The following is a 110952-nucleotide window of genomic DNA, read 5'->3' as shown; positions in this document are numbered from 1 at the left end:
GACAAGACCTTCCTTTGGATACCAACAATTGTAATCCATTGACCTTGACCTTGGAGTTTGACCTACTTTTGGAAACTTAAACCTTGGTCATAACTTTTGAACGATTAGTGCTTCAGCTTTCATATTTCACCAGTATATTTCTTATGAGAAGGCCTTTCCTTAGGCACCAATATTTTTTACCATTTGACCTTGACCTTGATGTTTGACTTACTTTTGAAAAACTTTAACCTTTTCCATATCTATTCAATGGTTGCTGCTAGGGTTCTCACATTTCACAGGCATATTCCTCGAGACAAGACCTTACTTTGGGTACCAACATATTTGATTTGCATGTGAAAAAGTTAAACCTTTCCTATTAGTTGCCATACGGTGGCATCAGTGTTTCACAAACACATCTTATTTTCAAAAGTTTTTGTCAATAATGCCATTTTTAACTTTTTTAATTCCTCTATTTTATTAAATCATTCATTGATTGATGATTTGTTTTTAACCTGACGGTAAAGCAATTTAGGAGAGGTACAATTTAGTGGAAAATTGGTCTATAAAAGCATAAAAATGTATCTGAGTGGATCAAATCTCCATTCTACAATAACGTGTACATGAAAGGAACGTGAAAAAAAGTCTATTTTATGTTTTAAAAAATGGGATCCGATCGCACTCTCTTTGACTGAAACAAGTGTGTGAATAGTTGGCATCCAACTCAGTTCCTGTGAAGTACATTAGACAAAATTATAACACAGACTAACAGACAATTTTTATTGGAACAACGACAGAAGCCTATTGTCATTGTGGGAGGGTGTACAAGAACTTGAAGGGTTTAAGGATACACAAAGCAAGAACTAAGTGTGGATTTGGGAACGCACAGTTACACTGATGACGATGGAGGACCACAGCCAAGAAGAATACCACAGGATCTTTACCTAATGGTGCCACTCAGTGTATTAAGGAGGAGCAAGGGCATCAAAACCAACAAAATACAACCACAGAGCCTTCAGCAGGTAAGAAACAAAAATGTACAATGGTCACCAACAAATGTTAAAATAAGAAATCTTCCAGGAAGATAAGAGATTAAACATCACACTAACTGGAAACGTGCACAGAGAGCTGTCATCATATACACAATTGGACAAGAAAGGTTCTAAAGAAAGAGAAGGCATCCAGGGCACCAATAAACCTAACTGGCGACAGAGAGAAATCCAAACACTGAGAAAAGTACTGTTACAGAAAAGTAAGCAGGAGGAATGAGAAGAATGAGATAAGGTCAATTTCAGGGAGAGAAAAAAAACTTTTAGATGACAGAAAGAATCATGTAGCAAGAAGAGAAAGAAGGAAAAGAGAACAAAGTGTGTTGTCAACCCATACTAGTTTACAAAAACAACACTGGATTTGACAAAGACAGGCTCGGTGCAAAGCACAAAAAGTGAAGTTGAAAAAACATTTAGCAAAACACACACAGTGATGGAAGGCAATGGTGGCACTTCGGAAACTGTGGAAGAATAGAAAGTGTACCAAAACCAGATGTAACAATGAATATTAAGGGACCATCATGGGAAAAAATTATAATGAAGAAAGTTTGCACTAGGACCAAACGGGATTCCAAACAAAGTTTATAAGAAGGGTCCAAAAATTGTTTTAAAAAAAATCTATAGAGCTTATTAAAAGTTGTATCGAGAAAGGAGAAAATACCATCATGCTGGCAGAAAGCTAAGACATGTTTTATTCCAAAAGAAGAGAATCAGAAAACATCACATATTCTCGGACAATCTTCCTACCAAATGTAGAAGGAATGATCTTTTATTTTATTATGGCGAGAAGGATGGCATCATATACTACATCGATAAATTGTACAAAAGGGATGGGTACCTGAATTTCAGTGTGCACTGAACATACTAGCGTCATTTCTCAGCTGATTCAAGAAGCCAGAGTGAAAAAGAAACACCATATAGTAGTATGATTAAAGTTGGCCAATGCCTAAGGAACTATTCAACACACGTTGATTCAGAATCGCTAAATCATAACTACCGGTATGTTCCAAAGCATTTCAAGAAAATCATAAGATGCTATTTCAGTTGATTTGAGCTGCGGTTTACGACAATCACATTTACGACAGCATGGTAGAAATTACAGAAAGGAGTAGCTATGGGATGTGAGTAACTATGAGCTGAAGGACATAAATCTTACGCGGAAAGGATAGCCAAGAACAGAGAAGAATGGAAATCCCTAGTCCTTGCACTATGTGCCTTCAGGTGCAACAAGGACTAGGTAGGTAGGTATGGGATGTACTATCTTTGTTATCTTGTTTGTCATGGGGATGAACATGATAATAAAATCTGGATGGAAACTAAAGGTCCAAAACATCAACCAACATCAGGCAATCACCAAGTCGAGGGTTCATGGATGACCTAATATAGGTGGAACGTTGCAGCAACCATTAACATCGATAGTTAAAGAAAAACAAATTGGGTAAAACACGACTTGTAATGACTTTAGAAGAGCCGAATAATGATTGAAAAAGCTACTACTAGAAGATTTGTTTTAAGAGAGGTAAAAAGCAGAGAAAGAAAACAGAGTTCTAAGCAAATACAGTTGATTTAGGGAGCCGGGATGCATGGTTCAGATGGGAATTGGAGCAACGATCCCTTAAATGGTCAGAAGTGTGGCAGTATCCATACTACCAACTACATTTCCTTCTTAGATCAGTGTAGAAGTGTTACCAACAACTATGCATAGGTGGAACCGGTCAGAAACATTTGATTTCCTCTTGTTTGGGAAGATAGCAATGTTACAACACATTTTCACAGGATGCAACAGCATCCCCTTTTTCACATGGTAAATTACAATGTACTTGGCTACACAATACGCAGTGACTGATCACCACTTTGGAACCCCCCCCCCCCCCATTCTGAGAGTGTACCGAGTGAGCGATCGAAAAGCATGATGAGAATGGTCTCGATTGAGGACATTGGTAGTGTTAGCAGTAATTTTACAAGTATTGTACGTAAAATTGAAAATGAAAAGTTGGCAGTAATTCCACCAGAACGGTAATTGAAATTGAAACTTTTCTGGGGAAAAATTATGTGCTTGAACAAACACTTTTAATAAAGCCACTCAGGCAAGATTTCTTAGCGCAATGGACAAGGCTGTCATTTTTTCGCCATACCCGTGAGGTTTTGAAAAAGTTCGAATCCTGTGAAATTTATTTTTCTTGTCATACACCTTTCTCAAACATTAAATTATGTCTTTTAACATATTAACAAACATAACTATTCTGTGATTTAAAAAAAAAAGAGTTCCACTTACTATATTAAGATGATTAGAAAATAGTACACGCCAACCCCTACCTTGTCTTAGGTCTTTGTAATTTGTTATATCATGAGTGACTATATAGTTAAGCATTAAATATGTTGAGTATAAACGTTGCATAACACACAGATCAAATTTCTCATATTCACTGCCTGAAACAAAAGTAACTATTTTATCCAATATTCATATACTCTTGAATACTAACTAAAAAAGTAACAAACGGTGTCATGAATAGTCATACAGGGTATTGCAGCAAGTGGAATTTAAAAAAAAAAGAGTTATTAAGATTGGGACTTTTTGCCAATTAATTTTATGTTAACATGAAATAGATGGAGATAATTTACAGTATTCAAGCTCAAAAGTCCATTTAAACAATACAAATCAGGAGCAGAACATACACGGACCTCTAAAACATCAGAGGTGGGATAAGGTGCCATGGACGAGTAAGCGTCCCCTGTCGACCAGTCACACCTGCCATATGATCCTTGTCATGATCGGGAAATAACGGAAAAATCCGTAGACAATTCAGTGTATAAATAATGGCCTAATAACAATCAGCATGAAAACCTCAGTCAGCTTTATGACTTGATGATAGATTGTATTTGCTGACAAGGTCATTGAATCGACCATAGAACTTACGAAATGATGACTTTAAACGAGACTGCTGATATTCTTGTTTTATCAACTTGTTTGTCAATAATTTAACTCGTTTTAGAAATTTTTTATACGTAGAGCATGCTCTTGCATATCGAATCAACTGAGAGATATAAACCCGTATGCAGGTGATAATGGTATATGGCTGCACAAGTAAAGGAAGTTGACAATGGAAAAAAAATAAAGTCATCACGTTTATATAAAGCTTTGTTGTTTATAGGTTCCCATTGAATAAATTCTGCTTCATATGAATACAAAAATAGGTCTGCTAATAACGGGGCGCAATTGGTGCCCATGGGAATTGCAACAGATTGTTGGAAGACCTGGTCTCCAAAAACCAAATAGATATTGTCAATCAAAACTCAAGCATCTTTTTAATATCAACTTCAGACTACTTGTGTGTACAATCAGAATGTTTTTTTAACAAAATAATTTTGCAAATGACCAATGACAAGGTAAGTAAATTAACAAGTTCCATTTTTATTGAAAAAAGCAGCTGTAAATGATGTCAAAAAGCCTGGACTTTAATTTATCGTGGGGAATGGTTGTATATAGAGTTGAAAAGTCGTAAGTTTTGATGTTATTGGAAATGTGAATCCACATGTGCTTTCCCATCTTAGAATCTTTGGAAAACAAATCACATTGATTGCTGAACGGGATTAAATGCAGTGGGCGCATGGGTATAGAGATATTCAGAAAGGTAAAGTGAAAAAAAAAACGGAACAGTTGTATTGGAAGACAAGGAATAACCACTCCTGTTTGAACTTTGGACCGAAGACGCACTACAAGAGAGAAAATGAAATATTTAAAGCAAGATAAACACACCAAAGAGGATTGATAAACAAAGATGACAGAGCTTGCAAAAAGTTGAGAGCGTCTATACAATGTACAAGGCATTTAGGAGAACCAGGAAGAGGGCCCTCGATCTTTGTCTCTCGAGTCCATGCTGTTCACGACCTTCAATTAGAGGGAAGAAAGTCTTGAAAATTAATCCAAAAGGAGAGTAAGATCAGTTGAAAGACAGTCATTATTAGTGTCGTACATCAAGAGGAGCGGATTAAATATAATTTTGAGGAGAAAATTAACTGTTCTATTATAAACTATTCTCGTACCATCTCGCTCCTCTTTGCTAAAAGAGAAGATTTCTTTCCTTGTAAAGGAAACATCGTTATAGAAAGGAATGTCCAGATTTTTTTAAAAGGAATATCAAGATTCTTGAACTGCTCAGAGCACACCTACATGACACCCCAGTTCATCAAATGGCTGAAGTAGAATAAGTTCTTCTTCTTCAGATTAATATTATTTCTCCTCAATCTTTGAACCTAAAGGGGAAAACAAAATGCATATTACAGGAAAGGAAAAAATTCAAGGAAGCATGCGAAGGAAGAAAGTAGTCCATATGCACTATGATTAAACTTGCCAGATAGCTATGTACATAGAATTAATACTGCGATCGGCCTCATGAAAAGGTAAGAACTTAGAGGTGCTTTGGCCACACCTTATTAATGCATATAGAACATATACCCACACTTTTTCGCCGAAATCTCCAACATTGTCATATTCCAATGCATGCAAAGATATTTTATTGATTAAAGGGATCCACCCTTAGGCTTCCTACTTCAGACATTAAAAAGCTTTTTGAAAGAAACCAATGAGACAAACAGTAACACCATGTAATCACCGCATATAGGCCTGTGAAAAATTCTATAATCATGAAACCTTTAAGGATCTAATCTAAGGGGAAAAACTGGCTAGTAAGAATTTGAAACTAGATACTGCGTTTATTGTAAGTTGAGATCCTTTATTCAATTGGGAAAAATCACTTTTCAGTTTCATCCCATGGTTAGGAAGATTCCAATCAATATTGTAAATTCCTATCAAAAATTTCATCAGAACTGATGACCTTTTCTACTGTGAAAGTTTTCTGCAGTATCTGCACAGAAACTAGAGTCTTCCCCTACATCTATTGGTGATTCCCCACCCCCCCCCCTCCCCGAGATATTTAGGACTTCAACCATTTTATAAGTCCACGGCATCAGATTATCTACTCATATTAGCTCACTAGTAAAGGTTAACTTATCGTTTTGACAATATTTTATAATAATTCTTTTAAAAGGAATTCACACATTTCCCATTTTTAGTGAATTGCTGTTTCCTCTTATGCATTTTCTTTAAACTTTTGAATCAAATTAATCTCTCTACGTATAATGTACAAATAAAATTAATAATTTTGATTAAGTTGTTTTTGAATTGACACTTAAAATACCTAGTCCAATGGCTTCTAATCCTTTGTTTGCCATATCTACAGCTTGTGTTAGAAGTGATTAACAGGTGCTAATTAGTGCCCTAAGGTCATGTAGATATTGACACTGAATCTAAATAGATATTTTAGACACATTTTGACTTTACTTATTGGTAGTTTTATACACATGTTGACTTAAGGACCCTCTATACACTAGAGGAAAATATTTTTTGGACATTGAGAAAATTATAGTGTGTAAAGGTGTAACCATTGAGCTTATCTATCAAATTTTCAACATAGAGGGCCTTGCATTTACCCCCAGGAAAAATGTTCAAAGACAATGAAGTACTGATGAACATAAATCACAGTTGTTTACTTAAGTGGGCAAAATACCTGCAAATGAAGTGTTCTATCTATTCATCTTGGCCTATTAAAGTGTTATGAATGCTTGATTTGATCAAAAATTAAGTAATGAATTGTACATTTCAACTTATTTTATTCTTGATCAAAGGGCAGATCACTCTATCTGCATAAAAATACCACAAAATTAGAACTCTTTAGTGTGCAGTGTATAGGGGGTTCTTAAAATTTATGGTAGTTTGACACACAATATGTCAAATACCAAAATTTAAATTTTATTTAGGAAGATGAAAAAAGAAACATGATGAAACATGATGAATTCATTGTTTTGCATATATATAACAGAAAGCTTAGAAATGTAACACATGATTTAAAGTAAAACATGAGTTAACTTGCTACTAGTCAGTATCTATATATTCCTATCACAAATGCCCCAGTGGAAAATATCTTCGTGGCAGGAAAATCTGTAAACCCGATAGATGTAGGTTAGGGAATACAATAATTAAGAATTTCATTAGCATTTAAACAATGTTGATGTAAAAAAAGTAACTGAATCTGATATGAATATAAAGGAAAGTTCATGACCGTATTTTTAATAAGTTTCTAAATGTAATTTGTAATTTAATTAATTACATTTGCAAAGTAATTGTAATTTAATTAATTACATTTCCAAATCCCTGTAATGGTAATGGTAATTTAATTGAAGGTTTTGGGCAAGTAATTGTAATTTAATTAATTACTTTCCTATGTAATTGACCCCATCCCTGCTCACTACAAAGCCATATTTACGCTGGTTCAATGTTTATAATCAACGAAAAATACTGTAAACCACTTTTTATTCGTGATAACTTTATTTTCGCGTAATTACGCGAAACAGTGTGCTCACGAAAATTTCATTCTCGCCTATATAAGTATTCATAAAGATTAAAGACAGCAATAGCCACAATTCATGAAAATTTTGTCTCTCTAATGAAGAGTTAATGACTTTCTTGCAAAAATAAAGTGTCGCGAAAATTAAGTTATCTACAGTAGTCAATTTTATGGTGAGAGATGAAAACCGACATTGGAACGTGTGATAATTTGCATAAACTCACACATTATTTATTACTTATATTTTAACCTCAGATACTGTATCCATACCTCTAGATAAAACTTGATAGACGTGCATAAAGCAGAAAAAATATAATAAAGCCACTCGTTTTCATCCCTTTTCCTGCCTTTGGCATTCCTCTTTTCAAAGTCGATCTATCACCCACATCTTAATGACGTAATGGCATCCAAAAGGACAAAAAAGAAATAGTTCAAGGATCACAAGAGTTGTTATACAGCTTTGCAAGTATGAATACAGACTTCATCGATAAAATATTTACAAACTTAAACTTGACATTATAAAGCTGCAAGTGGAGAGTGCTTATGCCCATTAGATCTATAAGAAAGTATAATTAGAGAGGTAGGGGTGTAGATAAAAACATTTACAGACATACAATATGAAAAATGAAGATAAAGAACAGTAATCAAGGACAAAAGTCCATTGGGATGATACAAATATGGAGCACAGAAAACACGGACGTCTTAAACATCAGTGGTAGGATCAGGTGACATGGAGGAGAAAACATCCCCTGTTGACCGGTCACATCTGCCGTGTGCTCCTTGTCGTGATCGGGCAAACGGAAAAATCGGTAGACAATTCAGAGTGAAAATAATGGTCTAGCAATTTGTATGAAAACGTCAGTCAACATTCGATGTAACAATTGATTCTATTTACTTACAAGGTCTTTGTATCGACCATAGAATTTACGAAATGTTGACTTTAAACGGACTATTGATATCCTTGTATCATCAACTTATTTGTCAATAGCTTATCTCGTTTTAGAAATTGTTCTTGAGTAGAGCATGCTCTTGCGTATTGAATGATCTAAATCAGATTATGTTATTGAATCATTCTGCCAAGGAAGATACCATAGTTACCCGTACTGGTCATCAGAAAATGAAGTGGAAAGTACTTCAGGTGTAGATTGATTGTCTGGCCAGAAATAGATCAAAAGAGGAAGAAATATCAGGGGTTGCAGACATGGGAAACTAATCACCTTAGTCTAATTAGGAAGCTCGGAGAGTTTCAACCTAAGTGGAATCGAATCATGATATATCAAACTTGTTCTTCACTTAAGATCAATGTACAGTATATATCACCATAGCATCTTCGCGGTAGAGATCACTAGCAGACTTTCATGGAGAAGCATATGTCTGTTGACATAGATGGCTGTCTTCGGCAAAGGCCTTCAGTGCTCCAAGAACGCTTCAGGTCAAACAATCTTAAAGCATCTTAACTTAATACTTGTATATGAAAAAGATTGGACTGACCACCCAGGATCCTTTTGCGAGTAACACAAGTATCATTCTGTTTGTTGATAAACAAGTAAAATTAGTTTCATTTTTATTTTTTCGACAGTTGACATAGATACAAGATGAATTACTTCTGTCATAAGTGACGGAAAGTATTCTTGACAGTTCTTCATACAAACGTGATTTGAAAGTTTCATGGTCGAATGTACACGTCAAGGAGACTAAAAAGACCTAAATGTGAAACTTATGTCAAACGTTTTTAAAACATATTTTCTCAATGCATTTATATTATTCAATGTATTAAAGTGTTACCGTAACATTTAATTTATCAGAACGTTTCTGACGTTTGAAATCTACATTTTAATGAAAGATACCCGGTAGCTAGAAAAATTGATTTTTTTTTTTTGTAAAAATTAATCATGAGAATTTTCTATTTCAAAAAGAGAAGGATTTTTTGCAAAACTGTGTACCAAAGGCAGACCAGTATAAAATTCATTTTATCTGTAAATGTCCAGTTCCCTGTATTATTTTATAAATTATATGTGAAAATAATGAACAGTGATCATTCTCAAAAATCCATGAACCGCTCACGGTAGCCTAGTGGTAGGGCGTTCGCTTTGCGATCGGGAGGCCTGGGTTCGACTTTCTTTCGCCGAGCTGCGTCAAACATAAGATGTAAGCATTGGTAGTGACTGTTCTTTCTCCAAGCGCCCGGCATTAGAAGTGAAATTCACGGGTCTCTCGGATGACATCTTAACAACCGAGGTATCAAGGTAGGTGTTGCAACGAACCGTAACAGCTTAAAGGCCGTGAGTGCCGAGTATAGGTCTTAATTCGAGGTCCTTAGCCAGTATATCTTTATATGAGTGAAACATTCTCGAATGGGACGTAAAACATCATACAATGAATCAATCAAGTCGATATAAACGATACAATTTATGAGCAGAGCAAACACGGACCTCTGAAAACAGATGTGGGATGAGGTGTCCTGATGAAGTAAGCATCCCCTGCCAGTCGGTCACACCCGCCATGCGCTCCTTGTCAAGATCGGGTAAACAAAAAATTTGTACATAATTCAGTGTGAAAATAATAGCCTAACAATATGTATATCAACATTCTAACTAACGACATATTGTATTCGCAAACAAGGTCATTGCATAAAATATGCAAAATGCTTACTTTAAACGAGATTGTTGATATCCTTGTATTATCATCTTTTTTGTCAATAGCCTGTCTAGTTTTAGAAATATTTCTTACGTAGAACATGCTCTTGCGTATCGAATAAACTGGGAGACATAAACTCTATATGTAGGTGATAATTGTATATTGCTACATAAGTAAAAGACGTTGACGATAGAAAAGCTGCAGTCATCACGTTTATAATCAAGTTTTTTTTTTGTCTGTTTTCCATCGAAATATGAAACAGATGTGTCACTCTGTGGCGTCTCTTTTTTCGAGTTCAATGGGATATACCGAAACAACACAGGAATGGAAATAAATGTTTATTAATAAAACGTCGTCGATATATCTAAATATCGAATTGAGTGCACAATAGCTACCCATGGAAATTCCAACAGATCGTTGGAATATTTGGTCTCTGAAAACCATAGATATTAGCAGTAAGAAACTCACGCATCTTTTTAATATCAACTGCGGATTACTTGTATGTAGAATCAGAATGGTTTTTTTAACAAACCAAGTATGCTTTTTGCCAATGACAAGTATGCACATTTACGAGTTGAATTTTACAGTAAAAGAGTTTTACATTTTGCTTCATATATTCTATATCAATGTTGTAGCATCAGTCTATATTTACTCAAATCGTTCATATTATTCACTGATCAATATTAGCTAAGTCAATTTTGATCATGTTCAAATTTAATTCAATTTTGTCCATTTTTTTTTTTCAAAATTGTTCGATTGTCTTTGTGTCCTTACAATCTTAAGATCGAGCTGTTCAATTCATAGATTTAAAAAAAATATTTTCTTTTGTTTTTTCACATTTCATCTTTCATTTTTTTTAACTTTGACAAATATGATAAGCAATTGATTAGGAAAACAAATTTTACATTTATAATGTATTAACATATCTTTGTGATTTATAATTCAGTGACGTACATGAAAGATTACCTCCTGAAGTTTGAAAAACATAGAAGGTTTTAAAATGTAAACAGTTAATGCATGAAGTAGCCAAAAAGTACACTTGACTTATTTTTTTAAACTCAATTACACATCCGTGTATATATGTAGTATAGACTAACAGTTAATATTATGTAGTCCCCAAGACCAATTACCAATGCAGGTGTCTATCACAGCATGTATCACGATACTATTCTCTTGTTCTACAGAACATCACCAGTATAAGTCTGTGGTCATACAGAACGGGCTGTTTTGTGCTCGGTGTCTGTGATGATACCATTCTCGAGTTCTGGTAAACAATCTCTTGGACAGTTTTTATTAATACACTTCCCTCTTATTCTACAGGCACTTCCCTCTTATTCTACATAACACTTTCTTTCTGAATCTTTTTAAGGTACTATTCTATCTTTTACGGCACATCTAAGAATTTGAAGTTTCCAGGGCTTTTTCAGTGCTTGCTCTCAGTATGAAATGTTTAACTGGATTTTTAAGTTTGATTTTCAATTCCAATGCAATCTTCTTTTTCGTACAGAATAGCTCTTACTTAAGTACCTTTTATGGTACCATTCTCTGGTTTTACAAACTTCTTAATAGTACTAGTAGTAACTCTTTCAGCAAAGCCTTTTAATATAATTTTCCAACAACAGCTTTGTAAAATCAATCCTTAAACAGTCAACTTGGGAAATGATCTGGACATTTTTTTCATTCAGCTAAAACTACATGTACTTGCAGAAAAAAAGCTAATTTTCATTTGAATCAAACCTTTCCAACTTTTGTTTTAAATGAACACCAAAGGTGTGAATGAGGTAACCTTGACGAATTGGCCCGTCTTTCAATGCGACTTATAATATATACAACTCTTCTTGCCTTTTGCTTCCGATAACAATTAACATTGCATTATTGTAGCCATACGAATGTTAGTGCATTTAATTGAATTTTGGATATTAATAAAATTGCCATATTGAGAAATCAACATCAGCAAGTGGTTAATAAGGTCATGCAGATAAACTTTAAACATCAGACGACCTAGAAGTTCGTTAAGTTCAATTTGTTATTGTAGCTCAACTTCATAGTTCAATGATTCCACAATTTTTTCTTTAAACATGACATGTTTGCAGTGCAGTTTAAAGGGGGTAGAGTTATAAATAGGCAACCGCAGTGAATCCAAGATGGTGGAATTTACTGGAATTCGAAAAAGAAAAATTTCTTATTAGAAGAAGACATAATTTAATGTTTGTGATTTTATTCTGTGACAGCTGAAAGGAGAAAATGGTACAGAAGTCCATCTAATGGAGTTAACAAAGCGAGGTAAGTGGATAACTAGTCATTTCACCTGGTTCTACCTGTGTGTGTCATAGACAAAAATAGTGAATACATATAGGACGAATACTTTAAAGAACACTGACATTTTAATCCCCTATTTACAACAAAAAAATTCAAATTATTACATACAAGGTATATCGACTTTAGTTTTCTATTTTTATTTCTGCAAATATTGTCTTACTATTTCCCAGTATTATTATGCTGACTCTTGTTGAAAGGATGTACTTGTATTTATCTTTTTTTAACTCCCAAGAATTTGAATTTTATACTATTTAGTCCAAGGCTATTTCAAAATTCGTATTGTATGACAGTAAAATTTAATGGTAGATCATCAATAATACCTGTCTTGTACTCTATTGTTAATTTACACACTTCGTTAGTTTAATAGGTAATATGAATAACCATTCACGATTATTTACACAAGACTTGATGTATGTCTTGTATCAAAATACTAATATTTCAGTGTTCAATGAAAAAGAACGATTTTGAAATCGTCTTTGTAGGATAAAGTAATACAAGGCCAGCTAGATATACGCATTTTTCTAGATCTTCACCATCGCAAAAACACTGAATAAAACTGCATAAGTATCAAGAATGATTTCCTAAAAATAACAATTGTTCTTCAATATTCCCGTACCTTTAAGAAAAGCAATTTTATTTATTGTAACAAACTGAAAGTACATGTAGTCCCTTTAATTTTCTGATAGTCGTAATCTGATGGATGGTAGGCTTAGCGCTCAGATTTTGTATTTATCTAGAAATCTCCAGCTTTACATTTAGAAGCCCTAGGAAATTAACACGGTCATCAAGAGTATATTTTAAGCATTCATTATCTCCCTAACAAGAAATAACAAGCTTTTCCTAACTTAAGATTTGCAATAGTATAATAGATGGAGTCCCTCATTTTGTACAATTAGTTAACAACATTTCGAGATTTGGGTAAAGTCTACTTTTCAAGTTTTAAGTTAAATTACTACAATATAAACATTTGATGTATTTCTTTTCTCATCTTCTTGCAGTTGGAAATTAATATTGTCAAGTTGAATATGAACATCCTAAAAAGATCTGTTTAAACAACGCATATTAGATAATTTTTTAGGCATACACCTGTAAGAAAACATTTCAAACGAATTTACATTTTTACTTTTAAGAGACATGGCATATTAAACAGTTAATATTGAATTATTCAAATTAATACAATAAGAGGGGTTGAGATTTATTGCTCGCTAATTGAATTTTTAATAATGACAACCCTAATAATATAAAGTTGATCATAAAAAGACTCTAAAGGTTTTAACCCTACAATATGAAAACTGACAGTTTCATAAATATATGCAATTCTTATTCACATATTTACATTTTCTTTGTCCAACTGCTTATTTATAATTTTGATACATGCATTTTCATGAGTAAATTAATTACAATCCATATACTCACAATAATTTTTACTCCGTTTATATGACAAGGAAAAACAAGATGTGTTTGTGAAACACTGATGCCCCCGTATGGCAACTTAAAGCGAAAGTTAAACTTAAAGTTTCTCAAATGCAAATCAAATATTTTGTACTCCAAGCTAGGTCTTGTCTCAAGCAATATACCTGTGAAATATGAAAGCCCTAGCAGCAACCATTGAAAAGACATGGAAAAAGTTAAAGTTTTTCAAAAGTAAGTCAAACATCAAGGTCAAATGTTCAAAATTAATGGTGCCCAAGGAAATGCCTTGCACAAGAAATACACGTGTGAAATATGAAAGCCCTAGCACCAACCGTACGAAGGTCAAAGGGTCAAAGTTGTTGGTATCCAAAGGAAGGTCCTGTCACAAGGATTAGACATGTGAAATATAAAAGCGCTAGCACCAACTGTTCAAATTTTATGGTCAAGGTTAAAGTTGAGTAAAATTTTGCAAAACTTGGTCAAACTCCAAGGACAAGGCCAAAAGGTCAAATATGATGGTACCCAAAGAAAGGTTTTGTCACAAGGAATACACATGTGAAATATGAAAGGCATAGCTCGAACCAATCAAGTTATGGCCATGGTTAAAGTTTTTGCAGACAGACAGACGGATGGACAGGGCAAAAATAAATATGTAAATGTAAATAAAAAGCAAATGAAAATAACTTCTCTGAATAATAATGTAGGGAAAGAAATGAAATGACAGATAATAAAGAAATAGGTGCATCTAACATATTCTTGTATGCCGCTTTTCGTGCACAAAAAACTTCTTGAACTTTAATTTCGAGCGTCTGAAAATATGTTGAAAAAATGAAACATTTCATTAAGCATAGCTGTAAGCATTACGTATATCAGGCACCCTCCCCCATTCCCCAGTCATTAGCGAACTATGTTTCATTCTGCCTTGAACCGTAGACACAACTTCTGCAGAACAGCATTGTGTCCTTTAATTTATTAGACACTAATAAGTGTTTTTGAAAAAAAAAATTACATCAGTCAGTTGAATCGGGGATTTAAATCTTTGTTTACTGTGAAAGTGTTCTTGAGTTCATGGGGAGATAATCAGAGGATATGATCAATTAAAACAGGCAAAGGAAAAAAAGTAACTACTTTTCTGGCATGTGTCAGCACGTTATTCTCAAATGTTTAGTTTATATACGTTGTATTAAAAAAAATCATATTTGTGTTAGACTGGCTGGGTATTCTAGTTAGATACTGCAGATCTTAATTACTGATATTTGTCATTTAATAAGAATGTTGATACATTATGTATACATTGAAATTTTATCTCTCGAATTGTTCTCTGACCCTGTAATTTACTACTAAATCTAAAACTAATGGTCGACAACCATACAAACTAAGGATACAGAAATACATGAACGGGGACCAAACCAATAAGTGACTAGCTTACAAGTAACGGTTGTTCTTGATAAGACAATTAGACGGTTTTGAGTTTAGTGCTTTCTTTAGTTCTCTTTTATCTGACATTTATAATTGATAAAGCATATACTGGAAACCGGGACGGAATAATGCCCTCCCTATTCGAACTCCCGAGTAAATTTAACCAGTTGATATTCTAATATTTCTCCATGTATAATGAATAACTATTCACGTTTAATCATGTAAATATGGATTTAAGGTATCTTTTAAATCATTTTAATGAACTATTCATGCCATAAAATTGAATGAACCCTGAGTTTGTGAGAAATTGAAAGAAAATTTTAAAATAGTTTTACGTATTTTTATTTTTCCGACCTAATGATTCTATATCTTAATCAATAATTGTTATCTTTTGAGCTTTACACTAAGTTATATTTTGGTTTCAATGTGCTATAGTATGGTTGAATTGGAAATGTTTTTCCTTCTTGTTACACAAAATAGGCAGATTTCATAATTTGTTTGCCAATTATGTCTAGTCCTCTAAGGTGTAAGCTGGCATATGACACGTTCTGCATCGGGATAAAAGTACATCAACAATGTTACTGTCTCTAGACATACCTTTAACTTTATTTTTGCACAATAAACCTTTCAACTGTATGCCTAAATGCAGCACTTCATTTTCTTTTAATTGTTTAAAAAAAATAAATGATGTATACACTGTCTTATTACAATATGGTTATTAATCCCAAACCCGGATATTAAGGATAGGTCAACAACTAGGAGTAAACACATTATACACAGTGTGATACAGTAGTACTCAGGGTTTTACCGGAGGGATCTATACGACATGCAGGGGACCTCAGAGGAGACTCAGTGTCTCACATCAATACCCTGATTCCAGGATATTCTGTGAGGGCATGCTTTGGTGTAAGTCACGAGCCTTTGTGTTTTATTAATAAGCTCAGTATTCTAATGTGTGCGGTTCATGAATGTAAATGCTATCCGCCAATGATATAAGATTCCCTTCCTACTTCATTATGCTTTTATAATTCTGTATCAATAATTATTCCGTGGTATCTTATTAAGATTTTTGTTCGTTTGTGAGGATATCTATCTTGTCCGTTATGTATGGTTTTGATTTAATAAATCTTCCTCTTGTTATCAAACTTCCGATTTCCTTCTTCCACACTTAAAGTTCATTCAGTAATTACATAATGTCAGCTTCCTACTCACAATATCAATGTTCCCTACAGATTTAGGTACAGCAGAGTATTCACACAAATAGGATTGTTTTTGCATTATGAATCTACCAAATTCTATATTTTTGAAAGCTCCAGGCATATCTTTTTGTCAGCATTCACGCAGACTCTAACACTCATTAATGAACGGAAATATGTATGAGACTGATGTAGCTCCACGGTCATTTTTCAAAAACAATCATAAATTCATACTCAATAAAAATATCAGAACTGTGGCACCGTGGTCCCTACCGTTACATAGAGCTGACTTGCTCCAATAAAATAAGAGCTGACTTGCTCTAATAAAAATGACTTCAACATTCATTATAACATTTTTTATGCTATATGCGTAAAAGCTAAGTCGTGACTCCGTAACACTTTGCACTTTCAAAATTGACAAATTAAAAGCACTGAAAAAAATATTTTTGGAAAGTGTCAAATTTGCCCTAGAGAAAAATTTATTAACGTCAAATATCGTTCACATTAAAAGGTAAAGGAGAAAAATTTGCAATATCTCAGAATAAATAGACAAAATGAGTTTTGGAATCAATTTTATGGCTTTAAATGGTAAAATTTAACATGTTTTATCAATTTTTATCTTAAAACTGATGCTGGTTGGATTTTGATCAATGTCTTCTTACTCTTTGCAAAAAAACGACATTTATATAACACCAAAATTAGCATTAAAGATATGTTAATATGATATTTTTTTTTTCAAATTTTGTGACTCATCTCTGTTTTTTAGGGGGAGGGGTGTAATTGCTTTGTAGATTTTCTATCTTTAATTCATTCAAAGCCATTTTGATTTTGCAATGAAACCTAACAAGTTGAAAAAAGACCGCTCCAATGAAAATGTTTGCTCTTTATAAGTGATCTTTGTTTACCCAAATGAAAAATGGGGGAAAAAGTACATTTCAGAGGTATATGTATAGGGTAAAAACTCTAATGAGGGTAAAAAAAGAATATTGTCGATAATTATTATGCTTTGTGTCTACACTAAACAGACAAAACTTCTTCGGAAGTTCTCAATTCAATCTTTTTCTTTAACAAGGTTTAAATTATGTTGTAGCAACATCCAAACAAACCAAGTCCTCGTATTGATCACAAGGCAGACAGTTCTGTGCAATGCACAATGGCTGTTTATAGAATAAGACTTTAATTAGGCAAATTCAAATGCATCATGTAGAGACATTAAATCTAAATAATTGCTCCTTTTAGCTGTAGACTTCAAAATCACCAGAACAACCCTATCATTTCAGTGAAATAAGACCGAAAAGGGGAAAAACGTCTTGAAGAAGATGCAGAAACATAAATCTCACATTATATATGCAAATTGGTTCTCTTCGGATTTATTGCGAGACTTGTGTAAATGATTGCTTTTGGTTGACGTATTGCAAGATTTTTTCTGACACACTGTTTACAAAATAACTAGCCTTAAGTTTATTAAAAATTGTACAAATTGAATGAGTATTGTATTAACCCAATTTTCCGTTCGATATATTGCAGATCGTAACAAACAGTGTCATCTTATAAATAAGAATAATCCAAATGTCTGGCTTTCATTAAAGATCGCAGTTACTGAAGGAAGGGGTGTTCAAAGCACCTGCAGATTGTTTTTTTTAAATCACCATCATTGAAAGGGGATGAAAGTTAAATCTTATCATTCATATTGCCTTTTTATAAGTGAAAGAAAGAAACTAAATTACTAGAATAGTAAATTTAATATAAATATAAAAAATATAATTCATGGTGAATGTATTAAAAACTAAAATTTAGAATGTGACGAATTGAATAAAATTTAACACAATATTAACGACACAACACATTGTCAATATACTTTGTGCGTACATTATCTCTGCTTACAAATCTATTGTAGTTTTTATTCTATCTAGTATGATTATTGAGTATCATCATTAATATTATTCATACGATATTTCTAATTCTTTCCGAAATGTGAAATGTCTTGCAAACTTTAAGCGTCTTAAAAAATTTAATTCTACAGCACAAATTCATTTACATAATTTTTTTCTTCAATGGTTATACAATTAATTGTTCTATTAAAATACTCGTACTTGACGCTATATTTCGTATTCTTTAAATTTGATATTTTAAAAAGAGAAAGTTAAAAAGACACTTCAGCAAGACACACATTATTTTCACCTTTACAAATATAAGGGTTGTTTTCGTTTCTCATTACTTGCAATACGCATAATTCATTCAAAAAATGATTTTTTTTAATATACATAAATATATATAAGTAATTGAATCATTTATTTAAAAACAGTTATGCCTAAAAATGACAAAACATAGCACCTGCCAATATATATCGACTAAAGCCATTAATGCTTTATTAATCCGCTCAATACTAGAGGTCAAGTAATCCCTGGTGGAATTTATGAGGATTTAATAACTTCATAATTTGGATACTGCTGACCAGTGAAATAAATATGTACATATTATGACAGGACTGTGAGAAACATTGTCAAGCGCTGACCCCGGGGCTCACACATGTCCCATTCTCTAATTAATGACTGAATTCATGTTTTTGCGGTTGTCAGAAGCATACAGTTAAGACGCATGTACACTCTTTTGAACAAGAATATTATATGATTGTAATGTCAAAGTGAGTTGACCTTCAACATCACGCTTCTTGTATTTTTTACTTATATCTGTGAGCTCCTTGTTGTACCTAAATGGGGTCTGTGGTGTGTTTACTTAAAAAAAAAATAAGTATTTAACCTATAATTGCAATTCATTTTAAAGTTTACAGGCTTCTGTGTACGTATTATACATTTTAAATCTATTGTGACGTTGGATCCAACTTACTTGCAAATGATTGTTTTGGTTGAGAAGGTTTCTTTAAACTATTCGTTCATTCACTGGAACCAGATCGATTGAGGCATTGTTAAAGAATTTGAAGACCACCAGTATGTTTTCTCAACAAGTTAAGGATTTATAAAAGTGAAATTAACAAGAATAAAACTACATAACAGTCAAGTCATGTAGCAGATGCATTAGTACAACTGTCCCAACAGGGATATGAATATTGCCTGCATCTGTAGGATCGCAGCCTGTGAAGTTTGAACCATGTCAGACTATGTTAGATTTCGTCAATTTGACCGACAACAAGGCCTAGGATTTCACATTTTGGTCACACATTACTTATCTATGTAGGTTGTTTAGGTGCTAGATAGGCAATCAAGATGATCTGTAATGTGAAAATATTGTGTTCTATGTGCTCTGGGATATATATTCTATGTTAAATATTTTGACTTATTTTGGAATGGAATTTGAACGGTATGCTAAAGGTAAGTGTATAAACAATGAGAATTTTTAACATTTCATCACAGAGAGTAACAAGATAATCGATTGTCTCCCCTGCTTTTATTATAATTTAGGAGAAAATGGGGTGGGGGGCTTTAACTCTTTGTTTTAAGTTTTTTTTTATGGAACACATACTGGAAAAATTGTGTGATGGGTTTAACAATGTAACAATGATATAGAAGGATTGAGGCGAAGAAAGGTCTTATATAGATTAAGATAAATATTAAGAACAATATTGAGAGTACAGTTTAAACCATGTCAAAATACAATTAATTTTTTTATGACCACTGTGTTTTTTCATGAGTACCGTGGTTTCTACCATTTGCTGTTTGATTCAAATTCCTTCCCCGAAGGTAAAACCCATCTAAATGTCAGGAAACGGATTGTATATCATAAAATCAAATCCTACAAAAGAAACCTGCCAAAATGGTGTTCAGTATCATAATTCTGTGCATTCTTAAAAGCTTTACTAATTTTGCTAACTAATGTCAATAAAAAAGGAACAATTGAAATTCCCATATAGGTACTGATTATTGATTCCCCATTCTCAATGCTATATTTGTTTTTCACTTAAAATACCGTCTAGATCATTGATTACTGGGATTAAGTGTCTTACATAATAAGACGCAAGCTGCATGTATATGCACCGTGTTTGTTTATATAACAATATATATAATAATATTAATATTAAAAGATATCATCATAAAGGAAGTTTGGTGCATCTTGGAATCTTTGAATCGGCTTTACGTCAAGCCATTCTTCAAAATGTCTGAACTTAAAATGAAGAAATTTCTTCGTTTCTAAGAGGTAATAGACGAATTGCTTTTGTAAAGAATAGTAAAAAGAAGAATGAAGAATTAAAATTTAATACTCAATGTTTTATTCATCAAAGTAATATTGCATATACCTACAATGCTTCTACAATATTTTAACAATACAAAGTACATACAACATTATAAATTTAAATGTTTTTATACCAAAATGATTGACTTGAAATCCACTGTTAATTTGTTTTTCTATAGATACATGAGGACCAAAGGCATCAATAAACACTTTTTTTTCTAAATTGACGCCCGTCGTTTAAATCAACTGTGTTTAATGATCAAATTATTATCTATCACATTAAAGAAGCATAATGGTAAAAGATTAATTGTACTCTACTGAAGCTTTAGAATTTCAGTCTTTGTTCTCAAGTAGAGTTCATACATAAGAAATGAATAAAGAGATATCGTGTAATGTGGAAGTGGATAGCATAGCATACAATGATCAGTTTCTCCCATATACATACATATACAGTCGGAATAAATACTTTAAATAGAAATATCTTCTTTTTTCAAATAAATAGTTTGGTCAAATAAGGTTATAGTTAATTTAATTCAAAAATGTACATGCAGATGTTATGCTGAAGGTTTCAGTTAATCTTGTTGTTTTCTTCCATAATTTTTTCTTAAACAGTAGGTCAGATTTTAAGCTTGGATTAAGAGCGTTACCTCTTTACATTGTGTACAGTGTAATTACCATTGATTCATAAAGTGTTGGTCAAGGTCAGAAATAGTTATATAAAAAAGACCCTCCAACGAATATAAGTATTAACATTTTATCAAAATTCCTTATTACTTTGAATACTTAGAAAGCAATTGTATACATTTAAAAAAATGAGGGAGGGGTCCTTACATTTGTATTAAACTACAGTACATCTATCAAACATCTGCTCTCATTTAAGAGAAACTTTTGTAAATTGAGTTTCGAAAAGAATGCACCATTTAAGAATTAGTGAAGATTTAATGGCATCGTTTGAAAACTAACCTGAATCTACACTACCTCAGGATGCTTCCATATTTATATGACCAATCATGGCTTTGCTGTTCTTGAGAAAAAGATTTTTAAAGACTTTCCCTATCTATTCCTAAGTAAGATTTTGATCCCCTGTTGTGGCCTCTTGTCTGAATATGCAACTCTATGCAACATTTTACAAAAGATATTGTTTACAAATCAGTTTAAGAGAAAAAGACAATTGTATACAACTACAAGTGTGAATATTTAATCATTTATTAGAATTTATTAATTTTTCAACAAAAAATAATTTTAAAAATATCGGACCAATATGTCAGTTGTTTTAAGAGACAACGGCGTTATTAAAATGCAAGCCCAATATTTATTTTTATTTGTCTATAACATATTCATTGCACCAACAGATATATTCTTATTTTTTCCCTTATTCATTGGTAATGCATGACCATCTTCGGAAGAAATACTTTTCAATTTGATTTTTATTTCATGCCTCGAAACTTGATTTTCTATTTTCGTGACATAAAAAATTACCAAAAATTACCAAAAATGCATTATTAAACCAGTTAACGTGTTTATTTCAAATTTCTCAAAATCAGTAGACTTTTCTCACATGAAAATGGTTCAGCCTCCAATAGGAATCTCTATTTCATGCCTCAAAACTCATGTTAATTTTTTGGTGAAAGAGGATAGAAAATGCAGACCGAAACATGTTCAAAATCTATGACAGGACGGACTGAAGAAAAAAAGGGAATATTAATTAACAAAGTTTCACAATATACTAGTGAGACTATTCCAAGTAGTTTTAAAACAAGATTGAAGACCGTTAAAGTCTTCACTCTCAGCCATTAAGAATCCTCTATAGACTCGATGAAAGATAATAGTATTCCTACTATCCAGAAGTAAGATATTACTCTGGTGTAGAGTAATTATCATAAGAATTATCTTGGCAATTCTGTTTGACTGTCATAAATGAGGGACTTGAAAGTAATAAAATGTTAACAGACTCAACTTAATAGTGACAAAATGTTAATTATGTTGATTTTTGATGGTAATTAATACACTTACTTGGTACTGTTATAACTATGTATGCCTGTCACAATAGATGACAACATCCCACACTTTCTACTATCTTCGCATATAAATTATCTTCTACTAGCCTGTATGTACCGATTTGGGTTCACTATATAATTATATTAACATCAACCAAATCATACATACAGCATTCTGAAAGACAAAAATGGTCTTCATTAAAATATAGACCCACGTTATCAACTGGTTTAAACAGGTGTGCAATTTCACTAAAGAAGGAAAAGTGAGCTATTGGTTCAAATGAACTGAAGTATTGGTCTTATTCGGAGAATTAAATTTACTTGAAATCAATCAAAATTAATCTTGCTTTCCATCAATTTTTATTTTATAATAAATATATTAAAAGAATATTTTTTTTTCAGGCTATTCTATATCTTTGGCCATTTCCTTTTCAGTACTTTACCTGACAGTAGTGCTAATTACATGTGACGTAATCGGAAAACGCAGGGGTCAGAATCCTCCAAACCCTGATGCCCCACGGTTGCTGGCCTTTTCCGTGGACCCACCGGTCAACCACACTCCTAAACTAGTCGTCGTCCCCGTGGATACTAAAACTGACTTACGGCTAGGATGTAGGAAGAAAAATATAAATGAACCCATTCAGGTATTTATGACGTAGTGATAATTGTGAATCATAAGCTTTAAGTTTTACATAGAGTTTTTTTATACCAAAAATGCCTATTAGAAACTGGTATATTATCCCAACCATGAGATATCAAATGTCTTTTTACTAACACGATTTGAATTTGACACAATTAAGGTATTCTGGGAAAAAATTGGCCCAAGGGGAGTAGAACAGATCACCAGCATGATCACCCCTTATCCCGAGGATAGTGAAAAATATGAAGTTTCCACGGGCTCCTCAATTAGTGATGACGTCACTGACCTGTTTTACCTCACAGTTAATAACATTGATTATCATGATATGGGGAAGTATGTTTGTCAGACTTACTACAAGTACAGAAGAATAGGTGGGGAAGTCGTGGTTTATGTTAGAGGTAAATAATGTTTATATTAATGTACATAAGATAACAGTAGAATATGAATGAATATTATTTGTATGTATCCTTGAACATCATCTGATTCAAAATCCCAGTTTTCATTATAATGAACATTTCAAACAGTATTGGTTTTAAGAATAGGAATTCACATGTGTTGCCTTAAACAAATTTGTATATACTGAGGTAAATGTTTCTGGAATCTTAATAAACTGCTTTTTCCATCCTACCTTTCCTCTTCTAAGGTCCCCCAAAAGTAGGTCTTTTTGAGTCCATGATCTCTGGAATGCTGAATTGGGACCTTAAATTAGTGTGCCCTTTCCACTCCAAGGACGACATTGATGTCAGCAATACTCTTTGGTATAAAGGAGACCAACCACTCCATAATGGCACAAACGACAGGTAAAAAAACTGTCGACTACATATATAAAAGATGTAGGTGCATAATTGATGTACGGAAATTACACATTAACCGAAAATATTTTGTATTTATGATTGATGTTCTTGCCTTAAAAAAGGTTCTTGAAGTTGGGGCTAAAAAATTATTGGGGAAAAACATCCAGCTAGTAAATAGGGTATCATATAAATGTGTCTTTTATAAAAATTATATGACCATTATTTTCCACTGAATTGTCAACTCATTTTTCCGTTTACCCGATCACGACAAGGAGCACACGGCGGGTGTGACCGGTCGAAAGGGATGTTTACTCCTCTATGGCACCTGATCCCACCTATGTTTTCAGAGGTCGTGTTGGCACTGTTCAAAATTTAAATTGTTTAAATAGACTTTAGAGCATGATGCCTGTTTGTTATCTTCACATTTCATTGTTTAAATGTTAGTATATGTAGTATATGAAATATATATATATATATATATATATATATATATATATATATATATATATATATATATATATATATATATATATATATATATATATATATATATATATATATATATTACCATAATTTATTCAGAATTGTCAAATTGTCATAGATACACGTAGAAACACTTTGCTGTAGATATTAGAGAAAAATAACGATGATATAACGAAAAAGTCTACAAATTTTAACAAATAATCTTACCTTTTAGATATAAAACCTATTTGAAGCGATATGACGAGATAGGTGGAGAATTTTGTCTTTACATCTCAAAGCTTCAGGATGATGACGTAGGCAATTACACCTGTGTCGTCACCAATGCGCATGGTTCAGATACAGGAAACATAGAAGTAAAAGGTAAAACTAATGAAATTGTACGGATTTTTTCTTCTTCATTCATTCTGCAACTCTGTGAAAACAGGTGAAATTATAACACTAGACGAAAAATGTACATAACTGTACAAAGTTAGGTACAGTATTTTATTTTTAATCCACGTCTGAAAAAGTAAGCATTGTTAAATGAATTCATTACGTTTTATAATATATTGAACACAATACTTACAGCTGGAAGAAACAAAACTATGGCTGAGATAACCACGGACAAGAAGATCTCCTTTATCTACCCCTCCCAATCTCAAATCAACGTGGAGGGTATCCAACCCCTCAAACTATGCTGCAAGGCCGAGGGATTTGATAAACTACCCATGGTAATTTTCCTTCCTAAATAATAAACTCTTACTTTAATTCCTAAGCCTATATTGGAGTAGGGGTTTATATACCTAAATCTAAATGGGAAGACATTCATCTTTTTTCTATATTCATAGTTTGCTGATGGATCAAGGGTAAACTTAGATACTGAAAAAAGATTAACACAGTTTGGTGTTTTATTTTAACAGTTTCGAGCAGAAATTGCGCTGCTTAGAACTTTTAGAATATTGAAATAGGGTCCATATGATTTTTTTTAGTAGCCTTTATATGCAGTTAAATGAATTAAGCTTTTCTACTCACTCTGTAATACAAATGTTTTTTTGGTGTGACACTTATTTTTTTTCCCTTTGTTTGCATGTGTTTTACAAAAACTGCCAAGTATTCCATCTAAATACATTTTAAATAGTAAAGTTGAATAGACAGCTTCGTGATAACTGCGGTACCTTTCTTTTCAGGACGAAATGATGAAGTTTGGTGAAATATAATGTAACAACTATTGTTTTATAAACTTCATTTTATTATCTATTATAAAAATAACCTTCGCTAAACTTGCCCTTCGAGAAAGCAGAGCTGCAGTTATCGTGAAAGGGCTAATTCGGGAAACTATGCAAGATCTTAGAAACATATATTTTTGCATAGCTATCGAAAATTATTGATCAGTATACTTTATGAGTATTCTTGCAATGCATTGGTATGATAGAAATATTTGTAAATAACGGATGATGTGTTATATCATAGAAAACCTTGTGTCATTAAGTTGTAGAAATCCTTAAATCTTAAAGGTGATAGAGTTGATATTGTTATCTTACAAAAGAAAGAGATGATATTGTAGAAATCCTTGTTTCTTACAGAAGATAGAGTTGATATTGTATTACAGATGATGGAGATGATATTGTAGAAATCCTTGTGTCTTACAGATAATATAGTTGTTTTTATAGAAATTCTTGTCATGTATCTGATAATGTGGTTGATATTATAGAAGTACTTGTATCTTATAGATGATGTGGCTGATCCGTAGTATCACGGGCAATGAAGTTCACCTGAGAGCAGAGGACGAGTACATGGTTGGAGATGTCCGTCTAAGATCCTACTATATATTTAACGCGACAGGGATCTTCTTTAACCTTATGGCAGACAGCCTCACCATCAATTTTACAGGAACATACATGTGTGGCATCGACCTGAATGATAAAATTTACCATGATCATATTAATATCACTGTACAAGGTTAGAGACTAGTACAAAATTTGTAATAGATGCAATATCAACAGATGTAATTCTTAACGTACTCATGATAATAATACTGCAAAGCCTTGTTATCATATTCGTTATTTATATACTCGTAACAATATAGATCTGCTAAATACAAAGATAAAACAGACGTAAAATACCCAATTAATGTCATTCAGGTAAAATGATATATTAAAAAAAACAAGATCTAATAAAGGTTGATTCCTTAAAGAGAATAAGACAATGTGACCAAAATCCTGTACTATAGTTTTTGTCAACCTTATGCATTTTTAGATATTTTTAAACAAGAAGCCCATGGGCCACAATGCTTACCTGAGAAACTATGACCCTATTGTTTTTAAGCATTTTTTTCTTGTAAATTCCTATATAAAACCCTACCCCCGGAAGTCATGATTTGAACAAACTTGAATCTACATTAACTGAGGATGCTTCCAAATAAATATGACTTAAATCGTGGGTTCGCTGCTCTTTGGAAAAAGGTTTTAAAGTTTCTTTTCTATAAATCCCTATGTTAGACTTTCATCACATATTATGGAACCCCGGGCCTTGGGGTCTTGATTTATAATAACTTGAATCTACATTACCTGAGGATGCTTTCATCTTAATATGACTAATAATATATGCCACTAGTGTTCTTTAAAAGAAGATTTTTAAAGATTTTTCATATGTATATATTCCTATGTAGAACTTTGATAGCCCTTTGTGGGCCCATCCCACCCCAAGGGATTTTGATTAGATAAAAATGAATCTATACTCCCTGAGGATGTTTTTCATATAAATATGATTAATCATGCATTGTTTTTCCTGGGAAGATTTTTGAAGATTATTTTATTCCTTTGTAAAAATTTGATTGCCCATTGTGGCCTCAATTAACCTACCCTCAAGTGGAGGGGGAGGGGTGATCAAACTCTTAAATATCTCCCCTTGAAAGAGGGCATGGTCCTTCATTTGATCATTTGAACAAACTTGAATTCCCTTTACCCAAGGGTGCTTTGTGGCAAGTTTGGTTGAAATTGGCCTAATGGTTCCAGAAAAGAAAATGAAATTGTGAAAAGTTTACGAGACGATGACAACAATGACAACAACGGACAAATTTTCATCAGAAAATCTCACTTAAGCCTTTGACTTAGGTGGTCTAAAAATGGCTGGTTTTTCCCCTGATTTTCCTTTGTTATTCACAATATTTCATATTTTGTAATAAAGGTCGTCCTTCTGTGACCGCGGAGACCACAATGATGAATGGCACTGTGGAAGAAAACAAAAACTTGACCTGTCACGTGTGGAGCAGCCCGATCCCAACATTACTCACGTGGTACTTTGATGACGCGATACTGCCGTCATCTTCAAGGTATTCTACAATGATTACAACTTAACTGTCAAATTACATGACATTTACATTTCTAATATTTATAAGTTTCTTGCTCATTTTGAAAATGTATAGAATCATTTCATAGGTAAAGAAAGCATAATTTATGTTTCATGAGAAAGTACACTTAAATTTTGGTAAAATTCTATAATAAATTTAAAAAAATACTACACCTTGAACAAGAGGCCCAGGGGCCACATCGCTCACCTGAGCACTCTGGCTAGGAAAAAGCAGAAATCAGTTCAGTCTTGAAAAGTTTTGATATAAAAGTGGTTCGGGGGGGGGGGGGGGGTTAATTTGAACTTCAATCTATACTTCAAAGGGATGCTTTTGAATTAATATGACAACTAATGCTGTTCTTAGGAAGACAATTCTTATTGATATATCATTTGTATTCCTTTGTATAACTATGATCTCCTGTTATGGCCCCTCTATTCTCCTGGGGGGTTATGATTTGAACAAAATTTGAATCTACATTACCTGAGGGTGCTTGCATTTAAATATGACCAATCATGGCTTTGCTGTTCTTCATCAGAAGATTTTAAAAGGCTTGCTTTTTCCTATGTATTCCTATGTAAAACTTTGATCGCCTACTGTGGCGCAACCCTACCCCCTGGGGGTCATGATTTAAAAACAAACTTGATTATACACTACCTGAAGATGCACCCATTAAAAAAAACACATGGCTTTGCTGTTCTTGAGAAAAAGATTTTTACAAATTTTTCTTATGTATTTTACGTAAAACATTGATCACCCATTGTGGCCCCACCTTACCCCCAGGGTCATGATTGGAACAAACTTGAACCTGCACTACTTGAGGATGCTTCCATGTAAATATGACCAATCATGGCTTTGTTGTTCTTGTGAAGAAGATTTTTACAGATTTTTCCTATGTATTCTTATTTAAAACTTGGATCGCCCATTGTGGCTCCACCCTACCCTGGGGGTCATGATTGGAACAAACTTGAATCTACACTACCTGAGGATGCTTCCATATAAATTTAACCATTCATGGCTTTGCTGTTCTTGAGAAGAAGAATTTTAAAGAGTTTTCCTATATATTCCTATGTAAAACTTTGATCGCCCATTGTGGCCCCACCCTACCCCTGGGGGTCATGATTTGAACAAACTTGAATCTACACTATCTGGGGATGCTTCCATATAAATATGACCAATCATGGCTTTGCTGTTCTTGAGAAGAAGATTTTTAAAGAATTTTCCTATATATTCCTATGTAAAACTTTGATCGCTCATTGTGGCCCCACCCTACCCCCGGGGGTCATGATTTGAACAAACTTGAATCTACACTACCTGAGGATGCTTCCATATAAGTTTCATATTTTCAAGCACAGTGGTTCTTGAGAAGAAGATTTTTTTTTAAATGATGGCATTAATTTTTCATGAATTCATGAATATCTCCCCTTGGAAGAAGGCGTGGCCCTTCATTTGAGCAAACTTGAATCCCCTTCACCCACTGATACTCTGTGCCAAGTTTGGTTGAAATTGGCCCAGTAGTTCTGGAGAAGAAGATGAAATTGTGAAAAGTTTACAACGACAACAATGCCAACGACGACAGACAACAGACAAATTTTGATCAGAAACGCTCACTTGAGCCTTCGGCTCAGGTGAGCTAAAAATGCCTTTTAATATGTTAGTTTCGTGTTTTGTTTGTGTTGATTATAGCTTCAGTTTCACCTGTATGATCTTCGCTTCATTGTAGACTACACAAGTTTGTGGTTTATCACAATGAATATCAACTGGACATGGTATTAAACATTAAATCTGTAGAAGTGTCTGACTTTGGGGTATACACCTGCAAAGTGTATAATTCTTATGGTCAAGGAATCGCTGTACAAATGATTCAAGGCAAGAATTTTCAAAATTATATGATATATTTAATCGTAATTCTTAACTTTGCACTACTAAGTATTAATTTAGTATTTGAAAAACATTTACTTAACTGAGTATATACATGTAGCTGTATTTTGTTTTCCCACCACTAAAAAAAATATTGATTAAAAAACATTTGTGAAAATATCTTAAATATTAAATAAATATGAAACAGAATAAGTCATGGTGAATAATAGATGGTCTGAAAATGACTTTGTCTTCAATGTTGACAATCCAAATATGTATTATACTGTATTATGTAGTGTATTGCATTGTGTATTATGTAGTTTATTATTCAGTGTATTGTGTAGTATATCATGTAGTTGTTTTGTGTTGTGTAAGGTGTAGTATATTATGCAGTGTACTAAGTTGGGTATTGTGCATTATGTAGTGTATTATGTAGTGTATTGTGTAGTATATTATACAGTATATCATGTAGTGTATTGTGTAGTGTTTCGTAAATAATCTTGTCCCTGTCAAAATTGGTTAAGTGTACACAACAATATAACTAACAATATTGCTAAAAGGCTTTAAACCGTCAAATAAAAGAATGAAAACGTAACCTGATTTCTTGGTGTATTGTAGATATTGATGAGTGTAGTTATGATCCTCAAATATGTGGATCAGCTAACTGTATCAACACTATGGGAGGCTACAGCTGTGATTGTGGGTCCGGCTACTTGTTCCAGAACGGCACCTGCATTGGTAGTATTACTGCTAAAACGAGGCTATACAATGTCTATATCAGATGTAAATAATAGATCTTCATAGAGTGATGGCTTGCAACATATGTGAGTATATGTATTCCTTTCTGTAGATATTGATGAGTGTAACTTGCCAAACAAGAAACCATGTGCCGACATATGCCTGAACACCGCCGGTGCCTACACTTGTACCTGTAGAGACGGTTACGTCATAGACACATCAAACAGCTACGCATGCCTGGGTCAGTTTCAATTTAGTTATCTTACATTCGATTTTCGAACAAATTGCTTCACTTTTTATAGTTATGTCCGGTGTTTCTCATTTGGCATTTGATGCTGACGTCACGAATCAAGAATACTCGCTCTGTTCTATTTTACTATAAATATAAAGTTTTCCTGAATATTTCTTTTACAGCTGTATCCGGGTTATCAGGATCAGGCAATGATGATGAGACAGAAGACTCGGACCTGTACATTATAATCGGGGCTGCCTCGGCTGTCCTGCTCGTTCTCATATTGTCCATATTGACACTAGCGTGGTTCAGGAGGAGAAAGTTTGAATCTTCTGTAAGATCATCTACATTTGTCTCTTCATTTACACAGTTAAGCAGTATATAATTCTTCTATTATTATATTACTTCATTCAACGGTATTTAAACACTAAGAATGAGGGTAATATGATTTGTTGGACCTGTAAACGAAATTCTGCCCAAAGCCAAAGGCATGGGGCTAGATTTTTATATTTGGCTTAAGGCCCAACAAATCATATCTTGCCCAGCCTCATTCAAATACCGTTTTCTTTAACTCTTCACTTGTCCATGCATTGGTAAATTTGAAAGCATCTTTAAATGCATTTAGTTAAGGTATTTAGGTAACGCCGGAAATTATTTGCCATAAGAAGGCCAAGGTTTTTGATGTTTGACTATAAAAGCCAGTCCAAATGATATCAAAAATGTAGGCGCATTTGCTTTATATAAAATTTATAGGGATATAACAAATATACGGTGCACAGGTATCACAATACTAATTAATAATACTTATCTTCATATTATATATAGTATTAATACTAATTAATTAAATTTATATCAATATTTTTATAATTTTAAATCCCTTTCTTTTATTTTCTCAAATAGGACAATGCTTCTACGAAACAAATATTCCAGGACAATGTGGCCTACCAATCGAGTGGAGAAAGCACAGTGAAGCTGGTATGTTGTTCTTTAATTGTTCCCTTACATACACAGAAATAAATTTCATTCTTGGGTGTAATCCTTTTTCATGAAGCAAGGACAATAATTATACCAGCGCTATTACTAATTATCTTAACGAGAATAACCTTAGATACTTAGTATTTGTTGAGTTAGTAATCAATTAAAACTGTCGTGATTTTGTTTAGAACTCTTACTTTGAGGATCTGAAGAAATGCGTCCTTCCTAGTGACGAGTTTCCCAGGCAACGTCTGCAGCTTGGCATTGATTTAGGTCAAGGTCGTTTTGGGAAGGTCATGATGGCTCGTGCTTTAAATATCAATGGAAATTCAGACTGGGAAATGGTTGCAGTAAAAACTATACGCGGTATGCTAAGGAATATATGAATGATAGAACAATGCAATAAAATTGCTAATCAAAGAAATACGAACAATGAAAGAAAACAAAAGTCTTGTATTTCTTGTTTTTGTAAACAGATTGTGCAATTGATGCAGAAAAGGAAGATTTGTATCAGGAATTAGAAATTATGAGAAAGATTCCACATCATCCTAACGTTGTTGATTACCTTGGCTGCTGTACCCAGCAAGGTAGGTCTCTACTATCTTTGTAAGGCTAGAATATTCTGAATACAATGAAAGCCTAGGGTATTCTGAATATGACAAAAGTATTCATATCCTGAGCGTTGTGAAAGTCTACATATACTTAACGTCTGGGGTATCCTGAATATAATAGTAAAAGTATAGAGTATTCTGAATGTGCTGAAAATTTATTATTTATGAAATAGTATTTTCCATACACCTAAAGTAGCTGCTAAAACTTCAAATGTATTCACTGATTTTTTTTTTTTTGATTAATAACTCAGAAAATATTTTCCTTTTGAATTGCAGATCCCATGTATATCATTATGGAGTATGTTCCTGGAGGTAACATGCAGCAGTACCTGAGAAAGTTCCGTCCCTCCCAGCAGGCCACTAACAGTGAGGAACTCGTACCCCCCACAGCCAAAGATCTCAACAGCTATGCCCTCCAAATCTCCAAGGGGATGGAGCACCTGTCTTCACTAAATGTACAAAAAAATTTAACCCACAATTTAAGCACTTTAATTTAATCCAATTTAAATATTCAGACATTTTAAAACATTATACAGATTTTGAAAATGCTAAAACTATTTAATAAACTTAATTTTAAAAAAAACGATTCTCTCTCTATTAAAGTCAAAGATGTGTGGGATTAGCAATCTTCCTACGATTTACTTACATTCATTAATGAAATTTACTTGTCCCTGAACAGATAATACACCGTGACCTCGCTGCCCGTAATATTCTAATAGACCGTAAAGGGGTGTGCAAGATATGTGACTTTGGTTTGGCCAGGAATGTGGAGGGAGAGGAGGTTTATGAGAGATCATCCAAGGTAACATATGAAAATCATCTCTTTAGGAGGCAAAACATTAACAACTGGACCTCAATTGGAGCAAATTTATTTAACTGTCCAGCTGATTTTGAAATTTTATGTAATTTCGGTATTTGTGCAAATTCTTTTTAAGCTTGTATTCTCCATAGCTAAGGAAGCCTTTTAGTACTTATAGAACTATAAGTCATTTGATACAGATACGAAGTACTTCAAATGAAAATCAAATAAAAATGAAATAAAACAAACCTGTGTATCGTTTAGGGTCCTCAGCCTATCCGCTGGATGGCGCCAGAGTCACTGTCTGATCAGTGCTTTACCAGAAAAAGTGATGTTTGGTCATACGGGGTTCTTCTTTGGGAGATAGTCACACTCGGTAAGGCGTCGATGGTCTCTATCACGTGTATGTTCCTAATGTCCTCAAATAGTTACCTACTGAGGGTACAGATTACTGAATTATGGCATTAAAAGCAAAACTTCTAATTCAAAGAAGAAAGTTGTAAAATCTGCAAGACTAACTGAACTAATTGGAAAAGCATAAGAGAATTTTCCTCATTTAGTTAACACTAAATATAGAAAATCGTCTATTTTACTTGAATTGAGGCTTACTAAACATGACTCCTACGTCACAGGTGCCACTCCTTATCCTGGTATGGCGGCAAGAGAAGTCATCTCCACGGTGATGATGGGAAAATGGCTCTCTCGTCCTCTACATTGTAAACCAGAATTGTAAGTGAAAAAATCATCATATTAGCTTGAGTCTATTGACGTTAAAGTCCTCAATATATTAACAGGATCTTTTTATATTGACGTACATGTAGTTAAGGGTGATTATGCCATTGTTCTAATAAGTTTTTTTGTCCTTGTCGTTTTAGTTACTTGTCTCAGAATTGAGTTTTAAAATTAAAAAACGACTGTAAAATACATGTGTTTTTGCAGGTACGCACTGATGGTGCGATGCTGGGACATGATGCCACAGAATCGTCCGTCCTTCAGTGAAATCAGCAAGAGTGTGGAAACGCTTCTAGAAAAAGAAGCAGACTATATTGAATTCAAAGCCTACGAGGAAGCCATATTCAGTGTCCTTGACCCTAACCTTGTTGATGAACGTGTGTAGGTCGTGTGTAGCAAAGATTGGAATATATACACAAATATTTCCCTCCTATTAAGTGATAGATAAAGTAATTTGAACATTTGTATGGATATATACACAGATACATGAAGGATAAGGCATTGTGAAATGTGCGTGGAAGAATGGTACTAAAATATTACCTCTGAAAAAAGTATCCAAATGTGCACGCACAGCAACATTCGGAATGAGTAAAATAGACCAAAAAGTGATGTCCATGGCACAGATTCATGGAAATAGGACTTCTGGATCGAGCGTGCGTTTGTTCTGAAGATATTCTCTGTGTGTTGTTCTTTGAGTTGGAGGGATGGAACACAGTGTATGACTGATCCGTTAATCAGGAAATTTTCACTGTGTCCATATTATGATAACCTCAAAGGACCACCTCTACTATGAAGTATACAAACCATACCTAACAGGGTCAAAGCAGCGAATGTGATCTGGTGTTTTTGTGCATGTTTTGTCATGACAATTTATGTTGTTCATGTTAGTCAAAGTACTAGTATACTTGGCAATGTTTGATTTATTAGGGTGAAACGTGACTCGTGTTGTAAGAATGTTTTTGTTTATGTTATACCAATGAGAGTGTGACTACATTGAAAGTGTTGCTGTGATATTTCGGCAACAAAAATAGTACTGTGATAACTATAAGCTTTTATGCATAATCTTTCATCGCATTACCGACATAAGTACGAAGATAGAAAGAAAACAGGAGAGATAGTTCTGGAAAAGTTGTGTATCATTAAACAAACGTATTTATCATGTTCATCTCAGATGGATTCCATCTTTAAATAAAAGTTTTAAACTTGATACTGCCTTGGAAAAGTTTTCATTTCAAACTCTCTGGATTGGTCTAAGGAAATGCATTGGAAGTCTGCATAGACCCGTTATTTAGTCTACAAAAATGATGTATAGTGGTGTACTGTTACTCATCATTACATGTCACCCTGCATATATATATATATATATATATATATATATATATATATATATATATATATATATATATATATATATATATTCTCCGTCACATCAAGATCAGATCTGAAGAAAGAGTACTGCTGATCTATCTGGAACCGAGCGCAAATCGTATACCACTGGTCTGTGAATGATCACCTAGTTCCTACAAGGTTAGGGTGTTAGAGTATCTGCTGATCCCATTTGTTGGATGGCGTTTGATATAGTCACGACCTGTAACGAATAGTTGAAAGACTTTACTAAATACGAGTAAACATGTCATGTTCCAAACCAATTTGACGACAACAATTTATACAGGATGTTCTACTGATGTCTGGTAGATGTGTTGATGCTGAAGATAGAGTAAATGCAACAACAACAGCTAAAGCATCTTCAATCCCACGACCGGTCCTTCGAATGAAACCGTATAAACCGAGGTCCCGTGTCGCAGTATCTGATAGCACGAGAAAGATAACTCACTGCTCTCAATGAACCTAAGTGCCGAGTATAGGTCTAAATTTGCAGCCCTACACCGGCAAGTGGTGGCTTCTCCATATGAGTGAAAAATTCTCGAAAGAGAGGTGAAAACAACAAACAAATCAATCCCACAATCTTGATATTGTCAAATTAGGTGTAACTGTCTTAAGACGGACAAGATAAAGAGTCAATCTAATTAAAATTAGATTTTCCGAAGAGTCGATTTTTGAGGATTGCATTGTAGATTCTGACCACATTCATCAGGCAAAAAAGATGGTAACCATAGAAATTTCAGTTATCTTAACCTAGATCCTTTTAAAACAAAAAATAAATGTCAATTGCAAGCATTTTGGAGTCATTAATCTTCCACTTTAACTGAGGTTTTGAAATAAACAAATTACACCAATTTAACACCATTAGACCTTCAAATGAGATGATAATTTAAGTCAGCACAAGATTACAACCATCAGCAATGCATCATACGATCGTATAGTGATTCCCCAAGGGCCACAAAGTTTTCCTGATTCAGGAATAAGTCCATGAAAACCTTTTTGTTGCCCTAAACGTAACTCTCATATGTTTTCAACGACTTAAACCTCCAGTGAGGTAATAGATATGAGATGGTTTAAAAGTAAAATCTTACTGTTGTTGAGAAACAGTATATAAACACTTTCCTTTGAAGACCCCCCCCCCTCCTTTTTTTCTGGTTTCACCCTAACCTCGAGTCTACCTTGAAGGAAACTAGAACCGAACATTAGGTAGAGGTTTATAGAAATTGTGCTAGATATTTTTTCTTTGCTCTGACCTTGGATTTTCGGCTACAGAAAATGCTTATTTATTTTCGAGAAAAAGACCCCAATTTAAGCAAAACGGACATTTTTTTTATAATTATTAAGTCAATAACACCTACGGGTCAAGTGGTCCCCTTCTGCCTGGATGACTTTACCAGGAACTGTCCAATAAGTTAAGCCAAAGAAAACTAGTTTTTGAATTTACCACTGTAATTTCTCAAGAATAGAAATCATTGAATCACTGTTTTGTATCGATAAAGTTGAACATTAACTTTGTTTAGTCTTAAAATTATTCATCCGCATTGCACCATTTTTTTTATATATATACTGCGCATGCGTAAAAATTAGTTCTATTGTATTCATTTTACAACGCAACACCACACATTTTAAAATGACTTTAGGCCATTCCAAGTTTTTTCTCTGTTTAGCGTCCACCCGTTTTTCAAAAACCTACCTACCTAATTGCAAAAAACACACAAGACTAAAAATAAAACACAGACTTAATAGTCATAAAAATGAGGGATTTGCTTTCCTTAATTTATTTTCTTGTAGGAAGATCTATTTTTCAGCAAAACCAATGTATTAAATGCTTAAAATATACCAAATATGACATATTGTACACAAATATTTAGAGAATTTGACAGAATTCAAAGATTTCAACAAGAAAAATCAATTTCAGGACTCCTGATTTTGTTTGTTTTTTTCTGATATGGAGTGTCAAAAACCAAAGCGCACGCGGACACTAAACATAGAAAAAACTTGGAATGGCCTTATCAAAATCAGTATTCTTGACAACGTCATGTTAATGAAGAACACCAAAATGCAAGCTAAACACTTGAAGTTTGCTACTGTGAAATTCGGAGATATTTTTATATTAGGAGTTTGCAAGAAACAATTTCTCAATTGTGCAAAGCAATGGGATTTGAAGGATTTTACTCCGACCACTCAAGCTTTGGGGGAGGGGGGGGGTTTCTAGTGTGAAACTGGGAGATAATTTCTGATTTTTTAATACCCGCCCTTTTTAAAGAAAGTTCAGGTATATTGTTGTTACCCTGATTCGTCCGTCTGTCACACTTTCTTTTTCCTCAAACTCCTCTTTTATTTTAAGAGTTACCAACTGATCTTTTGGAATATGATAGGTTGTGTCCTGTAGATGTGAAATAAAAGTTTGGAATTATCCATTTTACCATGGGGGCCAAATGGGGGACAAAAAATGAGTTTCTTACACAAAAACCTGGTTCCGAGAACTCCTTTTACATTTTACGCAGTAACCTAATCATCCTTTGGAAGATGATTGGTGGTATACTGTAGATGTGCAATAAGGTTTGGGGTTTTTCATTTTCAACCTGGGGGCTACATAGGGGTCGATGGGGGTCGAAAACGACGTTTTTCATCTGACATAAACCTGGTTCCCAAAATCTTCATACGTTTTACACTGTAGCCATATCACTTTTTACAAGATGATCTGAGGTGCCCTGCAGATGTGCACTAAGGTTTCAGAATTTTGATTTTCACCCTTGTGGCAAAATAGGGGTCAAAAAATGACATTTTTCAAGTTATTTCGGCGGACTTTTTCCTTATTTCTTTAAAGACAAACATTTTTTCTGAAACTTTCTCTTTTAAATTCAGAATTGACTTCATTACAACCTTCAGTTTTAGACTGGAATTCATTATTTGAAATACTAACATAAGAGACCCATGAGCATATGCTCACCTGTGCATTTTATTCTCAATTTGATATATATATATATATATATATATATATATATATATATATATATATATATATATATATATATATATATATATATATATATATATATACATATTTTATGTAAATTAGTACGGAATAACTTTGCTACCAAGGTACAAGGAAGCTAGCGTACACGTACATTTAGTGGCAAACACCTACCTACGGGTATTACTGCTTTATGACAGCATCTAGTTTTAAGGATACATAACAAAACAAAAAAATTGATGCATTGATATATATGTATATATTGACTGATTTTGATTAGAAATGACATGAATAATAAATCCTTAAAATATAAGGAAATCGTAAGTTTTCTTTGATACTTAGATATGTGACTTTGTGTCATTTTCCATGTAATTCTATTCAAAATTTTGCACACATTTTTAACATTGTGACAAAATTGTACAAAACTTCCCACTTTACCCGGCAAACATTATTCGGATATCCTATTTAGATATAAATCTATGAGAAATATTGCTGATTTGTGTAAAAAGTTAATTTGTGTTATTTATCTTTAATTTGCAACTAACAGATTCTCGATCGTGTGCAGGTTTTGAAGGATTTTTCTCCAGCCACATCTTGAAGCAACGACAGACACTCGCTCAAACAACGCGGGACTGGAAGGGCAAATAGCCACCTACTAGTATCACCTAACAAAAATACAAGTTTACATCACAGAATCAGTTAAATTTGTTGAGTGGAATAGTTAAAGGAAGCGAAATGGATGTTCAACTAAGCAGAAAAGCCCAAAGATGTGTTTAGGAAACACATGCATCTGATTCTTCTTTAGTGTCCCCAAGATTCACTGAATGTTCCATGTAACAAACTATGTGAAATGAAGAGTAATGAACGGTGAATTTATGGATTTAAGATCGGTGCCCCGTATTCCTCTACAACATTTCCTGTAGCAAGACATTCAGTTCATCGTGGATTATCTGTGCTAATTCAAATACAATAGGACTATTTTTTTAAAATTTGCGCTGCTTATTTTCTACATTGTTCATAATAAATTACTTGATTAATTAATCAAAACCTTTTCAATGCTGTTTATCTGAGTGTAGGACAAAAAAAATTAACTTGACCAGGTTTAACAAAGATGACGTCACAAAAACTCTCAAATCGAAATAAAAGACACTACCACATCTGTTTCATATTTGGGTGTTTTACTGATTAAAAACAAGATAGCCAAACTAATAACTAAAATGTGCAAGATGACTTCAGCTTATTCATAGTAACTTCCTTATTTATGTAGTAATATTCGAACTTCACCTGTATTTGGTGTTTATGTCTTACAACCGATTTGATATTCAGGAGCTTGCTCTGAATATGATCAATTATAAAACCGAGGCAAGCTATTCACAAAGAAGTTGAAGTTCAAAGGATTTCAAAACCCCCTTTAATATTAGATTTTCGCAAATTCTACCGTCGTTATAACGACCTTGTTTATACATACAACCTTTCGTTGGGTCGAATTTTGTCGGACGTGTTTCATACCATTTTTAGGTCATTTCTTTTATGATAAATATGATTAGGGATTACTCCGTCTACCTGATCAATACATAGAGCTCACGGCAAGTGTGACCAGTCGACAGGGATGCTTACTCCTCCTACGCACCTGATCCCACCTCTGATGTTTTTTCTCTGTTAACGATTTGTTTGCTTACTGGATTTATGAGATTGATCACTGTTCGTTGAACTAAGAATTAAGTACTCTAGAGTAGGTAATTCATACCTCCCTTCAAAGAGTTGACTCCTCCTTTGCACAGCAGCTGAGTAAACGATGGAAAAATTCTTCAAAGCCACAGTGAGCAGTTCTTTTGATTTTGTTTTTTCATATGACACCTACCGGTATATCAAACAACACGAACAAAAAGAAAGTTGATTGAATTACCTTAATATTTAAAAAAAAAAAACCCTTTAGCTGAATGCATTTAACATCTGGGATTAATGTGTTGCCCTTAATGTAAAAAAAAATAAGGTGCACAAAATATCTGCACCAAATGAATAATGTAGCCAAAAGTATTTACCAAATTTGAAAATGGTGATAATTTTGAAAAAAAAAATTACCCTGATTACCTTATTGTTAAAAAGTAAAAAATCTAAAACTTTAATGGTAACAGTGTTTACAGTAAGGGTATTTATTACATTACGGTTGCAGTGAATTCAACATTTTACTGTTAATGTAAATAAATTACTCAATTTTTCCATCTTATTTCAGTAAAACTTGGTACACAATTTAGATTAAGAAACAAAATTTCTTTATAATGATATTTGATTTCGATGAACAGTTCTACCATGGTTACTAAAATAGACATTTCTGTAAAATTCTTTCAGAGCTTTACTCCTCTCAGTTCATTTATTTATGGTTGCAACGACCACATATATAAAATAGGGAATCTTTCGAGCACACGATGTGCCAGTGTGAATGTGATGGCATTTTTTAACAATACACCTAAAACGGCGTAGTCATATGGACATCGATCATACAACAGACCAAATACATATGATAACCTTACGTCAAAAAACAATAAGGTCCTCATCACATTCGCAATAAACTTTCCCGGTTCCCTTGAAATTTTGAATTGACTCTTTGAAGAAGCTAAAGCAAGTCCATACTTGGATTCTTCAACTGCAGAATACAAGCCAGTGTTTGTGATTATGGATGTTGCCTACCACAGGCTCTTTAAGCCTCCACGTGTGTCGGAAGATAATAAGTCTGATTCAACCCGTCGGTTCCTTAAACTTAAATATGCCAACAAAAGAATAGATGCTGTGAACATCTGTAACATTCTGTTGATCATAAAAAAGTCCAGTTTTGCATTCCAAATATTTCAAGTTGAAGTCTACAACCTACATTTCCCACAGATATTCCAAAATTGTTGCTTCCAAACTTGTAAATTATTAACAAACCTTGCAGTGCTAGATATTGAACATCTTAAACAAAATCTTTTTAAAGTATTCTTGTTCTTCCTCTTCTTGCAACTATAGTCCCGGTGGACACGTTATTACTGGTGATGTTAATATAATTAATTGATTGATTGTATGTTGTTTAACGTCCCTCTCGAGAATTTTTCACTCATATTGAGACACCACCACTTGCCGGTGGAGGGCTACAAAGTTTGACCTATATTCGGCACTCAGGGCCATTGAGCAGTGAGGGATCTTTTTCGTGCCAGCACCTACTGCGACACGGGACCTCGGTTTAAACGGTCTCATCCGAAGGACCGGTCTCCACGCCCCGCAGTCGGATTCGAACCCGGGACGTAAGGATCAACTCCTTACTCCGCGACTCTAGAGCATACGCTCTAACCACTGCGCCACGCATGCTAATTTAATTGAAATTGACAGCCTAAAGCTATCGTTTTAAAAGGTCCTAAAGATACGGAGCTCCAATCTTTCAACTGGGTACAGAACTTCATTTCTATTATGAATTCTGTCGACGATTATGCCAGACGTTGGGCAGAATATGAAGGGGAAGACCTGGACACTTTGTCAGAATGGATTAAGTGTTTTAGGAATATATTTAAGAATCGTGTAAGAGAGTTAAAAGGCAATATACCAACCATCTATCATTCCGTTTTCTTTTTCACTGAATCGGAGGTGATAAAAGAATTAGAAAGACTACATGAACAATATGTTCTGGTTCCAGCAGACAAGACTTGTTACTATACCGTCTTTGTTTGTAAGGCTCATGGTTACAACTGTATTTTAGAATAACTTTTTTTAATTCTACATCTGGAAATCCAACTTATTACTCACAGTTCACTGTCCAAGGATGAAATTCTTCAAAATCACATACCAGTGTTTAATACTGTTTAACATTCAGTCAACCAAGGTGAGTTCGATCTACCATACAAAGCCCCAATCTTTACTCCTCACAAAAATATTAAGTGCTATAAAGGAGAAACTTCAGACGTACTGTGCTACAGTATATTCTAGAAGTGGTGTAAATCAAATATGAATTCTCAAAAACTTTAAATAACTTTTAAAAAATCAAAATCACAATTTTTTTTTCAAAAGTTAGTAACATCAAAACTTATCATTTTTCTACACTTTATACAACCATTCCTCACAATGAATTAAAAGCTAGTCTTTTTGATATCATAGACAACTGCCTTCTTCAATAAAAATGGAACTCGGAAATTTACATACCTTGTGATTGGTGGTCATCAGCAAAGTTACTTTGTTTAAAATCGCTCTGATTTTGCACACAAGTACATGTACTCGATCTGAAGGGATATTGAAGGGATGCTGGAGTTACTCATCGACAACATCTTTGTAGTCTTTGGATACCAGGTCTTCCAATAAACTTTTTGGACTTTTAATGGGCATTAATTATGATCCTTTTTAGCTGGCCTGTTTTTATACTCCATTGAAGCAGAATTTATTCAAAAATTCTAAATGAGATGAAAACACCTGCTTTGGCCTTTAACTTAATATTCAGATGTAACGTTTTATCAGTTCACAATAGATACAATGTACTTCCATTTAAATTCAGCTCGATATATAACAGTGATATCGAAATAAAAAGACACCACAGAGTCTGCTATATCTGACTTATATTTGGTTGTTTTACTGACTATGGATGATAAGTACCAAATAACAATCAAACTTTTTCTTGTCAACTTTCATTATTTATGTTATTAAGGGATACTTGTTTATGTCCACTGTCACCTGCATACAGTGTTTATGTCTCCCAACTTATTCGATACTCAAAATCATGCTCTGAGTGATCAATGTTTAGACTGAGGCGGGCTACTGACAAATAAGTTGATGTTACAGGGATTTTAACAACCTCATTTAAAGTCAGCATTTCGTAAATTATTTTTTCGTTATAATTACTTTGTTAGGAAATATATCATTGGGTCGTATTTTGACTTACATATATTACCAATTGTTAGGCCTTTGATTTTATACTAAATTTGACTACGGAATATTTCGTCTACCTGAATCACGACGGGTGTAACCGGTCGACAAGGGATACTTACTCCTCCTAGGTACCTGATCCCATCTCTGGAATTTCCGGCTGTCCTTGTTTATGCCCTGTTCAAAGATTTGTATTTTTTTTAATCACTGTTCGTTATATTCACCATTTCATCATATCAAGAATTAAAAAACTCACAAGATATGGGTGGATGGGATCGTTGTACACCGCTTACTATTTTATATAGAATACAACCTCAAAAGTCAGCTGCATTCAGTAACATTCATCTCAGACAGTGCTTCTGATAAAATCAACAGCATTTGGCGATATTTGTCCAAGACTTTACTTTTTGATAAATTCAATGGAATTTGTAAACATTTTTCTCAATAAAATACTTTTTGTAAAGACGGTCTGGTGAATTTTGTAAAGTAAGCGGCATTTGGCGATATTTGTTAAAAAGATAGCAGAATTTCGCGACATTTGTTGGCTTTCGGTAAGTCAGCGGCATGGAGCGATATTTTTCAATGTGATTTTGGTAATGTCAGTAGCATTTGGCGACATTTGCCCACGAAGGTGCTTTTTGTAAAGTCCGAGTCATTGTCCAAAACATTTCTTCTGGTAAAGTCAGTGGTGTATTGCAACATTCGTCAAAGAGTCGCGTGGTGTTTGGTGAAGTCAATGGTATAAAGCGACATTTGTCTAAGGCAGTGTCTCTTGTAAAGTAAGCGGTATTTTGTGCCATTATCCCAGACGATGTTCTCGTTAAGTCGGTGGCATTTTGGTGATGTCGTCCGAGAGTGTGTCTCTGATGAAATCAGCCGCATTTAGCGACACTTCCAAAGCAGTCTTCTGATAAATTAAGTCAGTGACATTCAAGTGTCTGCAAGACAGTTCTTCTCGTAAAGTCTGCGCCATTTGTCAGCATACTTTTAACTGTTTAACTCCAAGACAATAATTGTTGTAAAGTCAGTGGCATTAAGCAACATTTCTGCAAAACAATGCTTTTTGGTAAAGTCAACGGCATTAAGTGGAATTTTCCTAAGACAGTGTTCCTGATAAAGTCAGTGGAATTTTGAGCTATCAATATTTTACACCAAGGCGATGCTTCTTGTAAAAAAAAAAAATCAGAAGGATCTGTCGACGTTACTCCAAGACAGTTCCTCTTGTAGTCATGGGCACTTGGTGACGTTACGCAAAGGCAGTGCTTGTAAAGTCAGGAGCGACGTTACTCCAAGGCAGTTCCAGTACTCCTTGTATAATCAGCAGGATATGGTCACGTTACTCCCAAGATAGTGACGATAGGGGAGCTCCTGCATTTGTACATGTATTCCTTATTTCACTTATCCTAAACGCATCTTTTAAATAAAAAATTAGCATTTAAAAATATCTTTTCATAACCAATTTAAAAATTATTCTTCTTTTGTAGAAATATACCAAAATCTCAGTGATCTACTTCTGGCCAGTTCTGCTTAAGGAGGCTGGGGGGGGGGGGGGGGGTCAACAAATTAACCACAAATTAACCACCAGATTTAACTTAATTTTTTAAATATGATATCTTAAGCTGTCAACTATCATTTGGCAAAGAAAAATTTAAAATTTTAGTTTTAAAATTTGATCCTTTTCTATATCTTCATATGGAGCTCTTCTTCTAAAGGAGATCAATATAGTCTAAAAATGGCCACGACCCCCCAGCCTCTTTTAATTTCTACGAATACTGTGTTGTTCGAGTTAACAGTTTTCTTAATTCGCTCTCTTAACTGCGGAGGCGAGAAAAGTGAACAGATGGTTTGTCGGTAGACAGAACAGACTCAACAGTGAGAACTCATATTCTCAATCTGGCGACGTGTTTCTCGTAATGTGACCATTATCAGCTGTTGTGACGCAGTATGAAGGCTGCAATATGTCAACTTCAATGTTTTGTTTCTCCATATATACACTTATCTGTCTGATTTCGCCATCTTTAGCCTTGTTGTACAACTCCACAGATGACGTGATCGGTTTAGACAATGCCACATTCTACCAAACAATATTGGGCTCACATTTTGCTTGGAATGTTGAGTTCTACAACTCCTGGTGTGGACATTGTATTCACTTTGCGCCAACTTATAAAAAGGTCGCCGCAGACACTAAAGGTAGGTGTGTGCTTAAAATTGATGTTCAAGTAATGAAGATAGTACTCAGGTACTGATATATAATCATGTTTGATTTCAAAGTTGAATTGTCAGTCAATGGACATGAAAAACCTTGTTTTAAACATGAATATGGAACGATCTATAGTCAGAATAAAGAATCAAATGACCCTCTGTGGAATGTAGGAGTGAAACGGTTCACCGCGGTATCGATTCACCGCGGTATTTTTTCTCGGTTTGATACACGGTGCAAAATCTCTAATTTTCGGTTCGGTTCATTTTTCGGTCGGGATCGTTATTCAGTCTGGTTTGCCATAAGGTAAAACACGTTACTCAGTATAAATAAGTATAGAAAACATAAAATTTTGATGACTGATAGCTTGTAAAATAATTTTTGACAGTCAAATAATTTTAATCAATTTCTTCTAGTCAATTTGCAAATAAAATTCGTAAAATATGTGACAAGATTTAGAAAAAGAAAGCATAAAACAATGTTGAATTTGTTTCCTTCTATCAAAATGTATCGTATCGAAAATAACCAAACCGAGACAAAATTATACAATACTTATCGAACCGTGAAGGAGGTGTATCGTTTCACCCCTAGTGGAATGTCAGTTTCAAAAATGACATCCAAGTTGGGGTCATGCGTAAAATACATCGAGTTTGATCTGGACGTTTACAGAATTCACACATGAAGTGTGAATGTAACTATGGTAAAAGCCATGTCCATCCATCTTTCAGTCTGTCCCTCCACTTCAGTGTTTGTTTTATGGGGTGGGGTGGAGGTGTATTAGAGGAAGACACCTACAAGAGTCAGTCAAAGTTCAAGAATAAGATATCTTCTTTGGATATGTTATTTAAAAAACTTGTATATGTCTTTCACTGACTTACTTACTAATAGAGGTGCAACGATATACTGATACACTGATACATACCAATATTTTCTGGTAAGATAGGGTTAACGATACATGCATTGAAAAATCCATACGAAACGATACACAAACAACCTATTAAAAAATTGAAAATGAAAGAGTAGCACTTATAAAACACTTGTGATTTGATATAAATTTTGTGGATTTATTGCCAAGAAGACAAATAAAATACTAAGTTTATTAAGTTTTCTAATTTATCATAATATCGAGATACATGTATCATATTGCATGTATTGAGATATGTATTGTATTGCAAGACCTGTGCATTGTTCCACCCCTATTTACTAAGTAGTTGTCCTTATTATATATATATAACTGATATGGAATGGATTGAAGAAGACTTTATATTGGTGTCACTTGATCAGGGATGTACAATATTATTGGTATATTGCGGTATGACCCACGGGGATTATATATTACAATATGAAAATCAAATACCAGTATTTCACGAAACTTATAAAAATATGTAAAAACCTAGCTTCTACTTGTAGAAACTGCTGAAATAACTTGTAATTTCCATGGGCATTTTAATCTCATAAAAAACAAATGTTTAAAAAACATGGACCAATGCTGTGGTCTGTGCTTACTACTTTGTCAGCTTTCAGAGAGAGAGAAAGAGAGAGAAAACTTTTTATTCACGGTTGTAATTTTGATAATCTCACTTTAAAATAAATTTGATTAGAAAAATGTATAAAAAATCATTTTTACAGCACATATGCTGTGGTTCTAAAATCTGAGGTGGAATCAGTACAATGGTTGGGATGTAGTACCAGTTTTTAATAGTCCAGTACATTTTACAATTATAAATGGCCACTGATGCCGGGTGAGCCGACTGAGCCGGAAAAATTTGATAGGCTTGGGCGGCTTCAACATGGCGTCCTTTGGGATAGTAGTGTTGAAAGTTGTTTGTTTTAAGACGTGAAGCTTTTGATCTAGGTACGCTTGTGAAATGAACATATTTGCAAAAAGTGTAGTCCTTTTCTATGCTAGATAATGTTTTACGATAGAAATATAATATTTCTATTACTTTACATGAGCCTGTTCACTTGATTCTAAGAGTGCACCGGGGTTTACCCGGCTTGGTTCGGCTTGGCCGAATTCTATCACAATCAAGTATGCTTAATCCTTATGATTAAAGATAAACTCAACTAGTCTTTGAACTTGATACTTGATAGCAATTCAAAGTTTCTAGTCAAATTTATTCATAATAATTAATACAATTTATTGCAATATTCAAGGTAAATATTGCAGTATATTGCAATATGATTTTCCGCACTTGATCAATGGTCAAGGCAAACATGTCAATTGACAAGTGTTTTGATCATTGAGAGTAAAAGGACATATTTACATCCACTGAATATTATTTCCTTTATTTCTTATAAAAAACGTTGCCGTTAATCATTCCGTAAACAACACTAAGCAAGCCACCTGCATAGATTTCTTAAGCAATGGCTGTTCCGTCAATTATGCATACGATGACATACATATCTATAATACAATATTTAACATATTTGATTTACTTTGAATGTTTTTTATAGGGATATAAATATAAACAATAAAATGTCTTTCTTTGTTTGTTAGAACGGGATTAACGTCGCAGCTATTGCAGAAAAAAAATCACATAACCTGCTTACGTGGGTTATGTATTTTTTCTGCAACAGCTGCGACATTAATTCCCGTACTAACAACCAAAGAAAGCATTTTATTGTTTAGTAAGGTTGATTGACAAAACTTTTCACCTTTTAATTACTTGATGCTTCATTATTTTCAGAACCAAAAAAATATTTAATTTAGGTTCATGGAAAAATTTTGAAGATAAATTCATTTAAAATCAATTGATTTTCATAATCAGTTGTTTATCAATAATTAGATAATATAATGAACTCATTAATCTTTTATGATCACTTATGGTTCTGACCGCAAAAAAAATGATAACTCCAAGAGACCTCAAATCTTTGAATTATATCTGTAACTATCTAGTAAATAAATTTATAAGGAAGGAAAATTGACTGAATGACTCTAAATTACACTTTACATGCTAATAAGTATAAATGATTGATGTGTTGTTTGAAATAGATTGTTTCTTGACTTTATACCAACATATGATGTCAATGAATGAAATTGAATATAATTAGTGATGATCAGTCATGAGATTAAATGTCTTTCCCAACATTAAATAAATCAACTTAAAAGCTTTTTTTCTGTATATAAGTAAATTATTATAGATTTTTATCAAATTAAGTTAATTTTTTTCTCCCGGAACACACACTTATATTGCACAAACACGAAACTACTGTAAAATCAATTATTTTCACAGGGTTAAATTTTTGTGGTTTTGAGGAAAAAAATATTAGTTCATGGGCATTTGATTTCATGGTTGATGAAGAGTATAGTCCAATTTTAGCACTTCACAGAGGGCATCATGGGCATGAATTCATGGGTCTCTTCATACCACAAAAACAAAACGATAATTACCGCCCACCCACCCTCCCTACCAACACCCCACCCCCAACCGCCAGTAAGAAAATTGGTGACTTCACAGTATATTTCAATGATTTTATTTTTTATGCAATTAAAAAATAGGGTAAAATTTTAATGTCCATTTTCAAAGGTCATGATCAAAAGCTCAAGATTTTTCAAATATGCATTCTGCTGTAAAGCCCTGTTTGACTTTGTCAGTTTTCTTAATATTAATGACTTTATCAGTACAATGAAATGTTTTATGCTTGGTATCAATTTTGTGGTTTTTCTTGAGTGCATATCACTTCATTCAAGACAAACATGCATTGTATACTAATACAGATGTTAAGATTATATTAAGATTACACTAACAGGAAAATAACACAAAAAAAACACACTTCCATCTAAATACATCTGTCACTTTATTTATTTTGTGCACAAATATCAATTATTTGTCTCAAATCAGAGATAATGAAGAAGTGTCACATTGCTTAATGTGTTTTTTTTAATGATTTTTTAAGGATAGTGTTAAAAAATATATCCTTCATAGAGTAAACAAACATATATAGACACCTTTAGATGTTTATATCTCTAATTTATTAAGCTTTTTGGTCAGTGTGTCTTGACTGCACTGAAAAATACACACTTTTTTGAATCACAGAGGCATTAAATGTTACAGCAGGAATGATAAATTATCAGTTCTAACTAGTGTAGGTAGTGAAAGGCTGTAAAGATGAATAGTAGCCATCTGTCCTTTCTCATGACGTACTTATCTATAGTGAATCAGGTTTTATGAAGTCAAAACAGATACAATATATCTTCTGGTTTGAAGCAGGTGCCCCTAAAGGTAAATCTGTTAGTATTGATCAGCATACTGCATTGTCAAAACCAGCTGCCTCTTCCAAAATTGTGAAATTCATGGCCCCAGGGTCAGGGGTTCTGGCCTCAAGGTGGGGCTACATAGATCATATAGTGAAAATGCATTAATTCTTTGAAAATCTTTTTCTCTGCTCCTGGGTATTAAATAAAGTAAGTAAGTACATAATTATGATGAGCAAGAGTGCCTCTTCCAAAATTGTGAAATTCATGGCCCCAGGGTCAGGGGTTCTGGCCCAAGGGTGGGGCTATATAGATCATATAGTGAAAGTGCATTATTTCTTTGAAAATCTTCTTCTCTGTTCCTGGGTATTAAATAAGGTGACTAAGTACATAGTTATGAAGAGCAAGAGTGTCTCTTCCTAAATTTTGAAATTCATGGCCCCAGGGTCAGGGGTTCTGGTGTTAGGGGGGGGGGCTCTATTGATTATATAATGAAAATGCATTTATTCTTTGAAAATCTTCTTCTCTGCTCCTGGGTATTAAATAAAGTAACTAAGTTGAGAGTTATGATGAGCAAAAGTGCCTTTTCAAGAATTGTGAATGTCATGGCCCCAGGGTCAGGGGTTCTGGCCTCAAGGTGGGGCTCTATAGATTATATAGTGAAAAAGCATTAATTCTTTGAAAATCTTCTTCTCTGCTCCTGGGTATTAAATAAAGTAACTAAGTACATAGTTATGATGAGCAAGAGTGCCTCTTCCAAAATTGTGAAATTCATGGCCCCAGGGTGGGGCTATATAGATCATATAGTGAAAGTGCATTATTTCTTTGAAAATCTTCTTCTCTGCTCCTGGGTATTAAATAAGGTAACTAAGTACATAGTTATGATGAGCAAGAGTGCCTCTTCCAAAATTGTGAATTTCATGGCCCCAGGGTCAGGGGTTCTGGCGTTAGGGCGGAGCTCTATTGACTATAGTGAAAATGCATTAATTCTTTGAAAATCTTCTCCTCTGCTCCTGGGCATTAAGGTGTAAACTAAGTACATAGTTATGATGAGGAGTTGGGCCCCTTCCAGAATTGTGAAAGCCATGGCCCCTGGGTCAGGGGTTCTGATGTTAGGACGGGGCTCTATTGATTATATAGTGAAAATGCATTAATTCTTTGAAAATCTTCTCTGCTCCTGGGTATTATTTAAACAAACTAAGTGCATGGTTATGATGTATAAGGAAGCCTTTTCAAAAATTGTGAATTTCATGGCCCCAGGGTCTGGGGTTCTGTAGCCCTTTTCACAAAAAATCTTAAGTTTTTTGCGTAAGATTTTAACTTAAGAATCTCTTACAACAAATCTTAAGTGCGTTTCACGAACGCATTCGTAGCAGATTGAACTTAAGATTTTACTTACGACAGATTTCATCCCTAGCAACGACTTCAATATGCTTTATAATCCTTAAATAAGTGCGTCAAAATAAAAATAAAACTAAGTTTTCAACATTTGTCAGCATAACAAACATTATTGCGAATGCAAGCGTTTGTGAAGCAAGAAAGTTTAAAATCTGACGTCACAATCACAAGTCTGACGTAAAAGTAGGTCATACGAAAATCTTAAGTGAAACTTATAACGTAAATATTTTGTAGTGTATTTCATTTGATTTTTCGACAATGATTGTGAAAAAAATATAAAATGTTATTGGAAGTTGCTTTAAAAAGTTCAATTTAACATGTATTTTGGTTTTTGCGGTTATATTTTTATAATAAAATCGATTTTAAAATACTTAAGAGAGGGTTGGGGCTCTCGTAAAGTTACGACAGATTTTGCACTTACAAATATCTTAAGACTTTTTGTGAAAACGATTTTTATCATAAGTTTTCACTTAGGATAAAAATATGTCGTAAGAGTGTTTGTGAAAATGTCCACTGGTGTTAGGGCTGGGCTCTATTGATTATATTGTGAAAATGCATTGATTCTTTGAAAATCTTCTTCTCTGCTACTGGAGATTATTTAAACAAACTAAGTGCATGGTTATGATGCATAAGGATGCCTTTTTAAAAATTGTGAATTTCATGGCCCCAGGGTCAGGGGTTCTGGTGTTAGGGCGGGGCTCTATTGATTATATAGTGAAAATGCATTGATTCTATGAAAATCTTCTTCTTTGCTACTGGAGATTATTTAAACAAACTAAGTGCATGATTATGATAGGCAAGGATGCCTCTTCCAAAATTTTTAAATATATGGCCTCAGTTTTTGGGGTTCTTGAGGAGGGGGGGGGGGGGAGGGGGGCTGTATTGATTATATAGTGAAAATGCATTAATTCTATTAGTTAATCCTGTCTGCTCCTTAATGTTGAGCTGATAAATAAATTGCTTGGCTATGATGAAAATTGGAGCTTCAAACAGAATTTTTAAATCTTGTGGTCCTAGGGTCAGGGGTTCTGGCATAACGAGGAGGGGGGGGGGGGGGGGGGGGCTTTGATAATATAGTGGAAAAGTGTTAATTCATTGAAGTCCATAGTTATGATGATGAGGGTAACTCTTCCAAATTTGTAAATTTCTTGACCTTTGATCTTGGGTTCTGGTGTTAAGGTAAGGCTTTGTTGAATCTGTAGTGAAAATGCATTGTACCTGTGAAATTCTTCTCTGCTTCTGGGCATATCGGAAGCAAACTGAGTAAAAGTTTAAATGATATAAGTAAGCATATTTCTACCAGATTTTTGAACATCTGGACCATTCGTCTAAGCATTCTGGTCCTGGACAGGGCTCTATTAATTTGTATTCTACTGAGAGAAGTTATTCCCCTTTTCCATTCACCTTTGATAATTAATCACTTTAAATACTGTATTTGAAAGGTTAATAGAATAAGATAATTAAGCAAGAATGTTTATCGTATCATTCAAAAAGTACTTTCTTAGTTTTAATAATCAGGCAGACCTGTAAGTAATAGATAAATAAAAATGAGACAAAAATAACTTATTTTATTAAAAGTTCTTCAAAGACCATAAGAGAGGTCAATGCTAGAGGTCTTAATATGGGTTTAAAAATAGTACAGAAGCACTAATAGTTTGTTAATAGTCTGCATGGTGATAGTGTTAAGTGGGGGACAGATTAGAACTTAAGTTATGAGTTGATACTGAATTATACTAAACTAATTATTTTGTTGATCCTGATCTTCCTACTTCTCTTGCTTTAGGGCAACAAAGCTTCATCTATCAGTATATTTAACTTCTAAATTGTTGTATTATACTCAGGTGACCATTAAGGCCCTTGGGTCTCTTGTTTATATTTGAGTGTATGATGAGTTACAGATCAAGTTTGCATTTCATCCTGCTTCAATGATATTTGACAGAATTATGGCATTTTCAATTTCTAATGGTTTTCCGCATTTTTTTCTAAACGCTTGCAGATATTGAGCTGATTTTTGGTGTGTTACTTTATCTTGATCGAGTTACAGATCAAGTTTGCATTTTGTTTGGCTTCATCGATTTTTGGCTGAATTATGGCATTTTCAATTTTTAACTAGAACCAGATTACACTTGCCGGTAGGGCAAGAATGCTTGTTCAAAAAAAAGGAAATGCAATTCTTAAAATGTGGGGCATTGGAAACATTTTAAAAATTGATATAATGACACTGTCTGAATGAGGATTCATCACAAACCCAGTGCATCTAATAAATGAGACGATAAACTTCACTAGAACCATGTAAAGATACATGTACTTACAGAAATGTTCTGTATGCTGTTTGTTGTATCCCTGGCAGCTGTACATCTCTAGCTTGCCTGGTCAAAAAAAAATGGGATGGACAACCAGAGAGCTACAGATCCTCCCAATTATAAAAGTGTTTATATTTAACCTGTCATCTCAAAAGGTTCTTGGCACATTTTTTATTACTTCTACAGAAAATGACATACCACAACCATTGTTGTTGGATCTCCTGGGCCATTGAAAATTTTGCCTTGTCATGCCACCTTAAATGGTAGTACATGTACATGTATAAATAGGCAAAATTTTGAATGTCTCATTTTCAGGCCTAAGAGGGATATTGACAAAGATTGTGGGAACTGTTTTGTTGGAGATGTAGTAAAAGAATTATAGTGAGATGTTTTGATTTCTATGTCAAAAAGCGGCTAAATTTGACTCCTTTCATATTTTGTTCTCTATAAGAAATAAACATTTCTATACTTTCAGATTAAATTCCAGGCCTTGCAAAACTATTTTCCAGATTATATTTGATATTTTTCTTTGCCAGAATGTTTATTAATGTAGACCCAATGAAATATTAGTTTTTATTTAAAGGATGGAAGGGAGCTATTGGCGTAGCAGCCATTGATTGCTCAGATGTTAAAAACCAGGCTATTTGTACTCACTATGAGGTGAAGGGCTTCCCAACTCTGAAGGTAAGAGAAAAAAAACAGGCTATATGTACTCACTATGAGGTGAAGGGCTTCCCAACTCTGAAGGTAAGAGAAAAAAAACAGGCTATATGTACTCACTCTAAGGTGAAGGGCTTCCCAACTCTGAAGGTAAGAGAAAAAAAACAGGCTATATGTACTCACTCTAAGGTGAAGGGCTTCCCAACTCTGAAGGTAAGAGAAAAAAAACAGGCTATATGTACTCACTCTAAGGTGAAGGGCTTCCCAACTCTGAAGGTAAGAGAAAAAAAAAACAGGTTATTTGTACTCAGTCTAAGGTGAAGGGCCTCACAACTCTGAAGGTAAGAGAAAAAAAACAGGCTATATGTACTCACTTTAAGGTGAAGGGCTTCCCAACTCGGAAGGTAAGAGAAAAAAAACAGGCAATATGTACTCACTTTAAGGTGAAGGGCTTCCCAACTCCGAAGGTAAGAGAGAAAAAAACAGGCTATATGTACTCACTCTAAGGTGAAGGGCTTCCCAACTCTGAAGGTAAGAGAGAAAAAAACAGGCTTAAGAACACACTCTAAGGTGAAGGGCTTCCCAACTCTGAAGGTAAGAAAAAAAAAACAGGCTATATGTACTCACTCTAAGGTGAAGGGCTTCCCAACTCTGAAGGTAAGAGAAAAAAAAACAGGTTATTTGTACTCACTCTAAGGTGAAGGGCTTCCCAACTCTGAAGGTAAGAGAAAAAAAACAGGCTCACTCTAAGGTGAAGGGCTTCCCAACTCTGAAGGTAAGAGAAAAAAAACAGGCTATATGTACTCACTCTAAGGTGAAGGGCTTCCCAACTCTGAAGGTAAGAGAAAAAAACAGGCTATATGTACTCACTTTAAGGTGAAGGGCTTCCCAACTCTGAAGGTAAGAGAAAAAAACAGGCTATATGTACTCACTTTAAGGTGAAGGGCTTCCCAACTCTGAAGGTAAGAGAAAAAAAACAGGCTATATGTACTCACTTTAAGGTGAAGGGCTTCCCAACTCTGAAGGTAAGAGAAAAAAAACAGGCTATATGTACTCACTTTAAGGTGAAGGGCTTCCCAACTGTGAAGGTAAGAGAGAAAAAAACAGGCTATATGTACTCACTCTAAGGTGAAGGGCTTCCCAACTCTGAAGGTAAGAGAGAAAAAAACAGGCTTAAGAACACACTCTAAGGTGAAGGGCTTCCCAACTCTGAAGGTAAGAGAAAAAAAACAGGCTATATGTACTCACTTTAAGGTGAAGGGCTTCCCAACTGTGAAGGTAAGAGAGAAAAAAACAGGCTATATGTACTCACTCTAAGGTGAAGGGCTTCCCAACTCTGAAGGTAAGAGAGAAAAAAACAGGCTTAAGAACACACTCTAAGGTGAAGGGCTTCCCAACTCTGAAGGTAAGAAAAAAAAAACAGGCTATATGTACTCACTTTAAGGTGAAGGGCTTCCCAACTCTGAAGGTAAGAGAAAAAAAAACAGGCTATTTGTACTCACTTTAAGGTGAAGGGCTTCCCAACTCTGAAGGTAAGAGAAAAAAAAACAGGCTATTTGTACTCACTTTAAGGTGAAGGGCTTCCCAACTCTGAAGGTAAGAGAAAAAAAACAGGCTATATGTACTCACTCTAAGGTGAAGGGCTTCCCAACTCTGAAGGTAAGAAAAAAAAACAGGCTTTAGGAACACACTCTAAGGTGAAGGGCTTCCCAACTCTGAAGGTAAGAGAAAAAAACCAGGCTGTATGTACTCATTTTAAGGTGAAGGGCTTCCCAACTCTGAAGGTAAGAGAAAAGAAACAGGCTTTAAGAACACACTCTAAGGTGAAGGGCCTCACAACTCTGAAGGTAAAAGAAAATATTTTAAAAAAATATTGATTAACTGTGAGGTGAACATAAGAGAAAAACATACAAAAACAGGCTTCCCATCTCTGATGAGATTATTATGATATTTTTTATCCAACAGGTTGTGTATTTTCTATCCCAAAGCCTTTGGCAAGAGGATAGTAAATGTACACCCAGATCTATGAAAAAGATTTTTATGGAACATTCTTCTTTTTTCATGTTTTACTTACATGTAGTACTCTTATCAGGTTTACTCCTCATTCTCTTTACTACATGTTGATTTGTAAAATAATGCATTAGGCCAGGTAAAATTAATCTTTAGATTATCATACCCTTCCATCCCTTAGAAAGTGTCCCAGCCGTTTGTTTTTTATTTTGGTTTTTTATCAATAATCAATTGGAAGTTTGTTGGCATCGATCAAATAAAACATAGGTAATCAGAGATTACAGAGCTCACCTCAATGAATGTTGTCTTTAAGTAAGGCAACTCAGGTAATTCAGTACATCTTTTCTTTAAAAAAAAGAAATGTTTTAAAAAGGAGATGGGCAAACATAGCGTGCAGAAAGCCTATAGCTTCAAATATATAAAAATCATATTCAGTTTGTGAATTCAGTATTTAGAGTAAAGTTCTCATTATTGAAATGTATGAAATTATGATAAACAAAACTTTTCTGAGGAAAATTTTCTCGGAAAATTTATTCTTTTATTAAAAAAAATAATGTGATATTCATGGGGGTTCGAACCCTAGCAATAAAAATCCTGAGTATCATTTCCTCTCGAGACTAGCACGCTAACCACTAGACTACACAAGATCTGATGAATATCGGTATTTAAAACATGTTTGTGATATGACCCTTGACTTAATGGACTTCAAGTATTTCTCGGAAAGATGCGAATTTTGTGTCATAAAAGTGTATTTTAAAGGTATAGTGGGTCTTTGCTCCATATTTTAGGAAACCAAAAAATGTATATTTTTATGCAAACTTCGAGGATTAACTTTCAAAAAAATGGAGCGAAGACCCACTCATATCGAAAAATAGTGTTATAGTATGAGAAAATGACTCTTTTTGCCCTCTTTAGTGTGTGTACAATATTTCATAAGCAAATAATTTCAATCTTTGTGAGATTTTTGTAAATTGTAGAGATTTTACATAAAGTATATTTTAATGTCAGATGAAGTATCAAGGAAAATTTTGATATAATTGAGATTTAATTTTCACCTTCATGTTTGTCACACTATAGGCTTTTCGCTCGTCATGTTCACCCATCTTCTTAGTTTATAAGAGTGTTAGTTTTTGAAGAAATATTCTAGAATTTTGAAATTTTTAATCTGTCTGTCATACAAATGTGTTTTGACCTTAAAATTTGCAGAGAAACCTCTTTTTGCAGTATAAAGCTTAGCTTGGAATAATTTCCTCTGAGTATCTCTTGAAATTTTATAAGCAATATGAGAAATGAAATTCTAGAACTCATGAAATTTAACTTGATAAAGAAGACTATATGTTGTTATCAAATATCAGGGAAAGTACACATCAATTCAAGTCAATCTGGTTATTTTCTGTATGATATATTTATATGCTTATGGGACTGTCAACTGAAACAGTGAAAAGTTCAATGGTGGCCCTAGGTAGGATCATATTCAGTCTATCTGAGATATTTTCATCCTGTGATAAAAATTGTTTCAGCTGGTTTTGCTCAAATGTTCATAAAAAAAATGAATTCAGACTTGTGGTGATGGTGCAAGACCAATATTTTATACACAGACTCTATTGATAGATAAACACCATTACAAATATAGATTATGATAACACGTTTTATTGAAATCAGAGATTTATCTAAGTGTGTTAATACATTTGTCTGTTTCTATCAGTCTGTGGGGTACTTCCTGAATTTAATTCAGTGATTTATACAGACCAAATGACACCAAAGTGCCATATTTTATATCAGAGCAACAGCTGCTTAGAGAATTTATGAAAATATTTTAACTGAAAATATAACAAATCATTTATTATAGGAGTGTACTGATAATTCTAGTTATTCCCATTTTTAGCTCACCTCGACAAAGTCGAGATGAGGTTATGCCATAGACCCAGTGATGGCGTCGATGTCCAGGTTAAAGTTTTAGGAGCAAGTCCATTCCCCAAAAACTATAAGCCCTACCTGCACCAAACTTGCATGGATGATGTATCCAGGGATGGACCCTACCAGACTTGCTTTGGATGCTAGATCTGACCTACATTTTCCAGATGAGTGACCAGGTTAAAATTTTTACAGCAAGTCTATTTCAAAGTACAAAAAGCCCTACCTGGACCAAACTTGCATGGATGATGTATCTAGGGATGGAAACTTCAAAACTTGCTTCAGATGCTGGATCTGACTTACATTTTACAGATGAGTGACCAGGTTAAAATTTTTGTTGTAAGTCCATTCACAAGTAATGTAAACCCTACCTTATACCAAACTTATATGGATGGTGCATCAAGGGATGCACACTAACATACTTGCTTCAGATGCTGATTTGACCTACATTTTTAGCTCTTCTGAGCTAAAGGCTCAAAGAGCTAATGCTATGGCCATTTGTGCGGTGTGCGTAAACTTTTTAGAATATGGGCCATAACTCAATAACTCCTTGGCCAATTATTGTCAAATTTGTCACAGGGTATCCTTGGCCCAAGGGCTCCCTTTTGTACTAAAACTAGGGTTGTGACCCTTAAACAAGGGGAGATAATTAGTAAAACAGAAACAAAAGTACTGGTTGCTAAAAAATCTTCTTCTCAAGAACCACTGGGTAGATTATCACCAAACTTACACAAAAGGATGAGGATATGTTGTAGATTAAAAATTGTTCAAGGCATCACCCTGGGGCAAAGGGCGTGGTCTCAAGGTCACTTCAAAGTTGACCAAAAATTACATTTTATTAAAATGTTGATATTTTGCTTACTATAAGGACTAGGATCATCAAATCTTGTCAGTTGATGCATCTAAGGACCTCATATCATGTTGACTTAAAAGTAGGTCACGGTGACCTACTTCTTAAGTTTTGCAGCCATTTTTTTTCAAAATGATTTAGAGGCATATTTTGAACAATTTAAGGCCTATGATCATCAAACTTTGTCAGTTGATGTATCTTGGGTCCTCAAAGTACATCAACTAAAAAGTAGGTCACCTTGACCTACTTTTTGAATTTTATGGCTAATCTTTTACAAAACAATTAAGGTCAATAATTCGAATACTGAGAGGTTTAGAATCCTGAAATCTTGCAAGAGGATGCATCTTGGGGCCATAAAACATATGTATTAAAAAGTAGGTCACAGTGATCTACTTCTTGAACTTGGCAGGAATTCAATTTCAAAGTGTTTTAGAGGCATAATTTGGACATTTTAAGGCCTATGATCATAAAACTTTGTAAGTTGATGCATCTTGGGTCATCGCAGTAGGTCAACTGAAAAGTACCTTTCAATTTATATGACTATAATTAAATATTTCAAGTACTAATTGGCTTAGAATCATCAAACTTTGTCAGTTGATGCATCTTGGGTCTTCGGAGTAAGTCAATCAAAAAGTAGGTCACCGTGAACTATTTTGGAAAATTTATGGCTTTAATTAAATATTTTGGGTACTAATTGGCTTAGATTAATCAAACTTTGTCAGTTGATGCATCTTGGGTCTTCGTAGTAAGTCGACTGAAAAGTAGGTCACCCTGACCTACTTTTGAAATTTTATGGCTGTATTTAATATTTTTCGGGTACTATTTGGGTAAGAATCATCAAAATTTGTCAGTTGATGCATCTTGGGTCCTCGCAGTAGGTCGACTGAAAAGTAGGTCACTGTGACCTACTTTTCAATGTATATGACTATAATTAAATTTAAGGTACTAACCGGCTTAGAATCATCAAACTTTGTCAGTTGATGCATCTTGGGTCCTCGGAGTAAGTCGACTGAAAAGTAGGTTACCCTGACCTACTTTTGAAAATTTATGGCTGTATTTAATATTTTCGGGTACTATTTGGCTAAGAATCATCAAAATTTGTCAGTTGATGCATCTCGGGTCCTCGCAGTAGATTGACTGAAAAGTAGGTCACTGTGACCTACTTTTCAATTTATATGACTATAATTAAATATTTCAGGTACTAATCGGCTTAGAATCATCAAACTTTGTCAGTTGATGCATCTTGGGTCTTCGGAGTAAGTCAACTGAAAAGTAGGTCACCCTGACCGGGCTGTATTTAATATTTTTTGGGTACTATTTGGATTAGAATCATCAAATAGAAGTGATAGGTTGTACAGTTTATCAGAAGAGCGATCCAAGGCCCTTGGGCCTCCTGTTCAGATGAGTGACCAGGTATAATTTTTGGAGCAGGTTCCATTCCCAAGTAACTATTAACCTTATACCGAACTTGAGGGGATGATGCATCTAGGGATGTACACTACCGAACCTGCTTCAGATGCTGGTTCTGACCTACATTTTCCAGATAAGTGAATATTACCCCTTGCTGAACCAAACAAGCATAGAGGATGCATCTAGGGATGGAGACTACCAGACTTTCTTTGGATGCTTGATCTAACCAACATTTTCCAGATCAGCTAATATTAGCTCATGCAACCAAAGTTGCATTGATGATGCATCTAGGAATGTTCATTTTCCGACCTGCTTCAGATGCTAGATCTGACTTACATTTTCTAGATTGGATGATGCATTTAGGGATGGACACTACCAGACTTGCTGGATCTGACTTACATTTTCCAGCTGAGTGAACAGATTAAAGTTTTTGGAGCTGGTCCATTCCCAAGTATCTGTAAGTCCTACTTAAATCAAACTTACTTGGATATTGATCTAAGGATGCACACTAACACAAAAAAAATTGGTGTGAGATTTGCCTTACTTATAGATAACATTCAGCAAGGTAAGCTTTGTAATCTTCAATTATATGTTTTCTTTTCATGAAATAATCATAGTTCAGAATAGGAATTTTCTGGATGAGTGACCAGGTTAAAGTTTTTAGAGCAGGTCTTATTTCCTAGTAACTTTAAGCCCTATGTTGACCAAACTTGCATGGATGATACATCTAAAGATGCACACTACCAGGCTTGCTTCGGATGCTGTATCTGACCAGAATTTTCCAGATGAGTGACCAGGTTAAAGTAATCTATAAGGGCTATCAGAACCAGAACTTTCATTTTCTGGATGAGTGACTAGTTTAAAGTTTTTAGGTAAGTCCATTTCCAAGTAACTGCAAGCCCTATCGGACCAAAATTGCGTAAATGTTACATCTAGGGATGCACACTACTAGATAATTAGTTTGGGACTTTGCCTTACTTAAAGACAACATTCGTTGAGGTGAGCTCTGTAATCTCTGGTTACCTATGTTTGTGTGTCTGTTAGATGAATAAAGGTGTTTTGTCAGCTGCAGAACTGTAGCACTATTGTTTTACCATGTAAGGAGAAATTTTAGCGAGGATTTAATTTTGGCATTATTAGCAAGGGTTCTGAGCTCGCTAAAATTGAATATCACTAACATTTTATTCCGTATCGGTTGTTATAGCTATTTCTCTTTACATTATAAAATCGCTAAAATTACTTCTCGCTAAAAATATATACCGTACATACTCGCCTATAAGTCGGTCCGCCTATAAGTCGGTTGTATTTTTTTAGGTTAATTTGGAGGAATTTGCCATTGACCCGCGTATAAGTCGGTACAACTTTTTGCCAGAATCAGTTGACAATTTCAAATCAATATTCTGATGTTTTAACCTGGTTTCGAATAATATTTTTAGAAATGACGCCAATATTTAATTTTAAATCATTAAAAAAAGTATATAATGCACACTTAAGATAAAAATAGTAATAAAATATGTATATACTTGTACTTTATGTGTAAACTTAGAATACATAGATGATATAATATATCCAGACTTTGTTCAATGATAATCGTGGGAAATATTTATAAAATACTACATTTTACAGTCCAGAGAATACCAATCTTTTTATGACTCGCCTATAAGTCGGTCATAGAGTTTTGGACCAATATTTAACTCCCAAAAAACCGACTTATAGGCGAGTATATACAGTACTGACTTCTGGGGATAAATTGCTAAATTTGTGTCTCGCTTAAATTTCCACTTATACAGTATATTTTAGTCTTTGACCTTAACATGGTATAAAAATATAAAACCATAATGCTAAAGTTCTGCAGCTACCAAGAATTCTAGATATTTAGGATAAAATATTGAAAGAAAAAGTAATTGGGACTTTCAAATCACTTCAGCATATCCACGGTATTAAAAATATCCATGTTCAAGATACCAAAGTTCAGTAGTATTTGATGTGACAATGTCTATATGTCTCAGTGTCTTTGATATGACAATTTCAATAAAACAATGTCTCAAAGCATTTGCTGTCACAATTTTACTTTGTTTTTATGTCTTGAATGTGACAATTTCTACCATGTCTTGTCCCTATTATATTTTCTACTATAATTTTAAATCTAGGACTGGGCATTTTTGAAGTCTATTTTGTAAACATTTGAACGCTCTACTTAAAATAATCCCCACACCATTTCAGCTGATACCTCCGGGGGCGGGTCATGAGGACCTGGGTCTGGACTATTACAGCATTGACCAATCAGAGATTGAGATAATGATGATTGATTACCTGACCAATCTCACCATAGTGAACAGAAAACCAAGAGGATGTCCGTACCTGTTACCTCTTAGGTGAGACAACAGCAATGAACCAATTACCTGCTGAAGCCAATGACAAAGTATTTTTGGCAGTTTAAAAGTTATTGCATGGAATTCAATTAATATGCCAGGGGTATTTTATTATAGCTATATTCAAGCAAGTTTTTTTTTTTTTTTTTTAACTTTTTACATTTTGGTCTTCTTCCCCAATCCAGTGGGCCAGTTTCATCAAAATATTTTTTTAAATACAGACATATAGAAAACATCTGGCAGTCAGCAAGACAAGAACACAAGCTTGTAGCCCTCATCTTTGAGGAGGAGGAATCATATCTCGGGAGACAAGTAAGTTAATAAAACATGTATTTACATTTGATGTTTGTTGTTAATAAAACATGTATTTACATTTGATGTTTGTTGTTAATAAAACAAGTATTTACATTTGATGTTTGTTGTTAATAAAACATGTATTTACATTTGATGTTTCTTGTTGCATGTATATTGTCTACATCTTTTTTACACTGATTTCTGTCCCATATTTTATAAAGGGTCATAGCCACACTGTTTTTACTAGTCTTTTTTTCATGTTTCCTGTTTGGAATAAGTTCCTTTTATTCTTTATCCTGTTATTGTCAATATTACTTCATTTATAGCAAAATTAGATATTATGTTTCTTTCTGGTAGTGGCAAGTCTTACAACAGTGTCTTAAATTGGTTCAAGATCTGCTTAAAAAGATATGATATTTATAAGTTGAAGTACACTATTTTACATGAAGGGTCATAATCCAGACCTTTTTTACTCATCTTTTTTCTGTTTCCTGTTTGGACTGAGTTCCTGTTATACTTATCCTGTGATTATCAATATTCATTCTTAACTAAAACATTTTTATGTTGTAGGTTATATTGGACCTCAGCCTGAATTCTAACATTCTAGTTCTTAGAATGGATGCCCAGAGCACAAAAAAGTTTGGCATCACAACATTTCCATCTCTGTATTTATTTGAGCCACATGGTTTTAAGCAGATTGCAAAGTAAGAGTTTTCAGGATGGTAAAAAAGATCATTTTCTTTATGTCTGTATTTAACAGAAATGTTAATTCAAAATCTTCATATTAAGTTATGAATGATGAATATTATATCTTTATTTATTTATTTTTTAGATATATATCTTTAATTGAATGAAGGTTGTTGTTATTTTTATTTTACATTCAAATGTTATTGATACTTGCAAGTGCAGGACTAAGTTGCCTAGTGATTCAGTGATACACTCAAGTTTCAGAACACTAACAGTTGATTTACAGATGGTAATGGTTGATAAAAAAAAATATATGAGAAGCAACAAGAACATCAGTGAAATATTCATGTTTAAATATTTGATTGACAAGACAAATAAAAGTGCTCTCATGTGATTTTGATAAAGTAATTATATATTGTGGAAGCATCATTGTTCATGGGGGACCAATGAGCATGGGTTTCTTGATTGCCAAAGAACATTGACACCCTCCCACCCCTACCCCAAATTAAAATGATTTGACAATAAAGAACTTGATCACATAGTAATCAATAGACATGTACAATTTGTACATTGCAAGATACTTTATATTGAATACATAAGCAAACTAAATTTAGCATTCTTTTTACAGTTTCATATGCTATACTATGGATGGTGTCTATCTCTTGTTTTCAGAGGTTATACTGACAGAGCATCCTTTGTGAGTGCATTGACAGCCCTTGTCTCCACAGAGAAACTAGGTGGTAGAAACCAACAACCACTGCCTTTGCCAGACTCTGAGCATCTGCAACAGGAAGTTGATGTTCTTCAACCCCAGAATCAGAAAAAAAGTGTCCAAGACATGGCTATTAAAGAAAAAAGCCCTGAAAAGTTAGTTTATATATATATATATATATATATATATCTATATATATATGTAAGACTCCAAAGTCCGATGGTCACGCCAAAGGCTGCTGGTCTCGCCAAAGTCTGATGGTCTGCGCTGAACCACGATGGTTTGATGTCGGTACGGACGCCAAAGTCCGATGGTCACACCAAAGTCCGATGGCTCGTTTCCCATGAGACGCGCTGCGCTAAAGTCCATTGGTGCGGAGAAACAATCAACATTTATGATTTCACAGTATTCCGACATCAGTCCTTGACGCCGTTGTCCTGCATTCAAAAGCCATCAATTTAGTATTCGTCCTCGCATACAGTTTCACTGATTTTGCTTATTGCTTGCACCCAACAGAGATATTAGGGTTAGTCCTCGCTTACCACTCAGCTGATCAGGGTTAGTCCTTGCACACTTTTGGACTGATTATAGGATAGCTTCGCATAAACCCGAGAGATTAAGGGTTAGTCCTTGCACACTATTCAACTTATTAAGGTTGGTCTCGCATTCACCCAAGATATCTAGTTTATAGTTTTTACACACCTTTCAACCAATTAGGGTTAGTCTTGCACCTCTCTGGACTAACCTCTCTGAGAGATTAAGGTTAATCCTCGCATAAAAAATTTATTTTGTATTATTTTAGATCTTGGCGTGTTAAACCATCAGGGTTTGGCGCAGATTATTGGACTTTGGCATGACCATCGGAATTTGGAGTCCCATCACACTTTGGAGTCCTACATATATATAGCCAATATAATGACTGCAAGAAGTTTAGTAAGGAAGCATCAAAACAGATATAAACAATGATTTTGATATCACTTCAGGTATGCTGTCCACATGCAGGACTTGGAGTCTGCTTTGACCTATTGTTTGAGGCATGAGGTGGCCATCCATAAAGACATTCAAGGGGAGGATCTAAAAGCTCTCCAGCATTTTGTTCGCATTCTTGCTAAAGTAGGCAATATTTTTAGCTGAGGAATGTTGTTCTTTGTGTGGTTCATACTGGTTCAGAGAATTGAAAAATGATTTAAAGAAACTTTTATAAGGAAATGATGCAATTCTTTTCATTTTATAATGTATCTTTAAACTAGTCTAAATTTCTAAGAATACTTTAATATATCCTTCCATTCTTTTTGTAACACAAGGTAGGTTTTATGAAAAAAAAAAAAAAAAGAAGCTAGTTGTTTGAAGTGAAATTGTACAAGTTTGCTATTTTTAGTATTTTCCTGGACGGGAGGAGGTGAGTAGTTTTCTGAGGAAGCTGTCCAGCTGGCTGGATGGGGTACCAGACATAACTAGCTATCACTGGTCACACATGATTGAATCCTTACAGGTAGGTCATTCTGTTCAAAGGCTTTGCCAATGGCAAACTTCTGTTACATATATATAATGCACCAAAGAGTTGTGTGGGTTTTTTTTCGGCAATACATGTATTTGAAATGACTTGATTGTTGATTGTTTCCCTTAAAATTCAGTAAGCATGTGTTCGCTGAGAAGAAAAAGTGCTCTTTCTTTTATAGCAAAATATATTTCTAAAACCATGTACAAAAAATTTTAAAGGTAGTTTTTTTCTGTATGCAGGGGAAACAAGTCCCATGATAACTGCTTTTAGTTGAATTTTTTCTGCTCTTCTTTTTGTAGACTGTTGATTCTTTTCTGCCAGAGTCAGTCCTCTGGGTTTCCTGTCAAGGGAGTCAGACTTATTTCCGTGGATACCCATGCGGCATGTGGACTCTCTTTCACACACTGACGGTCAATTCTTACCTGTACGGAAAAGACAGTGAGTTCATAATACTATAGAATTTACTCAAAGGGCAATACATGATGTACCCAATATATAAAATACACATTTCTAGTCCGAAAATGAGTGTGGCAGTCTTTACTTTGAATAATAATTCAAAAAAGGTAAATTTTTGAATATTTTATATTTTCATTAATTGACAAGCTATTTTAATTTTTGCAAGTTTTGTTTTTCAATGTAAAAAAAATATATCCTGTGTTATAGCTGTGAAATAGAATTAATTCATAAGAAAGGAAAATAATCAACAGAAATATGTTGTAGGTGCTAAGTTCCTGTACAAGGATGTTCTCATAGCTATAGGAGGTTATATGAAGCATTTCTTTGGCTGTGTGTTCTGCAGCAGACATTTCACAAAGATGGCAGCAACCATCGACACTGAGGTGACCTCACCTAAAGAGCTTGTCCTATGGCTGTGGAGGTCACACAACAAGGTCAATAAGAGGCTCCATGGTGATGCCTCGGAGGACCCTAAACACCCAAAAGTCCCTTTTCCCCCCAAAGCTGCCTGCTCAAAGTGTCACAAGTCCCAGGGCAACCAAGATCCCGAGTTTGATGAAGAGGCTGTGTTGATTTATTTGTTAGAATTGTATGGATCTGATCATATTATTAGCATTCCAAATGAAGTGGAGGACATTCCAGATATTAGTTCAGATAAGAAAGATATGGATTGGTGGCAGAAGATGCAGAGAAGCAAGGATCTGGAGAAACTCCGAGAGCTTCGTCAACAAAAACAGGAGGAAAAGAGGAAGAAGCTGTTGTCTAGACAACCAAGTCACCGTAAAGGTTCCTCAAGGGAGGTAAATCTCCCAGCTGTCGGGACAGTCAGTACCACAGACATGGGACTCTGTGCTGTTTATTATGTATTGTGTGTGTCCATCATTATTGCTTTATATTATCATTTTTTCTACAAGAGAAGATGCAAGTCTAAAAAACACTTTATATGATACCATGTTAGGGAGGGTTTTATACAAGTACATAAAGTCACATGCCCTAAATAGTGAAATCAGTATGTATCAAATTCAGATATCATATTACTTAACATGGAAATGCAATAATTTTATAAACATTTTTGCAATCATATTTTCAAGTTTATTCTGTAAATTTTAAATACCAAGAATTGTGCTAGTCAGTAATTGTATTGTAGAATTTTATCTGTGATTTAAATGTTCCAGTTAATTATGCTGTCCTTTTCAACCACCTTCAAAGGCCTTTTAAATTTTTGTGTATTTTGCATTTTGCATTTTATGTGTCTGATGTGCATTAATTGGAGTTGAAAACTCAACATATCAGCACTGTTTGATGATCATTTCACCAAAGAAGTTTTGAATCATAGAATTAAAAAGCAAATAAGATACAGTGATTCTGTGAAACATTTAACCAATGGTAAGACATTGGAAAAAAACATATAATGTTTTGCAGTCCTTACACCAACTAGTATTTTGACACCAAACTTTCATCAGTATCATAAAATGCATTTAGTATTCAGATGTTGACTACCCATAGATAAATACACATATTTATACCCCCGCTCCGAAGGAGAGGGGGGTATACTGTTTTACCCTTATGTGTCTGTCTGTCCGTCTGTCTGTCTGTCTGTCTGTAACAAATTTTGGTCACAGTTTTCTCAGCAACTACTCATTGCAGAAGCTTGAAATTTTAGCACAATCTTTGTTTAGGCATGCCATATGGTGGGAGACATTTTTGTACGAATTGGATGTCAACTTCCTGTTTATCCGTGTGTCTGTCCGTACCATACATAACAAATTTTGGTCGCAGTTTTCTCAGCAACTACTCATTGCAGAAGCTTGAAATTTTAGCACAATCTTTTTTTAGGCATGCCATATGGTGGGATTCATTTTTGTACGAATTGGATGTCAACTTCCTGTTTATCCGTGTGTCTGTCCGTACCATACATAACAAATTTTGGTCGCAGTTTTCTCAGCAACTACTCATTGCAGAAGCTTGAAATTTTAGCACAATCTTTGTTTAGGCATGCCATATGGTGGGATTTATTTTTGTACGAATTGGATGTCAACTTCCTGTTTATCCGTGTGTCTGTCCGTACCATACATAACAAATTTTGGTCGCAGTTTTCTCAGCAACTACTCATTGCAGAAGCTTGAAATTTTAGCACAATCTTTGTTTAGGCATGCCATATGGTGGGATTCATTTTTGTACGAATTGGATGTCAACTTCCTGTTTATCCGTGTGTCTGTCCGTACCATACATAACAAATTTTGGTCGCAGTTTTCTCAGCATCTACTCATTGCAGATGCTTGAAATTTTATCACAATCTTTGTTTAGGCATGCCATATGGTGGGATTCATTTTTGTACGAATCTGATGTAAATTTCCTGTTTATCCGTGCGTCTGTCCGTACCATACATAACAAATTTTGGTCGTAGTTTTCTCAGCAACTACTCACTGCAGGTGCTTGAAATCTTAACACAATGTTTGTTTAGGCATGCCATATGTTGGGATTCATTTTTTACTAATCCAATGTCAATTTCCTGATTATCACTGTGTTTGTCCATAATTGAACTTGTGTATTCACATCAGAGCGGAGGTATTATTAGTGAGCATTGGCTCACAGACTTCTTGTTTAACCAGGTTTACAGATGGAGATGAGTTTTGTTATAATGTTGTCATTCTTGCAAGCCACTGGATTTTAATTCACTATTGCCGTTTTAGACAGATCCTGCTTGATGCTGCAATGAGTAGCAGATTAAAAAACCCTGGCTTGCAACACTGTATTTGAATTTATCAGAATAGAATCAGTTTCTAACATTTTATGTGTGATTTTAATACAAATTTCTTTCAAATTTTTGAAAGTAATTCAGAACTATCAGCTTATGTGTTTGTAACCGACTATTATTTTTGACAACTTTTATTCACAACTGGTCAGTTTGAAATCCAACCGCAACAACTAATTTTCATAACTTAGATACATTCTATGTAAATACGCAATTAAGGAAATGGTTCACATTCAGAAATATTCCCTCGTAAAAGAAGGTAGCAAAAATCATGGATATTTCTGGCACATGATTAAAAGTTGGTTTACAGTATCCCCCTCAGAATGCCCTGGAACCTCTGTCTTGTTTGCTTTACAGTAGTGTTACATTAATGTTTATCATTATCATCTATACATTAATGTTTATCATAATTATTTAACAGTAATGTTTATTTTGCATCATTTCAAGATTTGTTTCTTTCATAAAATTCTGAAATGCTTTTTCTTTAGTAATGTTCTGGAGGCTTGATTGTGTATATGTAGTGTTTATGTTCTGCAGTTTTACATTATGATGTATTGTCCCATGTGATACATTACTTGTGGCCATGATGTTTTTATTTTTGTACACTTGAGGAAGTGGTTTTGATCGTTGTTATTTCAAGATAATTCATGTTTTTACAATTAAGTTGTCTTAAATTAAGTTTGGTAAATATTTATCAACAGGTGATAATGACAATTTTGAAATATTAAAATTAGTTTAGTTATCTAAGTATATACATACAAACAGTGTTTAATGGGATGGATTTTGCAACATTGTATATTATGTAGGTTTATTAAAGTCCAGAAGTAGTCTGTTGTTCATATGTAAATGATGATTTTTTTTTTTTTGTTTTCATTAGAGACAGCAAAGAATGTCAACTGACTGTACTTATTTTGTGTATGTTCCCTGTCGCTACAAAGCTAACATGATCTATGTGCACATGCTATAGAAGGAGTAGATCATTTGGCAACACTCTGAGGTTATAATTTTTTTTTTTTTCTATTATTTTATCGAATATCAATGAATTTTCTTCGTAAGGTAACATTACTGAACCCTGCAGTTCTAAAACTTTAAATATGTTAATGCAAAAGCCTTTGTACTATGAATTAAACATGGTATGGCCATAAGAGACCTGCTTAAAGGGAACAAAGTAGGATGGCTGAGATTTTTTTTCTTTGTTTTTTTTATGTCAGATATATATGGATATACATGTAGTACCCTCTGCATTTTCATTACCTTCGACCCCCCCTCAAGAAAACCCTCGCACAGTCTGCATATAAATTTTGACTACAGAATGCAAGTTTGAGTATTTGAACATGAATTAAACCCAATGTTCTTATTTTTTAACTGTTTGATGAAAGAAATTTTGTCATTTTCTTGGCATGTGTAACACTATGATTTTAACAATGTTGTTGTATATTTCTGAAGTGTAACATGTTTTTATGTTGTTGTTTTTTTTATGACCATTATTTTGATTTGTGTAATAATCATTCTAACCAGAACCACCCATGTGTACAATAGTAATGATAATCTAACAGTCAGACAGATCAATTGACAGTTGTATTTATGACATGTATTTAGTTTTATTTATTTAATCTGTTGAGCTTTAGAAATCAGACAGTTCAGTTTACAGTTATGACATGTAATTAGTGTTATTTATTTAATCTGTTAAGCTTTGGCTGAATCATTTTCAGAAGACCATATCTCGTATGTTGTTTTTATACTGCTGTTTAAGTTTTCTGTGTTGACGCTATGTTAAGGCTGGCTTCCTGCTGTAACGGCCTTTGTCCTAGGTTGAATTTTTCTTTGTATCTCCTTTATGGTCAAACTAAAAAAAAAAATCCCTTCACTTGAAAAAAAATCATCACTTTCTCTCTGAACAGAAGTATTTGATTATTGCAAATTACTGTTAGATAATTGATAGTTATTGTATGAAATATTTCTCTTCCATGTTACTTTCCTGCATGCCATCTTGGAGGTGAAACTGGTGAATTTAAACATTTGTGGCAGAAATACATGTATATGGGAAAAAATCTTTAAAATACTTAAATTATGTTTGAAGGAGGCTTTAACAAATATATTCACTGGAAAAATTGTTATGTACACCTTATGTCGAGCATGACAAGTTTTAATAAATTGGTTGACTGTAAAGGAATCTCAGGGCTTGTTGACCTCCAATATTGTGAGCAATGAGAAACAACTCTTGCTGAAATAGCATGTCAAAATCTACATTTAGTGCTTTCATAGCTTGTAAAGGAGAACAGTGAAGTATTAATGGAGGCCTAGAACATGCTGTGTGTTTTGTAAATGGTTGTGGTATTCATAAGGTATCAACATTCCTGTAATAAAACTACCTGGTGTGCTGGCTTGTAAAATAAAATGCCATAGAACATATGGTATGGGATATCATCTCTCCATGATGTCTTTTGTATAATATCAGGCAAATATATACATGTCATTTATTTTTATGTGACTTGATATTATTATTATAACTGTGAGTTACATATGTTGTTTTTGTCATTCCTGTAATTATAACTAATGACTCCATTACTGCCACTGATGCTTAAGTTAAAAAGGATGATTAAATGGCTAAAGCACAAAGGTTGTTTATTTTCTTTTTAATGTGTATTATAGGAGTTATCGCCCTTGTCTTAGTTTGATCTTTATCAGACCTCGATATCATATGAGTAATTTACTTCTTAGAGGTTACCAGTGTACCAAACTTGATATGTGTCTTAAGCAAAAGAATCAGAAGATACATAGAGGATATTCAATGTTGGAATTTATTTTACGAGTGGGACAGGATTTTTTTTATATTTTCACGAGTGCGAAGCACGAGTGAAAATATAAAAAAAATCCTGTCTCATGAGTAAAATAAATTCCATATTCATCTACAAAACATTGAATTTTCTGTTCATTACATTTTTTTTTATTTTCCCTTTGCCTCTGTCTTTTCTTAACACAGTGTCATACATTGTAGGCTCTGTCTTCATATTTCAGCAATTGAGACATCATAGCTTAGCAGTTGTGAGATTAAAACTATTGTAACATGGATTTTAGCAATGTATTTGGGAAGAAATTGGCAGTTTAAGTCTCTATCAAGATGGTTTATTTACTTTATCTTATTACAGACCAGAAATTATTTTTAACTTACATTGATATCCTTTCACACTGTGAGATAATATCACTGGTATACTTTCACACTGTGAGAGAATATCACTTTTATTCAATAAATAAATCACAGTATTTCACTGTTGAAAATGTGATAATGATTAATACATCATCTTAAGTCCAAAGTAGATTGACTTTGTGACCTCAAAATCAATTGGGGTCATCTACTTCTTAAGGGAAACCAATTTCCAAGTTTGGTATTGGTCAAGCAGAGGGTTGTGAAGATACTGAGTGCACCATGTTCTCATGTCTTGAGTAGTTAACCCTTGACTTTTGACCACAAAATAAATAGGGTTCATCTACTCTTAGCTGGAACCTGTATTCCAAGTTTCATTTCTGTATGGGTTTTCAAGATGCTGATCGGCTAACAGCTGCAACCAAAATGTCCACTTTTTCAAGGGATCCTAGAGGTTTAATTGATTTATAATTGATTAAAATTTCATTTTAATTGAAAAGACCATGTTTTAAGGCAAAGAGGGTTTCTTTAATGTATCTACAGCATCTAAATATTGTTCTGAATTCTTGTCTTTGGAAGTCCTGATCAGAAGTATTGTACTTTTTATGTGACTGAATGAAAAGGGAAACTATTTATAAATAAGTATTCTGGTCATGAAAGTGTGGGGAAATATAATCTGATTTTTTTTAACTGATAATAAAGTATCGAACATTCTAAGATAGTTTGTGAATAAGCTCAAGTTATTACTAGTGCAAGGAGATGTTGAAACAAATAAACAAAAAGCTTCACTATTTCTCAAATTACATAAAGACAAGGGGTTAAGGGATACAGTAAAAAGAGGCCTATTTGAGTAAAGGGATACAGTTGTAAGAGACCTATTTGAGTAAAGGGATACAGTTGTTAAAGGCCTATTTGAGTTGAGGGATACAGTTGTAAGAGGCCTATTTGAGTAAAGGGATACTGTAGTAAGAAGTCTATTTGAGTAAAGGGATACAGTTGTTAGAGGCCTCTTTGAGTAAAGGGATACAGTTGTTAAAGGCCTATTTGAGTAAAGGGATACTGTAGTAAGAAGCCTATTTGAGTAAAGGGATACAGTTGTTAAAGGCCTATTTGAGTAAAGGGATACAGTTGTTAAAGGCCTATTTGAGTTAAGGGATATAGTTGTTAAAGGCCTATTTGAGTTAAGTGGTACTGTAATAAGAGGCCTATTTGAGTAAAGGGATACAATTGTTAGAGGCCTCTTTGAGTAAAGGGATACAGTTGTTAAAGGCCTATTTGAGTTAAGGGATATAGTTGTTAAAAGGCCTATTTGAGTTAAGTGGTACTGTAATAAGAAGCCTATTTGAGTTAAGGGATACAGTTGTTAGAGGCCTCTTTGAGTAAAGGGATACAGTTGTAAGAGGTGTATTTGAGTTAAGGGATACAGTTGTTAAAAGGCCTATTTGAGTTAAGGGGTACAGCTGTAAGAGGTCTATTTGAGTTAAGGGAAACAGTTGTTAAAGGCCATTTGAGTTAAGGGATACTGTAATAAGAAGCCTATTTGAGTAAAGGGATACAGTTGTTAAAGACCTATTTGAGTAAAGGGATACAGTTGTTAAAGGCCTATTTGAGTTAAGGGATATAGTTGTTAAAGGCCTATTTGAGTTAAGTGGTACTGTAATAAGAAGCCTATTTGAGTTAAGGGATACAGTTGTTAAAGGCCTATTTGAGTAAAGGGATACAGTTGTAAGAGGTCTAATTGAGTTGAGGGATACAGTTGTTAGAACCTATTTGAGTTAAGGGATACAGTTGTTAAAGGCCTGTTTGAGTTAAGAGATAGAGTTGTTACAGGCCTATTTGAGTTAAGGGATGCTGTATAAAAAGCCTATTTGAGTAACAGGATACAGTTGTTAGAGGCCTATTTGAATGCTCAGCAGTCAGGCCTCTCTTCCATACTGTCGCCCGCGTGGCGCAGTGGTTAGAGCGTGTGCTCTAGAGTCGCGGCATAAGGAGTTGATCCTTACTTCGTGGGTTTGAATCCCACTGTGGGACGTGGAGACCGGTCCTTCGGATGAGACCGTATAAACTGAGGTCCCATGTCGCAGTAGGTGCTGGCACGAAAAAGATCCCTCACTGCTCAATGGCCGTAAGTGCCGAGTAAAGGACAAAATTTGCAGCTTTCCACCGGCAAGTGGTGGCGTCTCCATATGAGTGAAAAATTCTCGAGAGGGACGTTAAACAACATACAATCAATCAATCTCTTCCATACTGACAATATATAGATCAGAGAAAATCTTTACTGAAGTGAAATATGGAGATAACCATCAGTAATTAAACTGTTAACTAGTTTTGAAGTTTTTAACTAGGACTGAAGCTGTTAACTAGGACTGAAGCTGTTGACAAGGACCGAGTTTATTAACTAGGACTGAAGCTGTTGACTAGGACTGAAGCTGTTAACTAGGACTGAAGCTATTGACTAAGACTGAAGTTATTAACTAGGATTGAAGCTGTTGACTGGAACTGAAGTTGTTGGCTAGGACTGAAGTTATTAACTAGGACTGAAGCTGTTGACTAGAGCTGAAGTTGGCTAAGACTGAAGTTATTAACTAGGACTGAAGCTTTTAACTAGGACTGAAGCTGTTGACTAGGACTGAAGCTGTTAACTAGGATGAAGCTGTTAAATAGGACTGAAGCTGTTAACTAGGACTGAAGCTGTTGACTGTAACTGAAGCTGTTGACTAGAACTTAAGCTATTAGCTAGGACTGAAACTTTAGACTAGAATTTAAAAAAAGGTTTGATCTAAGTAAGTGTAATCGACTTAAAGAACATGTCAAACTTTGCAGTTGTAAGTGTAAATTTGATGTACTAATAAGTATACTATAAATGCTCAATATTATTTTTAATGCAACTTTCCCGAGTATAAACATTTTGCAAGAGTTGTGAAGGTTTTTAGTAGTTGCCAAACCAGACTGGGGTTGATGCGTCTTTTGGCAACTACATACCAACAATTGCATGTTTCCTAGATTTATATTTTATATCAATGAAAGTCAGAAGTATTTGTTAACATTTAATAACACAAACACCAACAACAAAAATAAATGGCAGTGGACCAGTAATCTCATTTGGTATTGTACCGGAAGTGACATCAACTCCATGATAAATCCATGTCGTCATGACACTACATGTCATCTCTTGTCACGTGTATAATGACTGTGTCTGTAGCATGTCATCAATTAGATTACTAAATCTTGTATCCTTTTTAACACAGTTTTTATACCCTGGCCCCCAACATCCATCTGTTGAACATCGTAAGCTGCACACAGCTTTCTCTGAAACTAGAAACATTTTAAAAACTTATCAGGAGCAGTGCATCAGAACATCATACAGAACAATATGACAGTACATCGGTGAAGAATTTATTTATATATAGAATTTGGGTTCGTCAAAAAATTACACATTTATAAAAACTATACTTACCACAGTTTAATACTGATTTGTTCCTTTTGACTATGGCTTTTTGGCGCCTAGATCTTCTGAAGTATTTTCGGAAATCTATACTGTCAACATAACACAAATCTTTATTGCTGACTATTGCTACGTTTCCCCTCTGAATTGTTTTTAATGACGTCATACCGAGGTATTTTAATGAAGTAAATGCTATAGTTAATGAGTTGTTCATCAATCTGAAACAAAGAAAAAGCACGATTTGATCGAAAGTAAACGAAACAAAAGAAAACAAATACATTTATATAAATGCCACAGTAACAATTTTACGGTTGCCTCGCAAAGTGAGTAATTACTGTTTAAATATGTCCCTAACAGTTAAGTTGTTATTTGATAATTAAGCTAACAATTTGGAGTTTCAAGAGTTCGCATGGGTATTTTTGTTTATCACATTTGGTGTATTTCAACATTAAAAGATTTCCTTTATACCAGAAAGTTAGATGAACTTGAAAGGGACCACTTTATCTCAGTAAAACTACCCTGTAATTTCCTCCTCAAGAAGAATATAGTATTAGTCACGTGATTTATTTTTGGACACAGACAATTGATCAAACAAATACACAAGATAGTGTATATACATACGTCTTTTTCCCTCGTATTCGAATAAGACTCTTGAAGTATGATAGGTTCGTGAAGTCGGTGTGTTTGCCCTGTACCACCAGAAAACCCGTAATATCCTGGACGTTTTCGAATACCCTTAAGGCATCAGGGTGAAGTCCCATCAAATTTAGATAGGGATCTCTACAGTTAAAAGAAAATAGAATTATTTTCTTAAAATTTTGACGATATTGGCATTTAGTGTCATGCTTTCCTTTCGTAAAAATAGAGAGTCACAGAGATAATAAATACATGTATATGTGAAACAAAATAACAAGTCATATTATAAATTAACCATGAATTGATTAAGTTTAGAAAGAGGTATGTACTTACCCATGGAATGTTGCATCAGTGATTATAATATTCCCATTAATTTTTGTACATCCCCGAAATCTACGGATATTAGAATAATTCACATAATCTGGGTCCCGGAGTCCTGGACATACTGTAAAGAGAAAAAAAGTGTCATATGATGGAAAAGAGTAGTTAAACGTAACCTTTAACCTCTAAAATAAAAAAAAAAATGGGGCAGATGTTTTTTCAATCGTTCATGCATGTATGTTTATTTGACATATTTCACATGTAAAGTGATGAAATGTAATATCACAAAAGTACAATGTATTATTAAAATATTTTATTACTTATATCTACTATGAAAATGTATCATAATTAACCATAATAGTACGAATACGTACTGTAGATTTATTTTACGCGAGTACTTTATATCGCGAAATGACTCGTCTCGTAGAGGTCAGAATAAGCGAGTGGAGAGCTTTCTGCACTATTAATTCATGACCGTAGGAACCGGGAAGGGAGGGGGTGTGCCCCCCAAAATAATTTTGCCGATATATAGATTACTGTAGAAAACATAGCTACTACACGTATATGCTTGTGCCCCCTCAATAAAAACGTCTGATTGATGACCTTTTTTATGGTTTTATTTATTTATTTATTTTGCTTGTCAAGAAATTTTTTTTGCTAATTGATAGCCCCCCCCCCCAACTGAACATGTAAGGCTGTGCCCCCCCCCCCCAACTGAAATCGCTTCCTATGGGCCTGCAAGTTAAGAGCAAGTTTTTTCATTTCTTGGGAAAAGAACGTGATAATAAATTATTCGCGTTCACTTAGGAATCTTGAGATCGTTTTAATATATTTGCGTATCTTTCATTAACTTATTAGTCACGTTCTACAATACAAAGCTAGGAATAATTATGGAAAATTGAGATTACTGTACGAAACAAAGTGACCATCCTTTGACCATTGAAGAATGATTCAGTCAGTCTGTATTTTGACTAGTCAGGTGTCCAAATATTTGATCCATACTGTAGAATCATGCCTTCTATCTACTTTGAAACTTTTTTTTTTTGTATATTTTAATGGACTTTTGAGCTTGAATACTGTTCGTTACCTCCATATACATGTATTTTATATATATATAAGAATTCTTGTGCGAATTTTGATCGTGAATTGAGGTAGTTGTTTTGTGTCTTTTGAGCAAATTAAGATATCTGACATCGGGACATCAATTCTATTGAAGATTCTACATTGGTATAATTATTGTCCTTCTCTGTGTGTTATACTGCGATCGATGATCTTATTAGATTGACAGATTACAGAGAAATATCACAGTAACGAAGTAGTCACGACACATGTAATCATCCCCTCTTTGAAAAATCAAAATTTCTTCCCAGGATTGCTAGTGATACGAGCAGTTTTATTTTTAGAAATGAATCAGAATAAAAATGTTAGATGTGAGTAGGTTGTTTTACTGTTATTCATGTCTTCTACTTATCACCGATATGGGGAACAGAAGATATACATGTAATTTATTTGATGTCAAACAAATGAATGAATTCTAGACAGTTAAGGAAAGTACCGAGGCCTTTCCTCAGGAGAGATAATACTCCCTTTAATTAATAGATTTCATCAATGATTATATAACTATAACTTAGGTAGACTTATCATATTTATATACTTTCAGTTTAAATCATGTGGTACATCTATACATTCCTGTTCATCTTGTTTTTACTCGCAGTAATAACCCCAGTTTTAGAGAAGTTTCATGGTCCTTAGACTGGGGGTTCTGGGTGAATTATATTATATCCCTTTATATGCAGTAATGTTTAAAATTGTATTTTTTTCCCAATACAAGAAAAGTTTCATGGTCCTTAAACTGGGGGTTCTGGGTGAATCATATTATATCCCTATATATATATAATAATGTTTAAAATTGTATTTTTTTCTTTTCAAAAAATTTCCAATTTCCAACCCAATTCACGTTATTCATTCACACTCTGTGATATGACGGGTCGATGTATCGGACTTGTGACTCGGTTTCAGAGAGAACAATTTTAGTTTATTGATCTGTTTTCCAGATATATCTGATTATCATAACATTATGTATTCATAGCTTTCTTATCTTTTTGTTCCAGTGCTAAATTTGTTCTGACATTCTGTATGTTACAGAACCTTACTCTAGGCCAATATTTTTTTTAAAAACAAAATACATATTCTCAGGATAAAAATCATTCAAGTTCTCTTGTAGTCAAATCACTTTCTAAACATTTTTGCCTAACCTAGAATCAACTTGCAAAAGAACTTAAAAAAAAATTTATCGACTCAAAACATGTATTTAAAATATATCATGTAAAAATTTAACAATTTTTTTTAAAAAAAGTGACAATTGTTATTTTTTTAATGTAGAATTGATAATGACTTGCGGCTAGTTTTACACCGTTCTCTTATACTTTTAGCTAAAATATTACTAGCATTAATTTCAGACACTAATTTCGCGTCCATCTTTTTCCGTACCAAAAATACAAATGAATAAAAGAGAAAAAAAAAAAATTGATGTTATTTTTATCTGCACAAAATTTATAAGTTTAAAGTAGCCCAATGATAAAAGGGAAGAGGCGAAGAGGTGTTTTTGAACGAAAAAGAAAAAAAACAATAAAAAGCTTTACAGCCAGATCAAGTGAATTAAATATTCGGTGGTCATTATACATGTTAACTAAATGTAAGAACATATTTAAAAGTATCTGTAGAAGAGACTGATACTCACTAAAAAAAATTTTCAAATTTAATTTCCTTGTTTGAGTAAAAAAAAAAGTAAAATGAATGAATTTGAGAAGATTGAACAAGATGTGTGCTTTTGTCATCAGTAAATCCCATCGAAAATTAAAACTTTACTTTCCAAATGTTAGTAGATTTTTTTTGAGCTTTTGAGCACGTAAACTTCAATGAAAATATGTGTAACATATGCCTTTGAAAGAAAATTTAGGTTTTTGCTAACAACATTTAATTATAGATTTATTTTAAAAGTTAATCAAATAATTAATTTATAAACAAGAATTTGGTGAATCTGTTTACAAGTGATAAAGACAAGTTACCAATGCATATTCCATATACATGTAATATAGTCTAATGTCATTTTTATCTTACCTTATTTATTATAACTATAACCTACAAACGTTTCAAAAATACGATATTAATATCGGATATAAATGTCCAGAAGTAGTGAAAATTTGTCACATAAAATAAATTTTTCAATTATTTTCCCCGTTCGGATTAGAGGCGCACTGAATAGAACTAGCCATTGGCTTCAGGGAACGTTTACTTCTGACGTTGACCTTTACAATTTTTTATTACCAATTATTTTCCTTGAATTTGAAATAATGGCCTAATTATGGAAAATAAGAACGAAAAAAAGTTTTATACCTTAATGTTAATCTGCTGAGATTTTATAGAAACTATCTTTTAAATGATTCCATCAATTCTGATATCTGTATCCCAAGGCACTCAAAGAAAAATTCCTAAGTTTGGCTCTCATATGCAAACCGGAATCATTTTCATTCATCCAAACATGTGACAGCTCTATACAGACGTTAGTCCTCAGGATTTTTTTTTTAAATTTCCGATTGTAAAGAAATATTTGGCTTACCTCTTCTTCTCCTCGCTGCGTGCGAAACACAACACAAACATCCCAGAAAAATCAGGAAATCGCTCTTCATTCTGAAATGAGTTTTCAATACCCTCTGATATGAACATATATATCAATACTGACTAAATGGGTCGATGTTTAAATACTTTAATAAAGTGTGACATATTAAAAGTCAGAAATCTCCCCGACCATCCCATCTGGCCCACTGAAGAGAGCGTAAAACTTTCTACCTGTAGAGCGTGACTCATTTTGTTTACATCATACAGATACCTTTAATATATACATTGATAACGATGGTTCATTTTGCAATTTAGGCGAAAAATAAATCATACATGCACATATGATTTGAAGGCCTATATGCAGGGATCAACCACTCCCCCTACGTTATTGTTACGTCAGACACGTCACATTTATCTTCATTTAATATCAACACCTGAGATTTACCTCTATATTTGAAAACACCTGACAGATTATCCTGCCGGGAGATTTGTTAAGGTCTTAAAGCGACCTCCCCCACGAAGAAATAAACCCAGGCCGAGAGATTCCTCGTCGCCAGAGGAAATGCTAAATAGCTCTCGTCTCTTTTGATGGTTCTTGTCTCCAAATCTCACTTGTGAAACGTAGAAGTTGATTCTCTATAATGATTGCCTTAATTATTTCGTCATTAAGTCAATTGCCGATAAATACAGATGCTAATAGACAGATTTTAAGCAGTGGATGGAGACGGGTCGCGTTCAGCGGGTACGAACAAACAGGAAATTTGTGACATGTGAAGAGAACATCTACAATATAATTGGGTCGCTCATAAAAAATAACCACAAGTATGTACAGGGGATATGTTAAGATGAACATCGGGTACATGTAAACCAACACACCTTTGATCCAACGTATTCAAAAAAAAAGAAGAAGTGTATAGCAATTCTGGCTTTTGGCTTCATATTAATCAAACTCCATTTAACACCCTCCCCAACAATAATGTTAACGTTTGTTTTGAATACCTGTACATTTTAAACTGTATACTCAATCTTTCAAAAGGATTTTATATAATTTTACCACAAATGGTTTACTCAGTACCCCAATAGGTAAATGACCTTAACCTTCGAGATACGTGTATGAACTTGACCCAACTGGACCAGAAAGGATGTTTACCTCAGCGGCTATAATGATCTTTAATTGTTGATGCATGACGCATTTTGTTTTAACTAATCCGACTTAAAAGTAAGGACAGTGCAAAGAAAAAAAAGACACCCTCGGTCCAAAAAGGAGCAACTTGACCAACTGAATAAAAATTTTAAATTCACAATGGCCTTGAAATTCGGAATATGACCCTCATGCATGACAATTATAAAATTTTTGAAAGAAAAACTATTTTGTGTTTGATACCCCCCCCCCCCCTTCTATCTAGGAAAATGTATAAATTGCAGAAATAGCAACTACATTGATCTTGCCCTTTGATATATGACAACGGAGGAAGATCATAGCGCAAAAATTAGATATACAAATCATTTTTAAAATGTATGAAGTATATTATTTACGGACATAGGATACTCAAATAAAATTGCCATAGAAATTTGTAAAACAGTTTGTACATGTTTTATAATCATCACGAAATATCCCTATTAAACAAGCCTTATTTTTTTTTCATTCTCTACAAATCTTTACGTTTAAATCTATACTGAAATTCAACGCAAAAAAATTAAAAAAAATAAAATCTCCGAAAAATACAGAACTATATTCGGTAAAGGCATATCTCTGTCCCCATAAAAGTAAAATTTTGAACACCTATTCGAATGTGCACAATCGATATATTGTGTAAAATAAATCCGAGTTAACAAAATGTAGGGCCTAAATTATAGATTCAAGTGGGGAAACTATTGGCACTGTCGTCTCTGTGACGTCACAAACTATGGAGAAATGCAGCTATTTTTAAAAAAGAGGGGAAAATGCGATTTTTTTCTCAATATTTTGACTTTATTTCTTTTATAGAGCTCAAACTTTTCACAAATTTCATTGATATTATCATTCTACATGGAGTCGGAGCAGTCCTGCTCTCGATATCGACGTAAAATACACTATTTTCTTTCGAAATCATTGAATTATTGAATTCAAGTCATTTTTGACGCCATATTTAACATCTGACGTCACAGTGGACGATTTTTAATGCATTAGTCTTCATTTATCCGTCTGGCTTAGAACATTATATAAGATTTCCCCACCAAAGTTTAATTTTGGGGACCATTACCGATTATAGTCCTTTGCTCTATTTTTTCCATAAACAAATTAGTTTAGATCTGAAAAAAAAAATATACACGAAGCGATGATAAAACCCCACTTTTGCCTAAGAAAAGTTTGAAAGAACATAGGCGAATGAGTGAGAAAAATCTTCATGGTTGGAAAAAAATGTAACCTATTGGCTAAAGAAGATCAATGGCTCTATAATTTGATTATGAATATATGTTTACCTATAGCCCATAATTATACGTGTTCATTTTAAAGATAATGTCCCAAATATATAAATCTTGAAAGACCTTAATTAGCTAGACATCTAAGTACAACGTGTGTTTTTTACCTTCAATGTCGATCTTATTTTATCAGGAAAATCATCGATGTATTTTTCTGTAGAGCTCGTCTTGATGTTTTCAATTGATCTACCATTACATGGACTATTTCATTTGAAAGAAATGCTTTACAATAGAAAATGGTTGAAAGAAAAGAGGAATATAAAGCATTTTCTGTGACCTTTTGATGCATTTAGCACCACATTGATATTGCTATTAAAATCGAAATAAAAGGGTGTAATTTTGCGTCATTACTTTTAGCACGAATAGGAGTTATTATATAGTACATACAATAAATATCAAATAGAGAGACAATTTAGTTTTATTGCCGAGTGAATAAGGAACATACTTCTTTCAAAAGAAACATTTCTTTAATTAAAAAAAATTATTAGCTTAAGCAAACAAAACGAAACTATTAATTAATCAAGATATTTTACTACATGTATGTACCTATATTTTTATATGACGAACATACTAAATCATAGAAATTTTACTTAATTTTGAAATATTTATTGATATATTTTTTTTTTTACTTTTTTTTATTGAACAGGAAAAAAGTTTATAAATTAAAAAAAGAATGATTGTTAACGGACATATAATAATGTTTGAAGCGTTACCTTGGCAGACAGCCTAGGCCTTGGATGGTAGTCCACAGAATGACACGGCAATGTAAGCGTGGACGATATTGGTTTCTGAACAGCTTCCGGCCATCTGCCCACACCATGTGATGCCGATTTCAGCACCGATTATGATTACTGATACAGCCAGGATCCATACTGATATAAAACGATAAATATACGCAGATTTCTTGTTATAATATGGTTTTCAATGACTTTTGCGAAAATTGAGGGAACTGTCCTTGTGTCATACATTTGGGTTTTTTTTTTTAGCGGTGTTTAAAACAAAACCAGATGAAATGTTGTCTAAGAATTCTTTGCAGTGTTTGAATTGATTATTCCCTAATCTATATTTTTTTCTGTCCAAATATTTGGGCAATCCTTGGAAAGTTATCAAACAAAAAAACAAGCATATTACTTCTTCATACATTCTCCTGCAGCACAGTTGCTGTGAAACTGCAAAACTGGGATTATCTGTATGACAGAACATTATAATCATAGTGAAGGAAACCAGTGTTTTGCTTCTTAACAATAACTGTATTTATATTATTGTCCATTAAACCGAAATAAATGACTGGCGTATTTAACAATTTCAGGCTTGTATGGTGCCATTTAGCAATTTCAACCAATTATACTGGTCATTTACAGAAGGGAGTTCCCATAAATCAGGCTCATAATTACCAGACTCACCAAACTAACTTTATGAATGGACGAGGTGGTTATGAATGAGAGCAAAGGCATGCTCATTGACAATGTAATCTACAAATGTTACTAGAACCGCAGCAGCCAGCTAATTTACAAATCAAAATGTTATAAAAAGAATTCACCCTTTGAAAAAATGATAAGTAGCCTTTGAATGAGCAAATCCGCAGCAGTAGATCTTCACAAGAACTCCTACACTAGAAAATGACCACATCACAAATCAAAAACCTCCAGCTGAGAGGGCTTAAATCACTCATACGCGCATCACTCGGATAATTGCTGCTAACCATTTTTTTTATAAGTCATCACATTGCTATTAAAATCTAAAATTCTTCATCATTTACGATGGGGATTAGGTACTAGTACAATTAAGAAAACCCTCCATCCAACAACAAAACCCAACAATATAGATACATGTACATGTATAGCGCAGATGATGTCTGGATTCAAAATCGAAAAAAATCAATTATGTTGGTTGATGCAATACTTTTTTAAAGCAATGCTTATAAGATTTGTACACCATTAACGCACTGAAATGATGGAACCAATGATTGTATCAAATCATTATCCATCGCAAAGAATTGTCAGTGTTAAATTATTATCCACAGTTGTAAAATATTTGCTTAAGGTCAGACGATACGTTCCTCAAATATCTGTTTTGTATATCTTCATATTGTAAGGAAAATATTAAAAAAAAATTAAATACTTTCTGATTTCTAAACTGCTTTCTAATTGTCTTTAAAAAATTGAAACACTAAAAAATGTGATATTGGCAAATTAAGTTTTTTCCAAAAGGATTTTATAGGAAAAAACATCCTCCGGTATCTTGCACAAATGCCTGGTAAGGTACCTCAATTTTTTGCGAGTAAACATAGTAAAGTAGCAATACTTCAATGACAATATCTTAGAAAAAATTATATATTATTGAGGAACGTATCGTCTGTCCTTAAATTCCAGAATGTTGGGAGAGGGTGTGCTACATTTTTACAACTTGTGCCCAGTCCGAATTGTCAATTTTCTACAAAATAAAGTACAACTATTGTTAAGTGAATATTTATCAAGGTCGTAAGAGACAAGGATGGGGCAGTGGAGTTCACTCCCTTTTAATTCCAGCACCCCCCCCCCCCCCCCCCGTTCTGAAATTTCTGGATCCGCCATAACTTCAACAGGATACACCTCTATAACCTTTTGCAATTAAAAAGAATTGCCCAAAATGCCTTTTAAATTAACAAGTGTTTATTCAAAGATGAATTACACATTTCGTGTTCATTTGAAATCTGTAATACATCGGTATTATTAAATTATTATGTATGCCGCCTCACGACCTTCATGTGAGAAATCTGAACACAATAATAGATATCGAGATATTTTCTACATCACGCACAGATGTTTGGTTTGACGAACAGAGTGGTACAGCCTTGATAATACAGCCCCATTAAAAACATGGTTTAGTCCAATTAATTATTTTTCGACGTTAAAAAGATGTAATTTTAGATTTTTTCCTGAGAGAATGATGTTGGCCTTGAAACTGTGTTCTACTTCTATATATGACGTTTATTTCCTAGACACCTAAGTAGCGATCGAACGTTATATTAAACTTTTTAAGGGTGATGCTTATTATTATCTTTTTTATTTTATTTCATTATTTACTTATTTTTACATGTAATTTGTCATTTCGTGGAAAATGTTTTAATTCCTAATGGGTTTAAGTGTGAATGTCCAAAACAGGTTTGTTTTACGACAGCGTTAAGGACAAAAACTACTCATGACAAGATTATGTCCGAACAGGAAAAACAAAAACGCTACGATATCACAAAGAAAAATCAAGGAATTTTTTTATGCATAAATTGTAAACTTCTTGTTGACATATCGGAGAGGAACGAACGACAACTCTGCAAAAGAGATTGGTTAATCTATACTTACTTTAAATATGTTTCTTTTTTAATACCTTTCTATTAGATACCTTTCTATTAGATACTTCATGTGAAATATTCCATTTATGAGTAGATTTTTACAAACATCTTTCTGTACATAGGGGGGGGGGGTAAATTAAACTAAAACTAAAAAATTATAATTTTATAACCTTTCTTATCAATAGTAGGACTGCAAGTTGACAAATTAAGGGTTTTATGCTGCTTTAGAGTGAAAAACGATGACCGCATGTTGCGTTAGATAGGGAGTCGCTGAATGCAGATAAAATATAATAAAAAATTATCGGGAAGAAATTGAAAGGTCACATAAGACAGGAAGTCGCTAAATACAGTGGGCCGCTACGGCAGGTTTGACTGTATGTCAGTTTTAATGCAAAATTTCACCATGTAAGAAATACAGAATACCCAAAACCTTATCCTTTATTATAGCACATTTTCGTTGTAAACATTTTGGAAATTAAAAAAAAAAATAATATAATATGGATTTCATTCATCTATGAATATGATATAGTTTGTTGTTGCTTTTATTTAATTTTATATTCTCTCCCTCTCTATTGAAAATGATGTGGTTGCCTACCTATGCCACTTCTATAGACACATGAGAGTTAAAAGTTTTACATAAAAAATATCAAAGTTATTTTCTACAGGAAAAGCAGTGCAGAAACTCCTGTGAACTGAGTATGGTACAAAACTCGTTTAATACGAACAAGGATATAACAAAGGATTTACGTAAATGTATATAACGAAATCTTTGGGGATCCGCGGCAAAAATCTTACCAATTTCTTGTAAAATTTTAGGCTACCATCGAATTCTAATATAATGAATTTATGGATATAGCTAATTCATTTTGTGTCCCATACATATAAAATATAATGAAATTTATAACGAATTTTTAAAGATGTCAAAATGTTAAACTGACATTATTTTTCTTCAGTGTATTCATATTTGAAATTATTTCATCAGAAAACTAAAGTCCTCCAAGTTAAGGTTTATATTTAATACTTCCCTGAACATATTTGGTATTGGTTGACAAATTTAAAGGGAAAAAAATTCCCTATATATATACATATCTAAGGATATAAGGAATTACGGATATAACAAAATAAATTCACAGGTCCCCAGGACATAGATTTATCCAAGTTTTCCTGTATATTCACAAACTTTATTTCATTCTGTGACACTTAACAGCTTCTGTAAATACTTCTCCTGTAGTAAAAAGCTGTGTCAAAATATCCCAAGAAGAAAGCAGGAAAGGATTTCATGTATGCTTTGTATTTTACTTTTTTTTTGATTTCATACATTTAAGTAAAAAAAAAAATGCTGCATTCACTGTGTGTCTTTGGATTGAAATATGTCGTTGGGCAACATATATGTATTAAATGTATTAGGCTAAAAAAAATTATATAGTACAAAAAAACTGACAACAAGAAACATATCAAAAGGCTCGATGCACTTTTCTACAAAATTTCAGGCATCAAAACTTCATCAACTCTATTCAGTATAATTATGTGCAAATCACAGAAAAATCTTCAATCAGTAGAGCATACTTTGGAATCATTTAATTCATAAGGGTCAATGTCTGTGGGTACCAAAATTTCACCAATTTGTACTGACGTAATTTCTTGGGTAACACTAGAAGACTCAATAAACCAATACACTGACAAAGTTAACCTTCATGAGGATGTAAATTTGTGGTAAGGGTGACAATTCATGAATATTGGTCTCCCATAAACAATGATGATTCCACAGTATTATTGCAAATTTACAGGTTAGACAATTTAGCATTCAGGAAAATAAATCACTCTTTTTCACACTAACATATAATTTAAATCTATAAAATACACAAATATTTTGGGGAAAATAACTTATTATTCTGCTACAAAAAAACATTTGTATTGAATACAGTGAAACCTCATTATCTTGAACTCAATGGCACCAAGAAAAAACCTCGAAATATCCAAGTATTTGAGATATCAAGGGTTAAATACTTAAAGAATAAGTGGTTGGGACTTCTAATTCACTTCAACATATCCATGGTATTTGAGATATCAGTGTTTCAGATATTGAAGTTCAACTGTATTTTACTTTCATAAATAAAACGTTGCTTACATTTCTTAAAAAATTGCAAAGCAAAAATCACTTTTCTTCTCTCAAAATTATTACTAATTTTTTGACCAAAACATTCTGTATTTTCTTGAAGAATATACCAATAATTCACAAGAGGTTCACAGGCCACAATGCTCAGCTGAGTCCTCTTGGCCAAACTATTCTTAATCACAAGATTTGAAAAAAAAGTCATTTTTATTCAGACAAAAAATGCCTACTCCATAGGCCTGACCCTAGCTCCAGAGGGTCTTGACACCTCACTTGAATCAACACATCCTGGAGATGCTTCAGTAACATTATGATTAATATGACCTTCTTGTTCTCATGTTTTATCATCCGTTCAGTTTAGAGTGGCCCTCCTAATTTTAAAAGAATGTTTTAAAAATAAAATCATTATTAATTTCCTTGGAAAACTTTGATGTCCCTGTTGTAGCTCTTACTTACCTCAGGCTTGGGTCGGGGTTCCATGATTTGAACAAACTGAATCTGCACTACCTGTGAATGCTTGCATATTTATATCACTAGTCATGGCCTTGCTTTCTCGAAAATAAGATTAAAAAACATTTTCCCTATATATTCCTTTGTAAAACTTTGATCCCCTATGATGGCCCTATCCTACCCCAGGGGGAGCATGATTTGAGTAAACTTGAATCTGCACTACCTCAGGATGATTGCATATTTATATCACTACTCATGTCCTGCTATTCTTGAAAAGAAGATAACAAAATATTTTCTGTATGTATTCCCATATTACTGATAATGGCACTCCAATTCTTGAGAAAAAGATTTTAAACATTTTCTTTATATAGTGTCACATAAAACTTTGATCCCCCATTGTGGCCCCACCCTATTCCATGAGGCCATAAATGACCACACCCAATTTTTGCATATTTCTTAATTATCTCCTCTTGACAGAGGGGGGGGGGGGGGGTTCTTTATTTGAAGAAACTTGGATCCCCTTCACTCAATGATGTTTTGTGGCAAGTTTGGTTGAAATTGGCCCAGTGGTTCTGAAGAAGAAGAAGAATTTGTGAAAAGTTTACGCAACAACAATGATGACAACAGACAACGGGAAAATTGCTTTCAGAAAACCTCACTTGAGCGTTTGGCTCAGGTGAGCTAAAAATCAAGCACTTTGGTTCTGACCTCTTAATTTCTCAGAGACAACACTTCCATTTTAATGTTCCTTGCTCATTTCTATCACTGCTTCACAACTACACTATTTCATTCTGTTCCACTTTTCGATCATACATACATTCCCATTCTCTGTATTTACAAACAGTTAGGAAGTTATACATGTTCATAAAGCAACCTTCATCAAATGGGTGAAAATCATCAGTGAGATGTTTAAGATATGTGATCCCTTCACGGGATACAAGTTCCCATGTTGTCAGTCCACGGAACATAAGAAAAGTATGGAATCCCAGGAGGCCAATCACAGTGAAGCCTCCAAATGACAGGATTAACATATCAATGATAAACACCGCATTTCTCTTCCACCAGTCTTTCCAAGATACCTCATACTGGAAATTTGTCCTGAAATGAAGTACTGAACAATTAAAATGTTCAATGATATTCTACAAAGATAATCTGAAGCTTACCAGTTATAAAATATTTTTGGTTTTGTGAACATGTTAACAGATAGATCTTTCATACTTTCAATGAGTTTGTCAATAATGAATATTTCTGAAACATAAAGGAGCAACTGAACAATTTTGAATTTCAGTGTTTGATTAGTTTATTATATGGAAGTGTTTCTAGGAAGGTAAGATCTAATAAAAACTAGAATTTGTTCAAATAAAAAGTTTATACTTGATGATGAATGAGAAACACCTGAGAATTGACCCAGTCCAAATCAAAGTACTGCAAGTACTGGAAAGCACTAAACAATGAATTTTAAAAATCTGACAAATTAGACTTGCAAATACAGGAACTCTCGATACCTTGAAGTCCGCAAGACCGAGGAAAAACTTCGAGAGATCAAGAGTTCGAGTTTTCAAGAGTTCGGAATTTTCCGGGTTTGTTGACAGGTTTTAAAATTAGTCTAACCGGATGTAATGATTTTCATGCAGTGCTAACCTTTTACACGTGGTTTTTATAAAACAACGATATTTTTTAGTAATTTAGATGAATATTTTATTAAACTGAGTAAAGCAAAAAATGTAAATCGTCATTTTCATGTATATTTATTCATTCTTTGTAATACGGACATCATTTGTTACATGAAAACGACATTTTACAGCATCGCACATAGCATTGACTATTCCAAACATAACTATTGAACGCAGTTCTTTAAGTATTTGTCCAATAATACTCGTCATATTGACATTGAGGCTGTTTCTGCTTTATTATATTTCGTTTAACTTTGACACTGACTCGAAATAAAAATTAAATTAGTGTTTTGTCTTCTAATCAATTACTACTTTTCACTGACTCTGCTTCTCTAAATTATCGAAAGACAGTTGATGATAATTATTTTATAATTATTTTAATAGCATATAGGCAAAATATGATTAACTATAAATCAATTACCGTATTTGGTTGAATATAATACGCACTTTTTTCCCAAAATAATTTTCTGTGAGAAAGGGGAGCGTATTTTACACCACAATGGGATTTTGATAGGTTTTTCTTTCATGTGAAACACGGCTATCATACGCACATACCATAGTATTACCTAGAGACTAATGCAATTTCTTGCTGTTTATCGCTGTGTTTAAAACTTCGGAAAGTTATTGTTGGAATGTAGGCTTGTTAAAAATGTTATATTTATAACCTTTTGATAGTTAAATTAAATTTAAAAGCAAGTTAAAATTAATTTGAGCTGCATGTTCATCGTCTCCGTGTAGACCGCCATTAAAGATGTTATTTATAGATGTTCACACATTCCTTTGCCACGTGCTTCCGTAGGCTAATTAAAGTACACATGTACCTAATCAGTCAGACACTCGGTCAAATAAGTAATAAGTCATTTTTTAATGAAATACAATAAAATAAAATTTATTTTAGGTTTTAAATAACTCAGTGAAAATTCATTTCAACATAAACACCCCTCAGTACGTCCCAATGGATGGAAGCCAATGTTGTGAACACGTGCACTTGTCACTTGATAATTACCCCTCAACACCCCTCCAGGCAATTAAATTGTTTACCGACTCCAAAGCATTGTTTTTACAGTTAGAGCACTGATTATTTACTGCCCTTATTAATGGCTTTGATTATTTTCTTTGTTAAAAATCGGGGGTTGTTTTATGATCTTTCGTATGTATAAGCGTGTGTTGATTACAACACATTAAACAGTTAAACGCTTGTTAAATGTAATTTTACTTCATCTTATATCGGCCTCGTGTTAAAATGATTGAGAGTTAAAAAAGGAAATACGAAACTAAAGTGTTATCATTTACTCGTGCTCTGTAGAAAATAAGATACCCACAAAGATTACCTCGATGTATGAAGACATATATCCCACCTTTGTACATCATTTTTCACAGCTTTGGAGGTGTGTTGATAACAACACTTTACACGCTTATTAAATTTTGATTTTATTTTTATAACATCAGCTATTTATTTAATTAATTAATTTCAAGTTCAAAAGAGGAAAAACGTAGTCTATGAATACTTTGATGTTGCAATATCACTTGCCTTGTTAAATTTACATAATTTTCAACATGATTACCTTAAACTAAAAATAAATATGACAACTGTTAAACTTGCAACAATATCTCGTGCTTTGTTGAAATAAAATTATTTCCACAAAGAATAGTTAGAATACGGCGACGCATAATTTCAGTATCACCGTATGCTAAAAAAATTAATAATAAAGTCTGTTAATACTTTAATGCAACATTATCTCGTGCTTTGTTAAAATAATTTCCTCCAGATTGCTGCGATGTAGAAAGTCAAGATTAAGAAATAAAAACGCATTTGAATAAAATATCGTGTTCTGTAAATTTTCGGCACTTCATCTCCGCGCCGATTTTCATAGCAAATTACCGCGATTTTCAAAAGTTCAGAACACCGCTTGGTAAAATTTTCTGCTGCATATAATACAACCGAACTGCATTTTTTTCCCCAGTTTCAGGCTCAAAAAGGGAGGTGCATATTTTACACCAATGCGTATTATATTCGGCCAAATATGGTATCACCTTGCAGCATATGTGTCACCTGAATAAACATCCCGTTCCTTGAGACCTGCGTCTTCTGCCTGGGGCCATTTAAATGTCCAGGTAAAGGTGCTAATTATATAACCTTGTATACATATAGCCACTTCGAGGTATTGAGTGTAAATTCTAATAGAATATATATAGCGGGACCACATTTTGACTTCGAGAGATCAAGGGTTTTGAGAGATCAAGAGTTCGAGAAATCAAGAATAAATTTGCTTAGTTATATAGGGGAAAAATTCGGGACCGGAGACTCACTTCGAGCGATCAAGAACTTCGAGAGATCGAAGTTCGAGCCATCAAGAGTTACCTGTAATCAGAATCACTTCTTTGAATTCTTGTTGAACTGGAATCAATACTAGCTTTTAACTTCCATTTTATCATTAAATGGTAATAACAAGAACATTTAAACGCAAAATCTGATTTGCTCAACTTCATGTTCAATGTAATTCTACTATGGAGTGATTTGTTAAAAGATCAGTAGAACAGGAGTAGGCAGCTTTATAATCAGTCTGAATGACAAAATATTTCTAAAAAAAATATATGTATTTATTAAATTATCCAATATCCATATAAATAAACTTATTTGTATGATGTTAGGGGTGATAACAGAAATGTTGGTGTATACATTGCATGTTCAAAAAGGCCCATTAGAGGATGCATGGATTGGAGCCTCTGCCTCAGGTCAGCTTAAAAAACAATTTTATGATTTTCTATTCAAGTCCATTCTGAACTCACCATGTGATTGCAAAGGTCCAGAGAATCAGGATGGTGGTGACCAACAGGAAGGTCCAGAAGTACTTGTGGTTGCCTTCCCCCACACAGGCGTCCAGCCACGGACAATGGTGGTCATGTTTCCTCACACACTTCTTACAATCCTCACAGTGCTTTGTACGCATTGGTTGCTGACACCAAAGTTAAAACATGGTTACCATGCAGTGTTTCCAATTATATTCAGAACATCACACACAATTCATTTCAAATTTATAAACAAAATGTTTACTTGACATTTTGATTTGATATGCAGTCCAATCACATGCATAACTGATATCCAGAATAACCTTCAACACATCAATTTCATTTTGTTTAATAGAAGATTCATGGCTAATAGTGGTACAAAGTATTTATACTAAATGTATAACTTATTCAAAAACTGCTTCAAGAAACATGTTACTGTACCTCTATTTCACAATAATCACAATATCTAAAGCGCTGCTTCAGGGCCTTCAATCTTTCCTCATTAGTCTCTGATTGACCAATCAGTGGAGAATTATCTGACTGATGCATCATGGGAGTTGTGTCTGAAACATCATCCTCCAAGTCCTCAAGTTTTTCTGATGAAGCCTTTGATATCTAGATTTTATTGACAATAAAAATCAAAGCATGTACTAAACATTGAGTAAATATTTACTGTTACATGTATGTTACAGTGTGATCTATTAATCTATTTTTTCAATTAATATACATTTCATATTTTAAAGTAATAAAATAGTTGTTTATATTTCAATTTTTTAAATCACCAAAGTAGAACAGACAGTATCCAAACATAATTATTACTGCCATGGGTTATAAGGGTTCTTGTTACTGGTTTGTATGTATTTTGAGTTTTCACTGGTTTGTACTTTGTTAGATTGTGTTGTGTTGGTTTGGTACATTTTCCCCAATAAACTTCTTAGTTGTTCAAGTAATTTTTTTCTAGTTTTTGACCAGAGGGTTTATACACAAGCCATTAGCTTTGGTAGTGCTAGATATTAGACAGACAATACTTCCCTCTGATAACTTAAGCTAGTGTTCCTGTATGTAGCTTTACTATGTTATTCTATGACAATTATGAAAATTAAAAGTAATTTCTGTGTTGCAATATATATCAATATTCCATTTTTTCTAAAATGTAATGGGAGGGTTAATTAATATGAATTCTTGTAAAGAGTTACCTCCCTTTAAGCAGTGTATTTAAATAATTGATATAGAAAGAGAAATTCTTATTGTTTTGTGACAAACATATTTTATATTTGTTGTTGTAATTCTCATGGCATTCATTCCATTCATTGCATTTGTTAAATTTATTACTTTCATTACAGTATTACATTTTTTTTTAATTATTGCATTTATTTAATGAAGATGCGGGCCTGAGAGAATCTTATTTATTATCTTATCTGAAACCATGTTTCAAATCATATCTATTCTAATACTGAAATGAAATAATGTACTTCTTTAGGATAAACCCTGAAACTGACCTGTTAACATTTTTTTTTTTGGTTTGTTTTATTTATAGATCTGCTTAGATTACTACAAGTAACACTTCTAACAAAGAACTTTCACTATCTTCACCCTTAAATCTTTAACATTACAAAAAGCAAACTGACCTTTCTTTTGACATATTTTGTATAAAAATTCATTTCTGATTATCCATAGCAACACAATAGAGAAGTAACAAGTAGTATATTCTCAGCCTTCCCACAGTAAGAACATGTACACATACAAAGAACCATAACTCTCATTAAAAGTTTTGAATTCATCTAACTTACCCGCTTTGAATGCTTTTGTCCAATGTATCCAGGATTTTTTAAACATGCAGCAAAATATGCGATCAGAGCTACTAGGACAAGCAGGACATAACTACATCCATACACCAAGTCCTCTCTGTCAACAAGAGCCTTCTTCAATGCTGCACATGAAAAAAACCAGAAGGAAATTCGTTCTTTCTCCTGTCTTTAGCAGATAATATTAATTATATATACAGTTGAACTTCGGTATCTCAAACACTGATATCTCAAATACCATGGATAAAGTGATTTTAAAGTCCCACCCCCTTATTCTTTAAGTATTTTACCCCTGATATCCCGAATCCTCTGATATCTCGAAGTTTTTTTTCGGTCCCATGGAGTTCGAGATAACGAGGTTTGACTATATTAATTAATCATACTAAAAATTCCAATTAAATTGAACTGCACAAACAGATAGTTTATTTGAAAATAAATACCCCCCCCCCCCCCCCCAAAAAAAATAACAGGTCTGACAAGTAACATTGGATATGGAATGAGCAAATGCAACATTGTCTCCGGAGAGATATTCACAGCTTGCTACCTGAGAAGTCACAACAGAGGATTTCCTTTACACTAAATCAACATGATGCCTGGTATTTTTAATTTATGATAATAGATACCAACTGTAAATGTACATAAATTGACTCACTCAAAATTTAGCACAATCTTCCAATTACAGTAAAACTCATTTAGTACAAACACAGATATATAGCGAAATTACGGACATAGGTAAGTTTTTTGCAATCTCCGGCAAAAACTTTGGTAATTCCATGTAAAATCTTCTATATATAACCAACTTGGATGTAGTGAATTTACAGTTATAGCGAACTAATTCTGTGTCCCTTAGAAGTTAAAAATAACGAAATATACATCTTTTATAGTGAATTTTTAAAGATTTTAATTTTTAAAATATTGATGTAATAAGTATATATATCTGAAACTCTATTCATCTGAAAAATTTTGAACTCCAAGGTAAATCTTGTGTTTTATACTTCCCTAAATACATTTCGTAGTCATACTTCTATAATGAGAATTCACTATGTATACTTTAATGAATTCGTTCAGGCGTTATACCGATAAAACAAATTCCAGATATAGCAAAGTAAATTCTCAGGTCCCCAGAACTTCACTATAACCAAGTTTTACTGTAGCATAATCATAAATTACCGTATTTTCCTCTATATGTATTTATATAAATCATACATTGGCATGTACTTGCATTAGCTGACAAGAATCAGTGCAAAAGGCATTAAATATAATTACCAATAAATTAAGTAAATAAAAGAATGAAATTTTACACTTTCATTCTATCTCCTAGATGTTTATAAAATGTCGTGAATGGATCTTGTTGGTGATTACTGATCATAATTAATAAACAGAATATTAAGAGTATGCTGGCTATATTTTTATTCCTTAATATTTTGTAAGTGATAACACCAGATATAAACAAATAAATATATATATATGTATAATATAATGAACTTGTGTTGTTTTTATTTTTTAAGGAATAACAATTAAGGCCTAACATTCATAGTATCAGGTTGTACTTTTCTTTAATCCAGTCTCCTTCTCAAGGTCACTTCATAGAATCTGGTAACTCTAAATAAATGACTTAGCTCAACAGTTCCATTACTTTGAATTTTATAAAAGACTTAATAAATAAACATCATATGAATTAAAAAAAATCACCGATTTAATATCCTGTAAATAGGTACATGTATCACTGTACATTGTAGAAAAATAATCAGGATCGGGATCACATACTGTGGATAATACACAGGGCATATTATAAATTCTAAAGATTTTCTTGAACATGTAAAAGTGGCTATCTAAAAAATGGTCCAATCCTCAACCTAAGGGGCTGTCACAGTAGCTCAGTCAGTACAGCACTTGCTCCGTGATCTGAAGGTCATGTGTTGAATCATGGCCGTGACTCAATAAAAGATAGGTTGCAACTGTGTTCCTTCACCAAGCACTCGGCACTTCGAAATGAAAGTTAGTGGTCCTTCGGATGAGACTTTAAAAACCGAGGCATCGTGTCACGGTAGGAGTGAAACGGTTCACCGCGGTATCGATTCACCGCGGTATTTTTTCTCGGTTTGATACACGGTGCAAAATCTCTAATTTTCGGTTCGGTTCATTTTTTGGTCGGGATCGTTATTCAGTCGGGTTTGCATGGTTTGGCATAAGGTAAAACACGCTCCTCAGTATAAATAAGTATAGAAAACGTAAATTTTTGATGACTGATAGCTTGTAAAATAATTTTTGACAGTCAAATAATTTTAGTCAATTTCTTCTAGTCAATTTGCAAATAAAATTCGTAAAATATGTGACTAGATTTAGAAAAAGAAAGCATAAAACAACGTTGAATTTGTTTCCTTCTATCAAAATGTATCGTATCGAAAATAACCGAACCCAGACAAAATTATACAATACGTATCGAACCGTGAAGGAGGTGTATCGTTTCACCCCTATGTCACGGTAGGCATTGGCATGATAAAGAACCCTCATTGCTCAATGGCTCTGAGTGCCTAGTAAAGTTCTAAATTTGAGGCCCTTCAACGGTTATATGGTGACGTCTCTATATGAGTGAAAAATTCTCGAACAGGAACAAGACGTAAAACAACATACAAGCAATCAATCTAGGGGGCATAAAATGTAAGCCGAATCAAAGACTCGAGGAAATACTGACTTAGTTTTTCTTCATGTTTTGTTATCTGTTCACTTACATGTTTCTTTATATAGCAGAGTAGCAGGAACCCCTAAGACCAGCAGCGTGTGTGTTCCCCTGATCAGAATATGTCTGCCGCAGAAACTCCTACAGCGAACAAGCTTCTTCATGTTTCTTTAAACCATGACGGTTACTGAAATATTAAAGATAAATTTCATTCCCAAATCAGGTTAACTTCTTAATCAAATCAAAACTAATGATTTTAGAGAGACAGACACATAAATAAGTTTATAATTATGTTTCTGAATATACAGATTATGAATTATTTTCAAAATGATTAATAGATATTGTCCTTAATTACTCTCAAAGGTACATAAACAAAACCATTAAGTTCAACAATAATGGGCCCCTTTAGTCCAAACATTGGTATAATATATTTTAAGATGATGAATAATATAAAATTATAAAAATATCAGTGATCAGTACTTGATCCTTCTGCATCCTGGTTGAATTTCGATCCCGATCTATTTTCTTGTGGTAAACTGAACTATGTGCAATTTAAAAGTTCAATCAATTTATTTATTTATTTCTGCAAAATTGTATTATCTATATCGGGATAATTGTTACTTAATCTATTAATGGATGTACCTGAAGTTTTGAAGATTCTATAAATATGGTAAGGATCGGGTTTGTACTACACTTAAACTTGTCGACTAATTACCGTAAATATTGAGATTAAAACAAAAAAAAATCTTTTAAAGTTAGCCAAAATAATGCAACTAGTGTTGGCTAATAACCATTTTTAATACATCCTGACTAATTCAATTGTGGATTGTATTCAAAATGTACGTCAACACATCACTCTAATACAATAAAATATATTCGATTCTTTATGCCTTTTCCTTAATTAGCTTTATTATTGTAATACATTTCATGTGAAAAAACGAGGTATTAGCAAGGACATTCTCCCAGTCTCTGACTTCTGCTAGGGGTGTCGCATGATGGCATTCCATATTCGATGTATCAGCCAGCGAATACGAGCCTCTAGATCTGTTGTTGATTTCTTGCAGACGCCCGGATTTACTCACATAGACAAAAGAGTGCAGAGTGCAACTACAGTAACCTGTGGGAATCCCAGGGTAAGGGTACCTTTATCACATAACAACAGTGCAGCAGTGTGCATTTCGTCATCCAAGTAAAAAGTCAAACAGCAGCTAAAAAGTACTGAGTTATCTGGAAATACTTTAAATTTTTGACGATGGGATTTAGCTTAATTCACTTCTCATCTTGGATAACTTGTATGACTACTTGAACTCAGTACTTGCTTGATTCAGATTTAAACATCACATTATTGAACTCACTTTAATGATTGCTCGATGACCTTTTTCATTATAGGTATCAATCAACAATTTAGACAAAATCCTTGAAGAATGTACCAAGAAAAAAACATCATACAATGGAAACATCTCAGGAATTTTTGACAATTCATTTGATTTTGAGACAATTTTAAGATGTGAATTAGTTAAAGAAAGTCATGAGAAGATTAATAGTAGAAAGTGCAGTACACTTAAAAGAACATCTTTATCTAACAGCAACCTTAATAAACACAATGTAGCACAAAACCTAGATAAGTTGGGACTTGTGTCACATTTGACCTTTGAAAGTGATTTTAAATGTAGCTCAGTCCCTAATGCAGGGGACACTTTTTTATTCAATGGAGAAAGTTCAGGAGGAACCCCAACAGATTCAGAGTTTGAGAAGAAAAGAGCAAGGCGAGAGGAGAATCTACTGAAAATGAAGGCTTTTCTTGAGCAGTCTGTATGAGATATTTGATTAAATGTACAAGAGAGGTGTTCCAGACCGATTAATGCTAATATGTAGAGAGCTTATATTTTTTAGAAGTTTTCTTCACTTGATGTACTCAAGTAAAAGTTTCACTTCAATATCAACATTTTTTTTTCTCAGCTTATATATTGCAATAGTTTAGTCTTTAAGGAAAATGTGGTAAACTGCACCATAAATATTTGCCTCCTCCAACTCCCTTGAATCAATCAATGTCTTTTATGCAAATGTCTTGACATTTCAGCTTCCTCCACTATTTGAAATAGGTATATCTTTTGATGCCTATTCACCCAATATTGTACTGGAGAATAATTATTGGGGGAAAAGGGAAATTACTCTGTAAGTAGACCAATAATTAAACTTCCTTTATTTAATATGTATAAAGTGGAATTTAGGTATATATTAGCTTTCTTCAATGATCATTATTTTTTTCCTTTTTAGTGGAATTCAGCGCTACAAAGCTAAAGTGTGGACGCTACAGACCATGACAGGCTTACGCTTTATTCACACTAGGATGTGTTTGCTAAATACCTCATGTGACTTGGATGAGAATTTTGTGCGTGTTCGATGGAGGATTTTAGGACTGAAGCAGTTGGCAGCAATGAAACGCCTTAATGTATATGGAAAATTCTGGAAGATCTCAAAAATTCCTGACAGAGTTTTAGAAAAAGATGCTGTGTATGTTAATAATTTTGTTAATTATATTTTTACAGATTTTTTGGAATGAAGATTTTAAAATTCCCTTTATTTTGCTATTTGACATAATTCTGTCTACTGATGTATTGTTTTGTATTTTTTAGATGGTATGATGGAATATCCCTTTATTTTGCTATTTGACATAATTCTGTCTACTGATGTATTGTTTTGTATTTTTTAGATGGTATGATGGAATATCCCTTTATTACCTCAATGATGAAGGTTTAGTCAATAAACATGTTATCAACAGGGTAAGTCTCAACGTTCCAATAATCATGTGTGTTCAGACAGTAATCATGCAGCTTTGTTTGACAAAATAAATATTTTTATGCTCCACCATGAATATGGCCGGGGCATATAGTGTTTGTCATGTTCGTCTTCCATCCTTTCGTCATGCTCTGCGTGTAGCTCAGTTCAAAGGTCAGTTTCAAAGAAACTATCCAAGATATTTTTATCAAGCTTCATATCCTGATAGATATTGATGAGAGCTATGCAACTGCATCAACATTTTTTGACCTTGACCTTTCCTTTGACCTTGACCTCATTTTTCCTAAATTAGTGTTTAGCTCAGTTTTTAAAGATACCATTCAAGATAGTGTAATCAAACTTCATATGTTGATACATACTGATGTAAGCTATTCAACTGCATCAATGTTTTTTGACCTAGACCTCACTTTTCTTAAATTAGTGTTTAGCTCAATTTTAAAGAAACCATTCAGGATAGTGTTATCAAAGTTCATATGTTGATACATAATGATGAGAGCTATTCAACTGCATCAACATTTTTTGACCTTGACCTTTCCTTTGACCTTGACCTCACTTTTTTTAAAATTAGTGTTTAGCCCGGTTTTAAAGAAACCAGTCAAAATATTTTTATCAAACTTCATATGCTGATACATACTGATGAGAGCTATTCAACTGCATCAACATTTTTTGACCTTGACCTTTTCTTTGACCTTGACCTCACTTTTCTTAAATTGTGTCAAATTTCATATGCTGATACATACTGATGTAAGCTTTTCAACTGCATCAACATTTAATACCTTTCATTTGACCTTGACCTTACTTTTCTCAATTTGTGTTTAACTCAGTTTTGCTCAGTTTTAAAGAAACCATTCATAATATTTTTATCAAACTTCATGTGCTAATACATACTGATGTAAGCTTTTTAACTGCATCAACATTTTTTGACCTTCACCTTTCCTTCGACCTTCAGTTCATTTATTTTAAATTAGTTTTTAGCTCTGTTTTAAATAAACCATTCAAAATATTTTTATCAAACTTAATATGCTGATACGTATTTGTGAGAACTATTCAACTGCATCAAAAATGTTTGAGCTTGAACTTTCATGTAACCTTGACCTCACTTTTCTTAAATTTGCATTTTGCTAAGTTTTAAAGAAATCATTTAAGATATATTTATGTAAGCTTATGCTTTTATACATAATTTGGTGAGAATTTATCATCTATATCCAACTTTTTAGATTTCAATTTAAAAGAAACTATTCAAGATATTCTCATCAAATTTCATACACTAATACAAATTTTCATGTTGCTTACTAATATACCCTCGGTGGGGCATTCATGTCCTATGGACATATTTCTAGTATCTTTCTTTTTTTATCACAGGTGGAGGAGGAGAGCAGTAAGAAAGTTGCTCCGGCTTTGTCGTTACGTGAGAGACTGACCAGAAAAGTGGGTGTTCTACCTACTAAACAAATCTAGGCCCATACTCAGTCTTCAACAAATCTAGGAGTTATAAACAGTTGGTGCATATGAAACTGTGGCAAAGTAATTTAGCAAGATTGGTGCAAGTGTAGATTTTGAATTTCACAACACGTGTATTGAAAACTAAATTTTTGCAAAAGTGTTTAATATGCAAAAGTTTCCAAGTGTAACTATAAAAAGAAATATATCATCGGAATAGAAATGGATTAGGTACTAGTATTTTAATATTAAAATATTGTATTCAAATTTTCTTCCCTTTTTATGAAAAAACTGTGCATTAAAATGAGGAACTACAAAGATATGTTTTACCATTGTCTCCTTTAGGAATTTGTTTAGGTGTGTCTGTAAACTCTTAGAAAAATGGCAAAATTACACATGCTTAATTTTTATTCAGTGAAACTTGAAAAAAAATATTGTCAGTAATCCTTTTTTTTTCTTACTTTGAATACTTGTTGGGTATCTTAAGACTGTCATTTTAAATTTGTGATATCCATATACATGTATATTAATAATATATAGTATTTGTGATACCTGAAATGGAAAATTAGAATGGACCTTTATACATGAAACATCAATGTATCTGACCAGAGCTGATAATTTGTATAACCACAAAACCAGTGTGTGTGACTTTTTTTCACTGAGTTTTTGCTCTGCTGTTTATGCTTATAATAAAATGTACCTATATTGTATACCACAAGTTGGAGGAGTTCATCCCCAATAAACAAGATTTAGACATTCTCTTAGAATGTGTCTATTTTCTTGGCCATTAAATCACCTGAAATTAACTGTGTTTTTTAAAAGTTTCCAGTTTATAGACAAACTTGCCCCCACCCTCCCTTACAGAAACATAATGAATCCATAGTAAAATTGGATGGTAATTGATTTAAGATTTTATGAAGTATGAATAAAGATGCTTTTATTACAAAGTTGGTGAAGTAAAGAACAATTTGCCTGCCTTTCCTCTGCACCTTGTATGGGCCAGCATGCACAGCACCAAAAGTCATTACTGAAGTTAACTATTGTTGATTGTTACATTGTTGCTTCTTTGCTGTTTTAAACTGCATAGTTGGAGTAAACTAAACACATCTCGGGATTTTCTTTCTTATTTTATGCTAATAAACATTATTAATTTACCATGATAATTTCAGTATTTGAAGTTAAAAGTATCTTCAAAAAGATCACTTTCTTGTAACAAATAGCCTGGTTTGCTAATTGAGTTATTCTGTATTTTTTTTTTGTCACTTCTGGGTCTCTCAGCTGACTTTTGTCCATCTGTAATAGGAAAGGAAAAAATGTGATGGACCAAACCAGGATTTGAAACTGGGCCCCCTGCATCACTAGTCAGGTGCTCTACCAAGCTACTGTAAAGCATATTTCAACAACACCTTATTTTTGTGTTAGTAATATTGCATTAATAAGCGAGACAAAATTTTCATGGAAGTCTGGTTTTTGTTCAACATAACTTAAAATAATACAATTATATGCCAGAATGAAATTTTTATGAACAGACTACGTTAGAAAATTATGTGAAAATAAAGTTCTTGCAAGTAAAAAGTGATTTACAGTATCTGGCCATGGGGGATTAAATCTGTTTAACCACCATATTACTCCCTCCTTTAAGGTCTTCACCCCCCAAGACACCAACCCAGGCTCTTCGCTGGCAAATCTCTCACCCGTCACTTCCAGGGCATGGAATGGCACCAAATATGTAATATGAAGGGAGAAAAATGTAATGGACCAAACCAGTATTTGAACCCGGGCTCCCTGAGTCACTAGTCAGGTCCATCAACTGAGATATCTGGTCACTTGTGATCATTAGTCTGTCTGACCCCCACACTTTTTACATTTTCCAATAGACTTGTCCAAAAACTATTGAGCCAATTTAAACTAAACTTGTCACAAAGCATTCTTGGGTGATGAGGATCATGTTCCTTTCAATGGGGAGGGGGGTGCTAAGAAATGAAATTAGGGTCAAGAACTTTTAGAGCCAGTAATGACAAAACTTCTTGTGCATCTTCTGTTATAGATACTGATTTAATTTTTTTACTAGCAAGGGGCCAAAAAAGGGTTACAAAGTTTTATATTAAAATTTGTAGGAAGGATTGCTTCTTAAGAACTTGAGGTTACAAGTTGTCACACATATGCAAGCATGTTTGCAAGTAAAAGGGAAATGATTGCCTTTGGGACAAAGATTGGGGCACAAAGGACAACATAACTTTTCAATTGGAAAAGCTCACATGAGCCTTCAGCTCAGGTGAGCTAAAAATTACTAATCATGGCTTTGCTGTTGTTGAGAAGATTTTTAAATGATTTTCCCTATATACTCTTACGTTAACATTTGAGATGCCCATTGTGCCCCACCCTACCCATGGGGTTCATGATTTGAACAAACTTGAATATCACTACCAGAAGATGTTTCCATATAAATATGACTAACAATGACTTTGCTTTTCTTGAGAAGAAGATTTTTAAACATTTTTCCCATATAGTCCTATGAAAAAATTTGTGGCCCCAACCTACCCCCAGGAGTCATGATTTGTACAAACTTAAATATACACTACCTGAAGATGTTTCCATTTAAATAAGACAGTTGGTTAATTATTGCTTTGCTTTTCTAGAGAAGGTTTTTAAACATCTTCCCCATATTCTCCTATGTAAACCTTTGATGATCCATTGTGGCCCCACCCTTCCCCCAGGAGTCACGATTTGAACAGATTTGAATCTATACTACCTGAGAATTCTTCCATATATGACTTATCATGGGCTTGCTCTTTTTGGGAAGAAGATTTTTAAAGATTTTCTGTATATATTCCTATATATGTAAAACTTTGATTGCCCATTGTAGCCCCACCCTAGCCTCAGGGGTCATGATCTGAAGATTTTAAGATTTGAACAACTTGAATCTACACTGTAATGAGATTTTCAGAAAGTTTCATTTCTTCTGGCACAATAGTTCTTGAGAAGAAGATTTTTAGAATATGCCATTAAATTTTTTACAAATTCTGAATTATCTTCCGTTGAAATAGGGTGTGGTCACTCTTTTGAACAAATTTGAATCCCCTTCACCCAAGGATACTTTTTGACAAGTTTGATTGAGATTTGCCCAGTGGTTCTTGAAAAGAAGTTGAAAATATAAAAGACACACAACAGACAACACGCAGGTGCAGGACTACCTTTGATCAGAAAAGTTCACTTGAGCCTTCGGCTCAAAAGTGAAATTCAAGCTCATAGGAAACATCAAGGGAAAAAAATTAATGAAACTTTAATTTCTCTCATCAATTTGTATAAGTATACAAAGTTTGATGAAAATATCTTGAACCCTTTTTAGCTCAGCTGAGCCAATGGCTCAAGTGAGCTTTTCTGATCAAAAAGTGTCCAGTGTCCATCTGTCTGTTGGTTGTATGCCATGTGTTGTCTGTAAACATCACATTTTTCAATTTCTTCTCAAGAACCACTGGGTCAATTTTAAGCAAACTTGCCACAAAGCATTTTAGTGAAGGGATTTAATTAAGTTTGATTACAGGAAATTAAATACCATGCCTTGTTTCAAGGAGAGATAATTAGGAATTCATGAAAATTTGGTGGAATCTTTTAAAAAAAAATTTCCCAAGAACCACTGGGCCAAAAAAGATAAAACTTAGGGGAAAGCTTCATTACATACTGTAGGATCAAATTTGTTCATAATATGACCCCTGGGGGCAGAGCAGTGCCCCCTCAGTGGATAAAAGTTTAAAGGAATATAAAGGAAATACCTGTAAAAAATCTTCTTCTCAAGAACAGAGCTCTAAGCCATTATTAGTCTCATTAATAAAGAGTCCTCCTCTGATAGTGTAGATTTAAATTTGTTCAAATCATGACCCCTGGGATAGGGCGGGGCCACAACAGGGGATCAAAGTTTTACAGAGGAATATATAGAAGTCTTTAGAAACCTCATTCCTAGGATCAACAAAGCCATGATCTAAGTCATATTAATAAAGAGTCATCCTCTGATAGTGTAGATTTCAAATTTGTTCAAATCATGACCCCTGGGATAGGGCAGGGCCACAACAGGTAACAAAGTTTTACAGATGAATATATAGAAGTCTTTAGAAACCTCATTCCTAGGATCAACAAAGCCATGATCTAAGTCATATTAATAAAGAGGCATCCTCTGATAGTGTAGGTTCAAATTTGTTCAAATCGTGACCGCTGGGGTAGGGCGGGGCCACACGGGGATCAAAGTTTTACAAAGTAATATATAGGAGAAGTTTTTAGAAACCTTATTAATTCCCAGGAACAGCAAAGTCATGATTAGTCATGTTTATTTGGAAGCATCCTCCAGTAGTGTATATTGGAGTTTGTTCAAATTATGACCTCCCATGGTAGGCTGGGGTCATAATATAATATCAAAGTTTTACATAAGAATATGTAGGAAAAAGAATCTGACGATGAAGAACAGAAGGGCCATATAAGCCCGTTTCAACGATTTCAAAAGTGGAGGGAACCTCAAAATAAATTAATTAAGTGTCCAAATTCTGGAATTTGCCAGTGCTCGACCTTATAACAACAAAATGTGGGGGATCAGCCTCTAAAGGATGAATTTACCATACCAAAATACTATACTCAAGAAAAAGTAGCCCCCCCCCCGCGTTGTACGGGCTTGCCATAGTTACTCGGGTGAGCGTTGTGGCCCAGGCCTCTTGTTTTTTACCCTATGAAGGAATAGTGAGGTCGAGGTCATTGGAAAAGTCAAGGTTATAAAATCATGACACAGTTGAATTGCTCTCACCAATATATATCTTTGTATGAAATTTGATTAAAAAATCCTCAGAAGTGAATTAATAGCTCAAGGTCATGGGAAGGTCGAAGTCATAGGGAGATAGAAAATTTGAGACATAGTCTAATTGCTCTAACCAATATGTAACATTATGTAAAGTTTTATAAAATACCTTGAAAAGTGAAGTTATGCGAAAAGGAAACAAAGGTAAAAAAAAAAAAAATAATGACGCAGTTGAATAGCTATCTCTAATTTGTATATTGATGTATGAAGTCTGATGAAAATAATATGAACAGTTTCGAAGCTAAAACCAAAATAATTAATAATGAAGTCAAGGTCATAGGAAAGATCAAAGTCAGAAAATTTGACACAAATTGAATAGCTCTCTCGTCAATTTGTATCTTTCAATGAAGTTTGATGAAAATATCTTGAACGGTTTCTATAAAGCTAAGAAATATTGTTTCTAAAACAATCCCAAGAGCAGAACCTGGCAATGTATTCTTATTTCGTAGTTCTCTTGGCAAACATTTGAAATATAGTGTGTACATGAAATCTGAATATAAGGCTTCAATTTATTATTATTACTAAATCCTCATGTAGTGTAACAATACTTTTTCGCAGACCAAGGATTTTTTTTATCCACTCCGCTCCTTGTAGAATAGTGGATCAAAAACCCTTGGCTTTTGTTCAAAGATTTGTATTAATTCAAATTTGTCTTAATCATAGGCCTTTGGACCAAATGGAGATGAATTAATCTAGATTCACAAAGGAGGAAATAAGAAATATGCATTCTGAGAGTATTGCATAATCAATATTCGTCCCCTACCGGAGAGTGTAATCTGGTTCCACTTAAAAAATTTTTAAAAAATCAGAATTCCGTCAAAAATCATCGAAGCGGGGGAAAAATGCAAATTCAATCTGTAACTCATCAAGGTAGACTCACATACAAAAGCGTTTAGAAAAAAAGTGCGCAAAACCAAGTTGGACAGACAGACAGACGGACAGACGAAGTTGAAACCTATAGTTTTTTCCGGTTTCATCTGTAGTAGTATAAAAAGAATGCATAATATGGCTCAAGAAAAAATTGCAAAATGATACTCTGGTGACCACTAAGGCCCACTGGCCTTATTGCCTAAAGATTCATTGAGATGTGCTGCTCGAAGTTTATCTCTTGCCACTTTTTTCTGATTTACTTCAGTACAATACTAATTTGAAAGAATTTTTGATTTCTAAATTGAAGGAGTGGACAACAACCAAAAGAGTTGATCAAGAAAATTTGACTACACAAGTTCATTTATTAACCTCCCCTCTGAAATCGCTGATAAAAAATAACATTCTTAAGGTCCTTTATTATGATTATATAATATTCCCAAGAATTTGTTATAGTTAACACGGAATATATAGGAAAATTTTTAATTCTAACCTTGCCTTATTTAATTAAAAAAAAAAAAAAGACAAATCAAATTTGAATCGACTCTTATCTGTTCACAAAGAATATACGCAAAGTAGTTTTAAACTTTGCCATTTGATGCCAGTACTTGAAGCATGTTACAAGATCGAAAAGGACCCCCCCCCCCCTTTCCAGGTTTTGTCTTGAATTGATTTTTTTTAAATATATATTTTCTATGTTTCGGATTGAGTGAAATTCGTGAAAAACGGAGAACTTCTTAATTAAAAGCTTGTAATTTCAATTGTTAGCATTATCCATTCGAACGCAGTTTTGAAAATCGGATCTTTGACTAAATTATAGACCCAATCTAAAGCCAAGTAAATGTCTTCTTATCTTACTAGATCGAAAAAGACCCCCCCCCCCTCTTTTCCAGGTTTTGTTTTTAATTGATTTTTTTTAAATATATATTTTCTATGTTTCGGATTGAGTGAAATCGTGAAAAACGGAGAGCTTCTTTATTAAAAGCTCAGTTGTAATTTCAATTGTTAGCATTATCCATTCGAACGCAGTTTTGAAATTCAGATATTTGACTAAATGATAGACCCAATCAAAAGCCAGGTAACTGTCTTCTTAACGTACAAGATCGAAAAAGCCCCCCCCCCCTTTCCAGGTTTTGTCTTGAACTGATTTTTTTTAAATATATATTTTCTATGTTTCGGATTGAGTGAAATTCGTGGGAAACGGAGAGCTTCTCAAATAAAAGCTTGTAATTTCAATTGTTAGCATTATTCATTCGAACGCAGTTTTGAAATTCAGATCTTTGACTAAATTATAGACCCATCCAAAGCCAAGTATATGTCTTCTTAACTTACACATCGAAAAGGGCCAACCCCCTCCTCCCCTTTCCAGGTTAACGTTTTGTCTTGAACTGATTTTTTTAATATATATATTTATGTTTCGGATTAAGTGAAATTCGTGAAAAACGGAGATGCCTGGATTAGTATATATTTTTTGACCTATCATGGTTCTAAATGATTAGAATGTTAAATTTCTAAAATATTAAGAAATTGTAAACTTTCTACGATGTTCAAAAGTCCACCTTTTTGCAACTATCCTTATTAATCTATACAAATTTTTGTCACTTTAAATCCAATTATTGTGCAATTTTAAAAGAACAAGAGGCCCAAGGGCCTTAACTGTCACCTGAGTATAATACAACAAATTAGAGGATCCATAGAGTATAAAATGAACTGAAAGGTGAAGCTTTGTTGCCCAAAAGCAAGAAAAATAGGGTGATCAGGATCAACAAAATAATTAGTCTAGTGTTCATTAACAGTACATAAATTAGGTTCTAATCTGTTCCCCATTTGTCACTCTCACCAGACAGTATATAAACAAACTTATAATCAGTGCTTCTGTACTTTTTAATTCCCTGTTTAAATCTGTTACATTGGCCTCTCTCGGTCTTTGATGAACATTTAATAAGACAAGTTATTTTCTCTCATTTTTATTTATCTGTTACTTACAAGTCTACCTGATCATTAAAACTATGAAAGTACTTTTTGTATTATACAATAAATATTCTTGTATAATTCTCTTATTCTATTAACCTTTCAAGTACATTATTTACAGTGATTAATTATCACAAGTAAATGGCAAAGGGGAATAACTCCTCTCAGTAGAATACAAATTAATAGAGCCCTGGCCTGGACCAGAACACTTGACCAAATTGTTTCTGATGTTCAAAAATCTGGTAAAAATACCCTTCCTTATTAAAACTTTTACTCTTTTTGCCTCTGATATGCCCAGGTGCAGAGAAGATTTTTAAAGCATTAATGCATTTTCACTATATAATAAATAGAGCCCCGCCCTAACATCAGAACCTCTGATCCAGGGGTCATGAAATTCACAATTTTGGAAGAGGCATCCTTGCTTATCATAACCATGTATTTGTTTAAATAATACCCAGGAGTAGAGAAGAAGATTTTCAAAGAAATAATGCATTTTCACTATATGATCTATATAGCCCCACCCTAACACCAGAACCCCTGACCCTAGGGTCATGAATTTCACAATTTTGGTAGAGTCACTCTTGCTTATCATAATCATGTATTTAATTTGTTTAAATAATACCCAGGAGTAGAGAAGAAGATTTTCAAAGAAATAATGCACTTTCACTATATGATCTATATAGCCCCACCCTAGTACCAGAACCCCTGACCCTGGGGCCATGAATTTCACAATTTTAGTAGAGTCACTCTTGCTTATCATAACTATGTATTTAATTTGTTTAAATAATACCCAGGAATAGAAAAGAAGATTTTCAAAGAAATAATGCACTTTCACTATATGATCTATATAGCCCCACTCTAGCACCAGAACCCCTGACCCTGGGGCTATGAATTTCACAATTTTGGTAGAGTCACTCTTGCTTAGCATAACCATGTATTTAATTTGTTTTAATAATACCCAGGAGCAGAGAAGAAGATTTTCAAAGAAATAATGCACTTTCACTATATGATCTATATAGCCCCGCCCTAGCACCAGAACCTCTGACCCTGGGGCCATGAATTTCACAATTTTGGTAGAGGACTCAATGCGTATTACAATCATGCCAACAGTATGACTGCTTGATGTCCAGGAGTAAAGAAGGTTTTAAAGATTGCATTAATTTTTATGGTTTTGGCCCCACCCCTCAGGCCCCAGGGGGGCAGGGGCCACGAATTTCACAACTTTTGTTCCCCTTCACCCATAGATGCTATATGCCAAAATTGGTTGAAATTGGTTTGCTGGTTCCAGAGAAGAAGCTGAAAATGTTCAAAAGTTTACGACCGACGAACGACGGACGAACAGAGATAGCAATAGGTCACCTGAGTGACTCAGGTGACCTAAAAATGAAAATATATGCGGTTAAAATTATTCAGTTTACTTATATAAACATGACTTTAGTTGTTATTTTCCAGACTTTTTATAAAAATTTGTTTGTATCATCTGTCCTTAAAAGCTTGTAATTTCAATTGTTAGCATTATCCATTCGAACGCAGTTTTGAAATTCAGATATTTGAATAAATTAGACCGGCCAATCCAAAGCCAAGTAAAGTCTTCATGGCTGGAAAGTCACTGGAACCAGAAACTAAAGTTGTCAAAGTATAATCTAGCTGCAGATCTGTATAGCAGCACTAAGCTCTTTGGTGTAAAAAAAAAAAATGGGATGGGCGATGAGAGGGGCTCACGTCCATCTCGATTTTTTTTTTCAGACCAGAGAGCTACATAGATCTGCAGTTAGGCGTAATCAGGGAAGTATATATACGTACGTAGTATAACCATGTCT

General features: G+C 33.7%; 5 protein-coding genes across 5 annotated transcripts; 3 read left to right on the top strand and 2 right to left on the bottom strand.

The window, feature by feature from the left end:
* Window positions 1-19626: 19626 nt before the first annotated feature.
* On the top strand, window positions 19627-34994 carry LOC133201367 (fibroblast growth factor receptor 4-like). Its single transcript, XM_061337184.1, has 20 exons — window positions 19627-19742; window positions 23034-23242; window positions 23399-23636; window positions 23882-24038; window positions 24730-24875; window positions 25083-25225; window positions 26225-26453; window positions 27681-27825; window positions 29564-29709; window positions 30319-30438; window positions 30551-30679; window positions 30853-31004; window positions 31571-31645; window positions 31834-32011; window positions 32122-32232; window positions 32533-32711; window positions 32936-33058; window positions 33320-33431; window positions 33688-33784; window positions 33995-34994. Exons 1-20 carry the CDS (start codon window positions 19691-19693, stop codon window positions 34170-34172), a joined length of 2919 nt encoding a protein of 972 aa, XP_061193168.1. The 5' UTR covers window positions 19627-19690; the 3' UTR covers window positions 34173-34994.
* A 9907-nt stretch (window positions 34995-44901) lies between these two features.
* LOC133201361 (sulfhydryl oxidase 1-like) lies at window positions 44902-67120 on the top strand. The gene is made up of 10 exons (XM_061337176.1): window positions 44902-45218; window positions 53711-53811; window positions 62195-62346; window positions 62565-62655; window positions 63208-63341; window positions 63997-64191; window positions 65020-65149; window positions 65415-65528; window positions 65837-65975; window positions 66258-67120. The coding sequence occupies exons 1-10, from the start codon at window positions 44987-44989 to the stop codon at window positions 66938-66940; spliced, it is 1971 nt and encodes a 656-aa protein (XP_061193160.1). The 5' UTR covers window positions 44902-44986; the 3' UTR covers window positions 66941-67120.
* Window positions 67121-74960: 7840 nt separating this feature from the next.
* Window positions 74961-83261, bottom strand: LOC133201288 (epidermal growth factor receptor-like). Its single transcript, XM_061337087.1, has 6 exons — window positions 83090-83261; window positions 79915-79985; window positions 76308-76419; window positions 75960-76118; window positions 75351-75556; window positions 74961-75208 (listed from the first exon to the last, which is right to left on the bottom strand). Exons 1-6 carry the CDS (start codon window positions 83194-83196, stop codon window positions 75069-75071), a joined length of 795 nt encoding a protein of 264 aa, XP_061193071.1. The 5' UTR covers window positions 83197-83261; the 3' UTR covers window positions 74961-75068.
* A 3900-nt stretch (window positions 83262-87161) lies between these two features.
* On the bottom strand, window positions 87162-97401 carry LOC133201365 (palmitoyltransferase ZDHHC12-B-like). The gene is made up of 5 exons (XM_061337182.1): window positions 97268-97401; window positions 94521-94660; window positions 93172-93345; window positions 92731-92897; window positions 87162-89365 (listed from the first exon to the last, which is right to left on the bottom strand). Exons 1-5 carry the CDS (start codon window positions 97377-97379, stop codon window positions 89044-89046), a joined length of 915 nt encoding a protein of 304 aa, XP_061193166.1. The 5' UTR covers window positions 97380-97401; the 3' UTR covers window positions 87162-89043.
* A 748-nt stretch (window positions 97402-98149) lies between these two features.
* LOC133201287 (uncharacterized) lies at window positions 98150-102215 on the top strand. The gene is made up of 6 exons (XM_061337085.1): window positions 98150-98348; window positions 98605-99027; window positions 99296-99390; window positions 99493-99729; window positions 99929-99998; window positions 101377-102215. Exons 1-6 carry the CDS (start codon window positions 98208-98210, stop codon window positions 101470-101472), a joined length of 1062 nt encoding a protein of 353 aa, XP_061193069.1. The 5' UTR covers window positions 98150-98207; the 3' UTR covers window positions 101473-102215.
* The last annotated feature ends 8737 nt before the right edge of the window (window positions 102216-110952 follow it).

Source organism: Saccostrea echinata, unplaced genomic scaffold (assembly GCF_033153115.1).
Source record: "Saccostrea echinata isolate AGI-Se365-2 ecotype Australia unplaced genomic scaffold, CSIRO_AGI_Sech_v1 ptg000043l, whole genome shotgun sequence".
Classification (NCBI taxonomy): Eukaryota; Metazoa; Mollusca; class Bivalvia; order Ostreida; family Ostreidae; genus Saccostrea; species Saccostrea echinata.
The sequence above is the reverse complement of the archived record's forward strand: the minus strand, read 5'-3'. Positions and strand labels throughout refer to the sequence as shown.

Excerpts from the sequence above, each read along its gene's own strand:
- LOC133201361 (XM_061337176.1), top strand. The coding sequence starts at position 44,987 with ATGTCAACTTCAATGTTTTGTTTCTCCATATATACACTTATCTGTCTG. Across the intron at positions 62,347-62,564 it reads CCGTACCTGTTACCTCTTAG|ACATATAGAAAACATCTGGC; the intron begins GTGAGACAACAG and ends TTTTAAATACAG. Across the intron at positions 64,192-65,019 it reads AAAGAAAAAAGCCCTGAAAA|GTATGCTGTCCACATGCAGG; the intron begins GTTAGTTTATAT and ends ATATCACTTCAG.
- LOC133201287 (XM_061337085.1), top strand. The coding sequence starts at position 98,208 with ATGATGGCATTCCATATTCGATGTATCAGCCAGCGAATACGAGCCTCT. Across the intron at positions 99,028-99,295 it reads AGGCTTTTCTTGAGCAGTCT|CTTCCTCCACTATTTGAAAT; the intron begins GTATGAGATATT and ends TTGACATTTCAG. Across the intron at positions 99,391-99,492 it reads GGGAAAAGGGAAATTACTCT|TGGAATTCAGCGCTACAAAG; the intron begins GTAAGTAGACCA and ends TTTCCTTTTTAG.
- LOC133201367 (XM_061337184.1), top strand. The coding sequence starts at position 19,691 with ATGTTAAATATTTTGACTTATTTTGGAATGGAATTTGAACGGTATGCT. Across the intron at positions 24,039-24,729 it reads CATAATGGCACAAACGACAG|ATATAAAACCTATTTGAAGC; the intron begins GTAAAAAAACTG and ends CTTACCTTTTAG. Across the intron at positions 24,876-25,082 it reads AGGAAACATAGAAGTAAAAG|CTGGAAGAAACAAAACTATG; the intron begins GTAAAACTAATG and ends CAATACTTACAG.
- LOC133201365 (XM_061337182.1), bottom strand. The coding sequence starts at position 97,379 with ATGAAGAAGCTTGTTCGCTGTAGGAGTTTCTGCGGCAGACATATTCTG. Across the intron at positions 94,661-97,267 it reads TCTGCTATATAAAGAAACAT|CATTGAAGAAGGCTCTTGTT; the intron begins GTAAGTGAACAG and ends TTTCATGTGCAG. Across the intron at positions 89,366-92,730 it reads TGGACCTTTGCAATCACATG|GACAAATTTCCAGTATGAGG; the intron begins GTGAGTTCAGAA and ends ACTTCATTTCAG.
- LOC133201288 (XM_061337087.1), bottom strand. The coding sequence starts at position 83,196 with ATGGTGTGGGCAGATGGCCGGAAGCTGTTCAGAAACCAATATCGTCCA. Across the intron at positions 76,420-79,914 it reads CGCAGCGAGGAGAAGAAGAG|TATGTCCAGGACTCCGGGAC; the intron begins GTAAGCCAAATA and ends TTCTCTTTACAG. Across the intron at positions 75,557-75,959 it reads CGAATACGAGGGAAAAAGAC|ATTGATGAACAACTCATTAA; the intron begins GTATGTATATAC and ends TCTTTGTTTCAG.